At 58.7% G+C, this 123,953-nt stretch overlaps 7 protein-coding genes across 7 annotated transcripts; 2 read left to right on the top strand and 5 right to left on the bottom strand.

The window, feature by feature from the left end:
• The first annotated feature begins 4,903 nt into the window (after positions 1-4,903).
• On the top strand, positions 4,904-6,421 carry IL17C (interleukin 17C). The gene is made up of 3 exons (XM_036275116.1): positions 4,904-4,921; positions 5,395-5,726; positions 6,160-6,421. The coding sequence occupies exons 1-3, from the start codon at positions 4,904-4,906 to the stop codon at positions 6,419-6,421; spliced, it is 612 nt and encodes a 203-aa protein (XP_036131009.1).
• Positions 6,422-8,726: 2,305 nt separating this feature from the next.
• LOC118638681 (cytochrome b-245 light chain) lies at positions 8,727-16,614 on the bottom strand. The gene is made up of 6 exons (XM_036274766.1): positions 16,483-16,614; positions 11,201-11,270; positions 10,648-10,722; positions 10,292-10,375; positions 9,659-9,740; positions 8,727-9,117 (listed from the first exon to the last, which is right to left on the bottom strand). The coding sequence occupies exons 1-6, from the start codon at positions 16,538-16,540 to the stop codon at positions 8,899-8,901; spliced, it is 588 nt and encodes a 195-aa protein (XP_036130659.1). The 5' UTR covers positions 16,541-16,614; the 3' UTR covers positions 8,727-8,898.
• Positions 16,615-17,825: 1,211 nt separating this feature from the next.
• MVD (mevalonate diphosphate decarboxylase) lies at positions 17,826-26,230 on the bottom strand. Its single transcript, XM_036274801.1, has 10 exons — positions 26,114-26,230; positions 23,746-23,816; positions 23,209-23,323; positions 22,749-22,895; positions 21,554-21,753; positions 21,205-21,279; positions 20,767-20,985; positions 20,296-20,411; positions 19,323-19,431; positions 17,826-18,524 (listed from the first exon to the last, which is right to left on the bottom strand). The coding sequence occupies exons 1-10, from the start codon at positions 26,181-26,183 to the stop codon at positions 18,444-18,446; spliced, it is 1,203 nt and encodes a 400-aa protein (XP_036130694.1). The 5' UTR covers positions 26,184-26,230; the 3' UTR covers positions 17,826-18,443.
• Positions 26,231-36,564: 10,334 nt separating this feature from the next.
• On the bottom strand, positions 36,565-41,872 carry SNAI3 (snail family transcriptional repressor 3). Its single transcript, XM_036275476.1, has 3 exons — positions 41,797-41,872; positions 39,625-40,233; positions 36,565-37,320 (listed from the first exon to the last, which is right to left on the bottom strand). The coding sequence occupies exons 1-3, from the start codon at positions 41,870-41,872 to the stop codon at positions 37,139-37,141; spliced, it is 867 nt and encodes a 288-aa protein (XP_036131369.1). The 3' UTR covers positions 36,565-37,138.
• A 6,733-nt stretch (positions 41,873-48,605) lies between these two features.
• On the bottom strand, positions 48,606-58,905 carry RNF166 (ring finger protein 166). Its single transcript, XM_036275438.1, has 6 exons — positions 58,655-58,905; positions 53,111-53,267; positions 51,426-51,538; positions 50,849-50,963; positions 50,639-50,746; positions 48,606-49,693 (listed from the first exon to the last, which is right to left on the bottom strand). Exons 1-6 carry the CDS (start codon positions 58,807-58,809, stop codon positions 49,628-49,630), a joined length of 714 nt encoding a protein of 237 aa, XP_036131331.1. The 5' UTR covers positions 58,810-58,905; the 3' UTR covers positions 48,606-49,627.
• An 86-nt stretch (positions 58,906-58,991) lies between these two features.
• On the top strand, positions 58,992-67,781 carry CTU2 (cytosolic thiouridylase subunit 2). The gene is made up of 15 exons (XM_036275267.1): positions 58,992-59,098; positions 59,744-59,818; positions 62,095-62,173; positions 62,427-62,486; positions 63,883-63,943; positions 64,421-64,530; positions 64,708-65,150; positions 65,220-65,355; positions 65,548-65,679; positions 66,577-66,668; positions 66,797-66,900; positions 67,005-67,152; positions 67,296-67,362; positions 67,489-67,547; positions 67,636-67,781. The coding sequence occupies exons 1-15, from the start codon at positions 59,034-59,036 to the stop codon at positions 67,709-67,711; spliced, it is 1,707 nt and encodes a 568-aa protein (XP_036131160.1). The 5' UTR covers positions 58,992-59,033; the 3' UTR covers positions 67,712-67,781.
• Positions 67,782-67,846: 65 nt separating this feature from the next.
• On the bottom strand, positions 67,847-101,065 carry PIEZO1 (piezo type mechanosensitive ion channel component 1; the record flags this gene model as incomplete). The annotated part of the gene is made up of 50 exons (XM_036275115.1): positions 67,847-68,360; positions 68,438-68,627; positions 68,718-68,797; positions 68,873-68,995; positions 69,069-69,241; positions 69,342-69,434; positions 69,604-69,792; positions 71,973-72,120; positions 72,197-72,355; positions 72,496-72,710; positions 72,794-72,941; positions 73,022-73,145; positions 73,359-73,629; positions 73,808-73,996; positions 74,064-74,322; positions 74,404-74,595; positions 74,726-74,832; positions 75,052-75,224; positions 75,304-75,360; positions 75,434-75,512; positions 76,045-76,145; positions 76,628-76,699; positions 77,020-77,114; positions 77,198-77,287; positions 77,776-77,947; positions 78,169-78,265; positions 78,345-78,588; positions 78,774-78,927; positions 79,592-79,696; positions 84,050-84,254; positions 84,710-84,910; positions 84,998-85,123; positions 85,686-85,862; positions 86,168-86,328; positions 86,491-86,603; positions 86,969-87,151; positions 87,269-87,417; positions 87,492-87,670; positions 87,751-87,862; positions 88,458-88,718; positions 89,200-89,300; positions 89,942-90,041; positions 90,123-90,236; positions 90,346-90,517; positions 90,621-90,834; positions 90,983-91,154; positions 93,864-94,002; positions 94,110-94,152; positions 95,090-95,212; positions 100,966-101,065. Coding segments are annotated over 50 exons (7,494 nt in total), but the record flags the coding sequence as incomplete, so codon positions are not given.
• Positions 101,066-123,953: the final 22,888 nt, after the last annotated feature.

Here is a 123,953-nt window from a genome sequence, read left to right as displayed (position 1 = left end):
CCCAGGACCACTCGTCTGCACACAGCGGAGCAGAAATGCCAGCAGTTCTGACGGCAGCCGCCCTTGCCATGCCCACTGCTGCCCCGAGAGCCCCAGTGGGGCCACAGCCACCAGGGAGGGGTTGGAGTGCTGGGTCCTTCCTGGTGGGTTGAACAGAGTGGTGCCACAGGCCTCAGGCTACCCTAAGTGCTTGTGGACAAAACCACCAGAGCCCACGCTGCTGCCCCCAGTTCCAGTTCTGCAGGAGGGCCCTGTGGGTCCACAGCCTGGGCTTCTCGTCGGAACGCAGGAGCTGCGACCAGCTGACGGGTGTGTTCCCCGGCACTGCCCACAGCTCGTGGCAGTTACACTGGCAGGAGGGCTCGGAGGGAGCTGGCGCCGGGGCTGGCCACACCGCCAGGCCTGAGTGTCCACGCCATGGCAGCCCCAGTCAAGCGTCTGCCACAATTTTTAAAGTCTCGTCTGGCTTGCCATTAGGTCAGAGCCAGGTGAAGAAGGAACTCCCAGTTTCTGAACGAGTAGCTTTCAAGGACATGGAGTCAGAGTCAGGACACCTTGAGCGCCAGCCTGTCCCTGCGAGTTCTGTGCCCCGAGCGGCTGGGCCCTGCAGTCCAGCTGGCAGTGAGTGCCCCTCTGAAGCCAGGAGCCCACCGCTGGGCCACGGCGCAGGTCTCTGCTCTCAGCCCTCCTTGCTCACCTGCCTGGCCCCTTCTGGTGCCAAGAGGCTGACCTGACCCTGACCTCGCTACGCCTCGGCTGGAGCCACAGCGCTAGGTCCCTCCACCCAAGCTAGGTTTACACTAGTAACTTTCCATTTGCTGTCTAGGGTCACGGCTCACCTGGGCCAGGCCGGAGCAGGTGCCTGTCCTGGGAGGGGTGAGGGCCACACCCCGAGCCAATTCTTCCCCTCCTAAGTCCTAGTGGAAAGAACATTCCAGGCCACACATCTGAGAAAAGGGAGACCTCTGTTTGATGGATCCTTGGGCATCTTGACCCTCCAGGGAACATGAGGACTAAGATCCTACAGGTGGTTAACATAGAATAGTGGGAATAATTCCGAGTTTCTCAAGTTCCGTCTCTGCCCACCAGACTGCTCTTCTTGTGGCCAGACCACTGCAGGATCTCCTGCCCTCCAGCCCTTACTCCACAGCTAGAGCGACTGCAGATGCATTGTCCCTCCCCACCTGCTTGCCATGTCTCTACCCCTGGAGCAAACCCATCCTGCAGGCCACCTCCCAACCCAGGACCACTTGGCTGCTTCTGACCAGCCAGGGATGTAAGGGCTCTGAGCCGCACCTAGTCTCTCCCTGTTTCTCCTGTGTTTTTGCCTTCTTGCCTTGGCCTCTGCCTTTTTCTCTCTCCCCTGCCTTCCCACCTGTCTCCTCCGACCATCCCTCCTCCTGCATCTACGTCCCCTCACACATCCTTCCTCCTGCATCTCCGACCTTTTGGTTGTGTGTCTCTGGGACTTGGGGGGTGTGGTCATTGAGGGGTGCGGTCTGGCGGACGTAGTTTGAGGAGTGGGGGGGGTCTTCCCCATACCTCCTCCAAGATGTCCTCTGGGCTTCCTCTGGCGGCGCATTTCCAGTCTTGCCCAACCTGGGACTTCTGCACTTGCCTCAGCTGCCCAAGAATGAGGCACCACCCAGTCCACCCTGTGCCCTTCCGGCCTCCACGCTGCTGGACCTCTACTCCCAGGCCCTGGGCCAGCTTCCTCCAGGGACCTGTTCCTCCCTGTGGAACCGCACTGGGAGCGCCTGACGCCCACCCTGAGGAAGGATGGGACCCAGTGTCCACCCAGTGCAGCGCCCGCCCACCCACCCACCCAGTCAGCTGTCCAGAACAGACACAGCAACACAAGATGCAGACACCCCTCGAGGGTTGGCCTGGGCAGGGGGATGCCCCTCAACTTCCCACGCTGGTCCCAAGCATCATTCAGTGCATTCCTGTGGGGTGGGGACACCCAAGAGCCCTTGTATACGCAACAGTTGTACAGCCTTTTCATTTACTACCAGCAGCTGCATGAACGCATCTGGACTCTCAGGCTCCCTGGGCTCCGGCCTTCCTGCCCTGCCAGCATGGACCTCCTAGTGGCCCCGCAGGGGGTCACTGTCACCCTGTTTTTCCCACGGGGGAGTCCAGGCTTAAATCCCCTTTGTTCTGCTATATTAATGGTGCCAGGGCAGGATGTGTTGAGGACATGACCCCTGCCCTCAAGGGGCTCACACTACCTTTTGGAGGCAACAGGAGGGGCTGGGATTTTTCTGATACCTCTAAAGGCCCCACCAGGGAGGCAGGTCTCAGTTTGGCCTAAGGGGAGGTCTTTCTTTTTTATTATTATTCTTAATTTATTTATTTCTGTTACCGATGTTTCTCCTTTTTTTCCCTACAGACACCCTCCTCCCTATCCCGCCCTGCACTAGGCATTGTGTCTATGTCCACTGGTTACGCAGACGCATATGAATTCTGTGGTTTATCTCCTCCTCCCCGCCACGCCCCTCCTCTGAGGTTTCTGTCTGAACCGTACTCTAAGGAAGGTCTTTCTCTCAACCTGACCCAACCCACAATATAAGCATCCAGCACCCATCCTGGTAGGGGTGTACTGGGCTTAATTGTGTCCCCCCACTCTGAAAAGTATGTTGACGTCCTCGCCCCAGCACCGGTGAGGATTGTGCCCTTCCCGGAGAAAAGGGTCTTGGCAGACATAATGAAGGTATGTATCCTGAAATGAGATCATTCTGGACGAGGGTGAGTGTCCTTACGAGACAGACACACAGGGGAGGGCCAGGTGAACACAGAGGCAGAGGGTGAGCTCCCCATTGCAGGAAGCATGCAAGCAGAGGATGGATAGGTTGGGGCATTTTAGGAGGAGCCATACTGGGGACTTAATGCATCTATCCATCCATCTGCTCATCATTCGGAGTCAGCAGAGGGAGTAGTCATGACGCAGCACCTGTGGCCAGGGCGTTTGCGCAGAGGGTGGGATCTCCTTTCCTCCTCACCTGCTCTCCAGGAGGGCCGTGCACCTGTGAGCAGGTGCAGCTGCTGAGGCCCAGAGCCACACGCTGCTGAGTGGAGGAGCTGGAGAGCCAGGTTCCCGCTGCCTTCTCCAGGCCCTCCCCTCTCAGGGGGTCTTCATGCCCAGCAGGTTCGCAGTTTCAGACTTAAGGAGAATGGCACCATAATGGTATACACATTCTGGCACCTGCCGGCAGGCGAAGAAAGACACCCCCGCTCGCACCCCTAGACTCTTCTCAGCTGGCCATTTTAGACTCTGATTTGAGAAGACCAGGGTACACAGGGCCCTCAGCCTTGGAGAGTACCCAGGGGACCCCTAAGCAGGCCCTCCCCAGGATGGTGTTCAAACCCTAGTTAAAAGTTTGCAAGATCTGGCTCCAAACTGTCTCCTTTTTAGGATAACAAAGGCATCCCCCAGGACCCCCTTCCCAGCCACAGCACTGAGTGGGCGGGATGCAGGTGGGCTCCTGGGGCCTCCGTAAATAAAGCTGCCTAGGGTGCACTGCACTCTAAAGTTTCCAAGGCACACCCTGACCTGTGTGGCTCGGTTGATTAGAGCATCCTCCTGTACACCAAGAGGTGGCGGGTTCGATTCCCAGTCGGGGCACATGTGGGAGGCAGCTGATGGATATTTCCTCCCTCTCTCCCTCTCTCCCTCCCCCTCTCCCCCTCTCTCCCTCTCTCCCTCCCCCTCTCTCTAAAAAAATCAAATAAATAAATGGATAGATGGATAGATAGTTTCCAAGACAGCCCTAGCTGGTTTGGCTCAGCGGTTAAAGCGTCGGCCTGCGAACCAATGAGTTGCTGGTTCGATTCCCAGTCAAAGGCATGTACCTCGGTTGCGGTTCGTCCCTGGCCTTGGTCGGGTCGTGCAGGAGACAACCAATCGATGTGGCTCTATCATGTCGATGTTTCTCTCTGTCTCTCCCTCCCTCCCTCTCACTCTATCTGATGATTAAAAAAAATAAAGTTTCCAAAATATTTCAGACTTTTTAGCTTGAACTTTTGTTAAAACAAATGAACAGCCCAGCCGGTGTGGCTCAGTGCTTGAGCGCCGACCCACGCACTAAGAGGTCGCTGGTTGGATTCCTGGTCAGGGCACATGCCCAGGTTGTGGGCCTGATCCCCAGTGGGGGGCATGCAGGAGGCAGCCAATCGATGTTCTCTCTCATCGCTGTTTCTCTCTCCCTTCCTCTCTCTTTAAAATCAGTAAAGAAAAAACAAACAGAAAAACCCACAAGTGCCCAAATGTAGGGTGTGGCAAAAGTAGGTTTACAGTTGTTCCTATGGAAAAGAGTATATGAATAAATAGTTTCACATGCTCACAACTATAAACCTACTTTTGCCCGCCTTGAAGAAACCTGACGGTGCTCCCTGGCCCCAGCCCCCCAGGTCTCTCCTGGACCTTCTTGCACCTGTGTAGCCAGACACTGATGTTCACCTGATCTTGATCGTCTCCGATATAAATGGAACCAGCCTCATGTCCATGGACAGGGGACAGGAGGAAGCAGCATGGGATGAGCAAGCCCCATCCCGGGGTCCCGGGTCACCAGCTCCAGGTAGCAGAAACATGCAGGTGGAATCAAAGAAGCAAGCTACAGAATACTCCGCAAACATCCTTTTACAGGAAGTTCGAGAATAGAGACTGCCGCCAGGCACATACCAGCTGCATAGGCAGCACCTGTTTTCAGCTCCATCCACAGGTGCTTAGCCTGAGGTAGGATCCCTCTGGGTGGGGAAGGGAAGGGAACAGGGCCTGAGAAAGGGTCGGGAATGAGGGGTGGGCTTCTCCCGCCCTGGCTGGGGAGGAGGGAACAGTCAGTGGGGACCCAGAGAGAGAGGAGGAGGAAGCAGGGGCTGGGCACTTCCCAAGGAGGAAGCGATAATGCCGGATTTTCCCCAGGTGTGGCCAGAGGTATAAAGGGCGCTCTGTCAGTTGGCCAGGGCCAGGTCTGCCACCTGGTGCACCCCAGGACCACAGCCAGGTGTGCTTGAGACTGCCGCCAGGCACATACCCGCTGCCCAGAGCCCAGCCGCTGCCGCTGCCACCACCACCGGGATGGTGAGCCACCTCTCCCCACGCCCCCACCTGGATGGATGGTGCCGTCTGCCCCAGACGATTGGCAGTTCCCTGAGCTCCGGGCTAATGATGTTGGGATGGGGTCCAGGAAGCCCCTCCAAATCTTGGGGCAGGAGGGAGCCAGGACCCAGGAGCTCTGGTTCACTGGGGAATTTGAGCCCCGTCTGGGCTTCAGTTTCCCCAACTGTAGAGAGTGGGCTATACACTATCTTTTCACGGGGAACAGGGCAAGCTGGGGTGGCAGCGAGGTGCCTTCTTCACTGGGCACCCTGACCACCCACCACGTGTTTCACCAGCTCCTCCCTGGACTGCTTCTGCTCTGGCTATCTGCTAGCCTGGCCCACCATGGCTCCCCACTCTGGAGAGGCCCCCATATCCACCCTCATGGGACCCCACGCTGCTACTCAGCTGAGGACCTGGCCCGGGACCACGCACCTGCACATCTGTTGGCTCGAGCTGCCAAGTGGGAGCAGACTTTGCCGGTAGCCCTGGTGTCCAGCCTGGAGGCAGCAGGCAGCAGGAGGTTGCAGGAGGGGCCCCCAGCTGAGACCCAGTGCCCCGTGCTGCAGCCTGAGGAAGTACTGGACGCGGACATCCACCAGCGCTCCATCTCTCCCTGGAGATACCGGTGAGGGCCGTGGGGCTCCCTGGGCGCTAGGATCTGTGTGGCGCTGGGCTGCTCCCTCCCTGGAGGGTGAGGCTCCATCAGATGAGGTCATTTGTGCCACTGTCATCTCAGATCTTAGTCAAGACCTTGGGTACCAGGGCCCCCTGGGAAAACTCTGGGGCCCACACTTGAGCCCTGGTAGGGGTTGGGTTGGGCCCAGAAGGTGGAAGGGAGGAGGCTCCTGGAAGCCCCCTACCCCAGCTTTTGCACTGAAGGGCCCTGTAGACATGGCCAATCATCTCTTATTGAGCGCCAGCTGCATGCCAGCCCTCTGGCTCCCTGCAGCCCGATGCCTCCTCCTCTCACTCTGTGGGGCAGCCACGGGGTGCAGACAGGGAAGGAGGGGCACGCCTGCCAAGGCTCTCGGCAGGGCCTCACCAGCCTTTCCCTGCAGCGTGGACACGGACGAGAACCGCTACCCACAGAAGCTGGCCTTCGCCGAGTGCCTGTGCCGGGGCTGCATCAACACCAGGACGGGCCGCGAGACGGCAGCCCTCAGCTCCGTGCCGCTGCACCAGAGCCTGCTGGTGCTGCGCCGCCAGCCCTGCTCCTCGGACACGTCGGGGGTGCCCACGCCCGGGGCCTTCGCCTTCCACATCGAGTCCATCCGAGTGCCCATTGGCTGCACCTGTGTCCTGCCCAGGGTGGTACGGTGACTGCTGGCCCCAGCTGTCCCCTGCGCTGCAGGCAGGGGTGGCCTCCCAGACTGGACAGTGGGGATCTCTGCGGAGAGGGCCCTGTTTGTGTGTATTTATTGGTTATTTATGTGCCCCGTGGCCCTGCTTCTGCTGCCTGGGTCCCTGGGCAGGTACCAGGGCTCCAGGCCCCTCGTTTGTGGGCAGACCGGTAGACTCGGTAGTGGAAGGGCCAAGGGACCCGCAGGAGTCAGCCCTCCTCTCAACAGTTACCCTTTCACAGACAGGGCTAGAAGGAGCCTTATCCTTAAATCTAGGACTTTCTGAAACAACAGAAAAGGTGTGCTGACGGCCCCCACCTTAGTGGTCCCCCACCGCCTGTATATTTCTAAAACGTTTATTTATTGTAAATGTAAATATGTCATTAAATTGATAAACACCCCCAGAGCACAGTGTTGGATGACTGGGTGAAGGCACACGCCTCCCGGGCCCTCGCAGCCCACTGGCCCTGCAGGGGCAGCCACAGGCCTGGTTCTGGTGTGCCCTGAAAGGTCTGTCATGAACCCCAAGTGCAGCCGGAGTGGGGAACGAGTGTGAACAGACCAGAGTACAGGTGTGCCCTGCTGGCCGCTGCCGTTTCCACCCGGCGACACCCCTGGTGACGGCGCTGGTGCCCGGGGATGGGCCTCCCTCCCACGGCCCAGCCATGACGTAGACAGGCCCTCCTCTACCCACAGGCCCAGGGTGTGGCCAGACCCAGGCGATGACAGTGAGCACCCTCTCCGCCCCTGGGACATACCTCTCTGCCTCAGGACCAGGCCTCTCTGCGGGTAATTCCCGGGGGATTGGCTCAGGGGCACCTCTGCAGCCTGGCTGAGTGGCCTCACCGTTAGGTGTCTGAGTCATGCTTCCCCCACCCCAGCAGAGGCCCAGACATCCCCTTGAACTTCTGTCCACCACTGGTGACCTGCCAGACCAGGGGTAGCCGAGCTGGCCAGCACCCCCAGGCCGGGTGCCCCACCAGCCACCTGACTACTCGGCCCCTGTGGGCATGTTACTGCTGGAGGCCTTTGGTTAGGGGCCCAGGAGCGCATGGCCTCAGCGGTGTGGGAGGGGCCACGGCAGCCTGGGACACACAGGCCCAGCCAGCTCTAAGGGTTGAGGTGTGGCTGTGGGGTTCGCAGGGCGGACGTCAGCACCGCCCTGCTGGACCAGTGTCTTCACCCACTGACGCCCGTGTGCAAGCGCCAGGAAGACGGGAGGGTTTCCACGCGCTGGCACTGGGAACAGCCGTGAGCAGGACGGACAGCTCTCTGCCTGCCCACCCTGGTGACTGACAACCACAGGACAAGCAGTCAGGTGCGCCGTTGGCTGGTGGTGAAGGAATGCAGGGCAGTGATGCAGGGAAGGGGCAGGGGCTTTGACTCTGAACAGAGGGTCAGGGAGGCCATGGAGGTCACCCGAGCAAAGGCCCGGACGGCCAGCCAGGCACCGTGTTCAGGCAGAGGGAACAGTCTGTACAGAGGCCCTGAGAAGGCAGCATGCCCGTGTCTGAGAGTCATGGGTGGTCAGTGTGGCTGGAGCCAGGGGAGCAGGGGGTGACTGGGGGGCCAGGGTGGAGAGAGCATCTGTCTGGGACTGTGGGAGTCTGTGGGTCAACTGCAGTGCTGGAAATGGCCTGCAGGGGACAGGGCAGAGCAAGGAGGTGACCAGTGGCAGATTTATGAAGACAGCCCTGATGGAGTGTGGGGATGCATAAAGGGGTACCGAGGGGGCCTGAGGATGTCTTGTCCTGGAGGCTGGAGTGGCCGTTTCCCAGGACAGGGCTGGTGCAGAGGTGTTGGCTTTGGAACGTCAAGAGGACCCTGGTTCTGAAAGTGGGATTTGCTGAGAGCAGGTGGGGCCGAGGAGAGGCAAGGGGTGTAAGGTTCCTTCAGACTTTGGGGGGTGAGTGCCTGGGAGAGCCCATCGAGGAGGGGGGCTTCCAGGCTGCCATGTGAGCTGAAGCCAGGCAAAGCTGAAGGCTATAGTTAGCCCGAGAGAGAGGGAGGGAAAGAGAGAGAGAGGTGTCTGGTGTGTGTTTGCAGCCTCAGGACAGGAGAGACAAGGGTAGACCTGAAGCTCCCACAGCCGGCCTGGCCATCCTGGGGGACACCAAGGTGAAGGCTGGACACCCCGGGGCCTCCCCTTGCTCACCCGCTTTCCCTCCGCACTCAGCTGCTCAGGTGGGATTGGGGGCTCCAGGGGGGATCTGGGCAGGTCCGGGAGGGCTGGTGGGGAACACACTCCCCCCTCCCAGAGTTGAGTCAAATACTTGGAATTCCAGAGACTGTATTTCATGGACTAGAAGATGCTCTGATTTCAAGCACCACTGAGGCTTCTGGGAAGGACACCTGAGGACGCCTGTGGTCCTGCAGGGCAGGCAAGGGGGAGCCCTCAGGGACTGGGTAGGTCCCCTCACCGGAAAGCGACACCAGAGAGCGGCCACTCAAGGCCCGTTACACGACCTCATCAGTCACTGGGATAGGGTTTTCCTGGGGGCCGCCGGGGACCCCTGCAGCTGCTGCCTCCTCCTCCTCCTTGCTGGGCTTCTTGCGGGCCTCGACGGGGGGCCGGGGTGGGGGGTTGCTGGGTGGCTGCTTGATGGTGCCCCCCACCTGCGGCCGCTCCTTGGGCTTGGACTCGATGGGAGCCCACTGCTCACCGCGGATGGCTGCCTGCAGGACACAGAGGGGCTGGGCCCTGGGGTCCGTCCCCAACCTGACCCGCCCCTGCACTCCCCACCCCACCGGGGCTCGGGCAGGGCCAAGTCTGACTCCAACAAGACCTGAAGGGACGGTGGCTCCAAGCGGTTCAACGACTGGCCTAAGGCCACTCAGTAAGGACCTGGATCTGCCTGACCCCAAACTGGAGCCATTTCACCAGGTCAGGAGCGGCCCTGCAAGGGGCAGGAATCCCTGGGTTTCTGAAAGGACCCCTGGAGGACACTTCCAGGTGCACCCCCCAGACTCCCCCTAGGGGCAGGACAGGGAGGTCAGGAAGCTGGGCAGCACACAGGGTGGGGGAGGTCCAGGACAGCCGGGAGGACAGGGGCCCACGCAGCCTGGACCCACCCTGGAGCCCCCCCGAGGGCACTAGGTGGCATCACCATCCCCGTCACAGGAGCCAGCACAGGCTCCTGGCCCTGGCTCGGCCCACCGGTGGCTTCAGGGACCGAGGTGCCAAGCATTAGCAGGGCTGACCACAGGCGCCACTCACCAGGAGATAGATGCCACTCGCTATGGCCAAACAGGCTGTCCCCAGGATGGTGGCAAGCAGGAAGCCAGCTGGTACCGACAGCCTGGGGAGGGGGTGGGAGGGTGAGAGACTCAGAAGGGAGGTCAGAGGGGGTCCTTAGGGGATCCAGGTCCTGGGCAGAGGCCATAAGATCGCAGGACAAAACAGATAAGCGTGTTGTCCCCAGGACCCTGGACTCCGGGGACACCTGGCCCTGCCAAGGCTTTTAAGTTTGGGTCCCCAGAGCTGTCCTCTGCCTTGCCTTGGGCACTTTGCTCTTGGCCCCAGCAGCCGCAGAGGCACGGGGTGTTCTGGCCTCTCGTCACCGGCACAGGGGCGTGAGGTAGCAGAACTGCCCAGCTGAGCCCTGTCAACCCCGGAACCCTGACTGCTCCTGATTTAAGTTACTCAGATCTGGGGTAAATTGTTATGCAGCAAGAAATGACGGATACAAGTTAGGGGAGCCCCTGGCCGAGCCTGGGACCTGGGTTCTGTTCGGAAAAGCAGTTGAGTTGAGAGAGACCTCACTTGCCCTAATGGCTCCTGTGCAGGCAGCCAGGCTAGTAGGGGATCCACTCCAGGGCCTCCTGAGCCTGCGAGTAGGCAGGGACTCACCCAAGGTGCAGGAAGGCCCGGAAGTAGTAATTCCTGGAGAGGGGCCCGAAACACTTCAACACTTTCGTCATGTACTTCTGTCCGCTAGACCAAACGAGGGAAGGAAGACAGATCGAATTCCACTCAGCAACCCCACGACCCACCCTGCCCCAGAGCACCCCGCTTCTTTCCTTTCAGGGACCCTGGGGGCAGCTGTGCAGGGAGGTCCCCGCCTTGGTTTGCCCAGGAGGATAAACGGGTTGGTTAGAGCTTCGCAGGGATAGGACCAGGCTTCTGCAGGGTCCCTGGCCAAGTGGCCCGCCCTGTGGGTCCCACCCAGCCCCTGGGATGACCCCTAGAGCAGGTAGGGGACTCACCATCTCTCCATGGTGGAGCCCTTTTTCCTCTTCCCCCGGGGGTACTCGAGCAGGCAGACAAACACTCCTGCTCCGCTGAAGCCACGGTCAAGGGAGAACCCCGCTCAGCCTGAGGGCCACGGCGAGCCCCTTTGCTGGAGAGACCCACGCACAGCTGCTGCCCCGAGCCAGTGGGGAAACAGCAGGTGGGGCTGGACAGGCCTGGCCACTTCGCTGCCTGTCCTGCCCCCCCCCCCCATGCCTGTCCTGGGGTCAGAGGGTCTGGAAGAGCCAGCCAACAGGGCGGCTGATAAAAGGGTACAGAGAGGGCCCGTGGGGGTGCTGACAGTTCCCACTCCTGCCAGGCACCAGACAAGTCACTTCTCTGAGCCTTGGCTTCCAAAACTGTAGCTGGCCTATCCTGCTGAGAGTGTCCAGGGCCCAGGGATAGGAGAAGCCCTCTGCAAACTGTGGGGTGCCGCGCCCCCAGGGGCAGTGGCATCTCTATTCGCAGCCCACTAGCGCTGCCCCCGGCAGCACCACCCACCCCACGGGGTCTACGGTGGGAGGATACATGGAGTAGGCGCCAAAGTACCACTGGGTGAACTGGCCGGCAGTGGCCACGATCCCGCCCATGATGAGGACTGTGGGCAGAGGAGAAGCAGGTTAGTTGAAGCCCCTGACCCATGGGAGAGACATGCTCCCCCCCATCCCTGCAGGGGACTCTGGCCACTTCCCCTTGCGCTCCCCCTTCCACAGCTGGGCCACCAGCTCCCCCCAAAGCTGCCCTTGAGTCCATCAACCCTGTTGTCCAGGAAGGGGACCCAGGCGGCGGCAGACACCCACGGCTAATGGAGGATGCCTTCCCTAGGACTTCCACGCGAGCGGGGAAGGGGCTGGAGCTGGTGGAGCCGGGCCTGTGTCCCTGGAGCTGTTGGAAGGACAGCCGGCCTCACAGCCCTAGACACTCGCTCTTGAGCTCTGTCACGTTGTCGTCGAGATTTTACGTTTAAAGACCACACTGCTGACTCCCTTTGGCGTCTGCTCCGTGGACGGCCTCACTGCGCGGGGTCCTCTGTCCCTACGCTGCATCCCACCTCCACTTCAGTGGTCTGACACGGACATTCCCACGCCCTTCTCTGGCTGGGATCTGTCGGGACTCCCTCCCTTTATTTTCAGCTCTGTGCACCTGCTGGATGTTTTCCCCCAGGTAATTTTTTTTTTTTACTGTGATAAAATAGACATAAAGTTTTCCATTTTAGCCATTTAAAAGTGAACAATTTAGTGGTATTATATACATTCACATTGTTGCGTATCCACCCCCAGAATTTCTACAATGCATGGAAGTATAGTTATTACACACGGTATAATATACAGGTGTAAACGCGATGACTTTACATACGGACCCCCTCCCCCACGTGACCTCCACCCAGGATTCCCAGCATCCCGCAAAGTTCTCTTGTGCCCGACCCGTCAGCACCAGAACCCTACATCTGGCTTCTTTAGCTCAACAGGAGGTTGTTAAGGTCATTCATGTGGTCTGGATGGATCACTAGCTCATTCTTTTTGTATAGTTTTCTACTGTATGAATCAACCACAATTTATCTGTTCTTCTGTCTTTGGGAAATTTTGGTTGCTTCCAGTTTTGAGCTATTACAAATAAGCTGATATAGCTGAATTTTTTATATATTTTAACCAATGTGACAGTGAATTTAACAGATTTCACTGACTGTGACTGCAGACAACTGGAACCTATTTTGTGTTATTTATTTATTTATTTATTTATTTATTTATTTATTTATTTATCTTTATTGATTTTAGAGAGAGGGGGAGAGATAGAACCATCGATGAGAGAGAACTTCAATTGGCCGCCTCTTGCATGCCCCTGGCCCACAACCTGGGCGTGTACCCTGACCAGGAATCGAACTGGTGACCTCGGTGCATGGGTTGATGCTCAGTCACTGAGCCACACCGGTCGGGCTCATGTTTTCTCTTTAACAGGAGTTTTTGTTGTTCCCCTGCTGAGTTATTTTAACTCCTCTTCCTGAACCACATGTCGACTTCAGAATGTTTAACTTCAATCTCACCCCCAAATTACCCATTATTACGAACTATTTATAGTCATTACTTAGTCACCAGCGTCTTCATTCTTGCGTCCCAGCCCTTTCTTCGGGATTGGTTCAATTTCCCTCTTGCTGAAGTACGTCCTGCAGTAGTCCTGTCCACGAGGGTCTATTCACAGCAACTCTCCGGGTCCCCAAAAATGTCCTCATTCTGGAATAACGGTCTATCTGGATACTGAATTCATGTTTTGTCTCAACACCAAAGACATTATTCCATTGTCTTTTGGCATCTATTACTGATAAGAAATCTGAAATCAGTCTGGTACTAATCCATTTTATTCTCTGGTAAATTTCAAGATGTTCTTTAATGGTCTGTATTTTTTATTTATTTATTCCTTTATTGATTCTAGAGAGAGAGGAAGTGAGAGGGAGAGACAGAAACATCGATGAGAGAGAGCATCGATTGGCTGCCTCCTGCATGCCCCCCACTGGGATCGGGCCCGCAGTGTGGGCATGTGTCCTGACCAGGAATCGAATCAGCAACCTCTTGGTGCATGGGTCGATGCTCAACCACTGAGCCACACCAGCCAGACTAATGGTCTGTTATTTTCATTACAATGTGTCCAAGAAGGGATTTAAACATCCTTTTATTCTGTAAGGAGCTTTGTTTTCTCCTTAAGTTCTGGAATTTCTCACCCATTCTCCCTTTTATATTGCCTCCTTCCATTCTATTCTCTTCTCTGGAACTGCCATTTTACAGATGTTGGGTCTTCTTGTACTATTATCATGACTCAGCTTCTCTCGCTACATCCATGGTTCCCTCAGATCCATCTTCCACGTCACTAATTCTCTCTTCATCTCTCTATAGTGCTTCATCCACCCACTAACCTATATCTGTTTATTTCTGGACATCCTATATTAGTCCTTTTTTGCATTGTCCTGTATGATTTTCTATTCCTTTATCTCCTTGAATGGTTTTAGACATACTCACATGTTTAAACATGTACCCATATTCTCAAGTCTCTTCCTAGTGGCACCAGAAGTTCTGGTTAAGGAGGCACATTCTTCTGTGGATGGCGTCTGCTTCCTCAAATGGTGGGTACGTCTGAGCTGCACCCAGCGGGGTTGGTCTTCCTGTGGCTGTCTTTGTGCCCTGGTTGAGGAACTGCCCTTACAGAGCAGTTTCACATTCGCCTCTGCTGGGGCCTTTGGGCTCCTCCAGTCCGGAATCGAGTTTATCCGAATTCTTGGGCAGTGGTCAGCACAGGTTAGGGTTCAGCCCTTACCCTGTGCACAGCACAGGCCTGAGTTTCTGAGGGGTTTTGTCTGTGCGTGACTTTCCTCATCAAATGACAAGCTTCCTTGGGTGGGACAGTTTCCTACTTGGGTGGCACAGTTTCTTGAACAGGCAGCTTTTCCTGGCTCTGGCCTGTAGCACACAGCTCCATCAGAGGCCCGAAATCCCACTGGGTAAAGCCTGAGCCCCTGTTGGTCCCAGTTCCCCAGGAGCCCCTTCCTTCTGCCCAGCCACCCCCTCGAAACCTCACTGTGCTGCTGCTGCCGGATTTCCTAACCTTGGAGATGAGTTATGTAATAACTCTTTTGGTTTACTCATCTGTACTTCTGTGAGTTGGAAGAGGGAAGGGTGTTCTCCCCACGTGTTCAGTCAACATGAGCTCCACTTGTCCTTGGGGGTGTCATTTTCTAGTTCTGAGCCTCAGTTTTGTTGCCTCCCATCAGCCAAAGGGGAGCAAAGACACCGCTGGTTGGCAGGGAGGCATGAGGGCTGACCGCATTACTGGGTACCGGGACTCTTGTAGGTGCTGGGAACTGGACAGAGAAGGCCTGAGCTCTCATGGGGCTTATGGTCTCAGGAGGGGACAGAAATAAACATCAGAGTGGTGAACTAGAACAGGGACTGTGACAGAGATGTCTAAGTGCTCCGAAGAGACTTCTCTGAGTAGGTGACATCTGAGCCGAGAAATGAATGGAGGAGCCAGCCACGGGAACAGAAAGGAGGCCTGTGCAGCTGGAGTGACAGCAAAGGGAGGGGACAGGGGCAGAACAATCAGAGTCGGGCTTTTATTCTTTATAAACACTGACGTGTTCTCAGCAGGAGGTGACATGGTCTGATTAGATGGGATTTTCTGCAATGGAAATGCAAAATGCCTGTTGGATGCACCTGCTAGTAGGGCCCAGCCAGGCCGGAGCAGTCCTAGTTGGCTGCAGTTCATTCTGAGTCAAGAAAAAAAGTCAGCAAGAGGAGGAACTAAGAGAGGGAAGGGCCCTGGGAGACCAAACTGCCCCATTTGATGGTGGAGGAAATGGAGCCACAGCTCATAAGTTCTCTAAAACTTATCTTCACTGTAAAGTGAACGTAAGAATTGCTCCAACCTCCCAGCACTGTGAATAAGGCAACGAAGGGACAAAGTGTACACAGTGGGCATGCCATGAACGGGGATACGGGGCGGGTGACTGTACCCACTGGGACTCGAACCCAGGCCTCTCAGAGAGCTCCCAGTGAGGTGCCCTCTGTCACCTTCTACTTCCTGGGGGTGGGAGGGGTAGGGGGGCTGTGGGAGAAAGGGAGGCTGGTCTGCAGCAGTATAAGGCCTCACAGCCTGTTGCAGGCAAGGGGACACTGGGACAGCTCTGGGGAGACATAAAAGTGATCTGACTTCTCCTGAGTTCTCCGTTACTCTAGGTGCCAAAAGGGGGATGACGGGCTTGAACACAGAACACATCATGGGGTCTCGTGCCCCAAAGCTCCCCACACCAAAATGTGATCTGATGGTTTGGGGCCAGAGGGACTTCGTCTATATCTACTCCCTTCCCTCCCAGACCTCCGCCAGGCTCCTCCGGTCCCCAGCTGGCAGGGGAGGCCTCAGGATGGGTCTCAGGGGAACGGTGGTGGCCTGGGACCCTCCTCGTCACTACAATCCCCAGTCTTCCCACCCACCCACTCCCACTGGGTGCAGGTCCTTCCTGGGAATGGCAGGTCCCCCCGCAGCCAGAGCTCTGAGCAGCTCCCTCTTGCCTCAGCCCCTGCCTGGGCCCAGCCTCACCCACCCTGTTGAGAGGTGGTAAATTCCCAGTACAACACAGGGGTGCAGACAGAACTGTGCCTTCGCCAGGGCTCCCGAGCACAGGCTCCGGTGACTGCCAGCCGGCCACGCTTCTCCAGAAGCAGTCTCTGGGAGCTGGGCTGCGGAGGGCGCCCCTGGCGACCCCTGAGAAAGGAAGCCCCACTCCGGGGTAGGAGGGGCAGGGGGCAGGTGGTCCCGCCCAGTTTTCCCAACCCTGGGGGGCGGCGACTCTCCGGAAACCACCGGACGAAGCCTCTTTCTCCAGGGCCACAACTTCCTCAATAGGCGGGAGGTCCCCGCGGGGTGGAGAGGTGAAGGGGGACAGCAGAGGGGGGAGGGGACGGGGCTCAGGGGTCTGCAGGGGCAGGAGGGGCTCCCAGTCTCCCACTGGCCGGCCGCCCCCACCCCAGCCGGCCCCAGGCGCACCCCGCGCCGCAGCCGCAGGTCCCCGCAGGAGTCTCAGGGCCCCGCCTCCGGGCCTCAACTCCCACCTCTCGGCCCGCAGCCGGGGGTCTCTGACCCCTCGGGACCCCGGCTCCCCCGCCCCGCCCCTCGGCCCGCAGCCTGGGGTCTCGGCGCCCCAGCTGCCCCGCCTGCAGCCTTGAGGCGCCGACGGCTCGCGTCCCATCTGCAGCTCACCCCGTCCTTCCCGCAGCCCGAGGTCCGGCGCCCCCGCCCCGGCCCGGCCCGGCCCGCGGCGCACTCACTCAGGCCGGACGCCAGCGCCTGCTCGTTGGCCCACATGGCCCACTCGATCTGCCCCATGGTGACGGTGGACGCGGCTCCGCTCCGCTGGGACACTGCAGCCCGCGCCGCCGCTCTCAGCCCGGAGTTCCGGGCCCAACCCCGCCCCAGTTCCCGGGCCGCCCCGCCCCGCCCCGCGGAACCGCTTGGCCTCGGGAGTTCCGGCCCCGCCCCGCCCCAGGGCACAGGCCTGGTGGGCGGGGCACCAAGGTGGGTGGGGCGCTCAGGAGACCTGCCTTCTGGCTCGACGGTCCCAGCGACCCTCGCCTCACCTCCCCAGCACCCCTGGGCGCACCGCCATCCCCACGCACGGGGAAGGCTGCTCGGTGCAGGGGCCTGCCCTGACGGCTCCTCCTAGCCAACCTGGGGCGCCCTAAGCATTGCCTGGAGGACGGGCGCCGACGAAGGGGGAACCCAGTGAGGGAGACACCCGCTTCACTAGGCAGTGTCCCCTCAAAAGGCTGAACTCCGCGTGCCAACAGGGGCTTCTTCAGAAGGTGTGAGTAGGAAAGATGCCCAGAGCCTTCGCCGTGCCCACTCAGGAGCACCCCTGGCAGAAGGGGCTCAGACAAGGAGCCTCTGAGTGTGTGTGGGGGGCAGGGCGGGCAGCTCTGGCCTCCATGGAAGTCCATGTTTGCTACTAAGGACAGTGGCAAGCCCAGTCCCCATTTCATCTCATCTCATCGTGGGCGCAGGGGAGGGGAATTAGGTGGTGCTCAAGGCTGGGAAAATCCAGAATGTAAGAGTGCTGGGTCCTCCCCCTTAAGGGCCAGCAGCAGCATCTGACCCTCCAGGGGAAGAGGTAGTCAAAGGGGGAGGTGTCCCCTCTCCTTTCCCTGCAAGCTGACGGTGCTGAAGCTGGGAAAGCAGGGACTGTGCAGTGACCGGCACACACTGGCCATTCCTGGGTTCCCGGAACCATGAGTTTCTGGGCTGAGGCGAGCCATCCCGAATCAGTGCTCCTGCCTGCAAACTTGCTTCCCACTTTTGTGGACTGGAAGCTTAAAGCCAGACCCAAACCACGTCCACACACATCAGGTCCCTAGTGACTGTCAGCCACCTAGTATGGCCTGTGGTCATGGGAGTGGCTATGTGCTGATCACCCCACTACAGGGCTGAGCAACTGGAGGGGAGCTTTGGTCAGAAGGTAGCTTCTTCAGGAGCAAGTCAGCAAGCGGGCAAGTTCCACGTTCTGTCCTCCTGCAGGAGGAAGCACATGGCCCGTGCCCCTCCGCCCCCCAATGAGTGCCGCCCACTGCCCCCACAGGAACGCTGGTTACACAGAAGCACACCAGGCTTGATCAGCAACTCTGGCTTTATTCCCAGTGGCCAGTTGACAGGGCTCCTTGTGACAAGGCATCTTGAGCTGTTCTCCCGCCTCCCACAGAGACACACTCCTGGTCTTTTCATGAAGAAACATTCTAACCATACCCAGTGGCCTGAGCTCTCAGAGGAGCTAGGATGACTGTCATTCATACTCAAAAGCACTTTGTAGAGGGACCCTGAACTTGCAGAGGTTAGTTCCTGAACAGTGACCACTCCTGCGGCTCCAAAGAGGGACGCCAACTTCCCATCATCTCAGGTGAAACAGCTCCTGTTCTGGGCAATGGGAGTGGCCCCAGAGCTCAGGGTCAGGGATCCTTCATGGGGATCCATCAACAGCTCACCCCTACCAGCTGGGTCCACCAGGTCCCACATCCTACCCCAGCCCTCATCTCAGCACAGCACAGGTGTGAAAGGTGAGGCATTTGGTGGGGGGCCTGCTCCTGGCCACCTGGGAGCCTGCAGGTGGTCACTCCACTGCTCCCACTCAGTCCCACCAGCCCCACCAAGCACGGCACAGCTGCCGCCACACCCAGCTCCCCAGTCCCAGAAAAGCAGCCCCTTCTCCAAGTGGCAGCCAGGGCTCCGGTAGAGGAGGCAGTCAAGGCATTGGCTTCGGCAGGCCGTCAGGGCCCAGCAGGTGAGCATGAGGGTGGTCCAAGATTTGAGGCCCGGGCCCCACCTGGCAGGTAGAGAAATCAATGTTAGGTTGGGTGACAGGGAGGGACAGGTGTGCCCCCACCCTCCCAGGTAAGTACAGGTCAGAAGCTGAGCGCTGTGAGATGATGCTCTGGCACAGCCATGTGGCCTGGCCTCCATTACTGACTTGAGTGGAAGGTAGAGACTGGGCCCTGAGTGTAGAAAGTCGAGGTCTTGGAATCGGACCATCTGATCTGCTTCTAGTGGGTGAGCCCTGAGGGTGCCCAAGATCCCAGGGTCTCCATTCCCAGCCCTGCCCTCTCCCCTCAGTACTAGGAACACGGCCCCACAAGTCAGTGTGTCCTGAAATGTCCATTTTGGGAACAAGCGAGTGAAACAAACCAGTGGACCAGATACCTTGAAATTGCTGTTACTCTTTTTTTTTTTTGTTAATCCTCACCCAAGGATATTTTTCCCATTGATTTTTAGAGAGAGTGGAAAGGAGGAAGGGGGGAGGGAAAGAGAGAGAAAAACATCAATGTGAGACTCATTGATTGGTTGTCTCCTGAATGTGGGCGCCGGGGATTGAACCTTGGACCCTTCAATGTGTGGGCTGATGCTCTAACCGTTGAGCTACACTGGCCAGGGCAACACTGCTGTTATTCTTAACAACTTGGCTTCCCATTCCAGATGAAGTGGGGGTGAAAGGAACCCCTTCCCTTCACCTTGTGGACACTGGGTCAAAGGCCGAGAAGCCCGTGTGCTGGATGGGGACTTCCCCAGGTGTGCTGGGTCGGAGGGCCCCCGGACCCTGGGGCTGAGGGCCCACGCCAGGCCTCACCTGAGTGACAATGATGTATCTGATGCCGCTGGGGGTGGGCTCCACGCCCAGTGCAGCTTTAAGCTCCTCTGAGAGCGGGGCAGGCCTCACGGGCAGCCCCTTCAGAAACCTGGGGGAAGGAAGGCAGGAGTGTGCTGTGCGTCCATCGACGGCTGTGTGCAGGACGTGCAGACCAAAGACAGGAAGGGGTGTGACTGACCACGGATACAGGGCTTCTTTTGGGGTGACAAAAAATTCCAGAATAGAAGTGCTGGTTGCACAACGAATGTACTTAAGGCTGCTGAATTGTCCACTTCAAAGTGTATTTGACCACACACATAAGAGACTGAGCACGAAGGACCAAGTGCCAGGCTGGGGTCACTGTGAAGGGAGGGCTTCAGGAAACCTCCCTGAGGTTCTGGGTTCACCCCCAGTGGAGTACCAACGTAAGAAAATGCCTCAGTCCGAGCATCTCTGCACATCGCCCTTGCAGGTACAGGGCAATGAGCCCAGCTTCCGACCAGGGCACCACCGGCCTCCAAGGCCATCATGGCTGTCATCACGGCTGTCCCGCTTGGTGAGGAAGTTAGGACCCTGGCCTCCCACTCACGAGCCATCAGTACTGCCCCAATTATGGAGACAAGTAGAACAACCCCCACACTTCCAGCACCCCTAACAGTAAGGTGTCCCCACATTGAGAAGGGACCATTAAAACGCCTGGTAGGAAGAAATCCAAATGCTCTGTCCCCACAGTGGGGCTGTAGTCATTGTCCACACAGGAGCCACGATGCTGCGTGTGTGTGTCTGTGACTACAGGGCTAAGACATGTGACGAGGGAGAGCTGCTGGTCACAGCAAGGCGCACTTGGTGACACACTGCGCCTTGTGGGACTCCCTATTCAGCACCACAGCCTTGGGTGTAGCTGTCCCTGATCCCGGGAGGGGACCCTGCTCCTCCCTCCTCGGCTTCCCACATGGGGGGACCCACAACTCACTTGTCTCCATTTGACCCGGGGGGGAAGCTGTGCCTCACGGCAGCCACAAACTCAGCCACAGTGTCATCCAGGGTAAAGATCACGGCGTTGGGGCCTGCATCAAATGTGTACGCCACCTGAAACCCATGCAGTCAACGTCAAGGTCTGCACAGGGCTCTGCCTGGCTCAGACCCTGTCTGTCCAGAGACCCAGGGCCTCCCAACCCGGAGTAGAGCAGTGACACCTCTGTCCAACAACTCAGGACCGGGGCGTGGGGGGCTCCCCACCGGTGCTTTAAAGTACAGGCCGAGATCCTTCAGAGGGTATGCAGCCAAAATGAAACGAGAGACGGAAACCATCAGTGCTCTGCACGCGTGAGCATCAAGCAGGTTCTGTGCAGCTTTGCCACAGACAGGCACGTGCTGGTTTTACGGAGGATCGTGGCCTGGGGCCCGCTCTGTGGGTTCCGGTGCTGCCCCGGCCCCGCCTTGCCTTGGTCTGCCCGTGGTGTGCATTGAAGCGGTGCACCAGATGGATGACACGCCTGGAAATGTCGCTGAGGTAAGAGATGGGCGGGAAGGTGTCCAGGCAGGTGGCATGGAACTGGTTGCTGTCCTTCATGGTCAGCTGGCCAAAGCCCTGGAAGTTTCTCTCTTTGATGTGGCGGATCATCTCTGCCATGCGCGCCGGCACCACCGCCTCAGCCCGGAACTGCGAGACACAGGTGCTGCCAGTGAGGCACTGGCTGCCCCACGGCACAGCGGCCAGAGCGCAGGCGCCGGGGCGGAGCCGCTCCCAGGCCTCGGCATCCACTCCCACGTCCAGCAGAGCAGATGAGCTCGGCTTCAGAGGACATGGGTGGAGCCTGGCAGTGTCCTGACATTCAGGTTGTGGCTCGGGGAGCTGGCACCTGCCCAGTGCCGGCCTTACCTTGAGTAGGGGGCTGGTCTCCACGCTGGTCTGCATGCCCACCGTGCTGCCAGTCAGCTTCTTCTCGGCACTCACCTGCGCCGAGGGAGAGATGGCCTGGCCTCACACCCGGGCCCCCTAAACACCCACCCATCCTGTCGCTCCCCTCAGCTGGTACAGGCAGTGGGGTGGAGGCCAGCACCTCCTGCCCACGGAGGCCTCCTGACTGGCAGAGATGACAACAGCGTATGGGTCAGCAGCCCCCTGACTGCATGGGAGTCACCCCCGAATGCTCCACGGAGAGGCAGGTGAAGCCTCCTGCTCCCAGCTTGGCTCACGGGGACCGTCACTCCACAGCTGTCTCACTCACCACAAGGATGAGGACTCGGAGTTCGGGCCAGTGTGATTCAGGGGCCACTTGCCGGGCGACGCTGTCCTTCCCGTCAGCCTGCTCCCCCATCTGCCACTCCACGAAGCCACCGTATAGGCTCCGGCAGGCGCTGCCTGAGCCCCGGCGAGCCACTTCCGAAAGGTCACTCTCCACCCCGTAGACTTGGGCCAGGGAATAGGCTGTAGGCACAGAAGGGAGGGTGGACAGGGGACGAGGACTAAGACATACAGGGGACAGGGCTCCCAGCCCAGGCTGTGCTCAGCACCTGGCAAGAATATGCCCCACAGGAAATTAAAAATTCTGAGATGACGGAGTTCCAGCCACCAACTCTCACCGTTAGCACTCACACACTCAGCCACACGCCCATCCATGCACACAGCCAGCTTTGCAAAGGCACACTGGACACACAAAGACCACTGGAGCCTGTGGAGCTGCAGTGGAGGGGACCACTCTTGGGGACCTGAAGGACTGAGCGCCGAGGGGCCAGAGTCTCCCCAGGGAAGTGGCACAAAACTGGGCAGGAAACAAGACACAGAGGCCTGAAGAATGTACATGCTCAGGGTAGCCGGCACGCTGGGTATGAAGGACCACGGCTGGGCCTGGTAAAGGGTCTGATGCCAGGATGCACAGCTGGGGCCACAAAGCAAGAGTTCTGTCCCTGACACTGGCACCCCTCCGGCTTGGCTTGCCCTCCCCCTCCCCCTGCAGTTCCTGAGGGTGGTTCAGGCCTGGGGACATAAGCCAAGCCGAGCCAGTAAGCATTGTCCCTGGGGTTTTCACTGGCCACTCGTCTCCATGGCCATGAGGACCGTGTGAGCCCACTGCCTTCCACTGTGGTAACCAGTGGGGACGTCCTGCCAACACAGAGCAGAGCAAGACAGGATTTCCAAGGAGAGAAACGGATGCTCAATGAGGCTGTGGGAGAATCTGGAACCAACCACACCTGAAGCCAGCTGCACCCCTTGGAATTCTGTTACGTAAGCTAAGAAACTGTCCCTACGTTAGGCTTAAGCCAGTTTGAGATGAGCTTCTGTCACATACAACCTAGAGGGTCCGATATATGGAACCCTCGGGAGATTTTAACATTCAGACATGTAAGAAGACCAAAGCCTCGGCCTCGTGTGACGAGGGCTCTCTGAAGGCTGCCAGGCCATGAGTCCTTGGGGGCACCCACCTAGGCAGGCATAGCCTGCAGCTGAGGAGGCCAGGCCTGCGGCTGTGGGGAAGTTGTTCACCGATGCGATGTGAACCTTATAGCTGAGGCTGAGGGGTGGCGGGTCCTCTTCCTCATCACTCCTCCGCTTTCGGGCCAGGCGACGGACTGTGGGGAGGGGGAGGGGGAGATAGCCACTGGGCAGAGCTGCCCGGACCTGCTCCTGGCATCTCGTCTGCCAAGGGTCAGAAGCACGGCTGACACCAAGCCTCTGCCCCACATTTCTGCAGACTTCCTTGCTGAGGAAAGCCCCGGACCCCAGACCCAAACCCGGCTGTGCTGACAGATGTCCCCCCCGCCCCCCGAGGGTTCTCAAAGCTGGGTGGGGAGGGCAAAGGGAGCAGCACCTGCTGTGCTCTCAGACTCAGCCCAGAGCCAGGAAGAGACGGAGGGGAAGGAACAGGCTGGGACTCCCACTCACTCTCCCTCAGGCAGGCCTGGATGCGCGGCTGCCCTATATCTTCCTCCCGGCCATTAAGCCAAATCCGGTCCTCGGTGAAGTCCTTGCTAATGACAGCTGTCGTAGTGGTTTTTAACTGGGAAAGATAATGCAGGACCACCTCAGGGGCGAAGCACCCCTTTCTGCTGAGGAGGCCTTTCCTGCCATGGCCCATCACTGCCACCCACTCAGGGGCAGGAACAGCCTTGCAGGGGAACAGGAGGTGGAGGCCAAGGCAGGAGGGGTCAGGCGGTGAGGTAGGCGGGCTCGGCGCCAAGCCTGGTCTCCCAGTACGGGTGAGGCTGACGCTTCCATCTCCCACAGCAGAGCCACTGGGCGGGGCATGAGAGTGCAGGGACAGAACCTCAGAGGAGATCTGGGGGTGCATATGCAATAAGCTTTCCTATCTGTGGGGCATGAAACAGACACTGTTCGTGGAATGGGGATTTATTGCTACCAATTGTTAAACAAATGTTTAGTAAATTTTAATGTTGGTGTTGATTGCTAGTCCGTACTAACCTGGTCCTGGTGCAAAGTGACACTCAGAGAGGAGTTGATGGGCAGGATCAACTCCTCATCTCGCTTCCCCCCTGGAACAGACAACCCAAGGCAAGGCCAGTCAGTTTCCCAGCCCTGCAAACCAGGGCACTGTCACCCTCACCCACCAAAGCCCTATCCTCCCCACTGGTGCTCCCCAGTCACCCTCACTCCCATCCCACAGATCCCCCATTCACCCGGACACCGCTCTCTCACTGCACAATCTAAGTCCTCTTCCTGCTGTACCCACACCTTCAGGAAGCCCTCCTGGATTGCTCCCCACTTCACTGAGTTCCAGGTCCCAGAGCAGAGCTGGAGGCTAGCCATCTCCCTGCTTCATTGTTTTTTGTTTCATCTTCTTTCGCTCATTGGACAAATCACGTTGGAGTGCCTACCAGCTACTAAATGCTTGACTGCTAGACTTTTGCCTTTTCCTCCCAAAATCTCCTTGCTTGTACTCCCTGGAGACACTCAAAACCGCCCCCACTTCTGCAGAGCACTTCCACTCTTGGCATCTAATGACAGAGTTTTGAAATTTGCTGCCCTTTTGATTTGGGGTGATTGGCAGAGTTATAGGAGATAATAAAGATTTATACTGGGCAAAAGATCTATGAGAGCCCAGAAAGAGACCCCATAAACTTCACCCAACTGATTTTTTGACGAATGCAAAAGAAATTCAATGGAGGTACAGCTTTTCTGGCAAATGCTGTTGGAATAACTGGGTATCTATAGGTCACCAAATCAACCTCAACCCAAGTCTTATACCTTATACAAAAAATAACTCAAAATGGATCACAGAGTTCAATTTAAATTGTAAACCTTTCGGCCCTGGCCAGTTTGGCTCAGCGGTTGGAGCATTAGCCTGTGGACCAGAGAGTCCTGGGTTCGGTTCCCGCTAGGGGCATGTACCAAAAAAATAAATAAATAAAAATGTAAACCTTTCAGAAGAAAATCTTTGGGATGTAAGGCTAGGCAATGAGGTCTTAGACTTGACACCAAAAGCATAAACAGAATTAACTAATACACTGGACTTCACCAAATTTTTTTTAACTTTTGCTGTTTGAGAGACCCTGTTATGGGGTTTAGAAGACAAGATACAGGATGGAAGGAACTATCTGCAAACAAGTATCCAACAAAGGATTAATATCCAAAATATAAAATGAACTCTCAGAAACTCAATGGTAAAGAAACAAACAATGCAATTAAAACATGGACAAAAGACATGAGACATTTCACAAAAGAGGATACACAGATGACAAATAAGTCCATGAAAAGGTGTTCAGCATCACTGGCCAGCAGAAAAACATACACTAAAACTACAACAAGGTATCACCTAAAACAAAAACCAGCGACAACACCAAATGCCAAAAAACAATCTACATTGTTGGTGGGAACATAAAATGGTACAGCCACTCAGAAAAACAATTTAATAGTTTCTTGAAAAAAAAAAAATTTAAATATGCATACTCTATGACCCAGCAAGTAGACCCCGGGGTATTTATAGTAGGAGAATGAAAACTTATGTCCACACACAAACCCATGGGAACAGGACTCAGCCAAAGGAGAGAAGTACTGCCCTGACCGGTTTGGCTCAATGGTTAAAGTGTTGGCCCAGGGACCAGTGAGCGGTGGGTTTGATTCCAGTTAGAGGCTGTTTGACCCTAGCCCTTGATCTTGGTCATGCCAGAGGCAACCAGTCCATGTGTCTATCTCATGTTGATGTTTCTCTCTCTCTTCCTTTCTCTCCCTCCCACTCTATCTGAAGATAAATGGAAAAATATCCTCAGGTGAGGATTTAAAAAAGAGAGAGAGAGAAGTACTGATACCACTGCCACCTGGATAAACCTCCAGAAATTATAGTGAGTAAAATGCACCAATTGCAAAATGCTACACGCTGAACATTCCATTTATGAAGCATTCTTGAAAGTATAACATTTTCCAAATGAAAAGCAGGTCCCAGGTGGCTGGGGTGGGCGTGACCGTGGGAGCTAAGCCCCCCTCAGGGATGGACATCCAGTGTGGACCATGTCCCCCACCCGAGCCCCCGAGGGGATGGACACCTTGTGTGGATTATGTCCACCAAGTGTCCTGGGACCTGCGAGGATATACGTCCTATGTGAGCTGCGTCCCAACCCCTGCGGGGACGGACATCCCATGTGGCCAGTGCTCCTCAAGTGCCCCGGCTGCAGCGTGGGTCCGGGGCACCGCAAGCCACACCACCGCGCCGGGTGGACAGCTGGGGTAGTGCCCACCACTGAGTATGGACCTCCAACCGCGCCATCGCCTCTTCCACCGCCCACCCACGCCGGGCTGGCGGCCCCCACGTGCAAGCCCCGGCCCGCGCACTCACAGTACTTGATGACCGCGATGTTGACCGGCGCGGTGCAGGTCACCGCCACAAGCGGCTTCTCCGAGGCCATGGCTGAAGAATACTGAGACCCTTGCCCACAGCGGCCCCGGGTCGGAACCCGCGCCCCAGCAGGCCCCGCCATTGGCTCACGTGTTCGCGCGTCGCCCAATCAGTGACGGGTTCGTCCCACGCTCCATCTCTCAGCCAATGAGCGGGATCGAACGATGGCCTGCCGACGCTGAGCCCGCCCTCCTCCGGTGGCGTTCGGTCGCGTAGGCGTGGCGTGCGCAGGCGCGGCACGCCGGCCTCACTGGAGCGCGGCGGTCCCCTGACGACCTCCCGCGGGCGGCTGGTCCGGGCTCGTGGTGGGCGAGTTGGACCTAAGGGGTTCTCCTGGCTGAGAGGAGGCTGCGTGGGGCGCGGGAGGCCAGGTATCTCCGCAGCTCGGGTCGGAAGACTCGGGTGACCCTGTCGGGATGCTCCCTGGGCAGAAGGTTAAGAGGTTCCCAGCATGGCATCTCGCGACGCCCCGATTTTTCCCAGCCGCTGGGGGTCCCCTGCGTCCCAATGCCGGCGGTCCTGCAGCGCACATTCCCCCACGGGCCCTGTCACCTGGGGGTCCCACGAACTCCGCATTCCCCTGGCTGACCAGTTGGGTGACCAGCGCTGGGTGGCAGCTGCTAAGGGATCAACTGCTTTAGAGATAGGCGCTTTCAAAATCCACTCCCTTTTTTTTAATTCTCACCCAAGGATATGTTTTCATGGAGTTTTAGAGAAAGAGGAAGGGTGAGGGAGAGAGAAAGAGAAGCATTGATGAGAGAGAACATTGATTGGCTGCCTCCTGCAGGGATCGTGCGCACAACCTGGATGTGGGCATGTGTCCTGACCGCAAGTGAACTGGAGACCTCTTGGTGCCTGGGTCCACGCTCAGCCACTGTGCCACACCCGCCGGGCCACACTCTCTTTGTTTTAATCCTCACCCAAGGATATATTCTCATTGATTTTTAGAGAGAGGAAGGGAGAGAGAGAAACATTATTGATTGGCTGCCTCCCCCTCGAACCCTACCGGGCAGGGGTGTCAAACCTGCATCCCAGGCACGTGCCCTTGACCAGGAATGGAACCTGTGACCCTTCTGTTCCGGAGCCAAGTAAGCGCTGAGCCAAACCAGCCAGGACGGTACCTCATTTTTAAAATAAGATGAAATGGTTCTGAAAGGAAGCTCTTATGGGCTGAATTGTATCCCCTGAAAATTCCTATGTTGAAGTCCTAACCCCTAGGACCTCAGAATGTGACTGGAGACAGGGTCCTTAAAGGGGTAATTAAGTTAAAAATAAGATCAGTAGGGTGGGTTCTAATGCAACATGAGAAGGGAAATAAAAAGAAGACACATACTCATAGAGGGATGACCACTTGAGGACACAGGAAGAAGATAACTATCTACAAGGCAAGGAGAGAGGCCTCGGAGAAACCAGCCCAGAGCAAGCATGTTGGTGTACACAGAGGATAGATCCTCGTGGTATCTCTGCCTGCTTTGAGGTGTCCCCTTAGCACCCTTGCTCTTGCAAGTATTTTTGCGAATCATCAGAGGTGCCTTCCAGCCACCTGCCAGTATCTGGCTGCTGCTATTTCCTTGAAAGGTTTGTGGTTCTAATAGAAACAGTTGAAGGTCTCTCGTTGTAAACCAGAAAGACCAGACTGTGAGTCATAGAGTACAGAGGGCTGAACATTTATTGAGCACCAATTGTGTGCCGGGTGTTTCACTGGGCAAGTTGCCTGTTATTTAGGCTCCAGGCCCCGCTGTTAGTGGGCAGACGTCACACCTGGCTCAGGAGAAATCCTTCCCAAATCTACCTTTGGAGCCATTGCTCTGCTGCTGTTCTTTGATACCCTTCTTTGCTTTTTCTTTGCTGTTTCCTTTTCTTCCTCAAACCCTGGTCAGCTCTATAACATTTTGTGCATTTCCTGTTTTTTTTATTTTTATCCTCACCTGAGGATACTTTTCCATTTATCTTCAGATAGAGTGGGAGAGAGGGAGAGAGAGAAACATCAACGTGAGAGAGACACATCGACTGGCCGTCTCCCGAATGACTCCAACCAGGGCCAGGGATGAACCACAACCAAGGTGCGTGCCATTTGCCGGAATCGAACCCACAACTCTTTGGTCCTCGGGATGATGCTCAAATTGCTGAGTCAAACTGGCCAGGGTTCCGGTTTCTTATACTTCCTTCTAGTCCTATTTTCTTTCTATTTATCGCACCTTCTCTTCCCCTAACCAGGGGGTGAAGGAAAACCAGCTTCCCACCTTTGAACTCCAGAGCTCCAAAATACTTTCTTCCAGGTCCAGGCAGCTGCCCTTCCTGCACATTCTCCTGGACACCCTCTGACCATCTCAACTCATGCCCTGGCTGCATTTTTTTTTTTTTTTTTTTATCCTCACTGGAGGACATTTTTCCATTTTTGTACAGACAGAGTGGGAGGGAGAGAGAGGAAGAGAGAGAGAGGGAAACATCGATGTGAAAGGGACACATCGAGTGGCTGCCACCCGCACGACCAACCAGGGCCGGGGACAAACTGCAACCAAGGTACATGCCCTTAGTGGGAACCGAACCCGGGTCTCTCCGGACCGCAGGTGGACGCTCTAACCGCTGAGCCAAACCGGCCAGGGCTCTGGCTGCATTTTGAAAAACAGTATCTGCCATCTTGATCGGGGACCCGAGTTTTGCTTTCCAAGGGAAAGGAAAGCTCAGAATTTCTTACTGGGCAACGAAGGAGGCAGCCTCTGGATCCAGAGTGCTTGGGTTTAAATCCCAGCTCTGCCACCGACCTGCTGTGTGACTTTGGACAAACTGTTTAACCTCTCTGTACTTCAGTTTCCTCGCCTGGAAGAGAGGGATAAGGTAGTTCCTCCCTCATAGAAGATAAAGCCATAGAAGGGTTATGCCAGTGTCATGCCTGTGTCAATCCACAGTAAGGGTTGGTTATTATTGGTCCCCAAAGAAGCTCTGGGACCAGTGCCTTGCAGAAGAAACAGAATGTCCATTTGGTTACATCAATGAGTAACTCACACGCTTCTATAGCTTCCAATTTTCTAAAACGAGGGCTCCAAACATGCCACCGCTGACTGTACGCACGTGGCGAGGAAACCTCGCCAGCTGGGTCGGCCGGCTGGCACCACCGCTCTGCACTTGCCTGGGCGTCCTTCTCCTGAGCCACTCACCACGGAAAGTATTTTCTTCATTAAGGGGACGTGCACCCAGTTCACCTGCCTTCAAACACATGTACTCATTGTTCTGCACCACAGCCTGCCTGGGTAAATCGATCCAGGGCTTGGTTCACCTGGTAAACATGAGGCTGCTTGCCCTGCCTCCTGGGGCTGATAGTGGTCATTCAGTTTGTGCTACAGAGAGCAGATTTCGTTCCAAGGATGGGAAAAGCCACGACTGTGACATTAGCCCCAGCGATGGATTTAAAAAACCCTCCTGTTTCGACTGAGCCTTTGTGATCCCCGCTTAGTATCCTGTATTCCCTTGATGTTTGTTGAGTGTCTACCCCGGATCAGATACATGGTTGGACACATGGATACAGAGGTTGCTGCCATATGGTGGGGGTTTGTGGGGGAAGGTGGCCTTGTGCTTGATTATGGGCTTGAAGCTGAGACTGGGGGGTCAGACAACCCTGTCCAAGGTTGGAACGGTGGGGAGGGGTGGAGAGAAGGTTGTGGAGCTGCACTGGGGGTGCAGGGTAGAGGACGAATCAAAGATGGAAATTGTGAGAGTGTGAACTAAGGTGACCCCTGAGGATCGAGATGAAGAGGCTGGTCTGAAAAACTCAGAGGTGAATTGACCGACATGGGTGTCAGGAATGTGGGGGCTCCCGAGCAGGGAGTAGGGGGCCATTCTCTTGCTGCTGTCTTGGGTCTGTGATGAAGTCACATGCCCTCAGGGATTCGTTTCCAGAGTTTGTGGACGAAGCTGAATACACACACAGACTTACTCCTCATAACCTCTAAAGTCACCCATGAGACAGCAGAATCATCTCTCCGAGGCCCGTGCAAGCTTTTCTTCTAGCACTGGCTGGGCCGCTGTTTCTTTGGTACCACGTCCATATATTAGAATCACACGTGGGTCCGGCCGGTGTGGTTCAGTGGTTGAGTGTTGACCCATGCACCAAGAGGTTGCTGGTTCGATTCACGGTCAGGGCACATGCCCAGGTTGTAGGCCCGATCCCCTGTGGGGGGCATGCAGGAGGCGCCAATCCATGTTCTCTCTCATTGATGTTTCTATCTCTCTCTCCCTCTCCCTTCCTCTCTCTAAAATCAATAAAGAAAAAAAAATCTTTAATAAAGTCAATAAAGGGAAAAGAAAAGAACCACATGTGGAATAGTGACTCTTAAGCGTTGTGTCTCAGGACACTTTCACACTTTTCAAAATTACTGGGGATGCAGAGAGCTATTATTTATGTGGGGTGCACCTGTTAATATATTTACCCATATTAGAAATTAAAATTAATACATTCTTTAAAGATTTCTTAAATTTATTTAAAATCATCCTTAATGAACCCACCACAGGTTAATATTTTCGTGAAAAATAACTACTTTCTGTAACAAAGTTTTAGTGAGTTGAATGGCTTTTTTGCACTTTCTTTAGCGCCTGCCTTTATAGCTTTCAGCAGCTGGCTCTCCTGTCTGCTTCTGCCTGCGCTGCTTTGGTGGGTGCCCTGTAGCCCCACTGCGGTCTCCTTCAGCATAGCTTCTGGAGAGGCCCAAAGACCACCCGTGAGAGCCACCGGCCTAGGAGTGCTGGTTCTGTGCGAGGAGGAGGAGGAGGAGGAGGTGATGGGGCCACAGGACAGCGGCCATGCCTCACCCCCGTGTGCCGGGGAGCATTCTGGGGGACAGCAGGCCATTCCTCCCGTACTCGGTGAAAGGATGGCAGCAGGATCCCCTCCTGACTGTTCTCAATCTCAGCCTCTCTTTTTGGCCAATTCAAAACAGTTACCATCCGCCTGGTCAGTGTGGTTCAGTGGGTGAGCGTCGACCCACGCACCAAGAGATCACTGATTGGATTCCCGGTCAGAGCACATGCCCAGGTTGTGGGCCTGATCCCCAGCGGGGGGCGGGGGCATGCAGGAGGCGGTTAGTTGATGTTCTCTCTCGTGGATATTTCTCTCTCTCCCTTCTTCTCTCTCTAAAAAATCAATAAGGAAAAAAATGTTTAAAAATCCGTTACAATTCAAAAGGTAAATACACAGATTCCACAGAGGAGTCTCCTGTGATTCTATTACTGCCTTCACGCCTCTCATCTGAGTTACTCATAAAGGTGTCACCTGTGTGCTGGGCCCCAGACCTGCTCCCAGGGGAAAGACATGGGGGCTGGTGTTTTGAGCTGGATTCGCAAAACTGAGGTGATTAAGAACTAGTTGCAGGTGACCCTCACAGGGAGAACCAAGGAGAGGAAATGAGAGGTGGCCTGAGGGACAGGTGTGGGGAGGGGAGGGGACCAGTGCTCCAGCGCTCCAGGGTCAACCTGGGAGAGAGCTGGCTGTGAACTCCGGGGTGGAGGGCAGCACTGATTTGTGTGCTGGGAAGGCGACCTCCACCTTCTCTGCCCAGTACCCAAGGGTGGTACCGGCACACCCTGGTTTGAATTTCTGCCCCTCGCCCCTCACCCTTCGCACCGCCCGTATACTTCAGCTCTATCCGCTTTCAGGCAGCTCATGGCTGGGCCCGGGCAGCTGGGAGGAGAGAGCACTTCAGCCAGAACTTGGTGATCAAGAAATGAACAGATTCCGCCCTGGCTGGTTTGGCTCAGCAGTTAGAGCATCAGCCTGCGGTCCAGAGAGGCCTCGGTTTGGATCCCACTAAGGGCATGTACTTAGGTTGCAGTTTGTCCCTGGCCCTGGTTGGGTCCTGCGGGTGGCAGCCACTCGATGTGTCCCTTTCACATCGATGTTTCTCTCTCTCCCCCTCCTGCTCTGTCTGAATAAAGAATGGAAAAATGTCCTCGGGTGAGGATAAAAAAGAAAAAAAAAGAACAGATGATTCTAAGAGGGGTTAATATTGAGGATTTGCCTAAAGTTAGCAATTATATTTTATTTTTAGTGTCCTAAGTGTCTGTTTTTACTTTTTCCCCCCATTGATTTTTAGAGAGAGTGGAAGGGAGGGGGAGAGTGAGAGAGAAACATGGATGAGAGAGAAACACGTCAGTTGGTTGCCTCCAGCCCACACCCTGACTGGGGCTGGGAATGGAACCTGCAACCCAGGTACGCTCCCTTGACCGGAATCAAACCCAAGACCCTTCAGTATACAGGCCGGCGCGCTAACCACTGAGAAACTCCAGCCAGGGCTATTTTTAACTTTTATGTATACTTGGCACTTTCCTGAATTCTGAAATAGAGGTCAGCGAGATTCCTTTTTTACAGACACAGAACCAAGCCTTCGTAATGGAATTGGCCCAACCCCAGTAGATCCACAGCACTGGGACCCGAGCGCCTCCCTTCTGGACCTGGCAAGGACACCCTGTTTGCCGAGAGCCCCGCAGACTCCTCAGCTCGGGTGGGAGAGGGCAGGTGCTGCCCACGCCCCACATCGGTTCTAGCCCCTCTCTGAGCTCCTTAGGTCTCGGCAGCTGAGGTCCTCTCCCTGGAATGTCCTGCCATCCACAAGGTGATGAGGGCCTGGAAACTTTTGTTCCATTGAACTTTGCCAGGGAGCAGCTATACTTAGCTACCAAGTGGAGGCCAAGAGTGGGTTCTCTGAATATAGATAGTAACAAGTGGGCTATTTTCAAACTTTCAGAGAACCCCCAAAGTATTCAGGGCCAAAATGATGTTTATAAGAGCCCTTCGGGGTCTGGGAGGGAAAACATAACCTTAGCGCATCTGTAGTTTCAAGAAAGGTTTCTTTCAACAGGGAGTGGGGTGAGGAGCCCAGCTTCTGAGAGACGGGGGGTCCCTCTCACAGCTGTGTCTGGGGCTTGAACTCACAGAGGCCAGGCACTCGTGTCTGTGAGTCAGAAGAGTGGAGGCCTGCCATTCCCGGTCATTTTCTTTCCTGTGCAAGGTGGTCCCACCCTGCCCACCTGTTACATGCCATCCTGGGAGCGCTTGTGGTGCTATCCCCAAACTTGGAGAGGCCACAACATGTTTTCCCCTTGTCTAGCATCCTCTTTTGTTCTTCTTTTTGTTTGTTGATTTGAGAGAGAGAGAGAGAGAAACATCAGTGAGAGAGAACATCAATTGGCCACCTCCTACACGCCCCCCACTGGGGATCGGGCCCATAACCTTGGCACTTGCCCTGTCCAGGAATCGAACCGGCGACCTCTTGGCGCATAGGTCAACACTCAACCACTGAGCCACACTGGCCGGGCTAGAATCCTCTTGATTTCGTAGGCTCCTACTTGTGCTCAGACTTAACCAGGCTGCTGTCAAAACACCTGCTTCCGATTCTGTGGGTCCCGGGCTCCCACCTTGGAGAGAGGTTCAACGGCATGCCTGGAGCGGTGCGACCAAAAAGCTCGCTTTAGGGAGAAGACTGGGAGTGTGATGAGTCAAGATTTGAGCAGGAAGGGGGGGTCAAATAGCAGTCCCCCAAGGAAAGAGTTGGCAGTGCCAACATCACCTGGGAACAAATGCGAACGAGCCTTAGACCCCCTTCTGATTCTTATTCTGTAGGTGCGGAGAGAGGGCTCCAGAAACCCGAACATTAAATGGGCATGTGGATTAATTTTTAAAAATCAGGTTGGATAACAAGGGAGGGCAGAGCGGGGCAGGAAGCTGTGAGCCCCAAGTGCAGTAGGCGGCGTGGCCCATGGGACGTGGTGGCCTCGTGGGCTGACTGTAGCTGACTAGCTTTGAGTGGGACGTCCCCCCATTCATTCCATGTCAGTTTCCTGGCAGGTGCCCGGGCTTTTCCTCACCCCTCTGCCAACCAACACTCCACTACCCCTGTCCTGCGCCAGCCCAGATATAAATATAAGAGCATTTTCCATGGGCCGGCACAGAAGGGCAAACGTTCGACTTTATTTCAGGCCTGTGAAATTCCCTTCCTTCATACCCAACAGGTGCGTTGCCTCATTTAGATATTGGGCCCCAGAAATAGAACACAATTTACAATATAGCTTCCTTCAGGCATCTGGATGCTATTAAAAAAAACACACAGCCTCCTGCAAGTTGGCCAGGCTGGGCACAAACATTGGCTGGGGCTTCACCGTTGCCAGGCTTGGGGAGAGGTGCCCATCCCCCGGCAGCCTGACCCTGCTCAGCAGAGGGGCCAGGTGCCTCGAGAGACAGTTTGGGGCAGGACCATCCTGTTGGGGCCTATTCTCAGCCCCAGGAGAGGAGGAGAGGGACAGGCACAGACACTAGAGAGGGCCAGGTCCTGAGCAGGGAGACTCAGACCTTCAGAGGAGGTGTTTCTAGTAACTGTCAGCAAGTACCCACTGCCCCTTGGTTCTTTGTGGATGGGGGAGAACAAGATTCTGCTCTCCTCACCTTCAGTGCAAACACAGGACCCACCTGGCGTCTCTTGGCAAAACCATGTGTTCTCAGCAGCCGCCGGGGGGTGAACGGTATCCCCCTCAATGTATATGTTGAGGTCTTAACCCCCAGGACCTCAGATTGTGGCCTTATTTGGAAACAGGGTCATTTAGATGTAGTCAAGATGAGATCAGGATAGGGTGGGTGCTAACCCAGTATGTCTGGTTTCCTTATTCAAAGGGGAAATTTGGACACAGAGGCACACGCAGGGAGAACACCATGTGAAGTTGGAGGCAGAGATGGGGTGATTCTCTACAAACCAAGGAACATCAAAAATTGCCAGTAAACCAATAGGACTTTGAGAGAGACCTGGACAGATTCTCCTCAGCGCCAGAAGGAACAGCCCTGCTGACACCTGGGTCTCGGACTGCTGGCCTCCAGGACTGTGGGAGAATAAATTTCTGCCGTTTCAGCTGCCTGGTGTGAGGGACTTTGTAACAGCAGCCATGGCAAACTGATACATTAGCTAAATGGCACATCCCCGGTCTCAGAAGCATCTTCAGTCCACCAGCTGATACAGTCTGGTAGGCCAGGTAGGGGCTCCCTGGGTGGTCTGCTTCATCAAGGTCACTTTGGTCCAAAGAAGCCCAAAACCGAGGCCAAGTGTCCTCTGGGATGACCCTAGGCCCCTCCAATGGCCAACATCAAACCAGCCATCCAGGGCCCTTCATCCCCTGAGGAGCACCAGGTAGAGTCTACGGTGGGGCCTCTGGGGCTGGGACCGCAGCAGAGGTAGCTGCAGAGTAAGATACTGCGCCCAGGGTGGTCCTGGTCAACACTCCCGAACGCTCCCGCATGCAGAGGAGGCTCCGCAGGTCGGCTGGCTTGCGGCTGAGCCAGGAGGACCCTACAGCCTGCTGGGCGGGTGCACTCCGGGCCAGGAGCACGGGGCCCAGCTCTCCCTTGTCTGGGACCGGAAGTGGAGCTGCGGCCAGCAGGCCATCCTTCCTGCAAAGAGGAGCAGGGGTCCCCTCCCAACATCAAGGACCCAGTCCGTCTCCGTTAGACTCAGGCCTCCTTCTTCAGTGCTGGATGCCACCCCCCTCCAGGGTCCTGCTAGGGAAGATGAAGACACGCTGGCAAAAGGCAGGGCCAGCCTAACAGGTGAGCACCCAGGGGCGTGGGGGTGAGAGGAGACCTGTGAGAAGGAAATGACGCCACCATGCTGGGACAGTGGGCACGGGGCACTGGGGCAGGGGGAGGGGGTTCTTATGTGTTGGCATCTGAGTCGCTTTGGGAAGGCATGTGTGTCCTGGGCAGGGTCAAAGGTCTGGCCACTTGCTCTGTTCACAGATGCCTGTGGTCTCAAGAGAGGGTGTGCAGAGAAAGGCACCAGCACTGTGGTCAGGCGTGGGGGTGCGGCCCCGCGGAGAGATGGTGCGATGAAGACATCCTTGTGGTGACAGCGGAGAGGTCCCACGCAGCACTGGGTCTCCTCCTGACTTAGACCTTGGGGACATGAACACCTAGCCATGCAGCACCCACAGCCCACCCCGGCCCTTTCTTCCAGCCTCAGTTTCCTCACTCTTCTCTCACAAGCCCTCACTCACCCCAGTCCGAGTCTGTGCCCCCCAGTTGTTCTTCCATGCTGCTTGACACTATTCCCATCACTCATCTTTCTTCCAGAAGGCACCCTGTTCCCCTGGACCCTGCCTCCTGCAGCCTCGCTCCCCCTCTCTTAACATCACAGCTTGATACCCCGACCCCTAGTCTCCACCTCCTCCGTGGGGATCCTGCTGCCTCTGAAAAATTTCTCGGGGCTCAGCCTCCTTCGTAGACACAGGGGACTGGGAACATGCAGAACCTCAGAGGACATAACAGGCCTGATGCGGGGACACTTTATTGCCCACGACTGTGGATGGGGCCGAGCTGTGGGTCCTCCTGGCACTGCTCCATCTCAAGGACAGCCTGGTGAGATGGGGTAGGGTGTGCACGTGTGACGTGGGGCGACGTGGCCCGCATTCCAAACCAAAGGCAGGGGCGGTGAGCCTCGAGGTCCCTCTGCCCACGCAGGCTGGACGGTGCAATGCACTCGGCCCCCGTCAGACTGTTCATGCGAAGTCGTGAAGAGACCCAAAGGCCGTCGGTCCCATTCGTCATCTTAGTGACAGGAGTTGTCCATGCTCACGACAGTCCCCCAACAGTCTCTAACTCTTGGAGAGACAGAAGCCAAAACCAGAGCAAGTGGAAAACGAAACGGTGGCTCTTGTTTGGCTGAACGTCGTCCCCGGGAGAGAAGTCCCCTGTAAGTGGGGTGGGAGATCTGTACGGGCCCCCGCGCCCCCTCAGGGCCCGCTGGGCTGCTCTGGTTCGGAATAGATGCCGGCTGTGGCGGGCGGGGACCGCGCCTGAGGGGAGGCTGAGCTCCTGCCCTCCCAGGATGCCTGGCTCCCCTGGGCGCAGCAGGCAGCACGAGACTGCCAAGAGGGGTGCCATCTGTGTCTCTAGGGTGAGGTCCTGTCCCTCTCCCTGCACCGGACCCACACCTCTCAGGGACCGGGGCAGCAGCCAGACTCCTCGTGCCGTGCCAGGAGCGACATGCGGGAGAAGGTCTTGGCGCAGCTCTTGCACTGGTACTTCTTGGTGTCGGAGTGCGTCTGCAGGTGCGCGCGGAGGTTTGAGCGGTCAGCGAAGGCCCTGCTGCAGTGAGGGCAGGCGTAGGGCTTCTCACCTGGGGGACGAAGGGGGAGGGCCAGGTGAGTGACTTTTGGGGGGCATCCTAGGAAGGCAGCCCCAGGGTTCAAGTGCCTCTGTTTATAAATGAAGAACTCATCCCTCCCCCTCCAAATGCTCACTCAATTCCAATTCATTTATCTTCATCGCCCCCTCCCTAGGACACCAATAAAAGGGGCCTTAGCCCCTGACCCAGGAGGAGACACTAAGGCCAAGGAGACACAAGCGCCCAAGGTTGGGGCTGGCTTGGAGGCCGGGTGGCATGATACACCTGACCCTTCCTGAGAGCACGGCTCTGCTACATCTGCCGCAGCTGCGAGATCCTTCTCGGTGTCTGCCAGAGCTCTCCTGCGGCCCTCTGCCACCCAGATCTGGACGTGAGGAGCACGGGCACCTTCTGGCAGCGGTACCCACCCACTGCAAGCCAGCGGTGGAGACTGGCCAGGCTCCCGCAGATGAGTGAAGGAGCGAGCCCTCCCGCACAGGGGGCAGGCATTTAGGGATGGCTAACACCCTCTGGGCCACCAGGGATTTGGACAACCCCTTCTGTGGGGACCCTGGCTCCTAGGATGATCCTGACAAGTGTAAAAGGGAGGGTCATTGAGTCATCTGTTCTCTGCCCACGTAGAGCAGCTTCCAGTCCTGCAGCCCCACAGAGTCCTGAGAAGCACCAGCCTGCTGTCCCCACGCCCGACACCAGGTACTCTACCAGCCAGGCCAGCCTCCTGCGGGGACTCCCACTCTTCTGGCCCCCAGAACAAGAACACGGAGCCTCTGATGATGTGACATCCTCAGCAAAGGGTCACGGAAAACCACTCCTTTCCAGCAAAACCCTCCTTTCCAGCCTCCACCCAGGTGTGATTCAGAAGATTCTAGTCACGCGCTGGCCGTTTTGGCTCAGCGGCTGGAGCGTCTGCCCGCAGACCAAAGAGCCGCAGGTTCAGTTCCGGTCAAGGGCACGTACCTCAGTTGCCGTTTGTTCCCGGCCCTGGCTGGGTCGTGGGGGAGGCAGCCAGTCAATGTGTCCCTCTCACATCGACAGTTCTCTCTCTCTGTCCCTCTCTTTCCCTCCCGCTCTCTCTGAGGATCGATGGAAAAATGTCCTCGGGTGAGGATTAAAAAAAAAAGATCCTACTCATGGAGCCGTGATCTAGGATTAGTCAGGCTTCAGTTACAGAAAGTGTATGTTGTAGCTACGGGTCTGCGGTCAGGACCAGAGACGTGTTCTGGGAGCTCGGTCTCTCTGTTCCTGTCTCCCACTCTGCACGGTGTGCTTGACAAAGCCCCAGGCTCCAGGCAAAGCCCCGGACTGAGGTCCACTTCAGCTCCTGGCTGCCCCTGTCCAGAGCAGGCCCTCCGCTCTTTCTAGGCCGTATATGGTAATCTACAGCATGAGATGGCTAAGGCTCTTGGGCCTCCTTCAGCTCCCTGCCCACGTCCCTGTCCATCCTCCGTTTCTGTCTGTCTCTTCTCCACAACTGCTCTTCTCTCCTCCATTTCCTGTGGGCGCCACCCTCTCACCCATGACCAGGTTTGCTCCAGGTCCCCAAATTCTGAGTGAAGTCCCAGCTGTCATCTCCGCCCTTCAGAGGGGCGGTGACACCTATGGTTCTGACCCCCAGGCCCGGCCTTTCTCGCGTCCCTCTCCTCCTGTTGCAGGATTCTGGAAAGTGGTGGAATGTGAGAAGTCAGACCTTGCCAGAGGCCTGTGCATTCTACGCTTTGCTGAGTGTAACGGGTTGAATTGTGTCTTCCAAAAAAGAGTCTCCACGCCCTACGCCCCAGTACCTGTAGATCCGACCTTATTTGGAAATAGGGGCTTTACAGATGTCATCAGGTTAAGATGAGGTCATATTGCAGTCCGTGGGCCCTAATTCAAAAAGACTGGTGTCCTTATAACAAGAGGGAAATTTGGACACAGACACAGGGAGGAGAGGCCATGTGAGGTCAGAAGCGGAGGTTGGAGTGATGTGGCCATAAGCCAAGGAATGCCTGGAGCCCCCAGGAGCTGGAAGAGGCAGGAAGGATCCTCCCGAGAGCCTCTGGGGGGAGGCTAGCCTGGAACACCTGGACTTTGGGCTTCTGGCCTCCAGACAGCGAGAGAGGGCATTTCTGATGCTTTAAGGCATCCTCCAGATTGTGGGACTTTGCGCCTCAGCCCAAAGACACAGATGCACTGGAGAGCTGAAGCTGTGCGAATGCCCATCTTCTTGTTTATAGAATCACCCCTCCCCTCTTTCTAACCCCAGGTCCCATTCCCGCCCTCACCCAAGTCCCTCCTGTGGACCCAGTGCTGTCCTACCTGTGTGGGTCCGGATGTGGCCCTGGAGCAGCCAGGGCCTGGAGAAGGCCTTGCCACAGATGGCGCAAATGCAGGGCAGCGTGTGCGTGCGGATGTGCATTTTGAGGGCGCCCAGGCTGGCGTACTCCTTGTCGCAATACTTGCAGGTGAAGCAGCGCTGAGCCTGCAGGTGGCAGTGCAGCTGCCGGTGCCGGGCCAACCCAGCTAGTGTGTGATAGGGCTTGTGGCAGTGGATGCACTGGAAGCCACCTGGGGTGCAGGGGGGCTGCTCAGCCCCCAGCAGTCTGTCTGGAGCTTGGTCCCCGTCTGGGCCCAGAATAGGAGGCCACCGTGTGGGCAGAACCAGCAGTGGGGGCAGGTTGAGGTGGTTCAGGCTGTCTTTGAGGGGTACGCTGGGAGCCTGGCCAGTACGAGGGTTCATCAGGTTGACTTCCAAGGGGTCTGGCTCAGAGGGCCCCCGAACTACTGGGAGGGGCAGGGAGATGCAGGTGATGACAGAGGTGTGGTCCCAGGGCTGGGCAGGGTCACCAGGAATGGGAGGGGCCGCCCTGTCTGGGAGGAAGAGGGGCACCACCAGCCCCCCACAGGCAGAACAGGAGCCATTGATTTCTAGAAGGGCAGAAGGAGAGAGAATGGAAAGGTGAAGACTCAGTCCCAATGTGCTGTATTCTCAAACTTCCATCTCGGGTCCAATTTCAAGCCCATCGTCTAGGCCATCAGCAGCTTGGCATGAAGAGAAAGGCCTGAAAGATGGAGGTGTCAGCTGGGGAAGTGATGATGGCCCAGAAACCATGGGGTCTAGAGGAGGAATCTCAGTTCCTCTTTAAGAACAAAAATAAAGTAATACCTGACAGAATCCCAAAACAGCCTTCATGGGGCCAAGGAAGACTCCCTCACTGCCGGGCAGGGTGGACTCTCTCTGAGTCCCTGTCCCACCTCAGGACCAGCTCTCAGAGCCTCCCCAGGCTCCCACGCAGCACTAACTCAGAGCACTTGGCAGCAGGCCACCACATGTAAAATAACGAATGAGCCTCCAGTCCATCATTGGTCTTGCAGAGCTGCCCAGATTTGCACATTCGACTGGTGAAGTGGGTGCACTGTATGACTGGACTTTACATAGTGGTTTTTAAACTTTTCAAACGATGACCCATGTAAATTCAATTTTCCATCATAAAGATCCAAAACAAAATCTCCTTAATCTGGAGCACTGCACTCTGATGGTTTCTGTTCTGTTTTATTTGATAAAATCGCTGGTGGTGACTCTACCTTAATTTCAGGACCCAGAAGTGAGGCTCCTGGTCCTGGAAGGCGCCCCCTAGTGGCAGCCCTGCCTCGGTACTGGTCAGAGACTCCCTCCCCACCCTGGGTTCTGAGAGAGGAGCCCTGGCCTCCACAGTGTCCCTCCTTCCCCTCTTCCTCTCTGAGTCACCTAGCAGTCTCCCAGGGGGTCTGTGCCCCAAGACGCTGCTGAGCGAGGGGGGACCTTCTAACCACTCTAGAGGCCTTCGCCCTGGGACCTCGCTCTGTCCCCATGGCCAGTAGGGAATGGTAATGAGGGCACAGTGCTGGGTCCTGGACTCCCATCTCCCTGCCGAACCCCCATCCCCAACCTGGGAAGAGGATTGCAGCCCCTTAGCCCACCCTGCCCTGGGCAACCTCCACTGGGGTGAGGAGGGGCCAGAGGGAGACCCTCAGGAGGGGTGAGGAGGCCCTGGAGGAGCCCTTGGAACGCTGGACGAGCTGGGCATAGAGCCCATGAGCAATCTTCCTGGCCCCTGTGGCCACCACCCAGTCCAGGATGTTCCTCGGGAGCCCTTGGGTGGCAGCCCCTGGTGGCCCTCTGGATCCCTTCCCACCACCCCTGGGACCTCTCCCAAAGCTCCTGCCCCAGGAAGATGGCTTTGGTTTCTCTTAGCTGGGAGGGGTGCGCCAGGCCATAGGGGGAGAGCCCAGAGTGATTGGGAGCCTACAAACTTCTCTAAGTGCGGAGAGAATCCCCACGCGCTCCGCCGGACTCGGACCTCCTTTCTCCAGCCCCGGGGCTCGGCCCCAGCCTTGCTGGGGAGCTACCGCCTCTCCTCCTACCTGGGACAGATGTCAGCGGCTCCCAGGAGCCGCCCCCTCCTGGGAACCCGAGCCTTGGGCGGGGGCGGGGAGCCCGGCAGCCCCTACCTCTCTGTGTCTCCAGCTCCCCGTAGTTGGGGATCCTGTGGCTGGAGTGCGTCTTCACCAGGAAGGAGCGCGGCATAGTTCCTCGCGGGCGCGGGTCCCACTTGCGAGTCCACAGAAGGCGGGCCCGCAGCGCTGCGGCAGGTGCGGGCAGGGTCAGGCTCATTAGCATAGCAAGCCGCCTCGGCCAACCAGCGCGCGGCGCGGCCGGGGTGGGGAGGGGCGGGACCACGGGACAGGGCTTCGGGGCCACGCCCAAGACAGGTGCGCGGCGTGGGGGCAGGAGCTCGTGGCCGGCGTGTCCTGCCCACGGGACCTCTCTGGCGCTCGCCGCGAGTCACGTCGACCCCTGGGGCCTGACGCACCCACTCGCCGCAGACTAAAGGGCGGAGGTCAGGGCTGGGTGGAAGCCCAGCCGAATGCAGTGCACAGAACACGGGAGCGTGTGCGGAGCCCAGCCTGGGAGAACCCTCGCTCCAGCCCGTTACACCCGCCCCACCTCCTGCTCAAACCCGCACGGTAGGATTGATGAGCACAAGTCCTAAACTCCAAAGCTGACCTACCAGCCATAGTGGTGACTAGTGGGGTCCCTTTTCCAATGGAGACAATGCTTTAGGAGTTGGCCCCAGGCATCCAGAAGGCTCATTTGGTAGGAGAAAGGACACAGCCTGGAATTCTGGAATTCCAAGGGGTTCAAACAAGTGGTTACAGAAAATGCGTGTGCACTTTGCAACAGGCTATCAGTGTCCTTTGGAATCCTTAAGTGCCACAAAGAGCAGGGTGAGTCAGTTCTGGGTATCTGGTCCCTTTTGATGTGGACATTTCATGAGTTCAGGGGTCAGATGGGACAGTGTCTGGGCGGGTGGACACAGCACCTGGCTGGCCCCCTCAGAGCCACAGGGTGTTTCTATGGCTGTGCAGCAGGTCTGCCTTCCCAGCAGAGCCTTTTGAGGCACAGGTGCCATATGGTGCTCTTTGCCAGCTGTAGGCTTGGCGGGGGGTGGGGGTGGGGCGGCGTGCTGGTTATGGTGGTGAAGTCTGTAGAAGAATCTGTGCAGAGACAGTGGGAGGAAGGCCATCTCACACAGTGTCTTACATTCCACAGTTTTGCAGATGAGAAAACAGGCTCTGAAAAGCTGGGAGTGGTGGAATTGGGATCTGGGCCCACACTTCCAGCCTTATTGGAGGCGTGTGTACCCTGTGAGAGTGTGTAGAAGGGCAGGTTGTGCACAGACAGGAGAAGGCGTGAGTCTCTTCTGTGGGCCATGGCCTGGCACCATGCTGCCACGCATGTGGCTGTCAGAGGACACGTGACTGCCTTCTGCTTATTCACCTGTTCCTGGGCCTCGAAAGGTTTCTATTTATACCCTCTCTTCCTTCTCTCTCTCCCTCCCAGACATAGATAACACTTGCAGATACCTGGGCCAACCCTTTGCCCACACTGTCCTTCCTCACTCAGCCACCCATTGTGTGGCCACCGGCCAAGATGACCTCCTTAATCCACAGAGAGACATTCTGTTATTTAGGGAAGCTGGAGCACTCCTGTGGGGAATCTGCTGATCTCATCTTAGAAACACACCAGGGATCCGAGGGTCCTTAGAACACCTTCGGGTAGGGGCTGTGGATTCCTTTTCTGGGGCTGCCTTAACAAATGACCCGAAGGGAAGTTTTCAGTCCCTACTAACATGTCACAACTGCCCTCCCTTGGTGGCACAGACAGACTTTGGGCCGTGGGGACCCAAATGGTACCAACAGAGGAAAACCTCAGCATCTGCCTGTCCTTACCTGTGCGGCCCAGAGAGGGGGTGCGGCTGTCCCCATCTACTCTGCTCTGTGTCCTTTTGTGCTCTCTACGGCCACTGTGCCTGGCAGTGAAGCCTCACACCCCTCCCTGCAGTGGGAAATAGACATCTCACCACCCCCTCTCGCTTCCGGAGTAGGACTTGCAGGGAACTGAGGTCCACCTTTCCTTCAGAAACCACAGTAGTCTTCTCTGGGCCCCTAAGGATGTCAGCGTCCAAGAGCCAGGCTGCCGCCCCTCCCATCTGCCTCTGTCAGTGTGGGAACCCCCATCCCCCCGGGCCAGGTAGTGCCAGCCCTCCCTCCTGCACAGCACCTGCGTGTGCTCAGGTCCACAGTGGGGGTTCAGTGATGCCTGTCAGACTAGATGAAAAAGCATCAAGTCCCCAAATAGCACGGCCCCCTGGCATGCATGTCCCTGGGGGTTGGAGGGGTGAGCCCCTGTTTGTGCTCTCTAGTGCGGACGCATGCGGGAAGGTACCAGGCCCCAGGGGTGAGCCTGGTGCCAGGACTCTTGGGATAGTGCTCAGAACCAGGCCTTGAAGCTGGGGCCCATCTGTTCCAGGCCCTGAGTGGATGTCCCTTGCACTGGGGGTACCAGCCACTGCGACAGTGGCCCCCTGTATCAGTGTGTGGAGCATTCATGGAGGGAGGGTGGGCATGACTGAGAAGTCCTGACATGAGGCAGCCCCATGGCCATCCAAGGTGATGGACTGGTGAAAACTTGGATCCAATGCTCCAGCTCCAACAGTGTGCTTTTCCCAGTGAAGGGAACCTCACTACTGCTTACAGCTGCTCATTCCATTAGGGCATGATTGTTAGAGGAGATGCTGGTTCTTAACTAGAGCTTCAGTGGACATATCCTCTGTGGTGGGGGTACTGAGTGGGGACATTGTCCCTCCACACACAGCTTATAAGGCCAGTATTAGAGGCCTAGACACCTTAGGGCATGCCAGAGAATGTGATGTTGGATGTTGAGGAAGGTCCTGGGGGCTGGGGCAGGAAAGGTGAGAACTGAGCAGTGACCAGGCAGGGATGCTCTGTATGCACGTGTCAGTATGTGTGCATGCTTGTATGTGCACACATGCAGACCTGCGTTCTATACATGCATGCACACAATACACATGTGTATGTGTGTACACATGTATGCACATGTGTAAGGTCGCAGGAGCTGTTCTCATGTGATACAAAGGCCAGGCATCAATAGGTGAGCCCTAGCCTTGAATGGAGGGGTCTGTTGGGTTCCCAGCTCCTCACTCCACTGATTCCTCTCCATACTCCTCTCTGTCCACACAGTAGAGCTGGCCCCTCGTGTCCAGCAGGTCCCTGGAGAGACTCAAAAGGCCATGTGTTGGGTGGTTCTCTCTTAGTGATGGACTGGATGTCCCCATTTGCCAATCTGCTCTCCATGCAGCGTCCAAACCTCGGCACACGCAGTCTCGAGTTCACTCGGTCAGTGCTGTGCTTCTCTCGCTCGCCCAGCCGCCAGGGCACAGGGAGCAACAAGGCCTGTCCTATCCTTGGGGCTTGCTGGAGGGGCGTCTCGGCTGGTCTAAGCTCTGCGAGGAGCTTCCAGCCAGAACATGCCCAGGACCCCAGAATGCGCCTCCTGGGTCCTGGGGATCCTGTTGACATTGGGCCAGGCCTAGGGTTGACTGTCTAGAAGCCGCTGACTGCAGGATCTGGAGTCCCTCAAGGCGCACCCCAAAGGAGCCAGCTGTGGCTCCGACAGGCCCACTGACCAGGCATGCTGGCCGCCATGTCCAGCAGGACACCTATGCAGGAGCTCTGTCCCCAGGCTGGGTCAGGGCCCCAAGCTGGAGCTCACACTCGGTTCTTCCCTACTTTCCCTACTCGGCCTGTGCTGACAATGAACTGACAACGTTAGACGTTGAAGCATTTGTCCCAAAAATACGTTGGAGTCCTAACCCCAGCACCTGTGGTTGTAGTCTTACTTGGATGTAGGGTCTTTACAGGTCATTATGAGGTCATTAGGGTGGCCCCAGTCTGATGACTTGTGTTCTGATAAAAGGGGAAATCTGGACACAGACACACACAGAGGGCAGATGATGTAAAGGCTCGGGGAGAATGCCGTGTGAAGCCTGCAGGTCAGTGGTGCATGTATGAGCCAAGGATGCTGGAGGCTGGTGGAGCCTGGCAGAGCCGCAGAGCAGGAAAGGAATGGATGCTCCCCCACATCCCTCAGAAGGAACCAGCCAACACCTGGACCCTGGACTTCTGGCCTCCTGAGCTATGGGAGAATCCAGCTGTGGCTTCTGTTCCAGCTGCCCCAGGACTCTCACCCAGACAGCAGCCTCGCTCTCCCCGATTTGCTACAAGGGCCCAGCCAATCAAGGAGAACTAACCACAGCGCCACAAACCCACACACCAAATGTGCTCAGAGTTTCTAGAAAAATACCGTTTGCACTTCCCAGTGGCCTGTTCTTGTGCCCGCCAGAGCCTTCTGAGTGTTTCCAGAGGTTGGACAGCCTAGACTCGGGAGGGAGGTGCAGGGCCTGCAAGTCTTCTAGCTCCTCACTTGGAGAGGACCCCACACCAGGCGGGGCCCAGCAGCGGGCCGAACCTGTGGCTGTGAGGGCTGACCTGTTTCAGCCCCCCTTGTTCCCACCAGGCTCTGGCTGGGAGGCCAGCCTCCCCTACTCGCCTCTGACCCACAGAGTGCCGCTAGCGGTGCGTTCCTGAGGCCGCTGGTGTGCGGGCACCTGGGACCCCGTCAGCCCGGGATGCCGCTGCATCGTGACAAAGTGCCCTCCCTCACAGCAGACCCTGGGGACAGAGGCATCCTGTCCCCCACAGATGCCTCGGGACTTGACACCAGCAGGAAGGGTCCATGCCGGAGTCACGGCCGCGGCAGGTCAGGCCCTTTGTCTCATGGACAGGTTCTCGGAATCTCTCTCTTCATTCAGGAAACAGGGGCGGTGACTTCAGCCTATCCGCCCTGAGGCTCATGAACCTAAATCGAGATGGTCTCTGAGGCATCACCTAGCACGTCCAAGGGCCTGGGGGAGCACACAGCTCTGTGCGGAAGGTGCGCTGCACCCCCTGATGGTGTTTTCTGATGCCAGGCCCTGTACACACTCGTATTTCCTGAAAAGACTGGTCTGGAGTCCCACACCCCAGGCTGAGCCAAGCCCACCGGGAGGCTGCCCAGCCACACCCTGTGTGTCCGCCCTGCTGCCTGTCGGTGCCCAGAGCTGGTGGCCAGTCTCAGGAGCCCCAGGATAGTGACGAGAACCACCCTGGGCCAAGGGGCTCCATGCTCTGGGGGTCCCGCCTCTAGACGGCTGCTTGCCTGTCCCGGTCCTAGCAGAGGAGGCTGCAGACACCAGGGAACCAAGAAGCACTGTGCAGGCAGGGGTGCCACCATGAAAGGAAAGGGTGGGCACCTGCACCCGGGGACACTCTAGGGCATAGGGCAAGGGGCCCTGGACAGAAGGACTGCCTAGCTGTGTGCTGGGGAGGAAAGCTGCCAGGATTGTCAGGCGGAGAGGACCTGGCTTCAGGAACCCAAGCTTCAAGCTGGGGGTCCCCGACTGAGCCTGTGCTGTGTGGTGGCTCTGGCTGCCCTGTGGATTCATGGTGGGACTTGGGGAAGGACACGAGGGGTGGCTTGGGTATGTGTCTTTCATCCCAGCTGTGGTCTGAGCCCCCCATTCTCATTGGGGAGCCCCACTGCATGGATTTCGGACATTTGGCTCCACTTCCTCCCAAGGTGTCCCCGCCCCCCACTGTGTGTCTGTTGATCCAGGTCACATGTGCCCAGATCACAATGGGGTTCACACTAACACCCTCCCCTGGGCAGACTGTCCTGGACACTGTTTTGGAGCAATGGTGTGGCCCATGTACCCTGTGTGTCTCACAGGCCTGTGCGCCTCATGTGTTCTGTGTGCCTCATATGTTCTGTGCGTCCTGTTCTGTGTTGTGTCCATGTGTTCTGTGTGCCCCGTGCGTTCTGTGTGTACTGTGTTCTGTGTGCCCGGTGTGTTCTGTGTGACCCATGTGTTCTGCATGCCCTGTGTGTTCTGAAAACTACCCCAAAGGCCACCATGGCTACCTCTGGGGCCCCAGAACAGGCCCCATTCAGACCAACTCTGGCCAGGGAGCTTGGGGAGATGCCCAGCCAGCCCACTGGCCTCAGTGAACGCCATCTTAGGACCAAGAAGGGAGTGAAAGCCACCAACACCCAGCAAACCATTGCCTGGGTTTGTCACAAGGGACCAAATGCAGTTCAGAAACTTGCTCTGGCCCTGGCCGGTTTGGCCCAGCAGTTATAGCATCAGTCTTTGGGCCAAAGGGTTCTAATCCTGGTCAAGGGGCACATACCTGGGTTGCAAGTTCACTCCCTGGCCCCCACTGGGGTCTTGTGGGAAGCAACCAATCAATGTGTCTCCCTCACATCGATGTTTCTCTCTCTCTGTTCCTTCCTTCCACTCTATCTAAAAATCAATGAAAAAATATCCTCAGGTGAGGTCCAGCTGGTGTGGCTCAGTGGTTGAGTGTCGACCCATGCACCAAGAGGTCACTGGTTCGATTCCCGGTCAAGACACATGCCCAAGTGTGGGCCTGATCCCCAATGAGGGGCATGCAGGAGGCAGCCAATTGATGTTCTCTTTTATCAACACTTCTCTCTCTCTCTCCCTCTCCCTTCTTCTCTCTCTAAAATCAATAAAGAAAAAAAAAAAAAAGAAAAGAAATAAGGGACACAGGTTGAGAAACCTCTAGCACGCTAGGCAAGCACTGTGCTCACAGGAGTGGGAAGCCTGGTCTTCCCAGTGACTGCTGGTGGCCAAGGCCGGCAGGGCCTGGGAGTCGCGGGTGGGATGGCTGGCCCACGGTACTCCCCCTGGCCGTCTTCACGGTGGCCCTGAAGCCAGCTGCACTGAGCTGGAGCTGCCTGGGGAAACACACTTGCAAAGGAAGGTGTGGCAACTCCACACCAGCCCTCTGCTTTTCACAGTCACAGAATGGAACCCGCCAGGCTGCTACAGATGCTTTGAAACGTTTTATTTAAAATTTTTTAAAAGACAGCAATAATTTATGCCATGAACCAAACGAGTACTGACAAGCATTTTCTGGCCCAGCCCACCACTGCATGGCCGCCCCCAGCTCTACCAGCACCGGGGCGGCTCTGCCTCAGGCAGGATGTGGTCAGCTTTGGAAAAGTGTCAGCGGGGCTGAGCCCAGGACCCAGGGCAGGAGGTGGCGCCAGAAGACCCCAGCCCAACAGCCACTACAAGTGGCCAGGCATTGAGGTTTCTTCCAGGTCGCTATCCAAGGGGAATGACAGCCCAAGCACAGGAACTCTGGAAAGCAGAGATGACCCAGGACACGGTCGCCTCCATCCCGTGCACACCAGGGAAACCACGGTTCCTTCTGGCTCCAGCTCTGGCCCCATCTCTCCTCTCCCCAGCCTGACCCCACAACTGTTTGTTTTTGATTTTTTTTAAAAAATATAATTTTGTAAATGTTCCATAAAAATACTATTGTTCCTAGTCAAACACAGATATTGCAATATGAAGAGTAACTGCTTTGTCTTTGCTCTATAAAATGTGAAAAGGTTATCACACTGGATAATATAGAAAAATGCCAGAATTTCTAGGTATCACAAAGCCAGTACCAGGTGCACAGGGGAAGCACTGCCCGACGCCGGCGGCCGGCCGGGTGTCGCTGGGGCTCCCCCTGCATGGGGAGGACATCATGGCTTTGAGAAAGACAGACAGCTGACTGCTCCCAGTCCCAACGGGCCAGCCCTGAGAGGGCCGCCTGCTTGGCCCAAAGCACCGAAGAAACTAGCCATGCTTGGCCGGGAGCACAGGCGGCCGTTCTCTGATGGAGAGGGGACAGTGGTCTCTCCCGGGCCCTGGCGATCTTGAGGACCGCCTCTTCTTCTGAAATGATGGAGGCCCCCCTGGCCTGCAAGGCGCATTCAAGTGCAGGCGCTGGGCCACAGAGAGCAAGCATGGCCCTGGCCCTCGAGGCAGGAGGGTTCAGTCCTGGCGGCTGGGCTGCGCCTTCAGTTCTCAGAGAGAGACAGGGCCAGGGCGGCCTGGAAGGCGGCTTCCTCGTCGATGCTGTAGTCCTGGAAGACAGAAAGTGGAGCTGCACCCCGTGCAATCAGGGTGGAGAACTCGGGAGATGCCAGACAGCGATCCCACATGTGGGCAGCACGTGAACCTCCACCAGGGCTTTCGCTCATGGCAGCAGTGACCCCATGGCTGTGCGGGGTCTTTTCTTGGTGTGTTGTGCTGAAGGGAGGGGGGAGGCTGGAAGTGGTGCCACTGGTCTGTTTGGGGACAGAGGAAGTGGTCCTGAGGTCACTAGCACAGCTGGGCCCTCTCGTCTGTGCCCTTGTCCTGCAGCGGACACCTTGTCCTGCAGACACCTTGCTCAGTGGGCCTGTGGGAGGGGCAGACACTCAGAGAAAGAGCTGTCCTTTTGCTTCAAATGTGGAAACGAGGGTTCTGAGATGAGCAGAGAAGCCAGAGATCTCCATGCCTCCAACCACCGGGACCCAGGGAGGCAGACAGGGACAGGATGACAGGGCTGGGCGGGCAGGGGCTGAGCTGGAGGAAGAGCCTGCGGCGGTCTGCAGGCCTGGGGCAGGCACGGTTCTGACCCGAGCACATAGGAGAGGAAAAGCGAGCTGGAGGTTTTCAAGGAGGTGAATGAAGTCCCTTTGGCTTTCCTCCAACATGCACCTGAGGACAGCCCATCACCCTCCATGTGGTTCTGTCCTGGCAGGGCTAGGGAGACAGTCCCCCTGCAACGGCTACTGTAGCTGTGGCCACCTCTCCCAGTGTGAGGAGAGTTCATGGTGAGGGACCCTGAAGAACCAAGGGGCCCTCTAAAAATGCAGATCCAGAGCTCCTGAGGCCCTCTAGCGGCCACGTGACCTGACCACCATCAGCACCAGACCTGTAGGTGGCTCCCACAGAAATCTGGGGAGGCCTTTGTGTGTTCAGCTCCCTTTGAATTGTGGGCCCGAGTCTGGTTAAGGGCTGGGGGTGGGGGGTAGGACACGCACCACAAAGGTGTCGTAGGAGAACTTGTGCCGGTGGAGCAGGTGCTGCAAGAAGTTGGCGCTCTTGTAGCTGGGGTCACCCCAGGGCATCGCCGAGCAGATGGGGCACACCTGGAACAGGGGGCACCGGGGTGAAGCTGAGCCAGAGTGAGGAGCAGGCCCCCACCCTGAGGTCCCAGGAGGGCACACAGGCCGGCTGGCAGCGGCACTCACCACACGGTTGGGATCGCTGCGGTGGTTGTCCACGCAGTGCTTCACCAGCTCCTGCTGGTCCAGGTTGCGGGCGCCACAGTAAGGGCAGATGAAGGTGGACCTGTTGGGGATGGCACTGGGGCAGGGAGGGGAGGGGTGAGCAGTGGCCCAGCTGGGCCCTGCCAACCTTCCAGCAGCCCGTCCCACTTGCCCCAGCACAGGTGCGCCCTGCCCTCCCCTGCACACCCCACTGCAATGGCTCTGTAGCCGCTTGCCGCCTTGGAACTCCCGGTCCCTCTCCTTCCCAACAGCTGAGCAAGCAGGGCGAGGACAGGCCGCCTGCCCTGAGAGGAGGCATCTGTCCAGACCTGGCTTTTCTGGGGACAGCACTCCCCTGCTGGGAGGTGAGGCGTGAGCCTGGTGTGGAACCTCCTGGGTTCCCTTTCCTACAGGGTAGAGAGGCTCTCCTCAAAGAGGATGCGGAGACCCTCCCACTTCCTCTGGGCAGAGCAGTGCTGCCCCCACCTAGTGATGTGGACCAACAGCTGCCCCCACAAAGTACAGGGACTCTGAGTGCCACCCTGGTGGGGTGGCCTACCTGGGAATGGGCTGGGATGTGGGCACCACGGGGACAAACTTGGGACAATTGGCCATCTGCTCCTGGACCTTCATGCAGGAGGAAACGTGCACCCTCATCTTGGCCAGTGTCACCTGGGAAGAGAGGCAGGGTGGGGTTGAGCAGTCAGGGCGCTGGAGGGCCAGCAAAGCCTCAGCTCCATCGGATCAGAGAACAATCAGCAAGCAGGGCTGGTTCTGCTCCTGCTGTTCATAGCCCAGAAGCACAATAAACAGATTCTGGGGCCTCTTGCAGGGGCTCAGTGTCCCTGCTGGAGAAAAGATGCCAAGGGAAGGAGACAGACTTAAGACCCCAGGGACGAGGTGCTGAGCTATACCAGCAGCAGGTGCTCACTGCTTCAGCTGCGCCTTTGCAGGGGACTGGCATCGGCCCTCGGCCCCTGGATGGGAGCACGCCCCAGCTAGGGTGTCTGGGGAGCTACAGAAGGGCAGAGACAGTCCCTGGGGGAATAGGAAATATTTCATTCAGGAAAAATGCCCCTCATAACAGGAACCAATGGACCAAATTCTTTTAGACAGGCAAACAGCTGACAAAACTCCTTACCAAAAGGTACCAAGCCAAACCCAGCACAACTTGCTCCTTAGCCGCCTGACTCAGACTCTGGGTGTGGGGAAAGGGGTCCCAGCTCAGAGCAGGGCGAGGGGAAGGGGAGCACTGATGAGGAACCTTGGTCAACCCTCCCCAGGGAGTGGACACCACCTCCTGCCATGTCTCAATGCCCAGGCTGGGGGGTAGACATTGCAGCAACAGGAGACTAGTTCTGAAGCAGCAGCGAGAGGGGCACCTGAGAGACAGCTGCCTTCATGAGTGCAGGGCACTGTCCCCAGGGCCAAGCCTGACCCAGGTGTCGGGGTAACAGGGGAATCGCCTTCCAATACCAGCTCCGCCCAGGCTTGGGGGACATGGAGTGAAGGGCAGGGCCACTTCGTATGTGAAACTACAGAACTATCAGGGGAGAAGCAGGGAAGGGACTATGTGAGCTTAAAGGAAGCCCCAACGGCCCCTCCTGGAGGTCCTCAGGTCAGTCCCCAAAGTTCAGACCTTTGACCTTTTGGGCAAAGCAACCAGGGGCTGCTTTCCATGCTAAGTTGGTAGAACTTGATAACCAGAGAGATGGCCAAGTCTGAAAACGTAAATTCAAAATCAGTTCTAGTTCCATCCACCAGGAGGCAGGGCCTCCCAGCCCTGGGGGAGTGGTGAGTGTAAGGATGGTAGTAGGGTGGGCTCTGGGTGCCTAAGGCAGGCCGGGGTGAGTGACAGAGGCCACAGAGCAATGCACTCCATTCAGCCTGTGGCCCCCAACTGCCCTCCTCCCCTATACGTACATCAATGCCTGCAGTGGGCTGCGGATCACTGGAGTGTCAAGGATGTGTCTGGGGTGGGTTTCTGCTCAGCCCATGCCCCTGCATCAGCCACAATGCACACAAGCGACCCAGAGCCCAGGCCAGGCAGTGTAGTGAGGGAGATACAACATGGGACAAGAGGCAGGGCCACCTGCAAGTGCTTGGTGCCATGGGGGAAGGGCCGAACAGAGCTGCAGGGTCAATAGGAAAAGAACCCAGTTCTTGTGCTGGAGGCGGAACCAGGGCCCCAAGCACTCAATCAAAGCCCCCTCCTGGCCCCAGGGAACCCCGTCAGTGGGGTACCTTTTTGTTGCAGCCCCGGCAGGGTGCCTTATAGGATGAGAGCTGCTTTTCCACCTGGGCGGCCTTGTCCACCTTCTTGGGGTCGAAGGGCAGGCGGCACAGGGGGCACAGGGGGGATGGTACTTGCAGACATGGCTGGAGGCACTCTCCACAGAACCTGCAGGAGGCAGGGGACATGGGCCTGAGGTCACGGGCCGGCCTGCTCCAGCACATGCAGGGCAACTCACCTCTGTTGTCAACTGGAGACAGTCACTTCTGAGCTCGAGTCCACTGATTGGATGGGTATCATTTGGCTAAAAGATGAACCCAGGTGCCCTCCCAGCCATGGGCTCTTGGAACCCTCTGCTGTATCCAGGAACTGGGCAGAGCTGCAGCGGTGGCTCTCCAGGACCTGTGCTGACCCCACGGCCCTGGTCCCAGCGAGAGCTCTGGCTGTAGTAGAGGCCTGGGCTTAACCTGCCAGTCTCATCGCCACAAGATGACGACACCTCAGGGGGCTCAGAAAACATGGGGACAGTACAGGAGACACTGGAGACCCTCCACCCACTAAACTCTGGGGAGTAAAATCACTAACAGTGGGCGAAGAAACTGCAGGGCCCCAGGAGCCCAGGATTCATTGGAGGGGGCAGGGCCAAAGTTAGCAGGTGAGCATCACCAGCCTTAGAACAGTGCCACCTCCCCAGGCAGGAAGGGCTCTTCTGATAGGCCTGAGTAGAGGCACAGTGACAGGAGGGACTGAGCGTGGGCTCCTGACTATCCAGCAGTGGTGCTCCTGAGGCTCCTTGCAGCCCTGAGCTCTTGGCACTGTCCCTGGAGATGTCCCATCTTGTGTAGGCTTCATTTGCAGTGAACCCTCCTGCCCATGCACCCCTCAACCGCAAATTTACAACCGCCCCTCCTCCCTCATGCTGCAGAGGAGTGTGCTTCTCATTTGGGAGCAAAGCTGGTCAGAGGGGATGAAAGGGACAAAGAGCTTGATCGCAGAACTACCTCGGTCCAGCTAGACAGGAAGTGCTGTGGGGACCGCTTAGCTGCGACACAGGATCTGGAACTGGAGATAATGAAATGGAGCCGCCACAGCCCCAGAAGAACATGTGGTCAGTCCCATCATGGGGGTTGGGCCCAGGCGCATAAGAACAGTGGTAACTGCAGACCACAAGAAACCTGCAAGGAACCAGGGTGCACACCCCTCTACTCCCACCTATGTATGTCAAGCAGGCTGGGCCACGGTGGGGACAGGAGCTGCATGGGACACAGGGACATGAGAATGTTCCTGAGTGTACAGAGGACTCAGCTAAGCTAAGGGGTCAGAGCTCCCTTTGCCATCATAGTTTCACCTCCTCAGAAAAAGGCAGCCAAGGGGAATCCAAAATCCCTCCTGCTGCCCAACCTGAGGCCCTCCTCCTACATGCTGGCTTCTGGTGCTGCCACCACCTGGCTGGTCACCTCTCACATTAATGTTTGCACATGAGAGAAGGCTCAGCTATGCCTGACGCCTAGAGTGCAGCGTTCCCAACAACCCTTGTCCTGCAGAGTGAGGAGGTCCGTCCATTTGTCATGTCCTGCACCCTGTGAGGGCTCACCGGGAATTGATACCACGCACCCATCCCTGGTGCTCCAGTGAGGATTCCAGTCTCAGGATACGGTTAGCCTATCAGCCGGGGGAAGCCTCTTACTTCACCCAGCCTCTGGAGGAAAGTGATGCCTAGATGGTCACAATGGGGAAGCCGAAGAAAAACCCACACAAGGGCTCACCCAGCACCAGTCACAACAGCCAAGTGGAAACAACCCCGTGGCCATCAACAGGTGTTGAACATGGGGATCACAGTCTATCTCTGAGGTGGACTACCACTTAGCCACAAGAGGGCGTGTGTACCAACAGATGTGACCACTAGAGGAATCTTGAAAATATCATGCTCAGTGAAAGAAGCAAATCACAAAGGACTACACAGTATAATTTCATTTATGTGAACTGTTTAGAACAGGCAAATCCACAGAGACAGAAATCAGGTTACTGGTTGTAGAATTGTGGGGCATAGAGTTTGACTCCCAGTGGGGACGAGGTTTCTTTTTGGAGTTATGAGAATATACTAATACTGTTTGAGATAATGGTTACACAATGCTGTGTATATACTATGGACCACTGAACTGTCACTTTAATAAGGGAATTCTCTCTCAATAAAACTAAAAATACATGCAAAAGGAAAGGACACAGGACCACATGTGGGGATGAACCATCACATCAGCAGAATGCAGGGTCCAGTGCAGGCCTCCGGAGGAGCAGGTCTCTGATGAGAGACACAGAGGTCAGGCTGAAGGGTGCCCACTGTCCAGCAGCAGAAGCCAGGGGAACTTTGGGAGTCTCGAGAAGATGAACATGGACCTCTGCCTGACCCCCAGACTCGCCTGCCAGCCCCGCAGCACTGCCTGTTTCCATGTCACAGTCCCTGAGGAGCTAGAGGCAGAACCAGGTGTCCACATGGTGGCTCAGCTCACAGCCTGGTTTCCAGCAACATCACCATGGTGTGCTGAGAGCCACAGCAGTTGAACAGTGCTCACTTCTCCCACAGGAGGTTCCTGCCATGGTCTGCCCAATGGACTGGTGCTGGGCAGCGTCTCAGCTGATGAGGCAGCTGAGGGGTCTGCTCTCCCATGTCAGGCCTGCAGGCACAGCTGCAACAGCCCGACGACTGTTGGACTCCAGGCTACAGCAGCACCACTCAGGTGTCTCACTCCCACCCTGGCCTCCTGCGCACACAGATCCACCAGGACAGGCCAAAGTTTCAGAGACGCAGGAAGGCAAGCAGGCTGGGCCCCACCTGGTGCTGTCCTGAGTGGGGAGGCTGACTTCCGAAGCCTTTTCTGGATGGTCACTCAATGGCTCATGTCCTGAACCACCTGACTTGGCTCACCCGCACACAGACCCTGAGCCGCCATTGGCCCAGGCCTCCATGGGCCTGTCTGAGGCCTGTGCTCTCAGGGAGCCAAGCAAACAGTGTCACAAACTCCTGGAGCCTCTGGGACCCCACCCAGAGAAGCCAGCTCATCGCCCGGTACAGCTGGGCAGAGGGCCGTAAAGGCTCAGTGGTTCGCAGTCACTGCTACAAAAGCAAAAGGTGTGTGTGTGGGGAGGGGTGCTGACGGGGGTGGGGGAGAGTGGCTAAGAGACGGTGGGCCTGGCTGCCTGAGCGCAAACCCTGGCTTTGTTGTGAGACTTGAGGACTTTACTCAGCCTCTCCATCTCATTTTCCTTGTACAGGAGTATTGGCAGTACCTCCCTCACAGGGCTGTGGCATGCAGGGAGTACTCAGCAAACATCTGTTATCATCATTCCCCACAGTTCCCCTTAAATGTAAGCTTTACATTTTTCTACGACCTCTGTTCAGTAACAAACTGTATGTCGGGTTTTTGATGCAGGGACAGATGTGACAGCACTGACTAGAGGGGATGAAAGAAGATGTAGAGGCCAGCATAGCTTGGGCTGAGCCCTGCCCCAAACACATCCCCTCAGGGGAGAGTCCATCAGAGGGTTAGAAACAGCCATGCAACTTCTGTTTCCGGATGTGGCTCACCACCCAGGATGTCCCTTGAGTGTGAGAGAAAACTGGCTTCCTCTGGGGCCCCTTGGGAGCCCTGGGAGCTCTTCTACAAGCTCCGCTGAGGGGCTCCTGCTCGAAAGCCCTATAACTCCTCCTGTCTGAGTGCTGCAACAGGGGTACCTGTCCTATACAGGGCCGCTCTTACCACCAGAAAATCTATTTTTTGGAAAGAAATTGCTTAGTCAGGTAGCTGTGGAGGGAAATAACCTAACCACCAGCAAGGTTTTTAAAAGGAAAGGCGGAGCCTTTAAATCTTCTGTGTTCTTCTGCATACATGCCTTTGCAACACTGGGCAAGAAACTTAGGGAAAGAAAGAAGTTGAGACAGAATAGTTAGGAAAACAAACCACCAGGGAGAGCCAGGGAGTAAGTATTTTTAAGGCAGAAGCTGTAGAAGAGGGTCTTGCAAGACCAGCCCTAGAAACAGGAGAGAGGTGAGATTACTCCAAGAAAAGCATGGGGAAGTGGCATTTATAAGAGATGTTTCACAACAATCTTGTGTAGTTCTGTATTCTGGAAACCACATTTTAAGAAAAGACATTCTTGGGGAAAAAAAGAAAAAACAGAGATTGTGCAGAAAAAATACAGTGGAAACACTGTGGCCCAGGGCTGGGTGAGTGACGGTGCCAAGACGACACCACCCAAAGCCTAAGGAAGGCTTTCTAAAATTAGAAGCCTTACAGTCCTTTCAGTGATGAAATGAAAGATGCATATCACACCTTAAAATACCCACTAGTATGTGCTTACAAGAAATAAGTCCTGTTCAGAGGCTGTCCCTGTCAAGACGTCACAAGCAGCATGAAAAAGTGAGGTGCAGTGCCCTTCAAGACAGGTCTGCAGTGCTCTCCTGTGCTGCCTCACATGGAGGAATGGCAAAGGAAGTGAAGGCTTTCTGGATCCTCACACTCACTATCCCTGCCACCTCTCTGGGTGATGAGCTGTCACACAGTCACCCAGCAGTTCCAGCTACCACTTTGTATCAAGAGCCTCCCAAGTCAGCTATCTATGCAAAATGTTCTAGGGCCTCCTACCAACCTGGATGCACCTCAGCCCAACCACTTGGAGTGAAAGCCCCACCTCCTCAGCAGCTCTATCTGCAGACTTGTCCTCTAACCCCTCTTCCCACCTTGCTGATTTCACTCAAGAGCGTTATTATTCAGTCGCTTGGGAGAGTCAGGGTGGACACTCTGATCTCAGCTCCCTCCCAACCAGGCTGGCAGCTGCAAGCAGAAAGAGTTGAGTGCAGCTCTCAGCTGGGAGAAGAGCCACATCCTCAGGTTTCTGTTCCTGAAACACTCCGCAGGAACCTGCTGAGGGCCCTGGTGCAGCTGGAAACCCTAGCAAGGTGCTTAGCAACTGGTCCCCTGAGGGTCAGCCTGCTTGGCTTGGCTGCTCGATAATCAATACGACCTAAGTTCTCCACCAAAACAAACAAACAAACAAACAAACAAACAAACAAAAAACAGCACCAGACTCCAAACAAGCCCGTCTCCCAACTTTAGGGAACTTCACTCCTCCGCAGTCTAGACAACAGACAGCAGGTCTGAAAAAGAGTTGACAGCAAAAGCCACAGACATTTATTTACAACTGCCCACTCCGGTCTCCACGGGACCGAATTCAAGGCGACTGGCACAGAGGTCGCGCCCGCTGCCCTCTGAGTACCCGGGGAGGCCCCCCGAGGCCGCCGGCAGCCCCGGGGATTACGAGACCGGGCTTGGTTGCAGGTCGCCCGGAGTGCCGACGGGGTCGAGTGCCCAGGGCTGGCGGAGCCTGCGCTAGGCGGATGAACGCGCCGGGGGGCAGGGCCGGCGCTGCGTAAGGAGCCCCGCTCCTCCGCCCCCTGAGTCCGCGCACCCGGCTCCCCGCTGTGCCGGGCGACCGTGGGCCTCGGGCCCCTCCCCGCGACGGTGTCTGGCCCCGCGGCCGCCCGAGGCCCACGCACTCACGTGTGGCCACAGCTGCCGATGGCCACGGGCCGGTGGTAGACCTCTAGGCAGATGGGGCAGCTGTACTGCGCCTCCAGGCCGCTGTCGCCGCCCGCGGGCCCGCCCGGTGGCTGCCGCTGCTGAGCCGAGGCCACCAGGCTGCGGAACATCGCCATCCCGGGGCCAGGCCCGCCGCTGCCTCCGCCGCCGCCGCTGTCCGGCCGGCCCGGCCCGGCCCGGCCCGCGCGTCACGGCCGCGACGGCGTCGCGCTGACGTCTTAGGCGCGCCCCGCCCCCTCGGCCGGCGAGTCACGGCCGCGACGGCGCTGCGGTGACGTCATCAGAGCGCGCTCCGCCGCCGGCGTAGGCGCCGCTGGCTGCCGCTTAACCCGGTATAGCCATGTGCCAGGTGGGAGAGGACTATGGGGACCCCGCACCCGAGGCACCGCTGCCGCCGCGGCCTGGGTAAGAGCTGGGCGCCACACCCGTCCCTCCAGTACGCGGCGCCCCCCGCCGGCGGCGAATCCTACCCCGAGGCCCCGGGCGCCGCGCTCCAGAAAGCCCAGAGAGACCGCCGAGGCCGAACCCAGGAGCCCGGGGGTCCCGGGTGAGGGCTGGACCTCGCTCCATAGCACCCGGCGAGTGCCTGTCAAGCCGGTGAACACCCCAGGGAGGGGCTCCCTCTGCTCGCTCGCACGTCAAGTCCTGGCAGTCAGTGGGACAGCTGTGCCGCTGACCCTGCTGTCTTTACTGGGAGAGAAAGTCGGTTTCCCTGTCGCTGTCACCCACTGACTCCTTACCTCCCGTCCAGAGCCACATAGAGCAAGTTGTCTCTTCTGTCGGGCCGGCCCTGCAGAGATGGAGAGGTGGCCTTTATGTGCCCCCCGAAATGGCTTCAACAGACCGGAATCCTCCAGCGTCCTCGTCTTTTTTTTTCAAATTGGGAGTTTAGATAAGACACAAGCCCTAGTTTGTGTGTGAACAGCTTCCCACATGATCTCTCTCCCACACCAGGTTGGGGTGAGAAACAGGACACCGTCTTTCTGAAGCCTGCTGGGAGGGGGGGTGGTAATCTGTGTTCTTGTTCTCTCTTCCCCCATGTCTCCAAAGCCGTGAGCTGAAGTGTGTGAAGTGCAAGGAGGGTCTGCCCACGGTGGTGATCCGCGCAGGAGATGCCTTCTGCAGGTGAGGCCTGGAGGATGACAGGAGACCCTGGCAATTGGTCTTGCTCAGAAGCTAGGATTGCCTCCATTTCTGTGGCTTTATTTCTTGCATTTAAAATCATTTAATCACCTGTTTTGTTGCTGATGTCACTCCTGGTGACTCTGGTGTTGGTGGGGGAAGTATTGGTTTCCTGTGTGAGTATCATTCTCCCACCATTCAACTGTGAATCAGGTGGCAGGAAGGTATATGATCGAGCTTCTGAGAAGAATTGGCGGTAAGAGTGAGTGAGGTATAGGCGGGATGAGCATTCCTGGGCAGCTAGAACACATCTAAGGGCAGTTTGGAGTATCCTGGGATCTTGACAGGTGCTCCGTGTGATGCCTGTTTTACTTGTGAGGGCTAGAGGAGTGGAAGGTGGGCTCAGCCTTCCTCCGTCCCTGGGGGTCCTTTGGACAGGAACAGAGACTTATTCTCAGAGGGGCGTGGGTGCCAGCATGTTCTATTTTATCAGAAGGTCTTCTGTGCCCCTGTCACATCGCCTTTGAATCATAACTCTTTTATGTATGATCACTTTTGACTAGATTCATAGCTCTACAGGGACAAGGCCGGTCTCCCATTTGATCCCTATTAATTCCTGGTGATGTTGCATGCTTTGTATAGCAAGTGAACATTTGTTGAATGAGTGACCAGCTCACATCTTTAAATTGTTCTCCAAGAGTCTTGGACTCTGTTTTCTAAAATGTTCCCAAAAAGAAACTAAAGGGACTGAGTAAATTGTTTTACAGAAACTTTCTTATCCTGAACATCTTTTGGGAGCCTAGTAGACTTGGTGTGTACTTAGTAGAACGAGGTGTGTCCCACCAGGAAATACATTTTAGGCAAAGAAGCCACTGCTTTAATCACTTCAGCGCATCCAAAAGTGATGATTTCTCCATTCTGCTTGGAGAAATTGCTGATAAGCAGAGAGGTTGCAGCAACTCTAGGCAAGGCCTGCATGGTTCCTTGTGGGCCCAGAGCTCCCCCTCCTGTGCTTGCTCGGTTTTGGGAAAAGGTGGCAATCTAGGTTTTGAGCATGTTTCCTCAATGATTGTGAGGATCAATATGCATGGAAAACCTTGGCCTGACCCAGAGAAAGTGGTGCAGGGAAAACATGGAGTGGGGCAGCCACAGGGTGATTTCCCCCAATCGTCTCACCCACAGTGAGCATTGTGTCTGCTGGGGGAGCCTCACCACACCCCAACCTTCCGAGGAGTCACTTCTTATGGCTGGTCACTTGGGGTCCCTAGAGCTCCAGCATTTTGCTGTTAAACACCTAGTTGAATTACTGTCCTTCAAGAATCTGTGGGGTGTTTGGTTGGCCCATTATAAGAAGTTTCTGTTCAGTGTTGGGGGATTGCTATGGACACAAGGATGTCTGAGCAGGAAGAATGAAGCAGTTGGGCAGCTCTCTTGGGGGCAGTGTTGCCACCTCTGCTCAGGGTGCTTTTCTCCACCCGGCGTCTGCTGGTGTTACCAGGGGAGGATTAAAATGCAGATGCCTAGGCTTCATCCCAATATACTGTGATGTAGCTAGTGATTCTAATGTGCAGATTCTAATTCTGACAACCTCTGACCTCGTGAGCCCAAGAATCAGCTGGAAGTTTTATCAAGAACACAGATTCCTAGGACCTGCCCTGGAAGTTCTGATCTGTGGGTTTGGGGAAGAGCCCAGGACTCTGCGTTTGCAGAAGCTTCCAAGGCTTTTCTGGTCTTGATGGGGTCAGAGCACTAGAGAAAGGCTTGTACGGAGCTTCAGGACTCTGGGCCCCTGCAGCCTTCTTAGTGCTTCCCCCTTCACCCCAAGAGGTGGTGCTTTTCTCTGTGGAGGTCCTGGAAGGGGTCATCAACTCTGCTTAGGGAAGGGTTGGGGTGGCCTTGTCCTGCACCTGTGTCCATCTATTCCACCAGCTGGGCCTTTCTGAGTTCCTGTGGGTGCAGGTGGCACCGGGCTCCTGACCCTCAGACATAGATTCGTAATCTAATGATTGTGGGGGTGATGCAGGTGGGTTTCCCATGTGATGTGAGTCTCATCCTGGGGCAACCATGCCTGGTGAGGAGCCCTCCATGCTGGCCTCTGGGCAGAGCCTCCACGTCAAGGTGCTGCTTTTAAAGATGGAAGTTGGTACAAGAAGGAAAAGGTAACTGAGCAAACATCAGGCTGTTGCCCTGTAGAGGCCAGTATTAGCAGCTTCCCTCTCGGCACTAAGGGTGGGCAGCCTGGGCCACGTGGCTGCAGCCAGTGGTGGTTTGTGTTGCAGGGACTGTTTCAAGGCATTCTACGTCCACAAGTTCAGAGCTGTGCTTGGGAAGAACCGGCTGATCTTCCCGGGAGAGAAGGTAGAGTGGGGGGGGGGGTGACTCCTCTATGAAGTCCCTGACTGGGCAGCTTGGCCACCTGGGCCCTGGCTCTTCACCCCTGCCACCTTTCCTGCAGGCAGCCTGTCCCAGCTGCATCCTACCAGCTCCTCCCACTATCCTACACCTGGGCTGTGAGGATGGACCCATGTCTGGGGACATCCACAGTGGTGGTGGTGGGGGCATGCTCCTGTTGGAGATGTGGTGCCCTCCAGCAATGTCCCTTCTCTCCTAGGTGCTCTTGGCATGGTCTGGAGGGCCTTCATCCAGTTCCATGGTCTGGCAGGTCCTTGAGGTGCGTCTCCACACTGTTCTCCTGGGTCCAGGCCACCAACCCACTGAGCTTGAGAGTGGAGGGCTCTTGCTTAAAACTAGAGAGAGCAGCCCTGGAGGGTTCTCAGATGTGTGTACAAGAGCTGCACAAGCCAGGAGCTGCATCCGGAGTACCCAGTGTGTCCCAGTTTAGCACTCTGTCCATTCGCTCTCCTGTAGAAAAGTAATCACTGGGAAAGGATATCTGGGGGGGGCACCGTGGGGATCTCAAGGTGGCCTTGAGGCCATGGGCCTTCTGTCGTCCTGGGAGTGTGTCTGGGACAAGACATTGAAGTAGAAGTAGGTGTCTTGGGACATAAAAAGTGGTTTGGCCCTGGCAACTTCCTTGAGAAGTGTAAGAGAAGGAGGGGCAGGGTGAAGGATGTTGCCAGGTGAAGCAGTGTTGATGGAGAAGACAGCTTGCGGAAAGGTCGGGGGTGGGGTGAGCGGTGCAGGTGAGAGCGCGAGCATGGGGCCTGTGCGCTGGTTGTGTCAGCCTGCCCAGGTCACAGAGTTGGGGGCACTTATGACTTCTCCCAGTGGTGCTGGGGTACCTTGGAGGCCTTGGCCAGGGGATGGGATACACACGGACCTCCTGCAGTCCCTGTGGGTATAGACTAAAGGGACTGGGACAAAGCTGCAGCTGTGGGGTCGTTTGTATAGGGTCTCGGGTGGTGCCCAGGGCCCTGGCATGGTGTGTCTGCTCTCATTTTATGTCCCCTAAGCTGGCCGAGTGATGTGAGATAAGCGTTTGTCCAGCACCTGATGCTGCTCTTCCATCCGAGCAGCAGTTCCTTGTTTTTTTGTTGTTAATCCTCATTTGAAGACATTTCTCCATTGATTTTTAGAGAGTGGAAGGGAGGGAGGGGGAAGAGAGAGAGAAACATTGATGTGAGAGAGACATATTGATTGATTGTCGTCTGCATGCATCCTAACTGGGGCCAGGGTGACCCAGGTACATGCCCTTGACTAGAATCAAACCCGTGATCCTTTGGTGTGTAGTATGACACCCTTAACCACTGAGTTGCACGGCCAGGGCAGCAATTTCTTGCTTTTATCCTATTGTCCTGTTCCCTGCTGAGCAGCCAGAGGAGCTTGGGTAAGGGGCACAGATGGCGGTGTGGACCCAGTTACTTCTTGGGGTGTTGCCTGGAGCAGGGCCAGACTAGGGGGGTGAGTTTTACAAGGGAGAGTGCAGGCAGGGTGAGTTTGAAGTGAGTTGGACTGTACAGCTTCCCTGTGCAGCCCATCCACTACAGGTGGGGGTCACTGCCCCTTCCTGGAGGGTGCCCAGTCCAGGCAGATCATGGTCTCTGTAGGGAAAAGTGTCTTGTGGTTTCTGGCCATGGGGCTGAGGTCCAGTCCCTTCCCCTATCCAGGGCCTGAGTCGAGATTCTGCCAAAAGACTGCGTTTTGTGCCAGGGATCGTCTACGTTGATGGTACGTGTAGCCATTTCTCCCTCCCAGGCCCCGCTGCTTGGGGCGGACCCCTGAAACAGCCGGCATTGTGCTCAGGCCCTAGTGGGATGTTTCTCTGGAGACAGTGCACGTGTCCAACAACAGACGATACTGCTGTTGTCATAAGTCAGACCTTCAGAGAGTCAGGCAGGAGCATCTGCCTGGCCTCCTCCCTGGGGTCTAGGGCACTGAGTGAGATGGTTGAGTTCACTGCCCAAGGGCCCGGGTGCTAACCTGCTCCACCTCTCCCCTCCCTACCCCTCAGCCACTGCGGAGAACCCAGCGCCCACTCTGAAAGTGCTCCTCCAAGGAGGAGGTCTGCAATCTGCGGTTTCTACAGAAACCACTGCCCTGCAGAGCACAGCCTCAAGGGGTTTCTTGAGGGATGTGTGGGCCCTGTCCTGCCTGCCTGGGGCTCTTCTCCTGTACGCCTGACTCCTTCCTGCCTGCCTGTTTCAGAGGGAGCGGCCTGTGGACAGAGCCTGGAGGACAGAACCAAAACCCTGGCTGAGATGAAGCTGATCCTGCAGACAGTTGGTTTCCCCTGGCATATTGTTGCCTTAGAAGAGGTGAGTGGGCCCATCCCTGAGAAGGGCCCTTGGAGGTGCCTGCTGAGGTGTCCACAAGGGGTGCACGCCCACTTGTTGGGGCCAGGCTGCGGGCCTCTTGCCTGGGCCATTCCTCAGTAGGTACAGAGCTGGACCTGGGCTTCACACAACTTCCTCCACCCTCTCCTGCCCCACAAGGTGTTCAGCCTGCCGCCATCTGTGCTTCGCTGCTTCGCCCAGGAGCCCGCAGGGACCAAGGGGGCCTACAAGGCAGCTGTGGACAGTTTCCTGCAGCAGCAGCATGCGCCAGCCCCGGGGGAGGAGCAGCTGAGCCAGTCTGGCACCCAGGACCTCCAGAGCCCAGCTGTGCTACCCACCGCTGCCCAGACCGAGGCCCAGCCACCCACCGCTGCCCAGACCGAGGCCCAGCCGCCCACCGCTGCCCAGACCGAGGCCCAGCCGCCCACCGCTGCCCAGACCGAGGCCCAGCCGCCCACCGCTGCCCAGACCGAGGCCCAGCCGCCCACCGCTGCCCAGACCGAGGCCCAGCCGCCCACCGCTGCCCAGACCGCGGCCCTGTTTAGACTGTTTGACTCAGTGAAGACACTGACAGCCAAGGAGGAGCTTCTGCAGACCCTGCGGTGAGTCCCTGCCCCCCAGTTTCTGGCCCTGCCCCACCTGTGTCTGAGATCCCCTGCCCTGCTCTGCAGGACCCACTTGATCCTGCATGTGGCCCGGACCCACGGCTACTCCAAGGTGATGATGGGGGACAGCTGCACCCGCCTGGCCATCAAGCTCATGACTAACCTGGCGTTGGGGAGAGGGGCCTTCCTGGCCTGGGACACGGTACTCGGGGCAGGCCGCCCAGGGGCCCCTCCCACTCTCACCCTTTGGGCCTCTTCACTTGAAAGTAGTGTCTTGTGAACCAATCTTGGGGTCTCCTTCATGGAGAGAGGAGCCTGGGACCCCCACCGCAGCTGGCAGGGAAGGCGGGGCTATGAGCCCATCAGCTGGGTACAGTGGAGAACCTCCCCTCAGGGCTTCTCTGACGAGCGGCATGGTGATGTGGTGGTGGTGCGGCCCATGCGAGACCACACCCTGAAGGAGGTCGCCTTCTACAACCGCTTGTTTGCTGTCCCTTCTGTCTTTACCCCGGCCATTGACACCAAGGTAACCCACAGGGACAGGGCAGAGGGTGCTGGCACGTCTTCGGTGGCCTAAGCTGTGTCCACACCAGCCCTCTGGCCTCGGTGCTTGCCACCTGGTGCAATAGTGGCGTCCCGATGTCCCCCAGCCTCCTTGGAGTCGAAGGACAGGCTGGTGCCCTCGAGACGGAGATTGCTCACAAGGAGAGGAAGTTGCCACCCTGGTACCCCTGTCCCAGCTAGGGGCGAGGTTCCCAGCTAGGGGGTCATGGACATGGGGGAAGGGATGATGGAGGGGCAGGATGGTCTTTGTCAGAAACAGTTGAATTTTTTTACATAACTTAATTATGTTTCTTTTGTTAATCCTTACCCAAGGATATTTTTCCATTGATTTTTAGACAGAGAGTTTGGGAAGGAGGGAGAGAGAAAGAGAAACATTGATATGAGAGAGACACATCAATTGGTTGCCTCCTGCATGATCCCAACCAGGGCCAGAAATTGAACCTGCAACCCAGGTACATAACCTTGACCCGGAATTGAACCCATGACCCCTCTGGTCCGTGGGCCAACGCTCTAACTGCTGAGCCAGACCGGCCAGGGCTACGTAAATTAATTTTTAATAATGGCCATGTTTAGCAACAAGGACACGGGCCCTGGCCAGTTTGGCTTAGTGGTTGGAGCATCAGCCTACAGACCAGAGAGTCCTGGGTTCGGTTCCTGCTAGGGGCATGTACCAAAAAAAAAAAAAAAAAATGACACGGTAGAAGTGTACGCCCTGGTTAGCTCCAGCCCCAACATGGCAGACTCTTGGGAGCTGACGTTTTGGAGAAAGCATTAGCCCCTATGCTAGGTGGCCCCTCGGCCAGGTGGCTGCTTCTCTGTGCCAGGGCCACTCCTGCAGCCCCCATCTGATTGTCCCTAGGCCCCCGAAAAGGCCAGCATCCACCGGCTCATGGAAGCCTTCATGCTCAGGCTGCAGGCCCAGTTCCCCTCCGTGATCAGCACTGTGTACAGGTATGTGTTTGTGCTTGGAGAACGGGGTGGGGGGGGGGTGGGCACTGAACTCTCCACCCTGGGGCTGAGGGCAGGGGCAAGACCCTGGCTAACTGGGGTGCCTCTGTGCCCTGTCCTCACGATTCCAGGACCAGTGAGAAGCTGGTCAAGGCCCCCCGGGACGGCAGTGCTGATGGCCCCCCGGGCACCCGCTGCCTGCTCTGCACATGTACCCTGGACATAGACACTGCCGGTCTGTGCTGCATCTCCTTGGGTGCTTGGGTGGAGAGGGAGGGGTGTGGTGAGTGTTGTGGGGTTAGCAGTCCTGAGGTCCCCTCAGCTCATCTCTGCTTGCAGATAGTGCCACGGCTTTTGGGGCCCAGACCTCACATCTCTCCCAGACGCAGCCCCCCACCCCACCAGCTGAGGCGCCCACAACACCCTGCTGCTCTGCAGCAGTGGGCAGGGCCCAGGGCTGCTGCTGGGGGGCTGGGCCCTGTGGGAGGTGAGTCCCTTCCCTGACCCAGCCCACCCCATGGCTGGTCCCTTGCAGCTCCACAGAGGGTGGTGGTACACCTGGGACCAAGCCCTTGGGCCCTGCGCTGAGGGGCCAAGACAAGGCACACAGGTGCAGCTCTGCTCTCACAGGGGGGACCCCCGAGCCCGTGTTATCGAGCAGCTGTGCTACGGGTGCCGTGTGAACATGAAGGACTTGGTGAGTGGATGCCCGCATTGTGTTGGTGACAGGGAAGCCTTCCCGCTCTTGGGGGTGGGGAGCAGGCTGGCACTGGCTTAGCTTTGTGCCATGCAGCCCGTCGCCCATGCTGGCTCTCTGTTACAGCCTTCCCTGGACCCCCTGCCACCATACATCCTGACCGAAGCCCAGCTCCGCAGCCAGAGGTACTGGTACCTTCTGCGCTGGATGCCCTGGGAGGGTGCACCTGGGCGTGGCAGCTTTGGGCGGGTTCCCACTGTGTGGCTTTCCCAGGGCCTGGGTCTTGCAGGAGATGCAGGAGTATCTGGTTGAGGACAGTGATGATGAGGCGCAGACTGGTGAGAGCTGAGCCTAGATGGACACCTGGGACCACCCGCCAAGACCTCTGTCATGCTGGAGCAGGATGGCAAAGACGGACAGGCGGCCTGTTATTATCTGTTTGTATAAATAAAAATGTTTTTAATTAAAAAACTCTACAGTACGAGTGGGGAAAGGAGGGCTGGGCCCCCTGGCCCAGTGTGTCTGGCACTGGGCTTAGCAGGGACGACAGAAAGGGACAGCAGTCCTGCGCTGGGCCGCAGACGGGCCACAGCTTCCTTCTGACAGCAGCATCAGGGCTCAGTGGGCCAGGAGGACTTGTCACAGCTGGTAGCCTTGGACTGGGAGATCTGCTCCTGTGGCCTGAGGGGCACGGCCCCCTTCCTGCCAGGCCGGCTCCTTCATTCACGGTGCACGAGGAGCCCGGCTCCTACTCCTTCTCACGGGTCCACTTGATCATGGTCTCTGGTGAGCGGTACAGGAAGATGAGCTTGGCATACAGCTCCTCTTCCAGCTCCAGCTCCTGCGTCTCCCGCACCAGGAAGATGTCCTGGCAGAGCTTGAGGATCCGGTCTACGCACGGCAGCTCCTCAAACATGATGGAGTGTGAGATCTCGCTGAAGAAGCCACGCACGAACTTACCGACGACCAGCACAATGGACACGTAGAGCCCCATGATCCTGCCAGACAGGGGCGGGTGAGTCCTGGGGGCACAGCCCACAACCACACCCCAGCCCCCAGGTCCCTGCACACTCACCCGTAGCCAGCTAGGAAGCCTAGGCTGGGTGGGCTGACTTTGTCGTTGAAGATGACCATGGGCAGCAGGTTGCACTCAGACTGGCAGTTCTGTAGCTCAATGACCCACCATTCAAGGAAGCCAGCAGCCCCCGAGCCCACACGCTCCCTCCGCAGCTGGATGCGCACGCCGAGGTAGTCGGCCTCCTCATCTGGATCAGAGCGGTGAGACAGTGAGGGCCACCACCCTCTTCCAGGGCAGAGGCCGTGGCCCAGCCCCACCCTCCCCCCGATACACTCACTGGGCTGCAGCTGCTTCACAGGGTTAGCTTCAGGCCCATTGGGGGCACGGATGTACTTGGGGAAGAGGTTAGGGATGACCCTGTGGGGAGGAGTCCAGTGGGTCAGGTCTGGCCCAGCCTTCCTGGTGCCCCCAGACCCCCTGGGCCCCACTTACACTGACTGGTCAGAGGTGCCCTCCAGCAAGCTGGCCAGCTGCCGCCGCTCAGTACTATTGGGGGCCAGGTCCAGGGTGTGCTTCTCGTTGGTGTACTCTACAGTGCCTCCCTTGGCCAGGTCCCTGCAGGCAAGGGTGCAGCGTGACCCCCCGAGGGGCGCACCCCACCAAGGCCCCACCCCAGCCTAGAACATACCTCTGGAAGTTCCAGGTGAAGCGCAGGGTGATGTCAGCAGTGCCATTGTACAGCTCTCGCTTCATCTGATCCCGGCTTGGCGGGCTGATGCGCCACAGCGCCCCGGAGCTGCCCTCGATCTGCGCTGTGACGATGTCCTCAGGGCTGTACTGACTGATGAACTGCATGGCCAGCTGGGCACAGGGCAGCACCTCAGCAGGGTGAGGCCAGGCCACCCCTCCCCTCAAGCCGTCCCTTCCCCTGCCAGGCAGATTCAGTGTGGGGACTGCTCACCGGGTAGGGGTCAAACTGCCTGGACAGCTCTTCATAGTCCTGCTGTGTGAAGGGCACAATGGACGGCTGCTGGGCACTCATCGTGAACAGGGGCTGGGGGTGGAAACAGGGTGACATGGTGCTGGGGGAGCCTCCCTGACCCCCCAGCTCCCAGGCCGAGCTCTGCAGAGTCCATGAGGACAAGCAAGTGGAGGGACGGGAATGGGGGCTGCCTGGCCAGAGCCCCTCAGTGTGCGGGCTGCACTGTCCCCTGGCTGCTCACCTCATAGCCACCCAACTTGAGGGTGACGGTGACGTCGATGGGCTGGTTGACAACGCCAACAACGGAGCGCACCAGAGACATGAAGAGCAGTGGGAACCAGATGATGGCCACGAGGAACAGGATTATAAGGCCGCCCATGCCATACTTAACAATCTTCTTCTTCTTCTGCCCCTTGGGCTGCGGGTATTTCTGGTGGGGGGCAGGGTGCAGGTCAACGGCTCAGCTCTGCCCTCCCACCGCCCTGCCTGTGCCGGCCTCCATCCCTGCTGCCTAGGCCAAGCGCTGCCTCAGACCCGTCCCCTGCTGTCCCGGAGCTGTCCTCCACAGCCCACCACGTTGTCCTCAAGGCCGTGGCCTCGGCTCACCCAGTGGGCCCGTGAAGGCAAGCCTTGATTCAACATCCAGACTGACTGCAGAGCAATGCAGCCAAGACGGCGGTGCTGCACAGGACAGAGAGTCCATAGGAAGACAGCCCAAAACATCACGCGTGGGCGTAGGTGCCACCCACTCAGTGGGGAAAGGACAGCCTTCCAACAAGTGGTGCTGGGACAGGACATCCACGTGCAAAAGAGTAAAGGTGGCCCCTTATCTAACACTGTGTACAAAAGTTAACTGTAAGACCTAAACCAATAAAATGCTTAGGGGCAAATCTTCATACCTTACATCTGGCAAAAAGATCCTCAGATCTAACGCCAAAAACATGAGCAACAAAAGAAAAAAAATTAAACTAGACATTATAAAAGACTCTTGTACTTCAGAGGACACCATCAAAAGAATGAAAAGACAGCCCACAAAATGGGAGAAAGTACTTGCAAATCGTATATCCGACAGAGTCTAGTGTCTACACTGTGGAACTCTCAACTCAATCAAAGATGTAGATGTTTACCCAACAGTTGCTTCACTCAAGAAAAAAATGGGCAATGGCTCTGAACAGACATTTCTCCATGAAGACAGGCATGTCCAATAACCACAGGAAAAGGTGCTCATCGCTAGCCAATAAGGAAATGCAAAGCAAAACCACAAGGATGGGTTAAAAAAAGACACCACCAGTGTTGGCAAGGCTGTGGAAGAAACTGGTGGGACTGGCCCTGGCCGGTTTGGCTCAGCGGTTAGAGCGTCGGCCTGCGGTCCTGAGAGACCCGGGTTCGGTTCCCGCTAAGGGCGCGTACCTCGGTTGCAGTTTGTCCCCGGCCCTGGTTGGTTGTGCGGGTGGCAGCCACTCGATGTGTCCCTTTCACGTCGATGTTTCTCTCTCTCTCTCTGTTCCCCTCTCCCTCCCACTCTACCTGAACAAAAAAAAATGGGAAAATGTCCTCGGGTGAGGATAAAAAAAAAGAAACTGGTGGGACTGAAGTGCAGTCACTGTGGAAAACAGACACAACCCCTCAAGAGTGGAAGCTAGAGCTCCCGCAGGACCCAGCAGCCCCACTCCTATGAGTCTATGCAGAAGAAATGAAGCGTGCATATCCACGATCTTTTTTTTTTTTTTTTAATCTTCACCCGAGGACATTTTTCCATTTTTCACTCCGATAGAACGGGAAGGAGAGAGAAGAAGAGAGAGAAACATCGACGTGAAAGGGACACATCGAGTGGCCGCCACCCACACGACCCAACCAGGGCCGGGGACAAACTGCAGCCAAGGTACATGCCCTTAGCGGGAACTGAACCCGGGTCTCTGTGGACCGCAGGCTGACGCTCTAACCGCTGAGCCAAACCGGCCAGGGCACATATCCACAATCTTTTATGTGAATATCCACAGCAGCATTTTATTTATTTACTTTTTATCCTCACCCGAGGACATTTTTGCATTTATCTTCAGATAGAGCGGGAGGGAGAGAGGAAGGAAGAGAGAGAGAGAGAAACATCAATATGAGAGAGACACATTGAGTGGTTGCCACCCACACAACCCCAACTGGGGCATGGGACAAACCACAACCGAGGTACATGCCCTTAGCAGGAACCGAACCCGGGACTCTGGTCCGCAGGCCGACGCTCTAACCGCTGAGTCAAACCGGCCAGGGCCAAACAGTGTACTTTAAACGGGTGAATCCTGCATATGAATTTTCTCGCAATAAAACTGCTGAGAAGGAACAAAAATTCAGCTAACATCACGGCCAGGCCTCATCCACTGGGCAATTTGTACGGGCCACTCTGCCAAGCACCTGCCCCTGATAAGGCTGAGTTCGCTATCCCTTTGCTAAGAAGCCCCTTTGGCAGCCAGGAAGAGTTCTAGAAATGCTCTCTCCCACAGTGGCTTTCTGGCCTCGTGCTGCCGTGGGCTGCCAGTGTGGTTGGTTCCTGCAGTGTTCATCTGCCCCACTGGGGAGAAGCCAGCGTCCCCTCTCCACTCCCGCCTCGGGCCCAGGAACCTTTTCAGTCTCTCGGCTGCACTTGATGATGAAGATGTTGGCATAGATGTCCTCCACGCACATCCAGTTGGACAGGGACAGCGTGGTGTCTGTCCATACCCAGTCCATCACCGCCCGCAGCTCCACCAGGAACGGCACGAGCCGGAACCTGCCCAAGACCAGAGGACCCATCAGGAGGGGCCGAGGGAGAGCAGCCTCCACCCACCCGGCCAACTCATACTCACCCCTGGAAGAGGAAAAGGTTGAGGTGGTTGTACTTCTTGGTGAGGAAATTGCCGAGGATGCGGGTGGGGTAGCCGCAGCGGATCTGGTAGGCGGACAGGGCGAAGTAGATGCACTTCACAAAGTACCACAGCTGGGCCACTGTATTCTGGCTGAACATCCTAGGAGGGACAGGAAGCCCGGGTCAGGGCGCCCCGCCTGAGTCCAGTCGCTGGAGCCCCAAGGTCCCTGGACCCAACGGCAGCTCTTCCAGGCACCACAAAGCATGTCTGTGCAGGCTGGCCTGACCCCCAACACTCACCTCTCAGTGACGGCGGGCAGGATAAAGAACATCCAGAGGTGGATGGCCAGCACCAGGACGACCTGGAAGGCCAGCTTGCCCAGCACGGTCTTGCGCAGGTAGAGGGCACGATCGATGACCATGGTGCTGAACTGGATCAGCAGCATGACCAGGAAGGCCTCCGGGACCTGGTCATCGGACAGGGACGACGTGATGTCTGTAGCCGCTGAGTGCTTCTGTGGCCAGGAAAGGAAAGGTCAGGGAGAGCTGGAGTGGCCCCTGGGCTCTGCACTCACGGGGGGCCCCGAGTTCGGCTCACCCCAAAGGCCCAGAAGCCGAACATGATGATGATGAAGTCGACCACGTCAGCCAGGAACATGAGGGCGTAGACGTCGGTGGCCGCGCGGTACTTGGTGTGCAGGATGTCGTGGAAGAAGCGCCGCAGGGGCCGGTACACGCCCTGGGCCCTGCAGGCGGCAGAAGGGAGCTCGGCTCAGGACCGCCTCGGCTGCCCCCTCCCCTAGGCCACCCCAGCTCGGTCACTCACAGGGACAGGCAGAAGGTCTGCAGACGGATGCCCATGGCCCTCACTCTTTCCCGGGGCCGACTTCGCCTCTTCTTTCTCTGAGAGGCGGCTGTTGCCTCCTCCTCCTCGTCCTCAGTTTCAGCTTCTGAGGGGGAGCAGTCACCGCTGAGGGACTGGGGCCTAGCTCAGCTCCTGACCATCCTGAGAGCCCCCGAAAGGGCTGCCATCACCCCATTTCACAGACTAGCGGGCTCCGCCCAGGGCCCTCCCAGCATCACCGCAGTGGGCCAGCTGGGGCGGTGACTCCCGTGTGAGCGCCAGGTGGGCAGGGTGGCTGTGGACGGACAGGGGCACGTACCGATGGCTGCCAGTTCTCTGGGCTCTGCACTTCCCTTCCTCCTCCTCCTGAAACGCAGACCAGCGCGCCTCGTGCTGTGGGGCTTGAGCTTCACTTGTGGCTCTGGGGGCTCCTCCCTTGCTTCTACTTGGATGTCATCTGTGGGGGTGGCCCCAGCCAACCCCAGCTCCTCCTGCGGCCCTGTGCCCTCCTCAGGCTCCTTCTCCTTCCCAGGACCCCCATCAGGCTCCCTGGAGAGCGGGTCCTCCTCGTGGTCCCAGAGGCCATAGCACTGTGGAGGGAAGGAAGGAGGGCGGTGGGGAGGCCGGCGTGGCCGCACCAGGCAACTCTCGAACCGGGCAAGATGGCGAGGCCCACCCTGGGGCCCACAGCATCCAGCTTTGCCTCCTGGAACAAGATGGCTGAGAAACGCCCGCCCGCCGCCCTCCGGCCCTGCATCTGGCGCTCACCAGCAGCTGGGACCGGTGGAAGAAGAGGGCCATGAGCTGCACGAGGTCATACTTGATGTAGCCATCGGTCTTCTCCAGCCCCAGGATGCGAGGTGGGAAGTAGGGCTTGTTCTCGAAGCGTCGCAGCACTGCGTGGCTGTTCCAGGGGAAGAAGCCAAACTGGAACAGGTACTTGGTGACCACCATGACCTGCGGGGCAGGGCGCTCAGCATGGTGGGGCCAGGCCCCCACCCCCCACCCCTGGGCCGCCACCCACCTCGGTGAAGACAATGGCCGTCATCCAGAAGCGCTTGCTGGGCCGTGGGATGGACAGCATGGCCCATAAGAAGACCAGCACGGGCAACACAAGGGAGGCGGCTGAGGCGGTGACCATGTGGTTGAGGACGATGATGAAGTAGCAGAGCAGTTCAGAGTGCGCGGCCACACACTGGTACACCGCCTGCAGTAGCCGCAGCACTCGGCCCTGCCCGGCCTCGAACTGCTCAGCCTCCTCCAGCTCCGGGATGCGCAGGCACCTGCAGGGACCACGTGCAGGCAGGTCTGGCCCCAGCCGAGGGCCACCTGCCCCCCGCCCCCCAGCCGCCCCTTCCACGCACCTGTTGAGAAGCAGCTCGCTGGCCGTCCGCATCCAGGTCCGAGGGCCTGCGGGAAGCTCTTGGGAGCTGTGCAGGGAGGCCCTGGGCTCGGGGCCCATCTCCTCGCTGCCACTGCGGGTGTTGTAGCCGGTGCTCAGGGGGCTGCTGGCATCCTCGGGCGTGCTGCTTGTCGGCTCCTCGGCCCCCAGCCCACTGTGGGAGGGGAGGCTGGTCACAGAGACGAAGGAGAGGTCCCTGGTGGGAAGCGGCTGGGAGGCTGTGTGCCTGAGTGAAGCCGCTGGGGTGGCCCTGGCTCCCGCTTGAGCCCCTGGCCCATACCCACCTCGAGGCTGTGCTGGGCACGTCACGTGCCTCCGCAGGGCCTGCTGGCGTAGCCTCGGCTTCACTCGAGTACAGCTGGTCCAGCACGCCCCGGTTCACCTCCCCACCCTGCAGGGCACACGAAGGGGCTCAGGGCTGTGGAGGTAGTCCCAGCGCTGCTTCTGCCCCTGGAGCGGGCGAGGCGGGCGTGTGGCAGCACAGGGCTAGGGCAGTGTGGCCGGGAATGGTGGTAGGGGTAGGGGGGTGTGGTGGAGCGGGCAGCGATGGCAGCGATGAGGTGGAGTGCAACGGAGGGGCAGGGACGAGGTCGGGTGTGGCGGCACCCACCCTGAGCAGCTCCTGTGTGAGCAGGTAGCGCTCAGAGCGCAGCACGTCACTCATGGCTCTGTGGTGCCGCGTGAAGGTGAGCAGCCAGCGTGTCAGCCCGTCCACCAGCGCCTGTCCCAGCACCCACAGGAACTGCATGGTGTTCAGCACCCGCTGCATCACATGGCTGCGGCCTGCAGAGGGGGTTGGCGGGGGGCCGTGAGGGGCAGCCAGCAGGAGAACCCCAACCCCCAATTCCCAGGGCCCACGAACCTGCCACCTCATCTCCTGGGTCCTCTGCCACCTCCACCTCTGGGCCCGGGCCGCCTCCTGGGCATAAGGGTGCTGATTAGCGCCTTGCAGCCCTGCATTCCCTTCCCGCACCCAACTGGGCCCGACTCACCCACAGACAGTTGTGCCTGCTCCTGCCGCCGCCGCCTCAGCACGGTCTGGGCATTGGTCACCCATGCCTGGTACGCCATCTGCAGGACAGGGCCTTGGGGTTAGCACCCTGCCTCCCAGGCTATTGAGTCCCACTGGGCCACCTCTGAGCTCCGGAGGAGGAGCCAGGGGTCGGCCCAGCTGGGGACCTTCAGCCAGAGCCTGGGGAAGAAGTGGGCACCATGCGGATATTGTGGGAGGACAGGGCAGTTCACACCGGCCACCAGCACATCACGGGTCTCATGCTAGAACCAGGGACCCAAAGGTGGCAAGAGGCTGCTGGCTCAGAAGACAAAAATGTACGACCAGCAAACATAATAAGACCTTCTTGAAGGCCAGGCCACCAGCGGCGACCACAGGCTTGGGTGGTCAGAGGTGGGACCTCAGGAGGACGTGGGCAGGGGCACGCAGCCACCCATGACCCACAGACTGCTCTCCGTCTGACCTAGAGACTCGGGAGGTCTGGATGGGGCTGGGCAGGCCCCCCAGGCCCTGGGGCATCTGTCTCCCCTGCGCTGGCCTGGCCCAGGCACTCGGGACAAGGGAAGGCGGCAGGGGACCCTCCCACCTCACCTGGAAGGCACTCTGTGTCGATGGTCTGGGGTCCTCGGGCTGGGCCTCCTCCTCCTCCTCACTGTCCGACTCGAACAGGAAGTAGTCCCCAGAGTGGATGACTGTGGGTAGGGGGTACTGAGAGCCGGCTTCCCCCACATGGGGTTGAGCTCCCAGCAACAGGCCTGGATGTGCCACCCCGCTTGGGTTCCCTCAGCATCCTATGACCCCACGGGCCAAGGCCCGAATGCCACCCTCCCCCCGAGGGACAGCCACAACGGCTGGAGGACGGAGGCACATGCACAGGACACAGGCCAGAGCGGTGGGACAAGACCAGACTGGACGAGAACACGGAGCAGGGCCAGGAAAGGGGAGAAGCTGTGAGTGGGCAGTGATGGTGCAGGCCTGTGGGGGGTGCCCAGCTAAACCGAGACCGCCCCTGATTCCTGCACGGCTTGGAGTGAGGCCCGAAAGCCTGCACACAGGCTGGAGGGCAGCACTGGCAAGCTCTGCCCCGAAGGTGGACAGCAACTGCGAGGGGGTGAGGGTACCCAGCACATAGCAGCTTGAGGGTGTGGTCATGGCAGCCAGGTTGGGGCAGTACCTGTGGCGTGGTCCAGCCAGGGCCGCCACCACTGACTCCGTGGCGGGGAGGAGCCCGCTGGACTGTGGGGCCCTGTGAAGGGGAGGGGGTGGCGAGCATGAGCCAGCAGGGAGAGACACGGGAAGATGAGGGCGGCCCCTCGGCAGAGATCGACACGGAGCCCCGTCAGTGACGAGCACCCTCTCATGGTGCTGTGGGGGAGGAGGACAGCCCAAAAGTGTAGACAGACAGTCACTGGCAGGCTGTGTGGCCTGCAGGGACAGAGAGTGACCACATGGCACAGGACAGACGGGCCAGAAGCCCTGTGTGACAGCACGTGGCACGCATGCAGACAGGCTCCAGCGGCACAGACACACCGGTGCTCAGGGGTCCTTGAGGCTCCAGCCACTCACCTGGCTCCTGGCCGGGGTCCAGGGGCTCCTGGGAGTGGCCAAGGCCCAACCGGCTCTGCCTGTGTTTTTCCTGCTTGGCACGAATACGTTCCATCCTGGCGGTGGGAGACAACTCTGAGCTCTGGGCCGGACAGGAAAACACCCTCACACCCATCCTGGTCCCCCCGACGACACCTACTGTCTTTTCAGCTGGGCCAGGGACTTCTCCTCGGCCTTGCGGTGGTAGTCAATGCTTTTGAGGTTGGCAGCGTTGTACAGAGCAAAGCCCCTGTGGGGAAGTCAGTGAGGCCCGGGGGCGCAGAGCTCCGGCTGCATGAGACCACCCGCCCAGCCCCGGCCCAGCGGCCCAGGTCCCCCTGCTCACAGGGCTAGCTCTCCAACATGGCAACCCCTCTGCTGCAGCGAGAGGGAGGGGACCCCTCTTGCCACCTCCAGTCTCACGGGGTAGAAAACAAGCAAATGAAGAGGCAGCCATGGGAGCTGTAGAGGCTGGGGTCAGGGAAACTCACGGGCTCATTGGCCAGGAGCAGGGTGAGGGGGCAGGCCCTCCAGTGGGGGCACCTCAGGCCAGCATAAGACTGAAACACCAGCCTACACAAAGCAGGGCTGAGGCCACGGGATGTGGGCATTGTGCATGCAGGCCCCTGGGGGGTGCTAATGACCCATGGTCCTCAGTTGTCACTCCAGGAGACGTGTCACCTCAGGGGACAGTGCCCGGCCCTAGATGGACCCGGGGGATCCAAGGCAGGGGCCCACCTGGAGGCCTGCAGAGCAGTGGCCTGGAGCTCGGCCCTGACGTGCAGGAAGTAGTAGCTAAGGAAGACACGGCGCTGTAGCAGCAGGAATAGGAAGCAGACGCTGTCCCAGAGGACGCCAGCCTCCTCCACGGGCAGCAGGCAGTCTTGGTCCCTGCCCAGCATCTCCTTAGCTGTGGGAAAGGCACCAGCACAGGTCAGGGGTTTGATCGGGGTCAGGAACATGGGTGGGGTCAGGGGTTGGGGACCTGAGTCAGAGGCAGGGGTCAAGCACATTTGTTGGGGGTTAGTGTCAGAAAGCAGGTCAAGGACATGGGCGTGGGGAAGGGATAGGGGTCTGGGTTCCTGAAGCTGTACGTGTCACTGACCGACCCCTCCGCCCTCTCAAACTCACGGTCATAGTAGCCCTTGACCGTGCACACGAGGCTGAACAGCTGGATGACCCAGCAGAAGCTGCTCTGCATTTGCTCCACGAAGACGCAGGACAGGAGCTGGGGGCGGGAGGAGGATGAGCCAGCCTCTGGGATTGACGCTGGGCGGGGGCCGGGGCTGGGCAGGCCGGCGGCTCACCGAGAGCATGTTCTTGGAGATGATGACAGTGACGTTGTAAAGGATGAGGCAGTCCCACAGCACGAGGCGCGCGCGCGTATCCTTCTGCAGCAGGGAGGTGCCGAAGAGCAGCAGGTAGAAACAGGCCAGCAGGTAGCCCAGCCCGAAGACACTGATGCGTGTGGCCCCTGTGACGAACACCACCACCAGCACCAGCCAGAAGAGGTAGCGGAAGACAGCAACTTTCAGCATGTCGAGGTAGGACCTGCCGGGCAGGGTGTCACTGTGGGCCGGTCACCCCCACCACCCCCTCCGCTGCACGGTCCGTGTCCACCCATCGCCTCGTCACAGGACAGCACCGAGCACCAGGCTCAGTCCTGGACAAGTGTGTCTGTCAGCCCTGCAGCCCCGGGAGTCCCCCGGCCCCAAGCAGGGCACTCCAGGACCCACCTACAGTGGATGAAGTTGGGCACGGGGTTGGGCTCCCCCCGCAGAGGCTCCAGGTGGTCGGTGTTGATGCCGGCCATGCGCTGCCACTCCTCGGTGCGCTCCGCCGAGAACACCTGCCACTGCTGGGAGGCGCAGAGCAGCAGGAGGAAGTCACCTGTGGGCACACGGGAGGCCACTGCCGCACTGACGGCAGGAACCACTGGCCGTGCCGAGGCCTGGTACATGACGGGCGCAGGGCACTGACCTTGTACCCACACCAGAGAGAAGCATGGTGTGTGCATGTGGGGGCTGGGCAGACACACGTCCACAAGTGTGAACACTGGTGAGTGATGTCCACACATGGACATGGATGCCTACCTGTGTACATGTTCTGTGTACACCATGCATCAGGAAACAGGGTAACATGTGCCTGACTGTACACCCTGTGGGCATCCCTGTGCACACCCGGTGCACACCTACGTCCACACCAGCATCCATCCCCACATCCATATCTACAACTATCTCTGTGTCTACACCTGTGTGCACACCTGCATACACACAGGCAAGCAAATGCATGTCTGAGGGCAGAGTGTACACATGTGTGGTGGGCTTCAGTCCCCTGGGAATCTCCTGTAGGACTAGGCACAGTCACGAGAGCTCCGATCCTGCTGGGGCTCCACAGGATTAGGCCAGCTGGCGAGGCCTAGACAACGCGCCCCTTGCTGGCTGACGAGGAGGGTCCGCGTCTGCCCACCGCCCGTCCCCGTGCAGAACCTCCCCGGCCTTCGATGAGGCTGGCAGGTGGATGTGGATGAGGGGCTCAGCCGGTGGGTACTCACTGATGAGGTTGGTGGAGTTGGGGGCCCTGAAGAAGTCAGGCAGGTACAGCCACTTGATGAGCACCGAGTTCATGGGGATGGCCTGGCTCCAGCGCCACGGATAGTCTGTGGGTAGAGGGCGTACGTCAGGGCTCCAGACCTCCTGTCCCTTTCTGCATTTGCTGGCCCACAGCCTCCAGGGCTCCAGTGTCCACAGAATTGGTCTTCACCCACATACACATTCACGCAGCTGGCCTCAAAAATATACCCACTCTTGCCGTGGCCGGTTTGGCTCAATGGTTAGAGCGTCGACCTGTGGACCAGAGAGTCCTGGGTTTGGTTCCCACTAAGGGCATGTACCTTGGTTGCAGTTTGTCCCCAGCTCCGGTTGGGGTCGTGTGGGTGGCAGCCACTCAATGTGTCTCTCTCACATCGATGTCTCTCTCTCTCTTCCTCCCTCTCTCCCTCCTACTCTATCTAAAGATAAATGCAAAAATGTCCTCAGGTGAGAAAAACAAAACAAAAAACACCCACTCTTATTTGGAGTCCCAAGAGCATACAGGTCCAGAGCTGCTGGCACATGCTTACATACACATTTCTTAGGCATAAACCGTGCCCCCAGCCCCTGTGGGAGGAACTGAGGGACAGCTAGGGGGCAGGCAGGTGGGCAGGGTAGCCCTGTGAGTGCTGGGCCATTGTATGGATGGACCAGAGGAAACGTTACGCACCTATCAGAATGACTAATATAAAAACAGTGACTCCACCAAACACCGGCGAGAATGTGGAAGAACCGGACCACACACGTTGCTGGTGGAGATGGAAAACGGGACAGCTTCTCTGGGCGTTTATCCCAGAGAAATGAAAACTACGCCCATGCAAAAACCTGTACGTACATCAACATTCACAGCCCCGAACTGGGAACAACCAGATGTCTCCCATGGGTGAAAGGTCAAACCAACGATGATACATCCACAACACAATGCTACCCAGCAAGGAAAAAGAACAAAGTATCAATACACAAACAATAGCGAGGCACCTTGAATGTTGCGTGAAAGAAGCCAGGCCCGAAGGCTACATGGTGTGAAGGCTACATGGTGTACGATTGATTCTACTTGTATAACATTCTGGAAAAGGCAAAGCCACAGGGACAGGAAACATCAGTGGTTACTTGCAGGTGGGGTGGATGGGGGAAGGATGATTGCAAAGAAACCAAAACCCTGGGAGCTCCGGGGCCAGCGTTGAGACAATGCAAATGATGAAATCAACAGCGAACCCCGGCCCGGCTGGTGTGGCTCAGTGGTTGAGCATCAACCCAGGCACCCAGAGGCTGCCAGTTCGAATCCTGGTCAGGGCACATGCCCAGGTTGTGGACCCAATCCCCAGTGGGGGGCATGCAGGAGGCGGCCAATCGATGTTCTCTCTCATCGATGTTTCTCTCTCTCTCTCCCTCTCCCTCTAAAATCAATAAAGAGAAAAATAAGAAAAAACAGCGAGCCCCAAGTATAACCTCCAGAGTCCACGCCGACATAAATCAATAACTAACCCAGTGAATAATGGGGAGGAAAGATAGCTCTTTCCACAGATGCCAACCAACTCTAAGAGAAACAGGGAGGTAGAAAGTCACCACTAGAAAACCAATTAATCATTCCTGTGGCAGGCCCCCCAGCGGATGCTAAAATTAGTTGGTGAAAGCTTAAGAAGCAAGACATCTGTGTCATCTTAGGTATCTCCCCCCAAAATACGTATTATGCACAAGGAGGAAAACCCTAGCTCACAGCAGAGAAACACCGCAGAGCACTGTGACCAGGTGGCGATGGAAGTGTCACCATGGACACACTGGCCCAGAGGATGCACTGAGGTGGTCGTGTCACAGCCGTGATATTTGTGCCAAAAACGTGTAACCTGGTCTGATGGAAAAACACCCCGATTGAGGGGCATGCTACAAAGTAACAGCCCAGTCCTCCTCAAAAGTTTCAAGGTCATGAAAAATTTAAAAAGGCAGAGGAGACAGCCTGACGAAATGCACGGTGGGCTCTGCAGGGGGTCTGAGGACAGAAAGCAAGTGGCAGTGGCCAAGCGGGTGGCTGCACCATCTGCGGGTCCCTCAGAGCTAGTGGCACTGCACCCACGTTCAGCTGTTTTGGTCACTGTACCTGGTTAGGTCAGAGGCTAACAGCTGGGAAATGGGCCAAGGGCCTTGGGGAGCTCTGGACGACCTCTAACTCTGTAAGTCTACACACAGTTACAGAACAAAACCAAACGAGAGAGGAACAAAGTGCCGATCCACTACCTTGCATGTGTTCTGCTAAAGGAAGCCAGACCCAAAGGTGACCTGATCTGAGCCCTTTCTAAGGCGTCTAGAGAAGGCAGTTCAAAGGTCAGATCGGTGGCTGCCAGAGGCGGGCAGTGGGCTGCACAAATGGGCAGGGGTTTGGGGCTGGAACATTCTGTGTCTGACTGGCAGTAGTCACATGACTCTGTGCTCGCCTCAAACCTCAGAATTGTATGTGGACAGGGGGGATCTTACGGGTGTGAACAGAGCCCCGGGGAACCTGACTTTCAAAGGTAGTGGCAGAGAACATCCAAAGCGCCGGCCCGAGGGCTCCTATGGGCCACCTCGGAGCTGCTCTGAACGTAAGAGGGATGACAGAAATGGATTACGTGTAACACGTTTTAGTTTATTTTTGTAAATGAATGTTTACGGGTGCTTTATTTATTTTTTCCTTTATTGATTTCAGAGAGAGAGGAAGGGAGAGGAAGAGAGAGATGGAAACATGGATGAGAGAGAACATCGACTGGCCGCCTCCTGCATGCCCCCCACTGGGGATCAGGCCCACAACCCGGGCATGTGCCCTGACTGGGAATTGAACCGGCGACCTCTTGGTGCATGGGTCGACACTCAACCACTGAGCCACACCAGCTGGACTTCTTGGTATTTTCTTTTCTTTGCTTTTCTTTTGTGTGTGTATCACATTTTAAAAAGACCCATGGCTCTAGCTGGTTTGGCTCAGCGGTTAGAGCTTCAGCTTGAGGATCAGAAAGTCCCAGGTTTGGTTCCCGCTAAGGGTACGTACCTCAGTTGCAGTTCATCCCAGGCCCAGTTCGGGTCATGTGGGTGGCAGCCAGTCGATGTGTCTCTCTCATATCAATGTTTCTCTCTCTCTTCTCCCCTCTCTCCCTCCCACTCTATCTGAAGATAAATGCAAAAAATGTCCTCCGGTGAGGATAAAACATAAAAAAAATAAGAAGAACTATGGCCTAACCAGTGTGGCACAGTGGTTGAGCATCAACCCATGCACCAAGAGGTCGCTGGTTCGATTCCCGGTCAGGACACATGCCCGGGTTGTGGGCCCGATCCCCAGTGAGGGGCATGCAGGAGGCGGCCAATCGATGTTCTCTCTCATCGATGTTTCCATCTCTCTCTCCCTCTCCCTTCCTCTCTCTAAAATCAGTAAAGAAATAAAAGAACCATGGATCTGCTCATAAAGAGAGACAGAAACGGGGAGGATGAGACATCAACACCCCTTTCACAGCAACGCCAACTAACAGACGTACCAAGAAACACAGAAACAAAAACGTCCGTTTTATCAAGTCCCACCAACGGCCTGCTTGGGAGGTCCGTGGATGAGGACACCGCACACACTGATGGTGACGGGTGGAGCAGCTACCCCTCCACAGGACAGGCTGGGGACCCCGGAGCAGGCCAGACAGCCAACTGGACCCCCAGTCATGGCCACGCGGAGGAAGGCACTGCCAAGTGTCACCTGCACATCTGGGAACCAGGCAAACCCACACTCAGAGCCTTCTGCAAACCTCCCGGCCTGACTGTAGAAACTATGGGAGACGGAGGCTGGGACAGTCGAGTCCAAAGGAGATGAGAGGAGACCAGAGAAGAGGACAGCTACGTGCAAATGTCAGGTCCTGCAGCAGAGCAGACCGCCACCACAGTCTTGGCCGTGAGGACAAGCCACTGAGGATGGACGCACATCAGATCAGTGTATTGTCCAGAGACGGACAGCTGCACACGGTCACGTCCTGGGGTGCAGACGGCACCCAGTGTCCGGTGGTGTTAGGCTGAAGCCCCTAGAGGAACTCTCCCGAGTCAGGAAGAGTGTACAACTATTCCTTGTGCCATTCCCCCAAATTTCCTGATTGTTTGAAATTTTTCAAAATAGAACGTTGGACAAAAAGGGAAGCAGTGGACACAGGGAGGGAGCCAGGGGCCAGCACTGCCACCTCAGAGAGACGGGGTGGCTACAGCCAGGGGGCTCCACGGTGGGTAGCAGCGGGGGTACCTGGGTAGGGCTGGGGGGCTAAGTGGGGAGGGATTCGAGGAGGCCAGGCTGCAAAATGGTGAGGGGCTCAGGCCAACTCCTCTGGTGGGAAACTCTCGCGGGTATTCCACGTGGCCACAGCCATGCACACCGGCTCACTTAATGCCCATGCCCCACACCCGCCCAGAGCCCAGAGCCCGCTCACCGATGCACAGAGCTGGAGGGATGCCCAGGCACAGCAGGTACTGGTACAGCAGGAAGAGCGTGAGGAAGAGGCAGTAGTTGGGCCAGAGACGGGCAATGGCCCTGCGGCGCCGGCGGGTGAGGATGGCCACCAGCCAGCAGCCGTGCAGGATGACCATGAAGTTCATGCGCTGCCCAATCACGTTCACGGCCATCAGGAAGCAGATCTGGGGGTGAGAATGGGAGGTACAGGGAAACTGGTGGAGGGATCTGAACCTGCCTCCTGGCAGCCTCAGGCCCAGCAGGCTGGGAGCCAAGCACCCTTCTGTACACAGAGTGGGGGCCTGTGGCCCAGGCTCACGGCAGCTCCGCCAGCCTCGTGGAGGGATGGAGAGGCTGGACATGTCTCCACGGTGCAGGAGGAAAACAGGCTGGGGGGCTCTGTGGCAAACTCGAGATTCCGACATAGTCCTCAGGCTGCATCCTGGCCCCCTGCCCTCACTCGATAGGCCAACCTTGCCCGAGGCAACCCAGCACCTTGGTGGCCTACCTCCTGTGACCCCAAGTGGCCCCCATGGGCTTGCACATTGCAGATACTCAACCGAGGCCCCACCGAGGGCAACGCAGACCTCGAGGCTGAGTCCCACCTGGGGAGGGGACAAGGGTTGACGCCCAGTCTCACCTCCAGCCCAAATTTGTAGAAAAAGAAGTTGACGAAGTACTTGACACAGCTGAGCAGGTCGCGGTCCAGCTGCTGGCGGGTGCCCTCGATGCAGACGGCCTGGGCGGGCAGCGGGCCCAGCTGGTGTTGCCGGCGGTGGTGCTCCTGGCGCCGGTACACAATGGCCTCGAACACCAGCAGCAGCAGGATCTGCAGGTGGTTCTGGGGAGGGGGAGAGTCAGGCCCCTCCAGCCCTGCCTCCAGCGCCCAAATGCCCCGCCCCTTGCCCCACCCCTGCCCTGCTCTCACCTGGATGTAGCCCAGGTTCGGGAAGCCTTTCCGCACCCCAAACCAGTTGGCCGGGTCGACGGGTCCCCGGTACAGCAAGGACTGGTTGATCTCCGTCTTCTGTAGGTTGGTGCTGTTGGGAAGGGGCTGGGGGACAGGGGCAGTGTCAGCACCTGCTTCCCAGCTGGTAACTAGGCGCTGACCCCAGGGACCACTGGTCCTGTCATGGGTCCCTCTCCCAACAACAGCTCCAGAACAGGCCTGGCTGCCCCAGACCACAGCCGCCCCAGCCAGGAATGCAGGACTGTTGTCAGCCTCTAAGCCACCTTGATGGAGAACGGGACAGGGTGCCTAGGAATCGGGACGTGTCAGGAAGGACTGAGCAGGGAACAGAGAAAGCTCCGGGGAGGGGCTGCTCTGAGTGCCCTCTCCCCCCCCCAGGCCTGGCGGGCTCCCCTTTCACTTGAGGAGACATCTGTATTTCATCAGGGAGTTAGCCGAGGCAGGCTCCTTCTCCAGCCCAGACACCTTGGCACGAGGAGTGGGTCCTCCGTAGCCCAGGTTGAAGGACACCTCCTCTAGGAAGCCCCTGGCCCTGAGGACGGCCCTCGGCATCAGTCCCTCAGGCCCTGAGCTAAAGAAGGGCCCCTGCAGGGAGGGACCCGAGGAAGGCTCACAGGGCTCCGGGCACCACGCTCGGCGGCCGTACCTCCGTGCAGTTGCTGGAGTATTTGTGGGGGCTGACGACCTTGAGCTGGTACAGCATCTTGCACACGATGATGATGCAGGTCCACACGGTGGACAGACAAGAGGCCATGGGCCGGAAGCGGGGGTAGGGCAGGGCAAAGGCCCAGAGCACGACCAGCAGGAGGTTCATCACAGACACCTGTGAGAGCCAGGCAGGTGGGCTGAGCCAGGGCAGGTGGGACTAAGCCAGCCAGGTGGGGCTGAGTAGGGCAGGTGGGCTGAGCCAGGGTAGGTGGGCTGAGCCAGGGCAGGTGGGCTGAGCCAGGGCAGGTGGGCTGAGCCAGGCAGGTGGGGCTGAGTAGGGCAGGTGAGCTGAGCCAGGGCAGGTGGGCTGAGCCAGGGCAGGTGGGGCAGCTCCCTCTTCTGTGGGCCCCGAGATCCCGGGAGGCCAAGGAGGTGCCCTGAGTGACCCACTGCAGACGAGGAAGGTGGTGGCCCACTCACCTCCTTCAGGGCCACCCAGACGGTGTACAGGGCCACCAGCTTGATGATGTGCAGCTCCAGCAGGCGCCGCACGAACACCTGCACACGGGTGAGGACGTCCGAGAAGCTGGCGCACAGGTCCAGCAGCCGCTCAGCCACCAGGCCCCATTTGTTGGCTGCGACTGTGGGGGAGGGGAGCAGGTGGTGAGAAGGAAACAGACACTCGGCCTGGGGCTATTCTGTCCTGTGTAGACAAGGCTCTGAGGCTCACAGGGGACCTGGTGGTCCTGCTCCTTGGTGCCCTCCGCTCCCCTCTCAGGGGCTGTACTCTGCCCCTGACTTACCTTCTGGGACCTGCGTGGCCTGCTGGGGGCCAGCAGTGCCCAACCTCTGGTCCCCGGGGGCTGCCTCCTCCTCCTGCTGCTGCAACAATGGGGTCCCGCTCACTGCTTCCTGCCTAGGACAGGGCCCGAATGTGTCACTTCCTACCAGGGCCCATGCCCTCCTGGGGCTAACAGAAGACCCTGCCTGCACCCCTCCTGCCTCCACTGGGTGACCTGTGTTATTTGTGCTGCGGCCGCTAGGTCAGAGCACGCGGCCCAGCTGACATTCCACCACGGAGACCCCCCGGGCCAGAGGAAACATCCCCTACTGAGGCCCCTTGCATTTGAAGGTGATGGCCAAAGCCTTTCTGGGTGCCCCATCTGAACCCCTCCAGCCTCCTTTTCCCTCCTAGACAAGGCCCTTCTGCAAACTCCCCTGCCCCCCACCCACACCAGCCAAGACCAGAGTCCACACCCCTCAGAGGAGGGGCGGGCACACCTGTGAGCCCAGCGTGGGCGGCGGGTGCCCGGCCGGGGGATGTGCTCCAGGTCGGTGAGCTGCATGAAGGGCTGGTGGAAGTAGTGCAGCTGCAGGATGCAGGCGAGCAGGAAGAAGCCAGGGATGAGGATGCTGGAGAACAGCTCGGACACGCTGAACTGCTCCAAACCCAGGTCCCCCAGCCTGTGGAGGGAACACCGTGAGCACGGCCCCTGGGAAGCCTGCAGCAGAGCCTTGGGCCTGAGGAGATGAGGGCCCAGGCCCGGACCTCGCCGGCCTGTCCACCCGCCCACGACTCACTGCTCGTCGGTGAAGCCGGTCAGGTTGCGCCAGTACATGGGGAAGTCCTGGAACTGGAAGGTGTAGACGGCGATGAGCACCAGCATGGTGTAGGCCACCACCAGCCACCAGAACACCTTGAGCAGCTTCCTCCACAGGCTGTAGTAGACCTGCAGGATGAGGGGAGTGAGGCCCCTGCCGTGGGGCCGGGCTGCCTGAGGGGCCCGCCCCGCCCGCGCCGTACCTGGAAGAGGGTGAGGCAGAGCAGGAAGAGGAACATGTACACGATCTTGTAGACCACGAGCCGGCCGGCGAAGCTGACCACGATGAACATGCCGGCGCACACGAAGATCCAGTACTTGGCATAGAGGCCAGTGACCAGCTCCCCCAGACTCCGCAGCAGCGTCCGAGTCCGCGTGGGCTCTGGGGGCCGAGCCAGGGGACAGGGGTGTGACTTCAGGACCAGGCAAGAGGGGGCTGGCCCAAATGCCCGGCCTGCTCACCTGTGTCCGCCACAGTGACCTCCCTCAGGGCGGAGGCTGTCTTCTCCCTCCTCAGCAGCTTCTCCTTGATGAATTGGCGCAGCAGGAGCCAGAAGGTCAGGGTATACAGCAACTGGGATGGGGCGGGGCAGTGTCGCTGAGGGCTGGGCAGCCTGGCACCCCTCCAAAGTCAGGGCCCAGCCAAAGATGTGGGCAGGGGACAGACCCTCAGCGGGGGGGCAGCCAGACGGGCCTCTGCAGGAACAAGCTCATCCTGCCACATACACACCTGCACACCAAGTCCACACACTAGTGCACAGATCTGCACACTAGGCACACGTGTCTGCACACGTCGACACCTATGTACGCAGAGGGTCACATGTTTGCACACACCTCTGCATACACATGCTTGCACACGGGCCCAAACATCTCACACAGTGAGCTTTGACCCACTGAGACCAGGGGCAGCATGTGACACTAACAGAGCCTGTGTTACGGAGATGGAGACAGTGCCCCCTAAAACACAAGGTCATCCATCACTCATGCACTCAAGCAACTTCTCTGGGCTGTCCCATACGGACCCCCCGGGGACCACTAGACAAGGCCTGTCCTCCTGCCCACCCCACTGGGACCCAGCCATAAACAAAACGGCACTGTCACGGGTCCTCGTGCAGAAACCTGAGGCATCAGCACCTGCTGACAGGTGCCCCGGAGTGAGGGGCACTCACCATGGCACCGAGGTCCAGGCAGGGGTAGCGAGTGTGCTCCAGCCCCAGCTGGCGCAGGCTGACGGGACCCAGGGTGGTGGGCAGCTCAGAACGCAGGTCCATGGCCCACACGTAGCGCAGGCTGCACAGTGCCAGCCCGTAGAGCAGGATGAAGGGCGAGCAGAGCATGGCCAGCTGGTGGCGGCTGCGCACGGTCCAGATGAGGCAGGCCCAGAGCAGCAGCACGAAGGTCAGCCAGCTGTGGTAGGTGATGCTCCACACCTGGCGGCAGGGGCTGGTGGGCGTGGCTGCACCGTCCACCTGGCCCCGTCCCCACCTGCTTCCCCAGGGCGGCGAGGGGGCAGGGCCCCCAGGGAGGTGTTCAGATAGAAACGCAAACACGCCCCATCGGCCTGGAGCACGTGGCACTGGACACACCCCACCCCGCCCCACATATGCGCTTGTGATCACACACACGTTCACATGCATGCACACATATACATCCATGCATGAACACACTCACCAATTGTACATACATGCCCACACATGTTCACACGCACACAGGCTCACACACATACCGGCGCTCCCACACGTTCACACGTGCTCACACACGCAGCTGTGGGCTGGCCGGGGGTGGCTCAAGGTCCTGCAGGACACAGCTGCAGTAGTTTCTGGTGAGGAAGCGTCAGGCTGTGAACATGCCCGCCCCGCCCCACAGCCCACGGGAGGAGCCTGCGGGGCCCAGCAGGCCGCTGCTCCTTACCATCATGGCGATGAGGGCACACACGTAGCTCTGGTCCAAGATGAGGTGGCCCAGGCCATGCAGTGGAGAGGTCTCTCTTGGCTCAGCTAGCCTGGGGTGCACTACGGGGTGGTGGCAGGGGTCACCTGGGAAGCTCTGGCATCACCAGCCAGAGCCCCGCACCCACACGCGACTTAGCCCTGTAATGCAGCTGGGGTGCTGGAGCGGCAGCCGGGGCAGGCGGCCCCGGGCAGGAAAGGCAGGCTCCTATCTGACACTGCCCCCACCTGTCTTGTGACTCTCGCCGTCCTTGCCCCTCTCCAGGCTGCCCTTTCCAAGGCTCTGAAGGGACAGGATGGACAAGCAGGCCCTGACCCCTTCCAGCCGCGTGGGCACGAAGTCCCCAGGGCACCAGCTCCCGCTTTGTGCAGGGGCAGTTCACACAGTGGAACTCAAGGTTTAGGGCGAAGATAAAGAGCACCCAGAAAACTGTCCAGTCCTACCCAGCCGGCATCTGCCCAGATGACAGACAGCCACCCTGGACCTCTGGGCCAGCCCAAGGCAAAGCAGTCAAGTCCTCCAGAAACTGGGAGGTAGGCAGGGACAGGATGACAGACCTGGAGTCCCCCCCAACCCCCTAAGGTCAGTAGCATGGCTCCAGATGAGCACAGCTGGAGAGGCCGATGTGGCAAGACAGCCCAATGGACACCAGGGGGCAGCACCCGTGTGCCCCGGAAGGTGTCCCTAGGTGCACCGTACTCACAGGGGCGCTGCTGGACCCGGTTGGGGCTCCTCAGGTCGTGCACGATGCAGTTGTCAGCCTCAGGGTCAGGGCTCGTGGGCGTAGGCGTGGGCGTCATGTGCTGAAGAGGCAAGCCGACACCCAGTGAGCCAAGCCCATGGGCAGGTGGGCTCAGCCCCATCACTCAGCCCTGTCTGCTCACCTGGGCAATGCCCTCCTCCTTGGTGGCTGCAGCCCTGGCCTGGCCCTGGGGCCACTGGTCCACCTCGGTGAGTTCCACCTCCCGCTCCTCAGCGTCCCCGGCCGCCCCCTTTGTCTGCAGAGACCAGAGCAGAGCTCAGCTCCCCACCCCGCCCAAGAGCCTCGGCCCGAGGGGGGAGGGGTGTCCAAGGGGTGAAGACAGGAGCGCTGGCCCCGGCGCCCACCTGGTCCGGGGGGCGGTGCGTGCGGAGCTTCAGGAGTGAGGTCGTGGTGTAGTACAGCAGCAGCAGGATGCCGGGGCTCACGTACACGGGCCAGTCGTGGCTGGTGTTGAGGACCAGCGTGTTGGAGCTGGAGCAGTTCGTGTGGGCCACGAAGTCCTTAAGACCGAAAACCCTGCCCAGAAAAGGCATGGCACTGACCTCTGGCCGGGGAGGAGGGGCCAGCTGGGCGGCCAGGGTGAGGGGACAGAGCAGGACCTGTTCAAAGGAGCCCTCACCTGGCCCAGATGCCAGCAGGCGGGAGCATGTCCTGGGCGAAGGGCATCTGGTAGCAGTAGAGGCAGATGAGATGGCCGGCGCCAAAGCAGCCCACTATGACGCAGAGAGTGCTGAAGCCCAGGGGGCTGATGGGAAAGTGGCAGGCCCACCAGGTGCAGATGCCCAAGAAGAACAGGAAGTAGATGCTGGAGAAGGCCGAGGGGTGGGCAATGCCTGCAGAACCAGACAGGCGTGCAGGGTCAGGCCTGGGCAAGGCTGTGTGACCTCTGTCTCCTCGGTCAGCAGGGAGCCCGGCGGGTGCGAACACCCCTCCTGGTGTGCCATTCCGTGCTGGGATCCCCGCGCCCTACCCAGTGGGTACCTGCCAGCGCGAGCAGCACTATGGCCAGGGTCCGTGCAGCGGCCACTAGCAGCCAGTGAGCTGTGATCCGGAACCGGGCGGCCAGCCTCGACCTCCGGTTGGGGACCAGCGCAGGAGCTCCATGCGGCCCCGCTGGGGAGCCGGTGTCTACTTCCCTGTCATCATCGTCCTGCTAAGGTCACAGAGAGGGATGGAGGTCAGGGCATGGCACCCACGCCACTAGTGAGGAAGGGGGCTACCAACCCGGGTGAGCGGGGACCTGAGCAGCCCTCTCTCCCTAGGTCCACTCCCCACCTTCCTGCTGCCTCACTCAACGTCGCAGCTCTGGAGGCCTTCCTGGAGGCAGCCCATCCAGCCCCCAAACACACGATGACTGACCCATGTGGGCTGACCATGGCCTCTCTTTTATCTCCCCATCCAAGCCCCCACAGATTCTGGCATGACTCCCTGAAGCCCCCGGCCCTGCTCACTTTGGCTCCTGAGAGGGCCGGAGTGGGGGTTTTCGGGAAAAAGGAAAGCAGTAACTCGCACTGAGAGGCCCCAGAGGTGTGTGGTGGGCTGTGCCCGAAAGGACAAGGCTACAGGCTCTCTAGGACCCTGGTCATCAGAGCAGAACCCAGGGCCCTGACGTACGGACTCGTAACCAGGGTTCCCTCTGGACCCCGGAATGCATAGCGTGGGAGGCCCCCGCTAGCCTGGAAGGGGTCGATGGCTGCTGGACGTGCGGACAGCCAGGCCTGAGCTCACCCCCACCCACGGTCTGGCCCAGGACCTGGGAAAGCTTCTAAGAAGGTCCGTGAAACATGAGCGTATCTGGGAGTGGAAAAAGCAGAGGCAGCTGCTCGGGGGCCGCCTGTGGCGTCCACCCTGGCCAGGCCTGGCTCCAGCCCGGACTCCGCTCCCACGGGCCATCGGGGAGCGGGGCAGAAATGTCTCCTCACCTGCCAGCACAGCCCACTCATGCCCTGCGGATGCACGTACATGCGTGTGATCATCAGGGTACGGACGTGGGTATGATTGTGTGCTCCGTGCATGCACACGAGCTGATCCTAGCTCCAGGCTTTAAAACGGGGCACCCGTGAAGAGCACCCCCGCAGCCTTGCTCTGAGGTCTGCCGACACCCATAGCCCCTGGGTTGGCGGGACAGCACAGGCTCTATGCCACTGAGGACACCGGGGGCAAGGTGACCTGTCCCAGTTGCCCGGAAGACCAGCCAGCCCCGATGAGCAGCATGGAAATGAGGAGCTGACCCCCCTGCCCACCCACAGGTTTCTGGAACAATCCGGCCCCTTCCCGGCAAAGCTGTTCCAGGAAGCCTTGGCGCCGCTGATGAGGAAACCAGAGGCAGCCCTGGCCCATGTGCTCGCTGGTGCCCACGTGCCCCTGTAGAGAAGAAGGGGGCTGACCCGACTGGGAGGAGGCCCTAATGGCAGGCAGGAGGGCAGCCCCAGCCCTGGCTCCCTGCTGCCCCAAAGGCCTGAAAAAGCCATTCAACCTCCAGGTCCCTATTTCCCCCTTTGAAAGGTTGGCAGTGCCAGCTTTGCCCCGTGGGAGAGGGCGCGATGGCTGGGACCAAATGGGCTGAAGCTGACTTGCCCTGACCTGCTGTGGAAAGTCCCCTCCCCTCTCTGGGTCTTCTGTCAGTCAAGGTCCTCAGACTCCATGAGCATTAGCTACTGGACAAAGGGATGCTGGGGCTCGGGGATGGGAGAAGCCTGTGGCCCCCAGGAGGTTCTTGGGCAGGCCCCCAGCATAGCCACAGATCCTGTCCAGCCCTGGAAACCAGGCCCTACTGGATGGAGGGCCCAGGCAGGCTCTGGGCCGCAGCCCTTGTGCAGGACAGAAAGGTGCTGAGGAGGACATCAAGGACCCCTGCTCACACCCTGCCCAAGGGAAGACTAACTCTGGGCAGAGTGCTCCTTGCTGGCCTGAGCCTACACTGCCCCTACCTGGCCTACAAGACCACTGATGCCGCCGTGGGTGTGCTTCTCAAACATCCATCCCTGTGTCCGTCAGTCCATCTATCTGTCAGTCCCTAGGTCTCCCTGATGGCTGGACAGACCATCCTCCAGCACTGCTGACCCCCTACTGCCCTGTGGCCACACAGAATCTCCCCCAGGATGGTCTCCAAGGGCACAGACACTGTTTGGGTTCCCCACAGGTGTCCCCCGAGCGAGAGCCCTGCCAGGACCTTGCCACATGGCTAGCCCCCCTCCCATGAGACAAGCATCTTCCCCCCGCTGGTACCCTATCTTTTCATAATTAGCACACACTGACTCCTACAGATGAAAGTCCACATTTGTTAGAAAAGAAAAGTAGTCCCCGTTCTGGCCGGTTTGGCTCAGTGGTTGGAGTGTCAGCTGGTGGATGAAAGGGTCTCTCTCAGGTTTGATTCCCGGTCAAGAGCACATACCTGGACTGCAGGTTCGATCCCTGGCCTCGGGTGGGGCCGGGTGGGAGGCAGCTGATGTGTCTCTCACATCTCTCTCTCTTTCCCCCTACCTCCTTCCCTCCCACTCTATCTAAAAATCAATGAAAAAATATCCTCAGGTGAGGATAAACAAAAAGAAAAAAGAGCCCTGGCCGGTTTGGCTCAGCGGTTAGAGTGTCAGCCTACAGACCAATGGGTCGCAGGTTCGATTCCGATCAAGGGCACGTACCTTGGTTGCGGTTCGTCCCCGGACCTGGTCAGGCCGTGCGGGAGGCAACCAGTTGATGTGTCTCTCGCACATCAATGTTTCTCTCTCTCTCCCTCCCTCCCTCCCTCCCTCCCACTCTATCTGAAGATAAATGGAAAAATAATTCTCTGGTGAGGATTAAGAAAATCAGTCCAGATGGCAGCTCTAGAACGCCCCCCACGCGCCCTGCCCACACAGCTCACCGGCTCCTGGGAGCGCTGGCTCCGCCGGGCTTCCCGAGTGAGGCGCTTACAGAGGCCAAGGCACACGGCAGAGACCACCAGGATGCCCAAGTCGGGGGCCACCAGCCGCACGGCATTGGGGATGTCCTTCAGGTCCAGCCTATGACGGGCAGGAGAGCCCACTGGTCAGCCCAGGAGGCCAGGTGCCAGCAGGGAGGGCGTGGACCCTCCCCTCGGGCCTGGAGGGAGGCAGGGGGGGGGTCTTACCTCGAGACTCCTATGTGTTGGGAGAGGTTCTCCCAGCGGCTGCCTGTGGAGAAAGACACAGGGGAGCTGGTCGGGCAGTGGGCTCGGAACAACCCCCTCCTGTCACCAGGAGGCCTTGGAGCCCCCAAGTCACGAGATGCCTGGTCTCCAGGACACCAGCGGCTGGTATCAGGGATGCTCAAAAACACCGTCTTTACTGATAGGGAAACTAAGGCTCCCGTTCTGCCTGGCAGGGCCTCAGTGGCTGGGAGGCTGGGCCAGGCGCTCGGACCCGTCAGCAGAAGCTGCTCCCTGGGGGCTGGAGTGGGAAGGCCGGGCCTCAGAGCCAGAACCGGTGCACCGCGTGGTACCGGACCTCCCTCCAGTTTCTAAACTGCAGGAGGGGCACATTCGTCACAGAGTGAAATGGACGTCGGGGCGGCACCCTGCCCGACACGCGGCCGAGTGTGGTGCCAGGTGGAAGCCCGGAGGACCCGGAGGTGGGAGGCCCCAGCCAGGCGGAAGGATGGGGAGCCCAGGGCTCCCTCGCCTGAGACCCGGGGGTCGCTGTCGGCGGAGCTGGAGGGACGGGTGCCAGCTGGCCGTGGGGCGGGGGAGAGGGCGCAGGGTGGTGGGCTGAGTCTCCAAGCCCCAGCAGGCAGGGGAAGAGGATGCTGGCAGAGGGAGAGGGCCTGAGGGGACCAGGGCTGCCCCGAGAGCGGGACTCCAGGTTCTGGGACTAGCCCGGTGCTGGTGCTCAGCCCAGCCACGGTCAGCCGTTACTGGGACACGTGCCTCGGCCCATCTCGGCTGGACATGAACCACGACAGGCGCTTGGAGGGTCCTTATTAGGCAAAGCCTGGGTTGAGACAGGGCAGCCAACCCCCCGAGGAGATCTGAGGTTCCTGCCGCGCTCTCTCCCCTCCACCCGCCAGCTAGCCGCTAGCTCGGCCCCAGCCTGCTGCCCCCAGGCCCCTCTTCTCCACCCCTTGGTAACTCACAGTTTGACCCCAGGAGCTGGTCCAGGCCAGGCACGGTGTGTAGGCATATCTGGAAGGTAAGGTGGGCTGCCAGGAAGAGGAGGCTGAAGCCCAACAGGGCTCGGAGGAGGCGGCCAGTGTGAGCTGTGGGCAGAGCAGGAGGGGTGAGGCCGGGCCCTGTCACCCAGCTCTGGACACACACCAAGCATGTCCATGGGGTCTCGGGGGGCCACAGCAGCTGATCCCGCGCAGCGCTCTGTACCCTTCCACCGACCGCTCACAACCTCCCCGTGGCTGGGTACCTTATGAATCCCGACTGACAGACACAAGAGGTGAGCTGACCTGCCCACAGTCACAAAGCAGGGAATCAGCGGAGCGCAGCCCACCAGCCCACTTGCTGCCTGGGAGTGTGGGACCGCGGGGGGCAGCAAGGGACCGCGGGGGGCAGCAAGGGACCGCGGGGGGCAGCAAGGCCCCGCGCTCAGGGAGACACCTTCGGGTTGCTCACGAGTCCAGCAAACATCTGTGTCGCACTGATAGGCCGTGGCTGCAGAGCAGCTTCACCCCCCCCCCCCCGTGCAGACTGACACCACCAGAACTGAGAGGTAGAGGGGGACAGGGCTGGGGTCCTGGCTCCCCAGGAACAGTGGGGAGAGCCTCCCTTCCTGGGGGTGTCAGTGAGCTAAATGCTTCCGATGTGTGCGCGGAACGTCATTGCCAAAGGGAGTGGTGTCTGCCAGCTGTGCCAGGTGTGCTGAGCGCCTCACGGGCCCCCTTTTGTCATCCTGGGGGCCCCCCACCTTGAGGGGGGAGAAGCCAAGGCAGAGCCAGGCCCAGGAGCCTGTGAGCGCAGGCAGGAGCAGCCCTCAACGGGCGCCCTCTGCGCCTCACACCCCGCGGGATGTGGCATTCATAACCAAGGCTGAACCCTACGCCCTGGGAAGCGGGGCTCAGCCCACCAGGCCGGGAGGCCTTGGCTGCAGGGAGGGGCTGGGCCACCATGGCCTGTGTGGGGAGGACTCGGGAAGTCCTGGAGTCGCCTCTGTCCTGTGAGTGGGTGGGCAGCTCCCACTCTGCAGAGGCCATGACCGGAGGCCTCCACTCGGGTCTGCCTGTCGCACTCTGAGCTCTGAATCCGGGACTCGGGACGCCAGCTGTGGGCAGCTTCCTCCTCCAGCCCCTGGCCTTTGGGCAGGCGCCCCAGGTCCTCACCCCTGCTGGCAGGCTGATTTGCTAATGACTACATGCGGAGCAGCTGCCCCTCTCCCAATGTCCGAAGCATGGGGACAGTCAGTCACCATCCAGCCAGCTTTTCCCCCGGCCCAGGGGCTGGCAAGCTCAGGGCCCACGTCCGTTTTGGTCACTCAGCACAATCACGACGGGTTGAAGAGACTCAGCCCTCCCCCAGGGCTGGCCCAGCAGACGGCACCTCTGGAGTGACATGTGCGTGCCCACGGTGAAGGCCCAACCCTTCAGCATCCATTCTCCGTCTTGCCTGGTTTTACCAAGGGAAGCGGGGCTCAGAGAGGGCACAGGACTCCTTTGGGCAGCCCAGAGGGCACCAGGCAGGATCTAGACAGCTCCTTCGCCTCACTCGTTTCTAGGTCCCTCCCAGCCCTGACATCCTGACCCCGCAATGACAGCCTCTGACGTGCAGCAGGCAGGGTGAGCGAAAAGGAGAGCAGGGTGTAGCCGGAAGAGAAAGCCCACTGGCAGGAAGGAAAAGCGGTAAATGAATGGGAGCGTCTGGCCCTGGGCCCTGGCTGGGCCCCTCTGCTCAGAGCCCCAGGCCCAGAGGACGGAGCTGGGCTGCCAGTGGGGTGCTGTGCCGGGCTCCTGCCTGCCAGGAGCCCACAGGAGCCCCAGGGTGAGAAGGCAGAGCCCCCCCCCGCCCCCCACTGCTCAGCCTCCCCCGCCGGCTCACCTGCATGGCTCCTCTCCTGCAGATCCTGGTGACGTGGTGGGAAGGTGCCTGCCCACCCCATCACCCTCCATGGACTCACCCTGCTCCCAAGCATGAGACCCGAGGCTGACCCTGACGGGCTATCAAGACCCACGGGCTCCACGCCTGAAGGTCAGGAGAGAAGCCCCAGCAGGAGAGGGTCACGACACCCACCTGGCTGACCCCTGACAGCCTCGCTATCCAGCACCCGACCTCGTCTGGCAGGCATCAGATGTCACACTCCCCACCGTCTTGCCCTCCCCTCCCCGGTTCATTCCTCGCTTGGCTGCAGTGTCCTGCACCCTGTGCGAGTCCCAGCCCACAGGCCGCAGCCCTGGCTCTGCAGCCTGAGCGCCTCCTGCCCAGGAAGAGGCACAGAGGGTCCGAGAGCGAGGCCCCGCTGCTCTGGGGGGCCAGACGGAGGCCGAGACAGGTGCTACAACCTGGCTTTCTCTTTGGGGTTGGCTGTAGACCCCCATCTGCTTGCCGGCACCCCTAACGCCCATTTCTAACAGCTTCCCCTCCTAGCCCTAAGCTCCTGATGCCTCCTTGGGGGTCTGGTAGTGTCTCCAATTCCTCTACCTCTGGGCCCTGCTGAACCCCTGTTCCCCTCACTTGGTCAGCTCCCCCACCTCTAATGCTGGTCTCACCCCCAGGAAGCGGGGGTGCTGGCCTGGCCTGTCCAGGGGAGGCCCTGCCTGGCACTCAACACACCGCAAGTCCAACTGAGCTGGGAGCGGCCAGTGCCCTGGGCCTGGGAATTCACACACGGATGGCGGGCAGTTGTGGCTGGAGGTAAGCAGGGGGTCAGGCAGGTGAGATATTCCTGCATCTGCCCAGGAGGGAAGAGGGGTGCAGCCGGGCCCGTTAGAGAGGTTAAAGCAGGTCCCTGTAGACTCCGGGGGTTGGCCCTGAGCACCAGAGGAACGGCTGCCATCAGTGGAGAGAGAAGAGGGAGCTGGGGGAGTGGGGGGCATTGGCCCATCCCTTAGGGTTGCTGGGAGGTGTTGCCAGTCCTCTCCCTGGGGACCTTAGTGTCACTCAGTTGCCCGAACAGGCAGGGAGCACCATGGAAGGACAAGGCTCTGCCCTTGCAAGGCAGGTGCCCTCCACTTCTGTCCATGGCAAGGGAGGGGTGGGCACAGGGACTTCCCATCCTGAAGGTGCGGGGGCTCCTACTCAGGGGCTTTCCGCTCCGCAGGGAGCTCCAGAGAAACAGGAAGAGGGGCCAGGAGACTGTGGGTCCCAAACGCACAGGAATGGGGGAGACTGCTCCCAGAGAAGGGGTTTGTAAAAGAGCATGTGTCTGACCCACAGAGGGAGCCCTGGGTCTGAGCACCCCAAAATCGGCAGATGGTGGCTGCTCAGTCTGCAAAGGCTCCAGAATGTCTCTACCCTCAGGAAGGCCCTGACTCCCACCGTCCCCTGACCCGGCCCTCGGCAGGGACCTGACTCCCACCATCCCCTGACCCGGCCCTCGGCAGGGCCCTGACTCCCACTGACCGCCCCCAGCTGCACCCTCAGGTTCCCTCTGACCTGCCTTCCGGAAGGCCCCGCTCACACTGCCCTCTGTGGGCAGCCCAGACCCCTTGCAGATGTGGTGCCAACCCCAGCGCTAAGCATCTGAGCTGCGATGAGGCACCCCCCCCACACACACACATATACAAAGGCCAAGCAGGGTGGTTGGGGTACACATGGGATCCCTCAGGGTGGCACATGGACGTTCCAGGAAGTGCTCTGAGAAGCCAAGGGAAGGGGCAGCCTCCAGCTCCGAGGTCATGTCTCATGGAGGAGGGTCCGGAGAGAGGGGGCAGGATGGGGACAGGGCAGGGGGCAAACCAAAGTCTGAACAATGAGGCTATGTTGGGGGTGGGCACCGTCTCCTCCGCTGAGACCTGGGGGTGGGCACCGTCTCCTCTGCTGAGACCTTGGCAGGGTGACGGGAGTTGCACACAGCGGCCCCCCATCCCATCATCCCACGGACGTCAGGGATTCTCAGGGCACTGCTCTGAGGTGTGGAGCAGAGGGCCCTGCCTGCCAGGCCCTTGGCCCTTCACACAGCACCTGAGTTAAGGCAAAGCCCAGGGCAGCATGAAGTGGGTTTTGTCCTAAGGCAGGAAGGGGCCTCCTTGAGTCCCTAAATGTTAACCTGGTCGCAGGGAGTGACCCTTTGGTCTCCCTGAAGCGTCTGCTTCACCTCTGCCCTGCCGTGACCTTCGTGGGCACATGACCCACACCCCCTACCCAGCCCCTGCCTGGCAGACCCTGGGACCAGTGAAGGAGCCGGGACTGCCCTGAGGAAGCAGGGGCACCCCTCGGGATTCCTCCCCGCCCTGCACGGGGAGCGGCCCCCCGGCCCCCCTGGGGTCAGGCTGACGCCACGTGGGGGTGGAGCCCGGGCAGCATCAGCCCTCCACCCAGGTGCCAGTGCCAAGGCCCCGGGCTGTGCCACTCGCGGCCCACGGCCAGGCGCTGAGCGAGGCACGACTCCCACGTCCCTCTTCCCGCCCCCGAGGGGCCTCTACGGCCAGCAGGGCGGACAGACGGAGGCCGGAGGGAAGCCTGCCCGGGGCCTCCCTCTGCGTCCCAACTCTCCCCACCCCGCACCGCTCCTGCCTTGGCCCCGGTGGGAGCCCGCGCCCCCCCACTGCAGAGCAGAGCGAAGTGCTTCCAAATCACGTAAGGGCATAAATATTTACTGAAACATTTACGGGACAAGCGGCTTTTAGCCGAGGGCCTGGGAACAAACAGAACTGGCTCCGCAGACAGAGAGGACGGAATGGGTGGCAGACCCTGCCCGGCAGACCCTCCCCTGGGGAGCACAGGGAGGGGGCCACCTGGCCCGAGCGGGGAGCCTCGGGCAGAGAGCTGAGGAGCTTGGGGGAGTCTGGCTTCTTCCCCAGCAGCTCCCAGCACGGTGCTGTGCGCCTCCCCCTTTCTGCACGAACTGTGTTCCTCGCCCAGCGCCCTCCGCGAACGCCAAGCCCGGATGGCAGGCAGGGTGCTTCCTCACGGGGCACCCACACACTGGGGCCTGGCCCCCGTGAATACATCTCCCTGCACAGTGCAGAGGAATCAGATTTCCAATCAACTGACCCCAAAACAGGCTGAGCCTGGGTCCTAACTCTGGGAGAGGGACAGGAGGGGCAGAGTCGGGGTGATGGGGTGACACCTGAGCCGCCACTGCCGGCCTGGACGATGCAGGGAGGAGGCGAGGGACAAGGAGCAGGGTGGCCGCACTCACCCACCCCCCTCTGACCCAGGATCCTGAGATGGGGCAACAGCCCGTCTGCCCCCAGCCCCTCTGGGATGGTCCGTGCCCTGGGCCCCCCTGCCCAGCCCCTCCAACGGGTACAGCGCCCTGATGGGCTTCCCACATCTGTCTGTGTGGTGAACACAGGACTGAGACAGTGCCCACCCTCCAGAAGCTCAGGACCGAGAGCTACCCATCAGGTATGCCAGGCTACTCCAACTACGAGGTGGTTGGGAGGTAAACCGAGGCCCCACAGAGTGCTGGGTGAACACGGGTGCAGCCCGACTCTATGCCTGGGGCAGAATCGGCTGGAACCTCGCTGGACCGAGAGGATGCATGGACGGTGCTGGGGACAGGGTGGAGGATGGGAGAAGGAGCTGGCGGGAAGACCGGCCGACCCACGGCCCTGGGCCTGAGCCTCAGGGTCGAGGGAATCCACCCAGTGACCCCCCATTCCCTTCAGCGTGCCCCTGTAATGCGCTGTCAGGACAGAGTTTCTGAAGTCAGCAGGGGTCTGTGATGAAAATGAGACTTGGGACCATTCGGCCTTTACCCACAGCGGTCCAACCACGGAGAAAGTTCTTCGCTGCCCAGGGCTTCTGAGTACCCAACACCTCCCTCCCCCGGGTGCCTCTGGGCTAGGTTCACAGGGGCAAGGAGCTCCCAGCCCGAGCGCCCTGCAGGCAGGACCCCTGGCCTTACCTCGGATGCTGTGCCGGGAGGGGCCGGGGAACCAGGGCAGGAACAGCAGGAACAGCAGGTAGACCAGCGAGAGCGCGTTAGAGCGCAGCAGGCAGGCTGCAGGGGAGATGCACGGTTAGCACGGCTGCACAGGGGGCCGGCCCGCCCTGCACCCCCGTACTGCCCCCGGACACAGCCTCCTGAACATCGCCCCCAGAACATCGCCCCCTGAACGCTGCTCCCCCCACGCCATGCTCGTCATTCCCATGAGGTCGCTCACCGCCCGCACGTACCAGCCACCCTGTTCAATGACAGGGCACGGGTCACCCCGTCCTCACAGGCTATCACACTGTCCAGACGATGTGCGACATGCCCCGTTGTGACGGTGCGTGTCCACTGTCACAGTGTGCCCCAGGCACGCGTGCCCCTTCCCATCGCTCTGCCCCTCAGCCCTTCCCGTGGTCTGCTCGCCAATGTTACGTCTCGGGGACTGTCCCCACAGACACGTGCGGCTCTCGACATGTCTGTGTGTCTCAGGCGCATGCCACAAAGTCAACCGTCCTCTGATGAGGTGGTGACTGAACTTCTCCACTTCCCCACTTGCTTTTTCTCCTTTTCAAAATTTTATGTTTTAATTGACATAAAGCATAATTGACTTTTGGGGTCCGGCTTGCTGAGCCTTCACTTGTGGACAGCCCTGGGGACTCACCCTGCTGCCGGTCAGTGTCTGTGGCCGTGCCTCCCCCAGAACATCACGCTCCCACGCGTGAACTGCCCAGCCTGGACCGTTTGGCCTGGCTCCTGCCCGTCTCTCTGTCACGAGCTTGTCCCTGCCTCTCCTCTTACTAATTCAACGTCTTTCCACCCTGCGAGGACTTTCCCGAGTCGCACCCTGTTTGACGCTATCTTGAGAGAGCACAGCAGGGTGCCGGGGGACCTCCCTTGCCCCCCAGGAATGCAGGGTTATCAGATGATGGGGAGATGCTGCGTGTTAGGAGCAGGTCTCAGCACAGGAACCGTGGGCCCACTCAGCCTTTCCTGGGGTGCCCGGGAGGCCCTGCACCTGCCCAAGGGGGCCAGCAGCACATGGCACCGCTGGGGAGGCATCCAGGGCTAGAGCCACCTCTGCCAGCTCCATTCCTCGACTGGCACGGAGAGTGAGCAGGCCCAGACCGACCCCAGCCCAGCCCCATGGCCCACACGCCTGTGACTGAGCAGAGGGACCCGACCCCTCCTTCCCACTGGGGGAGGCAACGGGCCAGGTGTGCTGTGCTAAAAATGAGCCAGGGCCAGGCTGTCTTCCCCCAAAACAGAAAGGACCAGAATAACAGACTCCGGAGAGAGGCCTCTGTACCTCACCCACACCTTCCAAGGATGGGGGGCCCCCTGGGGTTGTGCTCTGGGCCCCCCTGCTCTAGCTGTACGGATCAGTGACCTCCTGGGGTCTTCCAGAGACAAGGGCACCTAAACCACACCGAGGGCAATGCTGCTGCAGAGGTGGCACCATTTGCTGCCAATCGTCAGCTCGTGATGGCTTCCCCTCCTGGGCCAGAGAGGTTTGGTTCTTGGGGCCCCTGCAGCTGAGACAGGTCAGAGCTGGCCTCCCTCAGTGGCCTCACCCCAGAGGCGGGGACAAAACAACTCCTCCTGGGAGAACTCAGACCACTGAAACCCCGCAGCCCCGCTGCCAGCACTCAACCTTATGCCCGGGCCCACGGTGGCCGGCGATGCCCAGGGGGTGGGCTGTCCACACCTCTGCCTCGCCCCCACCTGCCAGGATTCAGACCCCAGGACGTCTTCTAAGGGAGCACAGCCCGGCTCAGGTCCCTGCCTCCTCGACCTCCACCTTCACCAAAGCCCCTGGACCAAGTGTCTTGCCCAGACCAGGAGCTCAGGCATCTGAGGAGTGAGGAGACGGAGGTCAGAGGAGCCAGCGCCCCCTCGACAGAGCTGCAGAGTTGGGGGACAGCTGCGGCCACACAGCGAGGCCAGCTTCTGCACCTGCACGACAGGTTACACCCGCCAGCCCACAGCGTCGCCAGGAGGCTTCAACCGAATCACAGACGTCAGGTGCCCAGCACGGGGCTGAGATGCGGGGCTTTAGTTCCTTCCCACCCCCCTCCCCCGACTAAGCCCCTTCCATCACCCCAGAAGAATCACATGGTCAGCGCCAGGGTGGCAAACGCCGGGTCACCCGCCTTCCTTTCTGGACACTGCAGCGAGCTCCCCCTCCCTGGGGAGCTGTCCTGAAAGTTAAGATGCCTCCTCCTTCCATTACACGCCCTAGCTATAGTGATCGGCTCAACTCTAAATCTAAAGTTTTTCAATAATTATACATTTTCATTAAAAAAAAAAAATCGATCAGATCTGGCCCAAGAGGCAGAAGGGAACACACTTATGGAAAAAGGCTTTTAAAGTTCTCTTTGTTCCAGAGCTGCATTTCTCGGGCCCCTGGGCTCTCCCCACCAGCCCCAGCCCTGTCCCCAGAGAGGTGGCACCCACCCCCACCCCCACCCCCACCCCCGACCCAGTACCAGCCTCGTGAAAGCTTCTCCAGCCGGGTGATATCCATCTAACCACCCGTCCACCCAGCCATCTACCTACCCACCCAGCCATCCTCCATCCACCCAGCCATCCACCTACCCACCCAGCCATCCTCCATCCACCCAGCCATCCACCTACCCACCCAGCCATCCTCCATCCACCCAGCTACCCGCCCACCCACCTGTCCGTCAGAGGGGCTTCCTCCTGAGGACTATTCTGCAGGCCCCTGCCCTCGGGCACGCGTGTTCTGATCCGCCAGGGGAACCCCACACTGAACAAGTACACATGCACAAGGGTGGTACTCAGAAGCCCGCGGCAGGGCATCGCGTGTGGAGGAGGCACCAGGGAAGCTCCCGCAGGCAGAGGCACAGTTCTGAGGAGGAAGGACAGGTCTCGTCTCCTGGCTGTAAGAGACCCTGAGGCTGGGGTGGGGGTGTGGAGTTAGCGTCCAGTGGACGCAGAATTTCAACTGAGCGTGACGACAACGTCCGTGGGTGGGCGGCGGTGACGGTGGTGCGACACTGAAGACGCACCTTAATGCCACCAAGTCATACACGTGGAAAGGGTTAAGGTAGTAAATGTTAACATTACGTGTATTTTACCAAAATAAAAACAGCCCCTGAAATCAGTGGAGAATTTCAGAAACCAGAGCCCGAGAGGCCGAGGCCGGCCCGAGCCCGGTCTGCTGCTGTCCGTGGAGCCGTGACCAGGCCTCCCCATCCTCTCCCCACCCCCGGGGCCGAGCAGGAAGAAAAGCATCTGAGAAGCTCTGTCGGCCGAAGCGGGAAGCGGGAGATGCAGGGTCGGAGGGCGCAGGTCCGAGGGGCCTGTGGGAAGCACTCTGGAGCAGACTGCACGCCAGCCCCATCGCCGGTGCAGGGGCTGCTGACCTCGCCCGGGAGGGATCCTGCCCTGGAGGGGTAACAGTGCCCCACAGTCATTCACTCTTTCACGCATTCATTCATTCAGCACACAGCTGGCCCGCCCCTGGGAAGTCGGTCAAGGCTCCAGGGACACACAGGGCAGTTAGACAGAAAAAGGCAGCGGATGCGCTAAGAAGTGAGCGTCTCCACCCACACAGATGAGGAAACTGGGGCTCCAGCCCCCCTAGAGGCCCGAGATGTCTCAGAGCACAGCCCGCCCGAGCCCTGCTGCCCACCAGAGCATCCCAGCTCGCCCAGAGACGCTGTGAGAGGGGCCGGCCCTGGCTGCTCCCCCGAAGCCATCTCCTGCCACCAGCCCAGCACAGGAAGCTGGCACTAGACAGGCGGGTGACGCCTGGACAGCCCAGACGCCGGCCTACGGGACGTGAGCGAGGGAGCTAGGCCGCTGGCTCCCAGCCCCAGCAGAGCAGGCCGGGGTGGGGAGGAGAGGCTTCGAGCAGGGGCTGGCTTAGGTTCCCATCCTGTCGCCCGCCCCCGTCATCAGGGACTGGGGACAGGCCGAGAGCCAGCCAGCAGAGCGAGAGGAACCTTGGGCCAGCATGGGAGCAGAGGCAAGCTGGCCTCAATAGCAGAACCCTGGCCAACTCTCCAACTCCCCTATTGTTCAGATGAGGAAACAGGTTCTCAGAGGGAGGGCTTCTCTGGTGGGTGAGGCAGCCGGGCCTCGGGTCCAGAATCCTGGCTCCGCATCCGGGGCTTCCAGAACACTCTGTGTCTGTCCATTGAGGGTGCTGGTCTAAGGACCATGAACACGGCTTCAATGTGACTGTGCATGCTGAGGCCCAGGACACCAGAGCAGGCTGCCTGGAGGAGGTGGCATTGCTTTCGGCCTTCACGTCAGGCGAAGACTCAGGGAAGGCTGGAGGAGGTTTCTGTCAGCCCCAGGCTCCAACAGAGAAAGAACTCAGCTGGGGAAGAGGTGGGGACCAGAGACATCAGATAAGGGGGGACAGGGTCTGCCCTGCCCAGACAGCTCCCACCTCCTCTTCAGGAGCTGCCAGTGGCCAGGATGGTGACCTCATGGGGGAAATATGCCTTTTCCTGAGCCAGGAACAATAGCATAGAGGTGGGAGGAGACAGAAAGCCATGCTGGGCAGGAAAGGGCTCCCTTACCCCCACCGGCACAAGCTTAACCCCTCCCGGACCCTCAGCCAGCACAGTGGATCCTTATCCTGTAGATAAGGAAACTGAGGCCTGGAGAGGGGACCGATGGTCCCCTGGTCTCAGCTGGTGCCAGCCCGAGATGGGAAGGCGGGGTGGGCTAAAGTCACAAATACCAGGGACCGCTCAGCCGGGACGTACCATGCAGAGAGCTGGACACCATGGCCAGGGCCCGAAGGAAGAAGGGCTCGCAAGGGGACATCCGGCATCCAGGACCCTCAGGTCAGATGCAGCTCCTGGGACAGTCCCCCAAAGTCTGGCCTATGCCTCAGGGGAGAAGAGACCGCCAGGCCCTGGAATCCACCTGGATCTTCCCTGCCCAGTCCTGCAGGAGCTCTAGGGAAGGCTGCTCTGCACCCTGGTTTTCCCGTGTAGGAAGTGGGGGACCACGCAGCACAGCAGGCATGGCGCTGGCGGGCAGGCACCTCACACGGCTGCTCACACTTCACGGCGATGCCGAGGGAGGCATTTCCAGCACCATTTGCAGGGAGGATCAGGAAAACAGGCCCAGCAGCCTGAGCACGATGCCCCACTGCCCTGCAACCCACAGGGTGGGACAGTGGCCCTGGGAGAGACGGCGGGAGCTGCCAATGCCCCAGGGAGAGGCCTGGACAGGGTCAGTCACCATGGCATCCCTGTCACCATCCCTGCGCACCTGGGAGGAACACTACTGTTACCTCTCCTTTGCAGATGAGGAAACTGAGGGAGTCCCAGGGACTGGGGCTGACCCTCCCTACCCCCCCGGGTAACGGCAGAAGGCCCTGGGACAAAGGTCATCCCCAGGTCAGGGTGCAGGGGCTGCCAGACTGGCACACAGACAGGAAAGGAAGGTTGGTCCAGGACTAGCAGGAGACCCGGCCAGCAGGCCCAGTGTAGGAACCAGGACCGGGCACGGCTGCCCACCCTCCTACTCAGCAAGGGGGGCGACCAGGCCCTCCCAGAGGCAGCCAGGGCCTTCGGGGGGCAGAGGGAGGAGTCTCAGGGCTGCTGCCTGTCACACAGCCACCTCCTCCCCTTCCCCCTGTGCTCCTGCTGGGGTGAGGCCCCGGGGCCTGGGTCGGCCCTCTGGGTCCGGGAGAGAAGGGCTGATGGCCCAGGCGAAGTGGTCAGGAGGAGGTTCTCTAAGGAGGTGGCTCAGGGACACAGAGCCGGTGCCAGGAACCAGAAAACATCACAGCCTTGCTCTGGGCCTCGATGTCCCCATCTGTGAAACAGGGCTAGCCTGTGACCTGGCGGCTCCACCCAGCTCTACAGGAGATGGGGCCTCTCTGTGCCTCAGTGTCCTCAGCTGGTAAGTGGGAGGGATCATGACCGTCAGCCCTCAGGGCTGCCGCCGACAGTACCTGGTGTGTAGTGGGAGAACCACCACGGACCCATCTCCAAGGCACTGCCGGACGCCACAAGCCACAGTCACCGTCTCTGCACACTACGATCCTCCCTGTGCAAGACTCAGATGAAAGCACAGGCGGCCTTTGTGTATGTAGACAGATAAAAAGGCCCTGTGAGAGCAACACCAAACTGGTGTCGGTGTTCACCTGTGCAGAAGACTCCTCGGTCATCCTGTGAGGTTCCTGTTGCTACAAGAACATTCTCAACAAGCAACATTCTGTTGCTACTGTAGCCACTGCCAAGTGGACGGATGGAGGTGGGGGAGAGCAGACTGGAGGAAATACCCCCAAAGGGGGCTGGGTCGCCTGGGCTCTCCTTTCACAGAAGGGGCCAGAGACTGGGAAGGATGAGTCACCTGCGTCTGTGGGGGGCCATGGCAGAGCAGGGCTGGACCCGGGCTCTCCTGACCAGGCAGGCACCTCAGAGGCCGAGCAGGGATGGGGGGTCCGGGTCCCAGGCCCTCCCCAAGCCTGCTGCATCTCCTGAGCGCCTTATTTGGCTTGGAGGAGAAACCCATAAACACTTCCTTGCTAGCTTCTGCCAGCAGGCAAGTGGGGCAAGGAGAGAAGGAAGCGGGAAGACAGACGGGCAGAGGGGCACTGGCAGTGACTGGCTGTCACCTGCCCTCCACTGGAGGTGCCAGGCGGCTGGGCCGTATGGTCCCACAGTGAATCACAGCTGATGGCATCTGCCATGCCCCCGAAGCAGGGTGCAAAAACTGAACCCAGGCCCAGACCAAGAAGGGACCCAGGACTTAGATCAACCCCTACCTTTCTGGAAGAGAAAAACTGGCAAGGTTGACACAGGGCCCAGGGGCAGTCAAGGGTTCCTCACCCTTAGGGACAAGAACTGTGGTCGGGATCAGCTTGGGCAGTGAGCCCCAGGCATGCTGGGACTATGAAGAGCACACGGACTACGGGGGGAAGGAAGGGGAGCTAAGGGGGTCTGGCCAGCACAGACCCTCCCTCACCCACCATGTCCACAGCCCTAGCAAAGCCTGCCAGTCTCCCCGAAACACCTGGCATTTCAGCCATCGCCCCTCAAATCACCCTCCTCCTGTGACCCACTTTGCAACACATGCCCACCCAAGTCTACACTCGTGAGCGGCAGGGCCCTCTCTGTCCCCTTGGCAACTCCAGCACTGGTCACACACACTGGTATCCCTGGGGGCTTCACTCCCACAGCAGGCTGGACAGTCATGGGGGTGGGGCCCTGTGTGGCATCCGTGCCACCTGCCCAGCCTAGCTCCCCAGGAAAGGAGAGTGGAGAGAAACGAGGGAGTGTCTAATGCACAGCTCTCTTCGGAGCGTAGCAGACGTGGGCATGGGGAGAAATGGTCACAGCACTCAGCTTAGAGCCCTCCAAACTCAGACACCTTCACAGGAATCCCCCACGTTTCACAGGAGAGGGGACTTAGGCAGAAACGGGGTCTGTCTGCTTGAAGTCAACAGAGGACAAGGACAAGGACGAAGAAGCTGACATGGGGGGGGGGGGTGTAGCCAGGGCAGAGGGAGGGGCCCCTGGCAACCCAGGGACATTGTGTTACCTACTTGGAGCTCGGCCACGAAGCCTGGGCACCGTGGCTCAGGTTTAAACTAGCACGGTGTCTGGAACACTAGGTTTTATGGCTCACCTGACCCATGCGGGCCAAGGTGAGGACGGCCGGGCCCCTCCCTGCAGCAGCTCAGTGAAGACGTGGTGAGTGCCCAGGACCTGGGGCCACAGAGGAACCACAGAAGAGGCACAAGGCAGCCACAGGTACCCCCCAGTCTTCCCGCTCATGCCACATCCCAGCCACCCTCAGCCCCAGGCTGCTGGTGAACCACCTGTTCGAGGGGTTGGGGGATGGGGTTGGGCAGCTGCAGACAGGTGACAGGGACAACATGCAAGGGACAACATGGGTGACAAGAGGGAATGGCCACCTGCCCAGCAGCTAAGTAGACATCACGAGGCCAACACCTGGCAGGACAGGTGTCAAGAGGCCCAGAGGTTGGGCGCTGTGCTTGCAATAGCCCACAAACGGGGAGAGGGCCCTGGCCAGTTTGGCTCAGCAGTTAGAGTGTTGGCCTGTGCACTGAAGGGTCGTGGGTTCAATTCCTGGTCAAGGACACATACCTGGGTTGAAGGTTTGATGCCCAGTCCCGGTCAGGGCACGTGCAGGAGGCAACCGATCAATGTGTCTCTCTCACACCCAAAAAGAAAGGGGAGCACATTGAACCAAGCCTTGGGGGGGTCTCAACAGCCCACCAGCAAGGCATCACCTATGAGACTCCCCCACAAGCCCTGGCTGATACTACTGTGCCCATTTCACAGATGAGCAGGCCGAGGCTGTGTAGAGAGGGCTCCCAGAGGGGCGGCAGGTGGAGCCGGGGGGACTCGACACCTGAGCTCCAGTGCTCAACCAGTGCTGCCTCACTAAGGAGCCGAGGCTGGGGTGGTGATGAGAGCCACTCCTGGGGGCACGGGCAGCCTGGCTCGCTGCCCATTTACAGGCTGCTCAACTCCAAGTGTCCACAAGTGGCGTCGTCCCCCACCCCCCGTAGCAGGTGGCAGGCACCTCTGCACAGGTGAACCAGGAAGGGCACTTGGTGCTCCTCGAGGCTGCTCAGACCCCCCCCAGCACTGTTGGGAGCCCCCCTTCCCTGTGAAACACTCCCACATCAGACCCACCGTCCTCTCCGAGGGCCCTCCCCACTGCCAGCCATTGTCCCCACAAACAGTGATGACCATGACCTCAGCCCATTGTCAGGAGAGCAGAAGTGTGTTCTGTGCTCCGTGCCCCCGAAGGCTCAGCGCGGGCTGCCCTGCCACAGCCGGATTCCAGGGCAGGGGTGGGGCCCAATTCCACAGGGAGAGATCTCCAGGCAGAGACCCCCACCTCCCAGGGCAGGAGGGACCAGGCTCTTATCAGCCCTGCCATCTCTGCAGCTGACAGCAGGTAAACAGGCGGAGGGCAGGGTGCCCAGGAAGGGAGTAGTTTATAGATGTGGGGCCCTGGTGTGTGCTGGGCCCCACCTCCACTCGGGCTGTGGTTTGGAACAGGCCACAGCTGGGGCCTATACAGAGGGTCACACTGAGTGGGTGACACAGTCAGCCTACATAACGGGGTCCCTGAGGCCAGCGACCAGCACAGGGAGCCCTCCTGCCACGTGACGGAGGGGGGAAGCTGGTGCCCTCCACCTCTCCAAGTGGGTCAGCCCTGTTCAGGGCTCAGCCTGATCCTCAGGCCACTGCCCTCCTGCATCCCTGCCACTAAGACTCCTCAGGGACAGGCAGGACCCCCTCCAGCCCCAAGGAAAAGGGGCTCCCAGCTGAACTGTACCCTCAGACCGTGAAGGGCAGCCGGTGCATGGTGGCTCTCACCAGGTCATACAGGGTCCTCACTGCACCCCCGAGAGCGCTGCCAGGCCTGAGCCTGGGCTCCGCAGCCAAGGGCTCCTCCTTTGTCATCAGCCGGAGCATCTACAGGTGCCCTTGTCACAGAGGGTGCCCCTCCGGGAGAGGTGGTCAGAAACAGGCGTGCTGCTCAGTGTGGGGCCGGGTGGGGCCGGGTGGGGCCTGCAGGTTATGACTCAGGACTCCCGGTGTCCAGCTGGTCTCTCCTCCAGGGAGGGGCACCCGCGGGTCGGTGGGGCCTTGCTGGCAGTCCGGGCGGGGGGCGCACCAAAGGCTCCTCTGTGCTCCAAGCCTGGGATGGCCCGATGGCCCGATGGCCTGGAGCACTGCTGGCCACAGGCCCCAGGCGAGTGGCTGCTTCTCCTCTACGACCCCCCTCCTCTCACCTAGAAAGTGGGGAGAGCATTTGCGGCCCTGCCCTCCCTCGGTGACTGTGAGGCCCTGAGAGATAAGACACTTGTGCTCATGAAGCAAACAGGGGGCTCTCTTGGGGGAAGGGCGTGCCGGCTTCAGGAGTGAGACCCCTGTGAACCGAAGAGGGTGCAGCCACCACCCTGCTTTCTGCGGAGTCCAGAGGAGGGGGTCTGGACAGTCCTTCACGCTATCTGCCTGACCTCATGAGCCCAGGAGCCTCTGGGACCACGCTGATTAGAGCAGAAAGGGATCGGCTGAGGCCCCGGGTAAACAAAGATGCTCCACAACCTGGGGCCACTCCCGCACCCGCCCCACCCCCAATTCCAGGCTAATTGATGTGACTGGGCTCCGACAGAGGTGGCCGCCTCCCACCGTGTGGGGGTTCCTCCAGAGGTGGCCCCATTCCACAGCACGGGACATCCTCCAGAGGCGGTGCCATGGACACCTGAAATGATGGGCATGAGGAGGCCACGCTGCACAGAGGGCTCCCCCAAACCGGGACCCAGGCCTCTCACCCGAGCTGTGCACCGCTCCTGGAGATCACAGCCTGGGCCATCCAGACCCTCACAGACAGAGCCCACCCAGCACTGGCCACCAGATGGGGCGGGGCAAGGGAGGCCACCTCGCTTCTCCACACAGAGCACAAAGGATGAAAGGGTGACAGAGATCTCCGACAAGAGCACCCACAGCAGTACAGTGAGTTGGCTCACATGGCAGGAGTACACAAGCTGCGAGTCAGGGTGAGGCGGCAGGTCCCCAAATAACAAACACAAGGACCAGCCTGTCGTGTGTCAGGTGTGGTCATCAACCCGGTAATGCAGAGATGGGGCCTGTGCCAGGAAATCTACAGAGGAACATCCAGTGCAAAGGCCCTGGGGTGGAAATGTGCTAGGAGCTGTCAGGGAACTCCAAGAAGGGAAAGGGGCAGGCAATGAGGAGGGACATGCTGTGACACATGGAACAGGCCACACAGGATGTCTGGGTCTGTATCACTGGACACTGGACCTTCCCAAAGTGCCCCAGTCAGCAGGCCACATTTTCCCATCAAGTTCTTTCCTGTGACAAAATTTAGCATGGCCCCTATCACAGAGCTGTGGTCCTCAAAGTGGGGCTCCCTCACCATCAGGATCAACTAGGGATTGGGTAGCAATGCAGATTCTCAGGCCCACCAGACCTGCGGGGGTGCCCTGCAATGTGTTGTAACCCCCCCCCACACACACACACACACACACACACAAGGGGACGTGGATGTTCCCTACAGACAGAGAACCAGCCCTCTGGAAGATGACTACAGGAACTGGAAGGACCCAGGTGCATCCCAACTCACAAGGAACAAGCAACATGATTACTCATCACAATCTTTTTGCTACAATGTGTTCCTTCGGCTCCCTATCTGCTGCCTTCTTACAAGTCCTGCCTCTCCTTAGAATAGAGACAGGTCCTCTTTAAGGACAGCCCACAGCAGCCAGGCCCAGAGGCGGTGGGGATTTCCAAAGAGCTCCTGGGCTGCTTACCCCTTCCATGGCCACCAGCCAAAATGAAGGGTCCACCCCAGGCAGAGCTGGTGCCCAGGTCTCCTCCTCAGCTCAGGACACAAGGTTGGGGTGCTGACTCAGAGCTCCACCCTGTGACTCAGCAGGCCCCCAACACCCCAAGTCCCTCAGTCTGTCCGGTATGGCAGGCCCTGCTCTCTGAGGTCCTCACTAACACCTAGGAAGGAATGCCACCTGGCCACTTCTTGCTGGCAGGTGGGGGCGGGGTCACTGGCTTCTGAGAGCAGCCTGGCCAGGTAAGGGAGGTGGGACCACAGGCCCCTTCAGAACCCTGACCTCCCCAGGGATGAGGGAGCTGGGTGGGGGGGGATCTCTGACTGTCAGGGAGGGCTGTCGTCTTCTACGCGTATTTCAGCAGGAGACTGGCCTACCCTCCCTGTGCCATAGTTTCCCCTTTGGTAAAATGGAACACTGACAGGGCACTTGCTCTATGACCACTGGGCTCCCCCAGCACAGCACCTGTCCCCTGAGGGCGCCCCACAAATGTGACTGAGTGAGCACCTTGCTGAGCCAGTGTGAGGACCAGATGACAGGTGACACCCGTTGTCCTTGGAGAACCTGACATGCTATCTCCATTCTGGGTGAGGGCATGGGGTCAGGAGATTTGCCTGAATGCTTGGAGGTGTGGCCAGAGATGTCACATGCAAATCAGCTCATAGTGTGTGTTTTGGTGGAGTAGCAGGTTGGGTGCTTTTGTAACGGAGCAGCTTGGGCGTGGTGGTTCATTGCACATGTCAATGTGGGTGCCCAGTTTACTCAAACACCAGTCTGTATTTGCTGCGAAGGTATGTTTTAGTTGGGATTAACATTTAAACCTGGTGACTCTGATTAAAGCAGATGACCCTCCATAAGGTGGGCAGGTCATAATCTGATGAAAGCCTTAAAAACAAAGACTGAGGCCCACTGGGGGAAAAAGAATTCTCCAGCAGGCTGCCTTTGCAAATCTGGATTCAAGATTGCAACATCAACTCTTGCCTGAATTTCCAGCTTGCTGGGCTGCCCTGCAAATTTCAGACTTGCCAGCCCCACAGCTGTGCGAGCCAATTCCTTAAAATAAATCTCCTCTCTAGCTCTGGCCTGTGTGGCTCTCGGTGGTTGGAGCAGCAGCGCGCACTGAAGGGTTCGATTCCGGTCAAGGGCACGTGCCTGGGTTGCGGGTTCATTCCCCAGCCCCATTGGGACACTTGTGGGAGCAGCCAATTGATGTGTCCCTCTCACACTGATGTCTCTCCCCCCAACACCCTCCCTCCTTTCCACTCTCTCTAAAAATTAATGGAGAAAATATCTTCGGGTGACAATTAACAAAAACAACAAACTCCTGTGTCTCATGTGTATGTGTGTATATATGTGTTTAGACATAAGTAAATGTGTGTGTGTGTGTGTATATACCTGGTTTAAGATGTCATATCTATCTGTATCCTCTTGGTTCTATTTTTCTGGAGAACCCTGATTGATTCAGCCGATTTTGAGGTTCTGCGTTGTAAATACCACAATGGCCCTCCTGTCTCTGAAGTCCAGGCCGAGGGTGCTCTGGACAGCTATGTGTGTGGCTTTGGGGCTGGGGTGGACAGGGTGCCTGGGGCCCCACACGTTCTCTGGAAATTCAACAAGCTCATGAAGTGACCAAGGGAAAAATCAACACAGCCCGCTCATAACAACCAGCCTGGCCCCACCCCCAGGAAACCAGCCCCTGGAACAAGGACCCAGCCTGTGCTGCTCTGAGCATCCAAGGGCATGACCAGCAAAGGCCTGGCCAGAGGGCCACTGGCCTCCCCAGACTTGAACCCTGTACTTGCGCAGGCCAGAAATGGACCTCAGTTTCCCTTTTGCAAGAAAGGTCACTGACCAGCTCCTATAACACATTCCCTTTCCTGTTCTTCATTTGCAAAAGATGTTTTAGAGGCAGAGAATCACAGGAAGTAATAAACATTCAGTCCCACTCCTATACCATCTGTCCAGCTCACACGATTCCCCACCCGAGGTATATTTTACCAAATGAAACTTGACCGATGATGCTGAATTTCCCTCTGCTCTCTCCCCAAAGAGCCTCTCCTCTCCTCCAGAAAAAAAAAACACTCCAGAATTTCAGGATGTCCTTCCCAGACAGAGCCACTTCTGAGCTCTGGAATCCCATCCGGGTCGGTGCCTCGGGGCATTTCTGGCCTACGGCCGTGGTCTCCCTGGGGCCTCAAAGCACGCTGGCCTTCCTGAGCCACCACGATGCCAACCTCGTCCGTCTTGGCCATTCCCAATTCCCGGGAGACCAGAACGCAGAGGCCCCAGCAGGCTGCCCGCGGAAGTCTGCCGAGGCGGGCAGAGGTCTGGACAGCTCACACTGAGTGCAGAGGGGGCAGGCCCCAGGGCTTTCTCTCCTCTTAAATCAACTTTGAAACTTGCAGAGGCACGAAGCGTGGGCCTGCAGGGAAGTGGCTAAGGGGGACGCTGGCTTTGCTGGAAACCACACTCTCCTCCCCACGTCTCTCTTATACCCTGAAAGTGCAATTCCAGCAGCTCTCAGCCTGGGCGAGGCACTGGCCGCTGGGACACGAGGAGCCCTCTGTGAAGGGAGGCCCACTGCTGTCTGCTCGTGAGGAAGGAAGGGCCCCACAGATCACAAGCCAAGGCCACACGGCCGGTGAGCGACAGTGCCAGGCTGGATCAGCTCCCTCTGAGCTGGGATTTTCACTGTGGGGCAGTCCCCCTCCCGGGACTCAGAGCAGAGAGGGAAACCAGGAGCTCACATCACTGGCAGGACAAAACCCACGCTCCGGCCCTGGACAGTCTTGCTCAGTGGTTAGAGCGTGGGTCCGTGGACCAGAGAGTCCTGGGTTCTGTTCCCGCCGAGGGCATGTACTTCGGTTGAAGTTTTCCCTTCCCCGGTTGGGGTCATGTGGGTGGCAGCCAGTCGATGTGTCTCTCTCATGTAGATGTTTCTCTCTCTCTCTCTCTCTCTCTCTTTGCCCCTCTCTCCCTCCTGCTCTATCTGCAGATAAATGCAGAAATGTCCTCGGGTGAGGATTATCCTCACCCGAGCATATTTTTCCATTTTTTGTACAGATAGAGTGGGAGAGAGAGAGAGGAAGGGAGAGAGAGAGAGAAACATCGACGTGAAGGGACACATCGAGTGGCTGCCACCCGCACGACCAACCAGGGCCAGGGACAAACTGCAACCGAAGTACGTGCCCTTAGCGGGAACCGAACCCGGGTCTCTCCGGACCACAGGCCGACGCTCTAACCGCTGAGCCAAACTGGCCAGGGCAGGATTAAAAAAACAAACAAACCCACGCTCCGTAACACATCTCCCTAATCCCCACCGGCCTTCCCAAACATGCCATAACTTCCTGAAAACTGGATTCTTTCCTAAAGCGGCCACACAGGTCACACGTGCGGGCACCCTCCCCGCCATGTGTGAGGACTTGCAAAGCGGGACCTACGGACCCCTGAAGCTCTGTGTTGTTTTGGGGGTATCCTCCTGGGAGTGGGGGCCAAGGTGCCTGCTAGCTCCCACAGGCCATCACCCGAAGTTCAGCCCAGTATGGCAGGTTTCCAGACAGGACTAGCGCACACGGTCCCCTGCTCCGGCTGGCTGGTGGCACCATGTCAGTGCTGCCCAGTTGGCCCTGCGGCCCCTCCTCCACACCCTGCCGGGCCCTCAGACAAAACCACCATCGGGAGCTGGCTCCTGGTGATGGACTAAGCTCCCCAGATGAGAGGAGAAACTGATTAAGCAGCCACTTAAGAGCAGAGAGCGACATTTCCTGAACCCTGGGAGAGGCAACGGGTGGGGATAGGGCAGTCCTGGCGAAAGCTATACGTTCAGTTCCTGGAAACAGAGGAGTGAGAAAAAAGACCGACAAAGCCATCTCACCCACCACATCCTGTTTTTATGGAAAACTAATCTAATTCCTAACAGCAGAGCAAGCAGCAGACATCCTTGGGGGTCCCAAGAGGCTGTGATGAACGGGACCCGAGAGGTAGGAGGGCTCCCTTGGTCCACTGGGGCAGAGCCAGCGGCCCTCTATGGCCAGCCCCACCCAGGGCTCAGCCCCCACCCCAGGGAGGCCAGCGATCAATAGTAACAGTCCCTTCCCTGCAGCGAGTGGCTGGCTCCCACCCACACACCGCGATCTCAGCTGGACCCTGCTCCCAGCAGCCTCTGTCCCTCGGGGCTGCTGCCTCAACGGCGGGTCAGAAAGCACGAGATGCCACAAGTCCTGAGCACCCGCTTCAGATCCTGGTGGCCCTAGTAGCTATGGACTCGGGCTCTGCAGTCAGAATCTCCTTGGCTAAAGGTGTGGCCCCACTTCTGTGGGCTGTGTGGCCTCTCTGGGCCTCAGTTTCCTCACCTGTAGTTCAGGGATGCTAACTCCATCTACCTCCGAGGTGCCAAGGGTGATGCCCTGTAGAAGGCTGGAGGCACATTGGTGGTATTGGAGTCGATTCTTTTTATTTATTTTTTCTTTATTGATTTTAGAGAGAGGAGAAGGGAGAGAGAGATAAAAACATCGATGAGAGAGATCAACTGGCCACCTCCTGCATGTCCCCCAGTGGGAATTCGGCCCACAACCTGGGTATGTGCCCTGACTGGGAATCGAACTGGCGACCTCCTGGTGTAAGGGTTGACACTCAACCACTGAGCCACACTGACCGGGCTGGAGTCGATTCTTATCACTACAGCATCAGTGTCATTTTCTTCATTAATGTGAAGAGTGCCTTCTGCCCCACCTGGGGCTGGGCCCGAGCCTGACACTGACTGCCACCTGCCTGAAGCCACGGAGCCCTGGGGCTGGGGTCAGGCCCTGTGCCTACCTTCTCGCCTCTGCACCCTGACCACAGACACCCTCCCAGGTCCCTCCTGCTCCTGCAGGTCAATGGCAAGCCTTTGGGAACTTGCAGGCTCCGGTCAGTATGAGGACAGCGGCCGACAGTGGCAATGGGCTGGCCCCTGCCCCAGGCCTGGCTGCACTGGGTCCCCCGAGTCTCCTGTGGCTCCTGTGAACCTCCTCCGGCTGCTGCAGCGATGGTGGGAAACCAGTGAGGGCCGGAGAACTAAGGGGCCAGGTAAGCCCAGCACAGGGGCCATGGAGGCCTGGCATCTGCTTTGGCTTGGCGCCCAGCGGGCCTGCAGAAACCTGCTCCCAGCGCCTCCTCAGGTGGTCCCTCTCCCGTGGAGAGGTCCTCAAGGCCAGGGACATCCCCCACCGACACGCAGACCTGCTCACTGACACTAGCCGCGCTGGCTGCGGTCCCGCTCCACCCGCTCTGCTGGCCACACTTGACAATTCCATCCGCTCCGAGCTGATCTGAGCGGGTCCTGTGGAGCCTGACTGGGATCCTGCAGGCACAGACGGCCCACGGGGACATCCTGACACCTATTCCCGGAGAAGAGTCCCCGGGTCCTGTGCCCTGATACCAACCACACACCCGCCCTCCTCTGATGGGCCCCACAGGCCCACAGCTGACTTCTGGCTCCCGGCCTTCCCAGCTGTGGCACCTGGAACTTGCCTAATCTCTTCCAGCTGTGACCTTCATCCCTGCAACACAGCTGACTCAGCGGCTTCCCCAAGAGGCCACAAGAGGACTTCATGGCTGACAGGGTGGGAAGCAGAAGGGAAGGCTTGCCTCAGGCACTCAGCCAGGGGTCCACTGATGTCAGGGGGGCCAGAAGAGGCTGTACAGGGCGCCCCCATCTTGTTCTTCCCATCAGCCAATGCCCAACCCGGTCTTGGGAGCAGCCAGCTGCCCAGCGAGGCCTCGTCCTTCACCCTGTAGTGTCCCAGCCAACGCTGGCGACGGTGCCCAGGATGTGGAGGAGGGCATGAGAAACGATCCCCAGCTGCCGGCACTGGGAGGATCCAGGAGAGGTGGCCATGAGCACAGGCGCCCACCACCCTGAGCCAGGGCTCCGGCCGTGGGCTGGGGTGAGCTCGCCTGAACCACTCCCTTCCTGCCTGGGCCGGGGAGGACCCTCTACCAGCAGCCCACAAAGCCAGCCACTCGGTGCCTTCGCCCCTGTCCTGTGAGAGCACCCAGCAGCCCATGACTCAGCCAGACCCAGCAGCCTCCACTGTTCCTGCCTGAGCAGGCCTAGTGCCGAGTGCCATCCCCTCCGCCAGCCCTGCCTGGGCGGCAGGATGTCACCAAACTGCTGGACAACACTAGTGCCTCAGATTCCTCACTGGTGAGGCCACTGACATGCCCACGGGCTCCGACGGAGAGCTCCCTGGTTACAGCGCGGCCTGCGACGGCACCTTGGCCAGGCTTCGTGATGACGCGGGACGCAGTCCTGCTGGCCCTGAGAGGTGGGTGACTAAGAGGCTAGTCATGGAATGTCAGCAAAGGCACAGAGGGTGTGGGAGCAGCAGCACCGGCCCCGCCTCTCCATCCAGGTGGACTTCGAAAGGTATTTCTACCCATGTCACCTGGTAGGTTGTGCCCAGGCCCGCGAGGCCAAGCAGAGAAGGCTCTAAACTTACAAATGGACATTAAACAACCCGGCCTCAGAAAGACCCCAGGGATGGCAGGGTGGCTGCTGGTGCTGGGCGACTAGGGGAGCAGGCTCTGCTCCGGAAGGCCTCCTGCGGTACAGCAGCAGGTTGTGTCCCACTTTCACAGGTTCAAGGCCCAGAGAGGCAGAGTGACTTGCCCCAGGGCACTCAGCAGCAGAGAGAGAACTTGGAGCCCAGTCAGGCGGGAGAGGGAAAGAGACAAGGAGCTTGGCCGGGAGCTTCCCATCCCCCTGCCTCTGCTGCGAGGGCACCCGCCGCCCCACAGACAGAGGGAGGCACGTGCCTGGTTCTCAGACTCCCACTGCCGGAAGCTGCTGGGCATTCAGACCGCACATACTCAAGCCTGGATCCCTGGAGTGTCCCAGGGACTGCTGTAGGGGTTTTGAATGAGTCACCCCAAGATGTGCCTCTGTAGTATGTGGATTATTTTGAGCTAAAGGCAAGTGAGGCCCTGCAGGCTCAAGAGAAACTCCTGCCCCCCTTACCTACTTGGAAGAATTTAAACTGAGGGACCTTGCCCATAATAGATTATCAGAGATAACCTTTTTTTCTTAATTCTCCCCAAGGATATTTTTCCATTTATCTTCAGATAGAGTGGGAGGGAGAGGGAGAGAAAGGGAGGAAGAGAGAAACATCGACATGAGAGAGACACATCAACTGGCTGCCTCCCACACGACCCCGACAGGGCCGGGGACAAACCGCAACTGAGGGACGTGCTCTTGACAGGAATCGAACCCGTGACTCATTGGTCCACAGGCCAACACTCTAACCACTGAGCAAAACTGTCCAGGGCAGAGATAACCTTTTTAAAGAAAATTGTTTATAATCCTCACCCAAGGACAGGTTTTTGATTTCAGAAAGAAAGAGAGAGAGAAGCATCTATGTGAGAGAGAAACACCCATCAATTTCCTCCCACACGCACCCTGACCAGGAATTGAACCCACAACCTAGGTATGTGCCCTGACCGGGAATCGCACCACAACCTTTGGGTGCACGGGACTATACTCCAACCAACTGAGCTACCTGGCTAAGGCTCAGAAAGGACCTTTTTGACCTGTCTTCTAACTACTGACCATCTGCTCCTGTGGTCCAGCAACGCCCTTCCTCCCTCTCTGAAGCCCAGGTGCCGTACCTCTGACCTTAGCTCAGAATGTCATATACACACACCTCACCTGTCTCTGGACCTCTCATGCATGTGGGGTTCCCATGCACACGTCTATAATTAAATTTGGTTATTTTCTCTTGTTAATCTGTCTCACGTCGACTTAATTAATAGACCAGATGAAAGAACTCAGAAGTGTAGAGAAAAGCTGCTTCCTCCCCCGGTTCAGGATGAGGCAGGAGTCTGGGTCTGCTGAGGTCCCAAGGCTGCCCCAGTGTGTCCCCACTCCCCACCCGTGCTCAAAGCAGGTGGGGACAGAGCAAGGATCCACAGAAGGGACCCAGGCAGTGACTCCGTAGGGTCAAACACCCGCCCTGGGGTGATCCTGGCTGGGGACTCGACTCCCCACGTGGCCTCCAGAATGACCATCCCGCTACCGCTAAGACCTGAGGCCCAGCATCTGTCTCCAGGGGCTGACACCTCTCGCCTGTGATGAGCGGGGTGGACGCAGCAGGAATCCGGGCCCTCTGCGTGGTGGCTAGTGAGGAACCACTGATGTGCCCCTTGCCCGGTGCCTAGGACAGCGGTCTTCTACAGCTCGGCCCCTGAAGACTGACGCTGAGAACACAGTGCAGTGAGGAGCCCAGCCTCACGCTGCACGTAACCAACCCACCACCAGATCCCTGGAGGCAGGCCCCACCTGGGGGGCAGGGGTAAAGAGCTGCACAGCTCCAGGCTCGCCCCTTGAAATGGCTCCAGCGCCCTGTCACCTCCTCCTCTGAGGGCTGACCTTTGGCAGCTCCCGCCCACATCCTTAAAGTCACCCTGTGCAAAGGCCAAGCTCCTGAGGCTACCCTGGCCAGATGTGTCCACAGCACTGTATCTCAAGAGGGGTCTCTTCATCCCAAGGCCTCAGCTGTTCGCACAGGGCCTTGCCCCACCGGCAACGCCTCCCGAAGACACAAGCTTTGGAAGACACGGTCCTATCACAGGCTCCCAGCCCCCGGGGATGCCTGGAAATGTCTCTTGGGCTCTGGAATGTGATGCAGCCTGTCCAGCCCAGAAGCTTCTCAGGCTCCTCTGGAGGCAGCAATTAATCACTCCCCCACATGGCTCCTCCGCCCAGCCCTGGAGGGTCAGGGGTCTCCTCCCAGCTGGCCCGGCCCCCTCTGCCCTTGCAAATAACTCTTGGCTTCCAGCCTTCATCCCCTGCTCTCCGGGACAGGGACCTGAGGTGGAGGAGGAGCGGGACAGCATGGCACTCCAACAGGGAGAGCCAAGAGGGGACACCCGAAGGGAACCATGGGACAAGGTTCACCCCCAGTTCAGGGGCAAGGGAGGAGACGGGAGGGAGAAGAGGGGCCTTGCTCTGAGCACAGGGTGAGTGGGCGGAAGTCGGGCGGGAGGCCAGATGTCTGCGAGGGGAGCAGACTCCCTCTGTGTGTGGTCTCCCAAAGCCTAGGTTTTGTTTCTTCAGCATAAGCTGGACCTCACCCCATTTCTCCCCTGGAGTGTCTCCACCTGCACCCCCAGTGGTCCAAAGCGACCAGGCGGTGGTCCCCCAGACTCCAAGGGCAAGAGTCTGACAGGGGCGACCAGAGCAGCAGGACGGGGGGGTGGGCACCGCCCCCACGGGAGGAAGAGAGCCCGGTGTCCCTTGGCTTCCTTAGGCAGAGGACACACCAACAGAGGGATCCTAAGCCTACCACCCGCCCTCCAGATCCAGGGCCCCACGTACGAGTGGCGTCCAGGCCAGACAACGCTCTGTACCGTGCTCATCTCTTTCCCGTGAGGCACACAGGCGCCCATTTGCCAAGATGAGGAAGATGAGGCAGCAGAGGTTGCTGCCAAGCTCACAGGGCAAAGCTCAGGCCTTCACCCCCTGGGCAAACAGGGGGCCTCAAGCCACTGTCTCTGGCTCATCCACGCCCCCTGCAAGTCCCCGCCATCCCTCCAACATGGACAAGCCCCTGCTGCTGATCTTTGGAGATTAGGGCCCGGCCTGGCGATCTCTCCCGGCTGGGAAGGGCTGTGCTCACCGATACGGTCCGGGGCACAGCTCCTGTAGTGAGATAGGGGTGTCTCCAGGCAGGGCTCAGCCGTGAGCTGGTGGGGCTGGTTTGAACATCTAAGAGCACACGGCTTCAAGCCGTGAGCCCATCAGTCTCTGCCTGTGTCCCCGGCCCCCCCCCAGGTGTGATCTGGCACCTGAGCTTTGCCCTGTGCGCCTGGCAAGGACCTGCCCTGGCTGCCAAAGCATCGGGTCCTCGAGGGGTGGAGACAACCCCACCCGGGCACTGGTCTTTGGGAAGCAAGTGGGTGTCCCTCCACTCACAGTGGAAGAGAAACAGACATGAGTATCTGCTGTGCCGCTGGGTCCTGGGAGGACAGAAGAGGAAGCAGGAGACGCAGGGCTGACCCCAGGGAGGTGGGCCTGGACGGGACAAGCCCCAAGAACTCACACGGCAGCCATCCACTGTGGAGATGCAGGAGAGGGTGAGGGCTGCACAGGGCTCCCTGGAGAGCCGCAGACAGACACCCAGGGCCAGCTGAGGTGCACTGGCCAAGCACCTGGGCAGAGTGTCTGCAAGCCCCGACACTGCCGTCCTTGGACGCGGGAGTTTGTCCTGAGGGAACCAGTCAGAAGAAGAAGGCCACTGGGTCCCTGGGAAGCTCAGGATGGTGGGCCAAGGGGCCCAGACCATCACTTTGCAGAGGCTGAATGGAACCCCCCTCATCCAATAGGTGGCCCAGGGGAGGCCGTGCTGAAGACAACAGAGCAAGAATCCCATGAGCCATGCCCATGACACCCAGGTCAAGGGTGGGTGAGCGAGGGGTGGTCCCCACAGACAGCAGGACCAAGGCCCTGGGAGGGGATCTGAGAGCTGAGGGTGGGGGACGAACAGAAATCACAGGCGAAGGCAGGAAGCAGAAGCTCAGGAGGGGACCAGCCCCACTGAAGAGGAAGAATCACCCATCAGGAAACACTGAGAGCCCCCCCGCCCCCGACAGGCGTCCAGTGCAGCTGCCCTCTCCATGTTCTGGCACCTGGGAAGCTGGCCATCTAAACACAGCACGTCCCAAGCTAACGGGACTTCCAATTAAAACACCTGCTCTTAAAAAGACACCACACAGAAAATGATTAGAGTCGGTGAGCTGCAGGTGGTGAAAATATAGGTTGGGGCCAAAGTAGGTTTACAGTTGTGAATATGCAAAATAGTTTATTGTATTAGTTATTGTACTTCCTATATACACCACTGTAAAAAACAACTGTAAACCCACTCTGGCCCCACCCTATATTTGCAGTGCACATAGCTGATACAGACGTAAAACTTACAATCTACAAAGGACTCCCAGGAGTCAGAAATAAGAAGACAACACATTTTTTTAAGTGGGTGAAAGACTTGGAGCCTCACAAAAGATACCAAAGGCGATTAACATCATTGTGATACAAATGAAAGATACCACCTCACGCCCACGGACCAGCTAGAATCAGAGGCCACAGCCACGCATGCTGCCATGGGTGTGAGCGCTGGAACCCTCCCGTGCGTGGGCGCGGAAACGACGTCACCTGGAGAACTCAGCAACCCCACATCCAGGTGTGTAGGAGTGAATGAAATTCGGTGTGTGTCCACAGAGAGACATACACAACCAGCAGCCTCGCTTGTAGTCACCCACCAACAGGAGACCCGACAAACCAATGAGGCACATACAGAGCAGGGACACCCAACAGCACCGTAAGACGAGGTGCCATCGAGAGCCTGGACCGACTGCAGAAACTGCGCTGAGCGAAGGCACCAGACACAGAAGCGCATGGCCCTGTGGCCCCTTGAACATGAACCCCAAATACAAGCAAAACTGACCTAGGGTGACAGAAGTCAGAGGGTCCTGGGGAAAGACCAGAGGAGGGTATGGGGCCTCTTGGGGCAGAAGTGTCTTCTGTCTTATTTGGGGAGGTTATATGAATGTACTCAACTGTCAAAACTCACCAAACAGG

This window comes from Molossus molossus, unplaced genomic scaffold (genome assembly GCF_014108415.1).
Source record: "Molossus molossus isolate mMolMol1 unplaced genomic scaffold, mMolMol1.p scaffold_m16_p_21, whole genome shotgun sequence".
Classification (NCBI taxonomy): domain Eukaryota; kingdom Metazoa; phylum Chordata; class Mammalia; order Chiroptera; family Molossidae; genus Molossus; species Molossus molossus.
The sequence above is the reverse complement of the archived record's forward strand: the minus strand, read 5'-3'. Positions and strand labels throughout refer to the sequence as shown.

Coding starts and splice junctions, on each gene's coding strand:
- IL17C (XM_036275116.1), top strand. Junction 5,727..6,159: donor ATCTCTCCCTGGAGATACCG/GTGAGGGCCGTG, acceptor CTTTCCCTGCAG/CGTGGACACGGACGAGAACC.
- LOC118638681 (XM_036274766.1), bottom strand. CDS start 16,540: ATGGGGCAGATCGAGTGGGCCATGTGGGCCAACGAGCAGGCGCTGGCG. Junction 10,723..11,200: donor TACTTTGGCGCCTACTCCAT/GTATCCTCCCAC, acceptor CCGTGGCTTCAG/CGGAGCAGGAGTGTTTGTCT. Junction 9,741..10,291: donor CGGGCCTTCCTGCACCTTGG/GTGAGTCCCTGC, acceptor CCCCCTCCCCAG/GCTGTCGGTACCAGCTGGCT.
- MVD (XM_036274801.1), bottom strand. CDS start 26,183: ATGGCCTCGGAGAAGCCGCTTGTGGCGGTGACCTGCACCGCGCCGGTC. Junction 21,280..21,553: donor TCCGAGTCCTCATCCTTGTG/GTGAGTGAGACA, acceptor CCCTCGGCGCAG/GTGAGTGCCGAGAAGAAGCT. Junction 18,525..19,322: donor GATACATCATTGTCACTCAG/GTGAGGCCTGGC, acceptor TCTACCTGCCAG/GTGGGGCCCGGGCCTCAAAT.
- SNAI3 (XM_036275476.1), bottom strand. CDS start 41,872: ATGCCGCGCTCCTTCCTGGTGAAGACGCACTCCAGCCACAGGATCCCC. Junction 40,234..41,796: donor GGAGCTGGAGACACAGAGAG/GTAGGGGCTGCC, acceptor CTGCCCTTCTAG/AAATCAATGGCTCCTGTTCT. Junction 37,321..39,624: donor CCACATCCGGACCCACACAG/GTAGGACAGCAC, acceptor TTCGTCCCCCAG/GTGAGAAGCCCTACGCCTGC.
- RNF166 (XM_036275438.1), bottom strand. CDS start 58,809: ATGGCGATGTTCCGCAGCCTGGTGGCCTCGGCTCAGCAGCGGCAGCCA. Junction 53,268..58,654: donor ATCGGCAGCTGTGGCCACAC/GTGAGTGCGTGG, acceptor TGCCTCCTGCAG/GTTCTGTGGAGAGTGCCTCC. Junction 49,694..50,638: donor TCTCCTACGACACCTTTGTG/GTGCGTGTCCTA, acceptor TCTGTCTTCCAG/GACTACAGCATCGACGAGGA.
- CTU2 (XM_036275267.1), top strand. CDS start 59,034: ATGTGCCAGGTGGGAGAGGACTATGGGGACCCCGCACCCGAGGCACCG. Junction 59,099..59,743: donor CCGCTGCCGCCGCGGCCTGG/GTAAGAGCTGGG, acceptor ATGTCTCCAAAG/CCGTGAGCTGAAGTGTGTGA. Junction 65,680..66,576: donor CCCCGGCCATTGACACCAAG/GTAACCCACAGG, acceptor GATTGTCCCTAG/GCCCCCGAAAAGGCCAGCAT.